Raw genomic sequence first — 144,179 nt, 5'->3', positions numbered from 1 at the left:
CCAGTGTGAAAACTGGGCTTTGTGGGCCAGTGTGGAAACTGGGCTTTCAAATTTTGAAATTCTTGGAACTTGTAATTTGTGAAATGTTTTGTAATTTTGACAGAAATTTGATTTATGAAAAGACATCAAGGTTTTGAAACCTTTCATCTCAAAGTAATAAATTCTTGATGCGGGATCAGAATGTCAAGACTCTAATGTGAGGGAAAAAGCTTGATCGACATGAAACAATATGGCTTGAAAGAGAAAATCTGAATGTTATTCTTTTTTATGTTTTTGAAGAAGGATTCGATAACCATTCATATGAATGAAGATGGTTTCGATCAGAAAGACTTTCTTTTTGAGTGGATTGATGGCAACTTATGTTATGCACATATGAAAACATTTTTTTTTTGCTTGAGTCAAATGTCTTACTTGCAATCATCAAACTGGTCATTATTTTCAATGCTTCTAGAAGTAAGGAATGTCATACGTCCGAGATCTAACTTTGAGATTATTACATTTTGACTTTTTCTTTTGAGACATCAATGCACACATGCTTGAATTTACTGGCAAATGAAAAAAATGGGAGTTGTTTAGAATAGTTTGGAAGATAATAGGATAGCCATGCGGGCAAGTCACCTCCTACATTCCTCAAAGGAGATGCAATATGGAAATGTAAAGGGGAAACATGAGATACCCAAAAGTTGCCCCGGTTTGGTGTAATTAGTATGGTGATGAATCCATGATAATTCAGGTGGAAAATTCAAGTAAGATCCGCCAAGCTGCCCCAGTTTTGTTGTTGTTATTGTTTTTTTCTTGGCATGAGGTTTTGTTTGGAAGAGGTAGTGGGCATGAAAGGATCGGCTAAAAGGATGGCCTAAATTGGTTTGATTTTCTTTTGTATGCTTCTGGCTAGTTGGCAAAGAGATCCCTTCTTCCTGAGACATTACTTTTTCCTTTTTTTTTTCATTCATTTTCAAATTTTTTTGTTTTTTTGTTTTTTTTTTAACCTTTTTTTTTAACACATTGAAAGTCATTTCGTCTTATCGCAAAATTAAGCTTTATGAAAATTTGAGCAAACATTATTCAATCTGTGTGGACTTTATTAGGCTTGTAATGTGGCTAGGGCTAGAAGGTATTGAAAGAAAGGGTTAAAGGCCCAAATGAATGCTTATCGGATACATTTTTTGAAACAAGGGTTGTCATCTAGCATTGTGTCAACTATTTGACCTTTTGAGCACTTTGTTTTTCTTGAATCTCCATTTTTCATTTTTTTTTCATCATCACTTTGTGATTTTTTTGTTCTTTTTGTTTTTTCTTTGTTTACTCTTCTTGATGAAATTTCTTCGTTTGATCATTGAGTGTTCTTCATTTGCATCATGAGTTGACTCCTACCTGATGACAACCCTTGCTTGGGGTAATTTTGAAAAAGAATTTATTTTTGGCTCAAACGGGGTGACAATGGTTACACATTTTTTTTTAGATAAAGACAGGAAGAAGGCCACACATCATTTTGAACTCTGATTGCTTTATTTTCAAAAGATTAACTCCATGACTAGATGACCTCAACATGAGTTCTTTTTCCCTTTCTTTTCCTTTCTAGATTGTCCTTTCGGGTTTTCAATCTAGTGGGCTTATTCTCTTTTTGGAATTTCTTTTGTTTGTCTCAATGAATTCAAGGATCACCCAACTAGCACAAGCGAGAGTAATTTTGGTCAAGCCAATCTGCCCCAGTGTAAAGGTTTACTGAGGGCAGTGACAGTGTTCGTTGGGGAAAATCCTTTATTTTGGAAGGTGAAGGGTGAGATTTTTCAAGCACCATGCGCACAAACGTCTCGAGAGAAAACATCAAACTGTTATTTTTGATTAAACATTTGACCTCGGAAAAGTCTGACACTACAACTTTCTTTTTGATTATTCATTATTTTTATTTCTTTTTTTTTGCTATTTTCGAAAAACAAGATTTTGACGATTTACAAGAAAGACAAGTGACTCAAGATTTCCTTCATTTTTTTTGTTTTTTTTTTTATTTTGTTTTCCTTTTTTTCCGTAATACGCTTTCAGGACTCGATTTCCAGCACTGCTTGGAGAACCATGTAGTGAATGTTCACATCAAAAGTCATGGATGAAAGCGCGATATCAATGCGCATACCTCCCCGGTAGCAAGACACTTCATTTCTTTATGGCATCTGTAGAGACATTCTCAAGCCCTGCCTTAGTGTTGGTTGACTGTCTTTAGACTTTAATCATCTTGAATCAATCAAAGATTGCACTTTGTGCTTGAACACCCAACACGTTCAGGTGGAATGACCAATAACCCCTTCATGATAATCACCTTTTGTATATGATGCATCACGAGTTTTGTGGAAATGAGGCTTTACAGGCTTCATGTAACAAGTAAAGACCAAGCCTTCTTATGCACGAGACTTGGAAGAAACGTTGCATAAGTCATACGGATAGGAGTGAATCTCGTAGGCCTTTCGTCTTGATCAACATTTTTGCCTGGCGACTTGGTTGGAAGTTGAGTTTGGGTCGAGTCTCCAATTTTTCTTAGAACTGTTTCAACTCATCAGTAAGTCAACAATATTTGAGCTTTTTCTTCTCTCCTCTTCCCTGAACTCGGTCACATTTTTTTTATCATGGTATGACCTTGCACAATCTTTCCGATCCTCACACCAATTTCAATTCTTTCTTCGATTATCACCAAGTTTACGAAGTTCGAGGAAACACTACTCATCATATGTTTATAGAAGGGTGATTGTAGAGTATTGAAGAATATGACAACCATTTCCTTGTCACTCGTAAGAGACCCTCTTTGAGCAACAACCTATTTCCACCTTTGGGTATATCCTTTGGATGATTCAGAATCCTTCACCAAGCTCTTAGTTGTAATCTATCAGGTGCTACATCCAGGTTATATTTATAGTGCTTCCAGATGCATCTACCAGATCCTCCCAAGACTAGACGTGTGAAGGTTCAAGATAAGCATAATAGTTAGTGCCATGCTAGCCAAACTCTCGAAAGAAATGACTTGACAACTTTTCATCACATGTGTGCACAACCATTTTCTTGCCATACACCCTGAGATGGCTCTTAAGACAAGTGGTCCCTCCAGGTAATTTAAACTTTGGGAGGTATCACCATCTCCGAGACTAAGCATAGCCCCGCAACATTTTCAAACTCAAGGCTTCCTCCACCTTCTATGACTCTCATCCTTTTTTTTGCACTTCTAGTTTACATTTTTCAAACTCAACATCCATTAGTGTAATGACCAGAGGGAAAGATTTCAACTCGGGTTGCTTCGTCATTGTCTTGCTCACAAGGCGTGGCTAAATGATTTCGATAGGGACCATGAAAGTGCCCCAAGCTTCTTTCCTCTTTCAACTGCGTTATTTTTGGCCTTTTGAATGCAAAGTTGTCCTGAGTCCACTCCCAAGGGTGGAGTGTAATTCAGGAAGAGGACATATCGAGGGAAAATTGGTGCCCCTAAAAGTCTTTGTTGTGGATGTGGTGTGGGTGAATCCCCAGGGTTTTGTAAGGCATTTAGGACCTCTAGGATTCAACTCATTTGCTCATTCAATTATTGGACACCGACTTTCATCCCTTCTTGAACTTTCCCTTGGTTCTCTAAGATTTGGTAACTGGTTCGAGTCCTTTAGGGTATCTTGGATGCTTAACCGTATTTTGGTTTTTTTTTTTTATTAGATAAAACAAATTAAGAAAATGAAAAGAAAAAGAAGAGACAATGTAGTTCAAATACTCTAGTCGAAAAATTATAAAGCTGTGAAAACATTGCCCCGGTATAGTTTGGAAGTTAACATGAAACCGAGTCAATAGGGTGGTTCATACAATGAAACATCCATCACATCCAGAAGTTCACAAAATGTGAAGCATAGAAAGTCCTGGTCAACCATCTCGGGCCTTAGCCATCACATTCTTCATTTCTCTAGTCAGCTCTTGCAGCAATTGAGGAAAGTTCAATCCCCTTAGGTAGGTTAAAGATTGACACTGCAGACTCACCATCAATCAATAACTCCGGAACACCTTCAATGGCTTCATTGGCGAGGGAAGCTAGTTGTGAGAGACTTCTCTTTTAATTCCCCCTTGCTCAACAATATGCCTCTTCATTTGAATTATCAATTCTTTATGTCTCCTTTTTGAGCTTGATGTCAACATTCCTTATTCAGTTTTCCCACTACTGCTTTCACACGCTGCTCAGCAGTGTGAAATTGCTCTTCACAATTTGGGTCTGGAGAAATTACATTAAATGACAACTTGACTGTCTTAACCCTCTCTGTGATCCATTGGCTAAGGGAACCTTTCATCAAAACTCCATGATCTTGGGCCTTTCTTCGAAGCGAACAACATTGCCCCCAAGCGTCCTTAACTTGATGAAGCATTTCAGCAAAGATTCATTTCTCATATGATCCGCCATGTGGCAAGAGATGCTGGCGTTGGCGATCCTCTCACAGGATACCCAAATTGTTTTTTTATGCTGACACACACACAACACTAGATACCCATGAAGGGGACATTATGGTAAATCCCGCAACGGTGTGTGATACACGATCTTTGCTGTCAAGAAGACACGCGATTTAAAAAAAATTCCTCCTCTGAGCCTGCACAGAGTTGCGCTCATTCATTTGCCTCTTTCATCTTCGGTTTACACCGCAACAACTCGTCCACGTGACATGTGGCATTCAAAATGGCCTTACTCACGCGGGAGATCTTCCTTCCACATGGATCATAACCTCGACTAAGGGTCTTGGAAACTTCAATTAGGACAATAGTGAGTGGATTCTTTAGAACAAACTTTGTATCCCACAAAATGCGTTCATGGCGACATAGCCGACAAAATCCGTGATATTAGAAAAGAGCATGACACCATAGAGGATAAAAGCTAGTACATTCGTAATTGTTTCCCACTTTTCCTCCTCAGTCGAACGATACAGGTACCACCCTAGGTAACCCCGAGGAAGGCTCCTCGCTTTACCCTTAAGCATGAACTCTCTCTCTCCAACTTCACATGGTGTACTTTTATAATTCTCGTTATCTGCAAGACATGGGTAAACTGCCCAAGGTAATTGCATAGAGCTTTTCCCTCGGGAGATGTATCTAAGATTTGCCCAGATTCTTCCATTTTGACAGGCTCAACAAATTTTCATACTCCTTCTTGAATGCATCTTTCAGGATTATCTTCATTTTCTTCATCGGTTCTCTCAAGCCAACCATATTACCCTCCTTTACTTCAGTGGCTAACATTTCCTTTAAAATGTCTGAACTTGAACCCCCCTTGACTTCAGATCTCATGTTAATTTCCATTTTATCTCAAAGGCTTAGTCACAAATTTATAATTTCCTGACTAGAACTAGTGACAAGACCATAAAAATGCATGAGAAAAAGAAAGAAAAGAAAGAAAGAAAAAAATGTATCAAAAGATATAGTGATATGTACAAGGTGTTGGATTTTATTAAGCAAAAATGAGGGTTATAAGACTGCACACATCTCCCTTTGTGCCCTAATAAAGGTTCAGCGCTTCAGGTTGAAGGTCAAGTATATGCAACCTCACAAGGATGGCTCCCTGAACCTAAAGGTCGATAGTCACTAGAGCTATGGCCCCCTTCATAGTATTTCCACAACAGTCGAGTAATCAACTAGATGCGAAGACGCAAGTGAAGAGAACAAACTCTAGCTGGGGTTCTCACGATAGCCAAACAGGAAGTATGTCCCAAATGGCACCGCTACACAACCCCTCTATTTCTAAGTTACACTCAGACCCGGGTATAGGGCCCCACTCATTATATGCATAAAGTGTGTGTGTGAAGGGAGAATGCAATGCATACCCCAAACCCTCACCTGCAAAACAACCAGAAAAATTCCCAGGCAGATATGAACATGTTTTTTACCCTAGGGTTCCATATTCAACAATTCACATGCAGTTATTCCAACTATCAAACACAGATAAAGAAAAAAAACAGGGAAAAAAAACACAAAGAAAAATCATGTCAAATTCGCGCATCTAATTAAATGGCCTGACTCTCTTCATGTCCCCAGCGGAGTCGCCATCTGTCGCAATCGGAATCGCGACGGGACGACGATCCAAATAAGGAAACGGGTTTTGAAAAGAGATTTTGGAGTCGCCACCATAGTTTATTCTGGAAAACTATGGAAAAACCATAAAACGATAAAGCACGGTCCACGAAAACCAAAGATTGGGTTCGGGAGTCGGTTACGCGTGGGGAAGGTGTTAGCACCCCACAACGCCTGCCCTAAGGCAGTACCTTTAACTAAATGCACGAATATGATGTGGTTTTCCAAATGTTTAACTATCCCCTAAAATAAAATTATAAAAAAAACAAAATATATTTTTTAGTTTTTTGGGCCCGACAAGGATTGACCTTGCTCCTACGTATTCTCATTCAGAACGAGAAATCAGGGTTACGTAGTTCTTTTGAAACTGTTTGAGATGTTTGTTTGGAAGTTGTTTGAAAAGTTGTTCTGAAATGATTTTGGATTTTTGGGAAGTGAACCTGACAAGGACTAGCCTTGCTCCTACGTATCTCCACTTTTGATGGAGAATCAAGGATAACGTAGTTCTGGCAGAAAGACTGTTTGTTTGCTTGAAAGTGTTGATGTTTTTAGTTTTTGAAGATTTTACAGTTTTTTGTATCTTTTGAGAAAAAGGTGAAAAGGTTTTTAGCACAAGGACGATGCGAGCGATCACACATGCGCTTAACCTTAAAAGCATATTTTTGTAATTTTATTTGAGAAAGAAGAAAAGGTTTTTAGCACAAGGACGATGCGAGCGATCACACATGTGCTTAACCTTTAAAACATATTTTTATAATTTTATTTGAGAAAGAAGAAAAAGGTTGTTAGCACAAGGACGATGCGAGCGATCACACATGTACTTAACCTTCAAAATATATTTTTGTATTTTTTTTATATTTTATATAAAAAGGAGAAAATGTTTTTAGCACGAGGACGATCGAGCGATCACACACGTGCCTAACCTTTAAAATATATTTTTGTATTTTTTATAAAGCACGAAGGAAAGGTTTTTAGCACGAGGACGATGCGAGCGATCACACACGTGCCTAACCCTTAAAATATATTTTTTTGTATTTTTTTATAAAAGAAAGGGAAAAGGTTTTTAGCACGAGGACGATGCGAGCGATCACACACGTGCCTAAGCCTTAAAATATATTTTTGTATTTTTATAAAAGAAAGAGAAAAGGTTTTTTAGCACAAGGACGATGCGAGCGATCACACATGTACTTAACCTTTAAAAATATTTTTTCGGTTTTTTTTTATAAAATAAACAGAAAAGGTTTTTAGCACAAGGACGATGCGTACGATCACACATGTGCTTAACCTTTAAAATATTGTTTTTTTTTGTATTTTTATAAAATAAACAGAAAAGGTTTTTTAGCACAAGGACGATGCGTGCGATCACACATGTGCTTAACCTTTAAAATATATTCTTTGTTAATTTAAAATATTTATAGTTTTAATATTTTTTTGTAATTTTTATGGAGAACGAAACAAACAAGTCTAATAGATATAAATAAAATGAAGGGGTGTGGGCTATCATACAAGGGGTTACATGCAATAAAAACTAATAACCAAACAAATAATAATAAAAATAAAGAAACAAAAGCATAAAAATGAAGCAAGAGAACAGCCCAACAAGAATAGGGGTGCAGAGATAAAAACCAGAGGTGCGGAGTAAAGTTGAGGCCCCTTTGGTTTGGGTCAAAGTCCTTTTTCTCCAACTTTGAAACTGCCAAGGTGTAAAGATGAAAACGAAGGTGCATCCCGAAATGTGTGTCCAAGTCCAAACCTCTCCCTTTTTGTTTGCAAACAAAATGGGCTTCAGTCCAGAGAAAGGGGGTGTGAATAAAAACCTCTTCTCAACAGGAAGAAAAAAGAGACAGACCACGGTAGGCCCTAGGCCTTATTCCCAGCAGACACTTTAGGGGTCTGCCAGCAGTGCTCACATTCTTGATCAATTTCCCAAAGACCTAGGGTCTCCTTCGAGGACAAAGAAGAACTCCATTGAAGCTTGTCTCTCCCGCGGGTACGTGCCACCGTCTCCCCCACCGAATCAGCCGTCAGGAGCCGCGGTCCAGGGCGTCGCCGACGACACCGTTCGCCGTTGGGGCCATCGTCGGTCGGGGCGAAAGCTTCCCCCCATTTGCCAGCATCGCCAATCGCCGCTAGGATCATCGTCAACCTCCTAGTAGCGCCACCTTCCTTTGGCTGACCGCGACCGTCGCCGACGATGTTGTCCACGCCTGTCGGAGAAGTTCTGCCCTCCATCCTCCTTCCCGCGCGATGGAGAAACCCTCTTGTTCCACGACGTGTCTTCAACATCGTGAACAACGCCGGCCGCTGCTTGCTAAAACCACTAGCAACATGCTTTCTTCCCCATCTGTGTTGCTTGCAAAACTCATTGTCTTCAACCTCCCTAGCTCTGTCCAAATTCAATGTCAGTGACTTGTCCTTGAGTAAATAATCGGTTAAGATACTACTTTCAGTTTCTCTGGTACAATTTGCAGGGTCAACACCGCTGCTCCTACCCAGTTTGCCGTCATAGACACCATTCACCATATCCTCTTTAACAAGTTCAGTGTTTGTAAAAGTAACATGGAGGTCACCAGTTGAACTTGCAAAAACAGCACCGAAGTTCTTGTCATTAACATTTTCATCATTATGCACATCCACATCAGAATCAGAGGAAATCCTGATGAGAAGACTTGGGCCACGACGTTTGTGGTTGATAATGTATGGTGAAGGAAGGAACGAGGAAGGAGTTTCCGGAAGGAGTGTCACCTCACGAGTGGAATAAAGCGTAGGCTTCAATGGAGGGCGAAGAGCCTTACTTTTATTGGCAACTGCTTTAGTACTCCTCTCGAGCTTCTGTGAGTTCGGAACAGGAATGGAAGTTGGAGTAGATTTATCAACCGGATTTTAATCTCCCGGCTCTATCAACCTATCCAGTGCTATGGCAGTAAAACTCGACATCCGATGAGAGGAGCGGAGGGGTAGAGAGCAAAAGGAAGTGTCTGTGAGAGGGAGGATGGTGATGAGGTGGTTATTGATGAGAGGAGTCCAAGGTTGGAGTTTCTGAGTAGGTGAATATGTTGAGTCAACCGAGGAAATCCCCGTAGTGTTAGAGAGAATCCCCTTATCCCCTCCTTTTCTATTCTTTCGACCAGTCTCTCTGCCTCTTCTCCAATTGAATTTTCTTTTTTTTTTTATTTCTTCACCTTGCGTGAGGGGTTAAAGTCCATTGCACCCTGACACTCCATTGCTTCCTGCTCCAGCCATCCCTGTCTGCTTCTCCTTTCTCATGACTACCAGCTTTGTCTTTTTCTTTCTTTCACGACACCTAGCAGAGATATTTTAGGCCTGCAGCCACTGAGCTAAAGATTTCCACCAAAAATGGGTTGATAGCATTTGAAAACAAATATGAGCGCGTGGAGTCCCCTGGCTGATTACGTTTCATTTGCTTTTGTTTTGTTTTTTTTTTTGTTTTCCTTTTCTTTTTTTTAAAAGAGACTAAATAAAATACAATAAAATAAACTAATATAAAGAAACTAAAACAAGAATAATAACATAAAACGAAATAAAATAATTATATAGTATAATAAAATATAATATAATAAAGCAAAATAAAAGATAGAATTAAAATAATAACGTAAAGTAGAACAACAAAGAATTAAGATAAAATAAAACAAAATAAAATAAAACCAAATAAAATGAAGTAAAAATAAAAATAAAATAAAACAAAATAAAATAAAACAAAATAAAATAAAACAAAATAAAATATAAATAGGAGAGAAAATAAATAAAAACGAAACAAAATAAAAACAGAGGATAAAAGTAATAAAAAAAAGGAAAACGGAACAAAATCATTTTTTTGAGACTTCGTATCAAATTTATCTTTGTCCATTTATTTTATTTTATTACCCCTTCTTAACTCTAGATATTTTTTAACTACCCGGATGAAATTGGGTATTAACAGTGGCTAAGTAAAAGTAAGGCCATGGACGGCCGAGAGGAAGATTTGAGGCCTTTAGAGGCCAAGAAATGGCCGAACGATTGAGTCCTTTGGAGGCCGAGAGGTTGAGGCCTTTGGAGGCCAAGAAGTTGAGGCCTTTCGAGGTCGATAAGTTGAGGCTGAGGGGGCGAACGGTTGAAATGTTGAGGCCTAGGAGGCCGAGATGTTGAAGCCTTTTAGAGGCCGAGTTAAGGCCTTTAATGGCCAAGCTGGTGAGGCCATAGGAAGGCCAAGTTGAGGCCAAGCAGTGGCTGAAAGGTTGAGGCCACGGGAGGCCGAGAGGTTGAGACCTTTTGAAAGCCGAACGGTTGAGGCCACGAGAGGCCGAGATGTTGAGGCCTTTTGAAGGCCGAACAGTTGAGGCCACGGGAGGCCGAGAGGTTGAGGCCACGGGAGGCCGAGAGGTTGAGACCTTTTGAAGGCCGAACGATTGAGGCCTTTGGAGACCAAGATGTTGAGGCCTTTTGAAGGCCGAACGGTTGAGGCCTTTCGAGGCCGAGATGTTGAGGCCTTTTGAAGTCGAACGGTTGAGGCCTTTTGAGGCCGAGATGTTGAAGCCTTTTGAAGGCCGAACAGTTGAGACCACGGGAGGCCAAGAGATTGAGGCCACGGGAGGCCGACAGGTTGAGACCTTTTGAAGGCCGAACGGTTGAGGCCTTCGGAGACCAAGATGTTGAGGCTTTTTGAAGGCCGAACGATTAAGACCACGGGAGGCCGAGAGGTTGAGGCCACGGGAGGCCGAGAGGTTGAGGCCACGGGAGGTCGAGAGGTTGAGACCTTTTGAAGGCCGAACGGTTGAGGCCTTTGGAGACCGAGATGTTGAGACTTTTTGAAGGCCGAACGATTGAGACCACGGGAGGCCGAGAGGTTGAGACCTTTTGAAGGCCGAACGGTTGAGGTCACGGAAGGCCGAGATGTTGAGGCCTTTTGAAGGTCGAACGGTTGAGGCCGAGATGTTGAGGCCTTTTGAAGGCCGAGAGGTTGAGGCCACGGGAGGTCGAGAGGTTGAGACCTTTTGAAGGCCGAATGGTTAAGGCCTTTGGAGGCCGAGATGTGGAGGCCTTTTGAAGGTCGAACGGTTGAGGCCTTTTGAAGGCCGAACGGTTGAGACCACGAGAGGCCGAGAGGTTGAGACCTTTTGAAGGCCGAACGGTTGAGGCCTTTGGAAGGCCGAACGGTTGAGGCCTTTGGAAGGCCGAACGGTTGAGGCCTTTGGAAGGCCGAACGGTTGAGGCCTTTGGAAGGCCGAACGGTTGAGACCACGGGAGGCCGAGAGGTTGAGACCACGGGAGGCCGAGAGGTTGAGGCCACGGGAGGCCGAGAGGTTGAGACCTTTTGAAGGTCGAATGGTTGAGGCCTTTGGAGCTCGAGATGTTAAGGCCTTTTGAAGGCCGAACGGTTGAGGCCACAGGAGGCCGAGATGTTGAGGCCTTTTGAAGTCGAACGGTTGAGACCACAGGAGGCCGAGAGGTTGAGGCCACGGGAAGCTGAGAGGTTAAGGTCACGAAAGGTCGAGAGGTTGAGACCTTTTGAAGGCCGAACGGTTGAGGCCTTTGGAGACCGAGATATTGAGGCCTTTTGAAGGCCGAACGATTGAAGCCTTTTGAAGCCGAGATGTTGAGGCCTTTTGAGGGCCGAACGGTTGAGACCATGGGAGGTCGAGAGGGTGAGACCTTTCAAAGGCCGAACAGTTGAGGCCTTTGAAAGACCGAACGGTTGAGGCCTTTGAAAGGCCGAACGGTTGAGGCCTTTTGAAGGCCGAACAGTTGAGGCCACGGGAGGCCTAGATGTTGAGGCCTTTTGAAGGCCGAGCGGTTGAGGCCGAGATGTTGAGGCCTTTTGAAGGCCGAGAGGTTGAGGCCACGGGAGGCCGAGAGGTTGAGACCTTTTGAAGGCCGAACGGTTAAGGCCTTTGGAGGCCGAGATGTTGAGGCCTTTTGAAGGCCAAACGGTTGAGGCCTTTGTAGGTCGTGATGTTGAGGCCTTTTGAAGGCCGAACGATTGAGGCCTGTGGAGGCCGATATGTTCAGTCCTTTTGAAAGTCGAACGGTTGAGGCCTTTGGAGGCCGAGATGTTGAGGCCTTTTAAAGGTCGAACGGTTAAGGCCACGAGAGGCCGATAAGATGTGGCCAGTGTTAGGCCGAATTGTTCAAGCCGTGGAGGCCGAGAAGTGGAGGTTTGTGCAAAGTCTAACGGTTGAGGCCTTTGGAGGTCGAGTGATTAACCTTTGAAATGCTCCGGACGACAGGGTGTCCCATTCTCCGCCCGACCAAGTTGACAGGGTGTCTCGTTCATCAACTTGGTCTTTGTCTAGAGTCGGGCAGCAGTGGTTCAACAAAGAACTCGTTGTTCATCAACTTGGGCTTTGTTTGGAGTCGTGCAGCAGTGGTTCAACAAAGAACTCGTCGTTCACTGCCCGGCCAAGCTGACAATGATTCATTAAAGAACTCGTCGTTCATCAACTTGGGCTTTGTTTGGAGTCGGGCAACAGTGGTTCAACAAAGAACTTGTCGTTTACTGCCCGGCCAAGCTGACAGTTATTCATTAAAGAACTCGTCGTTCATCAACTTGGGCTTATGAGGCCAAATAGGTGAGGCCGGATGGCGGACGTACTTGAGGCCGCACGGCCGAATCATTTGACGTGGACCCCAATTTTGGCTATGTACCTGCGAGGTTTGGTTTGAGAAAGTACCTGATCATTAAGGCCGAACGGTTGAGATCTTTGGAGGCCGAGTTGCTGAGGCTAAGGAGTGGCCGAATGGTCGAGACCAAGGGATGGTCTCGGGGAGTTTGAGGCCTTTGAAGGTCGAGAAGTTGAGGCCGATGAATGGTCGAACGGTTGATGCCAAATTTGGCTATGTACCTGCGAGGCTAGGTTCGAGGAATTACCTTGGAGACTGAACGGTCGGAAAGTGGAGACCGAAGGACCGTGCGAACGAGGCCAAGTTGCCGAGTAGACAAGGCCAAGTTGTCGGGTAGTCGAGGCCAAGCGTGAGAGGCCGAAAGATTGAGTTGACGTTCTTTCGAGGCACCACTCACTAGTTTCTTATGGCTACAATGGGGAATACCAGCTCGGCCCCACGGTGGGCGCCAAAATGTTTTGGTCGGGTTTGGTGTGACCTTACTAAAATACTCCTAATTGTATTGAAAACCTAGTGGATACTAGAGACCGAACGGACGAATCCTGTTCAACGCGCTGCAGGATGAAGATCGGGCGGGCTCTGCTCCAAGCGGGCGACCCTTGAGAGCTGGACGAACATTGAAGACTGATCGGATGTAACTCGCTCTCCCTCCTCCTCCAAGCCAGGTGGGGGCGTACCTGTTAAAGGTGCTCCAACGTTCAAGTCAGTAAAGCGACCGAACGATTATAATAAGTGATGCAAGTAGTGCATAATGTGCAGTGTGTGCAGTCTGCCCAGAAATCATACCTAAAACTCTTATTTATACTGATTATAATGGGCTTTTACCTTTCACCGACCTAATGACGGCCCAATCACGCCTTAATCTTCATTAGGGACTTTAATGAATTATTACTGTTTATAATCCAACCATACAGTCGGCCTGGTGGTTGATCGGCCAGGATTGTTGGCCTAGTGATCGACCTAAGAACGTTTGACATATGGGTACGACTTAAAGACAGTTCAGGGTAGGAAGTTCAATACCATGAATATTTATGTGTCAATAGTTTTCTCTTACATGTTTCAATATTTATCTATCTTCTCTTGCTTGTCTTTATTTTAAATTATTAAGACACATTTAATTTATTTATTAAGTGATATATTTTTAAATTTTTTATTATTTAATTAATATTTTAAATATTTAAAGACTGTATAAATGATGGGTATATGAGTATATTTATTCCGCATAAGATAAAAATGAAAAAAAAAATGATATCTCTTGAACATACTGGAGTTTTAGTCTAGTTGTCATTCGTTCAGGGTGTTGAGCAATTCGATTTTCGGTCCATTTTCGGTTCATGCATGAAATTGATCAACCGAGTTTAGCAAGGTGAGTTAGTTTTCGACGGTTCTCGAAATTTTATCTCGGAAATCGTTGCTGAGTTGACTCGTTATTTCGGTGGCTCGGCCAATTTTAATCAAGACCTCTTCCATTCTCGATCACCGCCGTCGCTGTCGATGTCGTCTTATTCCGAGAACGACGCCGAGGCTCTCCGACGTAAGCGCATCCTCTCCAGCAAGCTCTACTTCGACGTGTCCCCGTCCAAGGTAAGCGAGTTCCGTGCACTCGCACTCTTGGCGCGTCGAGTGTTTACGCCTTCGGTTTTTGACTAATTCAGGTTCCGCTAATCTACTCCGAATCCTATGACATATCGTTTCTCGGCATAGAGAAACTGTAAGCATTTTCTTCGAATTAACATTTTTTTTCTGAAGTTGTGATTTGAATTGAATTGAATTGATTATGAATAGTGTGAGGAGTTTGTAACTGTTTGCTGATTGTTGCAGGCATCCGTTTGATTCGTCGAAGTGGGGACGCATTTGCCGATTCCTCGTTTCGTTTGGTATTCTCGACAAAGAAAGCATCGTTGAGCCTCTCGAAGCTTCCAAGGATGATCTTCTAGTGGTAAGCGCTATCTCATACTTAGTTAGGAAGACATTGTTTGGATAAACATTTTGGTGAACTCTTGAAAAAGAATAAAGTGAAAAGCAAAGTGAATTACATGTGTCAAAATCAACTAATGTGCTTCAATTTTTGGAAAAGTTACATAAGGATGTTTCTATAATGTTGAAGTTTATAAGTTCAGTTTAATTAACTACAAGTGAGTAAGTTAAAATCAACTTCTGTTCGTCAATTTTTGGAGAAGTTGGATAAGAGATTTCATATGATATTGAAGGTGATATTAGTTAATGAGATAATATATCTTATTCTATCTTCTTTTTGTAAGTGTTAATAGAGAAATTTAACTAAGTCTGGACTTAAATTGAATTTGACATGTCTTTGGACATTGTGCATGTATGTTCTGATCACTTGTATAGCTGCAATAAACAATATATATGATTGAAACTGATGTAATTTAAGCAACATGTCTAGTTCTAACTCTGTTTCCTTCTTTCCTTTATCTCTAAAGGTTCACACAGAATTGTATCTGAATAGCCTGAAGGGGAGTTCAAAAGTTGCTATGATAGTTGAGGTACTTTGCACTCCCTTGTGGCACGAGGCAGCCATTTCTTTTATTGGTGATACTTATTGTTCCTTTTTATTCTTTAACCGTGGAGATCTTATATGGTGTCTAAAAATTGGTTTAAAAATTTATCTTGTCTTTTAGAATAGAAAGCTGTATGATTGTGCTGGAGTTCTTTGTTATATTTGCTTTTGTTATTTAGTACTGGAGTTCTGTATGATAACTGGTATGTGGTTGCTGAGGCTTTATATAGTTGATGCATTATGATGGATTATTTACCGAGATGAATTGCTAAATATAGGTCCCTCCCGTGGCATTAATTCCCAATTGCCTTGTGCAACAAAAAGTTCTTTTCCCATTCAAGAAGCAGGTAAGTTAACTGTGCTATTTTAGTCTGTTTAGCACTCGGAAAATCTGATCTTTCTCCTTATCTAATGACAGGTTGGAGGAACTGTACTGGCTGCAAAACTTGCAAAGGAGAGAGGATGGGCCATTAATGTGGGAGGAGGTTTTCATCACTGCTCTGCAGAAAAAGGAGGTGGATTCTGTGTTTATGCAGATATTTCTCTTTGCATCCACTTTGCTTTTGTTCAGTTGAATATATCAAGGTACTATCCTATTGCAAGTTAGAGTATTCTGTTATTGCTCGTGCAAAAGTTGATTGCGAATTTTTCAGGGTGATGATCATTGATCTTGATGCACATCAAGGAAACGGTCATGAAATGGACTTTGCCTACGATAGTAATGTCCAAAAAAATTACTCTAGTGTTTGGTTTCTTATCTTTTAGGGTTTTTACTAATAGGGACTTTGTCATGGCAGGCCGAGTCTATATCTTGGATATGTACAATCCTGGAATTTATCCTTTGGTAATCTATTCCTTGATTTGTTTTACATATTTTTTCTTCCTGTCTAGTATTTTGAACTAATTTTCTCTGTTTCTCTTTTCACATTTGTCTTATCTACTCAGCATTGCTGGCTGGCATCTGACATGTCGCAGTATCCTGTTATATTGTACAGTTGAATTGTCAAGTCCTTTTTGTGGAATGAAGGATGAATTTTCTGTGTGTATATCATTGTGGAGTGCATGAAAGCATATACTGCAATTTCGTTTCTACATTCCTATGGTAAAAAGAGTGAGTGTTTGTACATCAGGAAGATTGCTGTCTCGTGAGTTGGTGATAATGTGTTCTAGCCACTGAACATTATTTCCACTTTTTGGGATAAGTTTGTAAATAATGTCTCTCTCCAGATCAGACATGGTTGGAGTCTCATCCACTAGGTGCTGCTTTTAATAAACAACAATATAATCTTTTTTCTACTGAGTGGGGAATAAGAACCTTAAGCAAATCACATCACAAAAAGCTAATCATTGTAATTGGAGAGCCTAAGGCGCAACAAACCTCACACTAGTCAAGTCTCATGATTGCAACTGGATCCTAATATCCCACCATGAGTCACACCTCCAACACCAATGCAAGTTGGTTGTGCTCTAGCCATTTAACTAGTCCCAGACAAACATTGCAATATCAGCATTACCAACCCCACTACCTGATTGCAGGTAAAAGATATCGTCAAGAACTCATGATAAGAAAATTGGTAGGACCGTACCACAAAAACTTAGCCATTGTAGTTGGAGAACCCAAAGCCTTGTAAACTCCACACCAAAATTTTGTGCTTCCTGTGTGGACTTGAGTCCCATATCTTGCAATTGGATGCTAACAGTGGGTCAGTAACATGGGTCAAATGAGGCTTTTGAATTATAAAAACTAAATTTTCAAAAAGCCATTTAGATCTAGTTCTTTTTTTTTTTATTTGATGATTTCTCGTTAAAAATTGTGTGGTCATACATGTGTTTGTGAGGGGTAGAGTAACTTCCATATAACTTCATTTATTGGGCCAATCTTGATATTTGTACTAGTTATTGGGGCCTCCTTTACTAACCTTGTTCACACTTGCGAAATCCAGTGGTGAAAACCTATTCAAATATAGGAAAAAGGCATTTATGTCAAGCACTCAAGCTAAAGCATGCTGATATTTTCTCTGTTTGCAGCTGCAATTGCTTTGTAAATGAAGTATGCAGGAAGCCATAAAATGATTTGGCTAAAAAATTTATTGAAAAGGGTTCAGCAACACATTAATGCCTGTTGTTTCCTAAATAATAATGCCTCATCGTGATGTTGGAAGTATATTTCTTCTGATTATTGGAAAAAGGATCGAAATTCTGTGAAGATAGATGGTCCATTGTCAACTGCTAATTAATATTTGCGTTTACTTTAAAATATGCATATATTCTGATACAGTGGTCACAATTTTATGACCTTGAAACCAACTTATATCAATTCCTTGCTGCCGTCCCTTTTTACCTTCTATATCAGGATTACGAGGCGAGAAACTACATAAATCAGAAAGTTGAAGTAAAGGTATATATAAACTATCAGTTAAACCTTAATCATATTTTGTTTTCTGATATTTCTCTTTAAGATTCTGTCACTTGTATGTTTCCCCTGAACTTTCAGAGTGGGACACTTACAGAAGAGTACCTGCAAAAATTAGACGAAGCACTAGAGGTATCTTATATTATCATTGCAGACTTGTAATTCTCTAATATTATTGGCTTGATAGGATTATGTGTAGCTGTGTATACTTTTACATTTCTATAACCTATCCAAGTCCAATTATATTGACTGTTCATTTGATGCATGGTACGCTTTATCTTACCGATCCCTTTATTTTAAAAATAAAAATAAGGGAAAGAGAACTGTATCTTTACCTCCTAATCTCAACCCTTCCCTTACCATTTAGTTTCCTTGCAGCCTTTCCCCTTTACTCTTAGCTTCCAATCATACCCATAACACGCCACAGAATTGTTTACCTGGTGAAGAAGGCATACTAACATTCAAGCTGTTATACTAACTTTTGATTTTCATGTCAATTTGATTCAAGGTTGCTGGGCGTAGGTTTAACCCTGAGTTGGTAATTTATAATGCTGGAACCGACATCCTACAAGGAGATCCGTTAGGAAGGTTGGAGGTAATGTCATTCTTGAATTTGCTCTATTGCCGTAAAATTTCACGTCTGAACTCAAATATAAACAGATTTAGCTATTTTTACACTGATTAAGAATAGTAATTAAAGAGTTACTTTTACTAAACTACCTCAATTTTATTTATTAGGGGTGATACTTAGGTATAAAGATAAGAGTATTTTTGAAATAGTAAATTGAATTGGGTTGTGCTAGTTGAAATTTTGCTATATTTAGGTCCACCAAACGTGAGACTTTTTTTGCTTATATTTTAGTGCAAAGGGAGTGTACGTTTATATTAACTTTAGTTGCCTAGTCATTTCCTCTTATACGTATATGAAAATAACGGTCATTATTCTGAGTTAGTGTGTTAGTTAACTCCTTTACCACTCAGCATACGCAGTGCTTGTGCTATTTTATATACACAGATCAGCCCCGAAGGAATTGCCCTTAGAGATGAAAAAGTTTTCCGGTTTGCTCGTGAGAAGAACATTCCCATCGTCATGCTCACTTCAGGTTTGCTATTGTTTCCCTCCCTATCATATGGTGGTTGCTTTGGCCTTTTTTGTGCAAAGGAAACTTACCTAACAAGGACCTAGTCTAATATTATAAACTTCTTTTAGTTTCTAGCTTGTGTATTTTTCTTTACTTTTTGCAAGCATCTTCTTATGTTAAAAAAAGTAATATGAGGGAAACCTGAAATTAGCCCGTGTTTTGTCTAACTTCTAAGTGTTTATATTCTTAAGTATGACCACATGCCCATCTATGCAATCTTTTTTAAAATACTATTTGTTAGCGATTTATTTCAGACTGAGGTTCTAACTTTCATATAGAAAGACTGAAAAGCCTTGTTGTCGTCACGCTTATAAACATCTATATCAAAAGATTCTTAGAACATTGTTCGCCTAAATGTGATCAATTATCAATATTTGATGACATGAAAATATGACTAATCAGAACTTGCACTTAATAAATTATTAGACATTATCATTTTTGGATGTTTTTGTTTAACCTTCCCCATTATTTTATTTAACATTAGTTTGCTTGGAAAACCATTGGGATGCAGTTAAAAGCGTCAGTCAGTCAGTCAAATCGTGTTTTCCAAGAGTAAAAGAGTATAAATTATATGTTTTTTTTTTTTGTTGAGATGAGATGTGAAACAACCACACGAAAATTTTCTCCAGTTTCGAATTGATACAATTTGCTTAATGGAGGTGGGTTCTTTATAACTAATTATAGAAAATAGCAATATTCTCGACCCATCCATGTCACAAATCCTTTTTAGAAACTTCAACTATTTTCTTTCCGTATTGTTTGTTTTATCAAATTTTCTATATTTGTCACTCCATTTACAGGTGGCTACATGAAATCTAGTGCTAGAGTGATTGCAGATTCAATAATCAATCTTTCTAATAAATGCTTGATAGAAACGGGTGGAGCTCCAAAGTCTGCGTGAAGTGCTCTTGCACTCGTGGTTTACAGATCAGATCATCAAATGGCCCGTTATGAGAGTTTTCCATATCCTTGGTATTTGGTTTATTGTGTGTTCTTTTATTGGAAACTTTGGTGTATAGTGTTTGATATAAAAAAATAACTTAAATAGTAGTAATATATCCATGAAATAGTTGTATATTTATGAAAAAGAAGATAAATGAGTTGTACTGTATGTGATGTACGTGTGAACATAATGGTGATCACGTGGGTAATATATTAGTATCCCTGTATCTTACCTACTTCATCTTCTGTTCGAGATGAATGCACAGAAACTTTACATCGAATTCAGTAAAATATGACACTTTAATTAATGTGGTTAGGGGAAAATGACAGTGCTTGTCGAAATTTTGGGTGCGGATTTTCATCTCATTAATACTCTCCCGGGGAGATAGGAAAAGCACTGAGAAAGTAAAAGCGAAAGAAAAATATAGGTAAGCAATAATTGGTGCAATATTTTGCATATCTGTAAACAATATACCTTCAAATTCGTTCATTGATGGCTCAGACAATATTCCTCTAAGTTGGATTTCTGTCAAGACAAGAGGCTCCCATCAACGTTCCCACAAAATTTTCTTCTGCCTTCCCTTTCATTAAATCTTACCTACTAACTTTTTTCTCAATTATAGTCATCTGTGGTGCAACGTGGCTGGATTTTCCTCACAAAGGTGCAGCAAATTTTGAGAGATTTGAATTGAGTAAATGCTTATAAATTATTTTTTTTAAGTACCAAAATAGGGAAATTTTAATAATTTTATGAATATGAATCTAAAATTATGTTGACTTTATGTGATTTTTGGATAAGAGGAAAAGTTGTAGGTTAAGTATAACTTTGATTTTCATTTAAACTCAAATAATGTAGATCGAGATGATTTTAGTATTTAAATTAAAATAATATAAAGTTTACACAATTTCAGTCTAATTTGATTTTAACTAAATCTGTAAAGTGTAAATTAAATTACAATAGTCACATTAACAGGTATGATTTTAGTTCATAATATAAAATTAAATAATTAAAATGACTTAACATTTTTCATTCAGAAAATAGTGAATAATTAACAAGATTTTATTTTTAGTTCAGAATATAAAAATAAATAATTAAAATGGCTTCTTTTTTCATTCAGAAATAGTGTATAATTAACAAGATTTCATTTTTAGATATTTAAAATTGTGTCATGTTGAATGGGTGCTGCAGAAAGTAGTTGTTTATTATCTATATATTTAGGAAGGTTTGAGATCATGGAAAACAAAGGAAGGGTAAAATAATTTCTCTCACCCATGAGGAAAAAATAAATACTTAAATTATGGTTTTGTCCTTCTATTATATACAAAGGATAAATGTGAGGTCCAGAGCATTTCTTTCTGAGTATGTAATTAATTACATACTTATGTATAAATTTTGATGGAAAGGGAAATTATCCTTTATTTCTTTTAACAATCTAATTTTCATTCTAAAAATATATTTTAAACTTAGCATAAAATAATTATTCAGTCTTCATAAAATTAGCACTCTTAAAATATGTTTTCATGCTTTCTTATTGGTTAGCTTCTAAATTTAGTAGTTTTTTTTATCTTTACTTATTACAATTTTAATCTTTACCTCAAGCTGAATAAATATTTTTTATATGATTAAAATTGTGATCAGTAAATATTGAATATATGAAATATTTCAAAAGTATATTAATTAATTTATTCTGTGATATAACATTGTTTAATTTTTTTGATATATTTTTAAAAAATATTAAATTCAAGCAAAAATATTGATATTAAAATTAATAGTTGACTACATAGATTCCTCGAATCATTAAAAACAATCTTACGGAAGACAATTATTTAAATTTTGTATATACAGATATTAGTGTCCAAATGTTTAAATAATACGTTTTACTTTTTAAAATTTAATTAAAAATATATTAGCAGTGTAACTATTATCTAATGATATTATTATAATGGTATGTTCTTAATTGCACAAAGAATAAGATAGAACACCATTAAATTATTAGGTGAAGTCTTGTTGAATGAGCTTATTTAAAGGTTAATCTTCAATATTAAGGCATATTAAACTTTTTTATTAAGCAATACAAACATTAATTTTTATTTATTTGGACGTGATGCACTACCTTATTAGTCTTAGTTAGGTGAAATAACATTAATTTAATGAGAAGTAATTATTTTCATTGATGAGACAATCATAGTGCATGACAATTGAGCATCATAGACAAAAGTAAATATAACTTGGTAATTATAGAAGTGCCAATTTTATTCATGGATTGAAAATTTGTTTAATTAAAAAATAACACCAATAAAAATTGTAGAAAATATATCTTTTCTATATGATGATATAAATTGATAAAAGGTAGAATTATCTAGATAAAAAATGAAACTGAAAACAATTATGCCAACGGTCTAACAAAATAATAATAATTTTAGTATTTTAAGATTGTACATTCACCCTAAAAAAAGAAGTCCTAAAAAGTGTATTGACTAGTGAAAATATAATGATATTTTCTTTTTGTCTTCTTCAAATAACATTTAAGAGAAATATTAAAATAATGTAGTTAAACAAGCACAACAATACATTTATACTCTAAGAAATTATGTACATCATACACATTAAGTTCACTCTTCACATCCCTTAGGATACAAAATCATCTTTCTTGATGCAAAAAGTGTTACACTGATTTATTTTTTTCTTCATAAACTAAATAATTAACACAAACTACATAATTTAATATAAAACTTCATTATTTTATTGAAAATTTCAATAAATAAAAAAACATATTATTTTACCAACATAAACTATATGAAAAAAAACATACAATCAAAAATATTGTTTCAAACATCTCTCGATATCTAGTGTTATGTATATTCTTCAACACTTGTATCATCATCTAGTACCGTATAAAATATGATCATCGCGGGTTGAAACCACAACCACAAATAGGTGAGCGAGCTAATATCACCAAGAAAAAACATCACTTTTCAAAATAAACTCATTTAATGTTTAAAACCAATAACATTTTACAACACGTGTATAAACACAAAAAAACATGTTGTCTAACACAACAATTAAAAGGAAAGATATATTGTATTAGCAATACAGGCACTAGTGATTTCAACATCAAGAAACTGGGTTACAACTCTCGCATACAACTTACCCACAACTACTCACCACTAGAGCAAGCACATTTCCTACTTGTCTAAAGCCTGACAAATAGGGTCTCCTTTCCATCACTCTCACCAAGGGCTTCCCTGACGAAGTATACAAATGTCACTTTCCATTACTCTCCTTGAGAGTTTCCTCGACGAAATATACAAGTATCAATTCTCACCACTCTTTTCAAGAGCTTCATTGGAAAAGTATACATGTGTCACTTCTCATCACTTTCCTCAAGAGCTCCAGCAAAGTTCTCATCTGGTATAATTACACGGTTTCCCTTTACCACATTTCACCAAGTCACCACACACACAAACTTGTTACATGGTCATAAATAAGTCACATTATCCACATTTTTTTTATTTATTTTCATTTAATGTATTGTTATCATCTTTATTTATTTATGTATGTGATTAATCTCCTTATGTGTAAAATATACACATAAGATATTTTATTTATAATGAAAAAAATATGGGATAAGCCTAAAATACAAACTAAAGAATACTAACAAAGTAACAAAAGATAAAAGATAAACATAAGATATCTAATAATCTAATATATCTAACACCCCCTTAAGTTGGTTTATACAAATTGTATATACAAAGCTTGTTACAAATATAATCAATTTTTGGTCCCGTATAGGCTTAATCAAAATATCGGTTAACTAATCACTAAAGATAACAAACTCAATGTTATATCTCTAAATACAATCTTTTCTCGAATAGAATGTCAATCAATCTCGATGTGTTTTGTTCTCTCATGATACACGAGATTAGAACAAATATTAAGAGGAACTTAATTTGTCACATATAAGTGTCATTTGAGTGATATCTCCAATGTAACTCTCTAAGAAGTTGCTTAAGCCAAACAAGTTCACAAATGAATGAGACCATAACTCTATATTATGTTTCTGCACCAAATCTTGTCACAACACTTTATTTATTGTTTTTCCAAGAAATCAAGTTACTACTAATGGAGACACAATATTCAAAAGTAAACATTATATTAAGAGGAGATATTGTCCAATCAGCATCTAACTAACAAACAATTATTGTATAGTTATTGGAATTATATCACAACCTTTTTCCAAAAGATCTTTTAATGTACTTTAACATACGAATGACTGCATCCTAATGATTTTTCACATGAAAAATTGAGAATTTGGTTTGTCATACTAATGATAAAAAAAAATGTGAAAACGAATAAAAGTAAGATAATTGAATTTTTTAACCAACCTTTTATATTACTTAGACATGGGCTATTCTGATTTTATAAGAGTTTGATATTAAAATCTATGTATATGTCAATAGATTTTGAATTTATCAATCTAATTTTTTCTAAAATATTGAATGCATATTTCAAATTAAATATATCAATAGTCTCGTTGAATCGTTTCATTTTTGTAACCAACAAATATTTGAGTTTATCATGATTTTTTATCTAAAATTATGACATTGTTTCATATGAGAATGAGAAATGTCATGAGTGCTAAATTTTTAAAACCTGAAATTGATTTAGGCCATATAAAACCCAAACAACCGTAGTCCAACAATAACCATGTCACATCAACTTTTGACATTCATTAACATTTACTATCTGATTTGACTACTTTAAAAATAAAAAATAATTTTGTAATTTAAATAAAATAGTCATAAAATGTAAAAGAATAATTATATCATATAGTATAATTTTATTATTCTTTTCTAGTGGTTCGTCATCATTTATACGAAGAAAATAACAAGGCACAAATTAAGAAAATCAATTACATTAAAATTTATTAATCTCTTAATATATTCATTTGAGATGTCTTGTAAAATAAAATAAAAACATACGTTATACCACTTTAATAAGAAAATGTACAGTAATTAAAGTTGTATATTTTAAAAAATGTCACGAATTCGAGGTTGTTGAAATTTACTTATGTATGTAAGAAAATAAAGATAGTTCAACACAACAAATACATATATTCAAACTTAAAAAATATTAAATAAAAATAAAGTTTGAAAAAGGGAGGGTTTGACTCGCTTTACTCCAATCAGATGAACCATGTGAAACGTCATTTCTAACTAATCATGCGTTAGATTTGAACAGTCACAAAAGAAAGTAAAAATGAAAACATATAATTCCTATATTGTAAAACATTAATAAAATACTGAATTTTAAAATTTAAGTTACATAAGTTATATTAAATTAATTGAACCTAATTTTTATTTTTAAATGTATTGATTTCGTATATAAATTCTAATATATGTAAACGTTTAATATACTAACATGTTTTAAATTTATAATAAATAGTTTATAAAATAGAGTTATTCGTAAGTTTACACTTGGATCTTACCTAAATATATTTAAATCTATTTGAGTTATAAGTTAAATATTATTGAGTTATAATATAAAACTATTAAAATGAAATATTACGTGGATAATGATATAATAAGAACTACGTATTAACTTAGAACAAAATTCTTCACCTGAAGAATAAAGGTTCAACTTAAACTGCAAGCTTTACTCCTATTCTCCCGCTGCGACAACTAAAAGATTTCATCCCTAAACTCACACCATTAAGGTGACGCAAAAGAGAAAACAACATACAAAGACATACACAGAAAAACAAGGGTAAACTAGTGTAATTTAATAGTCATGTGAGCATATAATTCAAACATACAAATCAGATAATCATATACGTGTATAAAATATATAAACACATATTGATCGACCACTTTAACTTGATTGTCCGGACTAGTATGAATATGTAGCTTTTGGCCGTTCGTACACTCGTGAGTGTAGTAACTGAAAACCCATCAGCTGCCGCACGAGGTTAACCCGTTATAACTCATCGTAGGACTTCCCCTCGACTAGGGCCTTTTGCTATTCTCACGACATAACTTACTCATCTCTACTTGAGACTTGGTAATCATTAGAACGTCAGGATGAACGCCGTGAATTTCGCTGTCCATATTCATACTATACCACCACCTTGATAACCAAACACTGAGACATTCTTCCTTGGAATTCTCTTTCAATCCACCTTATAAATATCATACCGTACTTTAATACCAACATACTTCCTCATACCCAATACATTTAAACAATTGAAATAAACACTCACAGTAAAACATAGAAATAATCTTTTAAAGACCAAATATCTTATAGTAGTTTAAGGCCGAACGATAGAATAACCACCACCCATGAATACGACCGAGCGGAAAAGATTAATATAACCTATGAACAAAACCGAACGGGAAAACACTCACAATACGCGAACATGACCGAACGCTCATTTAACGAGTAAGGCTCAAAATGGAGCCTAATGCAATTGAAGGGCCGAATGCTAGAACGACCGAACACTTTTAGCTTAGATAGGACACTAAGAACCTAAACCGAATACTAGTGTATGACGAACACTAAAGTGAGACCGAACGCTAGTGTAAGATCGAACGTTAGTACCAGACTGAGCACTAGTACAAGACCGAACGTTACTAAGAAACCACACACTCCACTAAGACCGATCGCTACTAAGAGACCACACACTCAACTAAGACCAATCGCTACTAAGAGACCACACACCCCATTAAGACCGATCGCCACTAAGAGACCACACACCCCACTAAGACCGAACGATCATGAACGGGTAAGACTCTAAAGAGATCGAACCCAGTCAATGACCGAGTACCTGAACATGACCGAGCGGTCAACAGCGAACACTCAATTTTTCTGCATAATTCTGCAGAACTTCTGCAGAATTATGAACAAGCTAGATTTTACCAAAACTAAACAATTTCTCAACTTCTAATCCTCCAAACATGAATCATATACACCTTTACACCTATCCAAGGATACCTAAATCTTTCTAACATCATTCCAAAGAGTCTCATACCAGATTTCACTCCAAATTTTGCATAATCAACAACTCAAGGACCGAAAATCAGATTTCTTACTTTTGGTATAGTTTTGAGTGACTTAAGGTTTCTAACAAGTCCTAAATAATTCATCTAGACTCTCCCCACCGACCAATTCCACACCGGATCAAATTCCCCAATTTCACTACTCCACGTCTTCACAACTCACTCGACACAATAACATAAATCTGCAGAAGTTAAAAACAACATGATCACAGACATTAACAATCCATCCATGCATTCCCAATCATCACCGAACACAATTTCATACACATGCAAACCTCAAACACATTCATAGTATCAAAATCAGCCGCATATCAATAAATTAAATTAACTAGCTTCCCTTGCCTCTAACTGAACCGGACAACTTCTACAACCTTCAAGAATTTGCTTACATCTCCAGAAATCCTAAGAACACCTATAACTTACAGATTGGTGAGAAGATATCAATCAAAGGACCAAGAATGAAGTCAGAAATGGAAGAAGGAGAATGCGGAACACATGCAAACAAAATTGCTCCTTGCATGCAGCAAAACCAGAGATCACTAAAACCAGAGAATGAGACTTACCAGTTCTAAACGCTAAACCAAACGGTGAAACAGGAAGCCCTTGACGTCAAGATCACTTAGGTGCCTCCTAATCGTCGAACAAATGAACCTCTAGTGAGAAAATCTAGAGAGAAGGGAGAGTAAGAGTAGAGAATAGTGTTTTTAGAGAGATAGAAAGTATTTAGATATTGAACCGAGTGTTATAAATTTCTATTTATACTGTTGGCTTATTTTAACACAAATGCTCGGTCTCATTACTTTAATACATCTATCTACTCTTAACAGGCTATTTTCTAGGTTCTTACATATACACAATTATTTACATTTATTTGACACTAACTTATTTTTTTTTTCTTGAAAAAATACAAAATTTTATACTTTTATGACCATTTTATCCTTATATCATGTGTTAAATGAATGTAAAAGTATGTCATGGTACTATTTCTCTTTTTAATTTGATTTAACTCATTAGTCCATTTCACCAACCACAAGTGAAAAAAAAAATGAGTAAAGAAATTTGACAGCCTATGTAAAATTCAAATACATATAATTTAAATTTTCAGCATTTTAATTTTTTTTTTTTAAATATTTTACTTAAACGTAATAACTCACCTTCATTAAAATTTTAATTTTTATATAAATAAAATAAATGTAAAAGTTATTATTTTAACAATAGATTGATGAAAAATATAATTACTTCAAACCTCTAACTAAAAAAAATTGATTGACATTTAAAAACAGATTCATCAACATTTAAAATAAAATTATTTGTTCAAATTCAATTATCTTTTTCAATTTTTTTTTCTTGCCATAATATGAATTAAAAGAAAACAAAAAAATAGGAAAGAATCATGTTGACGTAAATGTAGATGACTCAACGTTGAATCTTGATTTTATAAATCATATAAATGTTTTACAATATAATGATAAATGAGTGGTAATTAACATTTTTAAAAACTTTCACTAATGGCTATAAATTTACTAAGTATCCTAATTAGTATAGTTGCATTTGGATCCATTTACAACATTGGCTTTATCATAGGATTCTTAATAACTATACAAATTATCTTTTGCATGAAAACATGGAAACGTTTGTTTATACTTTCATATGGAAGCATGATTTCTACGTGGAAACTCGTTTCGTTTAAATCTAATTACCTTGTCTTGTTTGATAAACAATATTTTTATATTCTAACATTATTTTTTGTCAATTTAATGTAAAAATGAGATGATGAGGAAAGTGGCAAAGATCAAATAATGAAAGGGACTTATATCTATAATATCATTAATGGAGTATGAATAATGACTTGGATTTTGATAAACATGGTCTTATTGAATTATTAATTATTTTAACTTTATTGTAATTTTTGTTTAATGTGACTTAGTGAGATACAATTGTATTGTATTGGTTATATTTGATGTTTTTATCACATTTGTGAAACTTTTTTTATCATATAACATGCTTTCCTTATGGTGTTTTTGGAGAGGGATGTGATGCTTTTAAAATAAAAATTGATGGGTTATTTTGAACTTTGTTTAATTAATTCTTTCATATTTCATTCAATTTATTGGAGTATGGTTGATATTAATTTTATTTATAGAAATTTAACCTTGTTTGCTTGAAATAATAAAGTTCGATTCAATTTTATTAGTGTCTCTTTCATATCAGATTCAATTTCACCAATTCAGTATAATCTGAATTTAATATTTTAAAATTTATATATAACTATTTAATTTATCGGATTACTCATATTCAGATTGTTCTTATTATGAGTTAGTTTAGTCAGATTTTTTGGATTACATATTTATATTAAATTAAACTTTTATAATAAAAATATATTTTTGTTTTGCATAAATGATACAAATATAATCAATTTTTAACTACAAAATATATAACTTAATACTGAACTTTAACAAAATAGTATCATATTAGAATTAAAATTTAAAATATAAATATTAAATTTGGATCGAGTCGATATCCATAAAGTTCTAACCTATTATTTCAATTTACCTATATTTATCTATTTTTCTCATTCTATTTATTTAATATTACCCGCTTATCCCATTCAGTCTCATCCTAAAGTCAAATTTACTTTAAATTTGAAAATACAAGTTTTTTTTTTTTCAGTCCTGCTGGTAGAACATGTAATGAATTACGACATGTTTAAGAGTGATATGTTAACGTATTTATGTTGAGATTTTCCTTTTACATTAATGATGAAAAAATAATCACAAGCTATCACAACAAAAACCTAGGAGAAAAAATATTTAAATTAAAATTATTTTCTTTATTTATTTCTCATGAACATATTTGTTTCTTATTAATAAATAGCAAGAAAAAAACTGTCAAAGTCATTAATAATGGAAGTTAATGTAATACATTAATGATATTAAAAAAATAAACAAAGTGAATTAATTGCTTTCATTAATATTGATAATTATATTATAAGTGTATTGTATTAATGATGGGTAGTTTCCGTCTCATGTTTATTACATACTTAGTAAAAACTTTTACTTCATTAATTTCATTAGTATGACCATTATTAGTTTCCACTTCAATGCAAGATGACTATCATTAAATATAACCATTCATATTTAAATGGTTGTTAAGTCAATGCCATTAAATCATTAACTATTTTTTCCCAAACAATTATTAATGCTTATTTGATGCATAAAACACACCAACAAATTGAAGCTTAAAATTGAAGTTAGACCTTTTTAATGTTTATTTGATTTTTATGCTCATTGAGAACTATAGAGTAAACTGGTAAAAAACCACATTTTAGACATTGAATTAAAATTTCAAAATATAACCTAAAATTGTTATTACAAAGTGATTTGACTTCAGATTTATATTGTTAACTAATATTTTCAATTTTAAAAATATTTCTCATTTTTTTTACTTTTAAAATAACCTTTGATTTTTGTTCAATTATGATAGTTGCCACCACTATTTCATGAATAAAAAGGTTAGTTATGAAAACGTTTATTGAATGACAAAAACATCTGTAGTTTTTTGCTTATTATATTGTTTTACTTTAGATGCACTTATTTATCTCTAAAATTGGTAAAATATTTGTTCGCAATATTTGAAAAAATATTAAACAATTAATTTTTTTCTTTCTTAGATTAAATTACTAGGTTGGATTTTGATTTCTCTAAAATTAATTATTTCCATCATAATAGAATCATGAAATTATATATTTTCTTTAATTTTTTAGATTACAAAATATAAACGGAATTGTTTGCATATATAAAGTAGTCGAAGGTAAGAAAAAATGTTAGGGTGTATTAACATTATAAAACTTCATTTAATATTATATTTATAAAGTACCAAATCAAATATCTACATGGTCCTTAAATTGTTATATTAGATTTTGATTTTTTTATTTACTTTCTTTATACTACAATCACTTTCCTTTTATTTTTCTTTTGTTAGAAAAAAATTATGTCAAATTGAGTATGGATGTATTAAATTTGCAAAACTTTAATATTTTTTAAATACTATTATTACATTAGAATAAAAACACATATTAACAACATTTTGATTATACTTTATTATTGAATGAATTTTGATATTGTCTTTTTTATAATAAGTAAATTTGATTTATTTTAATAAAATTAAAATAAATTTTATTTATCATAAAATAAGAGTATAGGTAAAAAAAAAATGTACTTATAACATTTAAAGTAAATACCCTCATTTTTTTTCTTTTATTAAAATCATACTTCTGTCCTATACTAATCTTAACAATTTTCTTTAAAAAAAAATTAATAATTACGTAAATTATTTTCTTTCTCCTTTCAGAGATAAGTTAAATAAAAATAAATAAATTTCTGAAAAAAAAATTATACAAAAAAGGAAAAATTTAGAAAAGAAGAAAAAGACAGAAGGCTACCACCGTCAAAACGACATTCAAAACATACTAATTAATTAATTATTAATAACAACAATAATTGATTATAATGAAAATAATTAATGAACACTGCAACTTGACTCTTCACCAATCACCACTTCAAACTCGTTCACTCCGTCTTCTTTGGTCTAGTTTTTCTCACACTTCTCAACTCTCGCTCTTCGCCACCGTCACTCTCCGGCCAACGGTCGCCGTCATCCGAACTCGCACCGCCACCTGCTAACGAGTGCCGGCGGAGCAATGTCGTTGAGAAGATCACCGTCTCCGTCCCCGTGCTGCGGCGACAGTCACTTCGTGCTGCTGGTGCCTGTCCTGCTCGTTATTCTCCACTCGCTCCTTCTGCTTCCTCATTCCTCGCTTGCTATTCGACCTACCGAGTCGGATCAGATCGAACTCGCCAACGCGACCGAGTCCAACGTCTCTCTCTCGCGACCTCGCGAAGGAAGCTTTGCCGACATAATTGATCGCGCGCTGGAGCACGAGTTCACCGAGAACGACCAGAACGAAGGTTCTGGATTCTGGATTCTTGGCTTTTCTGCTCTTGCCGTTCAATTTTTTTATTCGCTTTTCATTTTCGTTTCCGCTACTGAGAAACTGAATTTGCGGTTTCCGTTTACACTACAAGAGCATTCGTAGTGTTTTTGTTCCTGATCTATCGACATAAACCCTTGTTAAGTGTCTGATTCATTCAAATTCAAGTCACGTCGACCTTGTTGCTGCATTTTATGATTTTATTTATTTTTTGGCTCTTGTTTTAGAGATTCGTTAGTGCTTTTACATGTGCTTGAATTTTGTTTTTCACGACTAGGATTTAGAATTGAAGAATTTCTGAAGCTGATTTAATGTTTAGTTTGTTTTTCTTTTGCCTCTTCGTGTTTGCAGCGGCTGATCCGGGAAGTTTCAACAACAGTGTAGCAGAACAACAGGTTAGTATTTTGCCTTTAGCAGTGGTATAGTGTTTAATTTAAGACTAGTCGCCGGTTGGTCATATTAAGCATGTAGCAATCATAATTATAATTGATTAATAACAATAATAATAATATGCCAACAAGAGTGGCTTATTTTAGCAACTGAAGTCAGTTACAAAATGGATCACATGCCGCTGCCATTTAACTCAGTTGCCAATGGAAGTGTTAGGGATATTACTACATGTCATGCAATTTGCTCTTCGATTTGGTGCCTCCTCTGTTATTAACTGGTTTTTTTCATCCTTACGTATAGTGCCTTTTTTGTTTGCTGCCACTCCCGCATGTTTCTCTCGTTATCCCTTTAAAGTCCCACAATACTATAACCACGACATCAACAGAAAAAGTGAGGAAATGAGAAAAAGCAAAAAAATGAAGAACTGATATGGGTTCAGCCAGATTCACTCTTTTAATATGTAGTAAATGCAGTAAATTGATATATAAGAGGTCTTAAATTTGAATGACACGGTTGAGTTGGCCCTTTTTTTTTGTTATATGCTTTGAGTTTATAGTCTTGTAGCTTTTAGTTAGTGTGAATCTACCTTCGTTGTTCTACCAATATGCATCCGTGGCACCTGTGTATTATGCCCTCTCTTAGTGTCATGGTATACTGAGTTCACTTTCCTTGTTTGTGGATCAGGCTGTTCTGGAAACTGTGGCACGAGTCACACCAAACAAGAATGACACAAAGGATGAAAAGTACATAATTTGTTACTTCATTTGTTGGACAATGTGGTGTCTTTAATGCATGATTTAGTTATAATTTGTTTTTCTAAACTTACAGGTCATTTCAACTACATCATGTATTCAATAGAGGTGAGGATACCCCAATGTTGATAGATCGGAAGGTGAGACAGCTCAACTCTGGGTTTGTTATTGTTGTTGACATTACATTGAGTTTTGCAAATTTAAAGTGTATAAATTATTCATCTTCTTTCAGGACAATGTCTTTATCATTTCTAACTTTAAATCCAAGTATCCCGTGCTCCAGCTAGATTTACGGTAAGTATATTTTGATCATGTCTTTTTGGCTTAAAATGGATTTTATTACTTACGAAAACTTTTATTATTGCCATATAGATTGATTTCAGACCTGGTAGTTGCTATTGTTTCAGCAACTTGTGGGGGCGTTGCATTTGCTTTTGCTGGACAACCGGTCTGAACATCTTTATTCTAACTTCATTCTTGACTAATGCAGACATAGGGTCTACTGAAGTATAATTTCTGTTAACTCTGACAGTAACTCAGTATTGATTGGCAGGTGATAACCGGATATCTTCTAGCTGGCTCCATAGTTGGTCCTGGCGGCTTTAACTTCGTCAGTGAAATGGTGCAGGTAGCTGGAAAATTCAATTAATGTCTTTTATCTATAAATATTGTCTCTGTTTTTTTGGTGTTATATTTTTGGCTCAGTTGAATTTCATTTTCATATACTTTTTTTATATGTTATGTGCAAGCCTTAATTGAATTGTTAGAATAGTTTTAAAATAGGCTCAAAATAGGTACCTCTTTGTACCTATAGTCCTAGATTACTTGTTTCCTACTATTTTTCTCTCTGTATCTCAAACTAATCTACATTTTATATAAAAATATGAAATCCTCGGAAAAACTCTTACAAACTCTAACATATATTTTCTTTTTGTTCCCTCGAGTTGGTATTAAAGCGGGATCAACCCGCTTTGCTTGTGTACTTATTTTTTTTGGTCTGGTGAAGAAAATGTTGTCTGGCCACCATTTGCTGTTGCCGACTGTCACAGTTTGCTCCAGCAAACAACATATCTGGAGTGTCTCTTTGAGTGATGACCAACCTCGCTGGTCCAAGGCATAGGCTACCTTACACACCGCCATCTCTGACCTGTGTGTGTTGCCCATGTGTTGCTTTTCAGCCACTGAGGTGACGCTGCACTGCTGTGATTGGGTTTGCCATCCTCTGCTTATGTCTTATTCCACCCTGCTGGTTGGTTGTTTGCCTCCCCTTTTCTCTTTGTAGAGTTCCTGTTTTACCCATCTTTTTTGGTCAAAAATGCTTTTTGTGCCAACACTATTTTTCAGGTTTTCTCATCATTACGTCAAAAAAGCTTAATGGAAAAAATTACATGTATAACATCTTTGAACTTTGGTTTCTTGGACTAGGGTTTGGTGATCACTTGGAAAAAGTTGTTAGTAAGATCTCATTATAAAATACTACACAATAGCAAAAGTTGGATTTTCAACTCTATGCTTTATTGTGACAATTTGTGGGGCCCAATATACTGGGAACCTCCAAAACTTTCAGAATATGCATATGCTTTTGGAAGAAGGCCTAAAATTTGTTTGCAAATGGCATTCAGCTTCTGCCCACAAGTGGCATCCTTATATAGACAAATCATGATATGATATCTTTTATGGCTGAAGGGCAATCAGTTGTTGAAAGAATTGAAGATGTTCTTAGAAGCTTATACCTTAGAAGAAATTAAGAAGCTGGACAAATTATAAATGGTGATGATCCTTCCAGCAATAAATCTAGATTTTGATCATATTAGGAATAAGATTTTAACAATTCAAGAAGTTCCAATCATGGAAAGCTTAATAAATCGACTTCTTCATGTTCAAGGTCTGAAAGGTGGAAAATTTCAAGAATCCACTTAGCCTTCTTTGTTATGGTATCTACATGTGGAAGAGGAGGCCCTGGCATTAGAAAAGGATGTGGTGGTAGAGGATGTCGTGAGTGCATGTATAGTAAGAAAAGGAGCCATACCCAAGAAAACTATTACTCCTCCATGACTTTCTTAACTAGACAAGTTGAATCAAATTATTTTGAGGAGGAATATTAAGACTATTTGATGCATGTCCCTTCAATCTTATTTCTTTAAGTCGATTACCAAGTCATTAAATTGTTTAGTAACCTTTTGTTATATAGGAATGTGGTACAAGTCAATTGATTGACAAAGGATATGCATTTTAAGGCTTATATTTATGTGGAACTACATCGTTTGTGTCTTGTTTTTCATCCCCATCTCCTAAGCTTTTACATGATCTTCACTTGTCAAAATTAGGGAAAATGGTTCCTCAACTTACTAGAACTTTAAGCCTTAGAATGTGAGTCATGTTAATTGGGAAAACATGTTGGATCTTTTCCTAAGTAATTTGAATCAAGATGTAATCTTGTTTTTTTTTTTTTATCATTCATTGTGATATTTAGGGGCCCAAGCCATGTTTTCATATTTCTCCATTTGCTTTTGGTTGTGTTTGTCTCGTTCATGATACGTCTTCAGGTTTGGTTTAGCGCTTAGCCAGAGTTATCAAATGTCTCTTGGAATATTTTTGCTTTCAAAAGGGTATCAATTTTACTCTTATAAAACCAAGAGGTGCTACATGTTTGCTAATGTCGATTTTTTTATACAGACTCCCTTGTTCCCTCCTTCTTTACGAGATGATGTTCATTCGTTCCAAGTCCTACCTATGCCATTAAATGAGTCATTTGTTCCTCTTGCTCTTGACCACATAAATCCCATCTAGATTCCACTCAAACCATCATCACCACCTCTTATTACATACCAATGCTCCAAGGTGACTCCTCTTCAATTCCTTCTTAATTATCACTCAATAGCACAACTTTTGATAGTGACTATTCAAGTTGGCACATTGTTATTTGAAAAGGTACTCGGTCTACCCATAATCCACATCCTATAAATAACAATTTTCTCAGCTATCATAGATTGTTTCTTTCCGTTTTTTTTCCTTTTGTCTTCTCTTTGTGGTCCATTACAATTCCTAAAAATATGAAGGAAGCACTTCGTTATCCTTGATTGCCACATGCCATAATTATTGAAATGCAAGTTCTTGAACATAATAGCACACGAGAGTTAGTTCTTCTATCTAGGAAGAAAACAATTGGATGTTGTTATGTTTATGCAATTAACGTTGGACCCAATGGTGAAGTTGATCGCTTCAAAGCTAGATTGATGGGCAATGGATATACTCAGGTCTGTGACTTTGATTATAGTGGTAATATCTCTCTTATGGCCAAAATAATTGTTGTTCGCCTTTTCTTTGCCATGACAGCAATTTGTTATTTGTTTCAATTGGATATTACATAAACGTTTTTCTTTATGGTGATTTAAAGGACGAAGTCTAGAGGGAACAACCTCCTAGGTTTGTTGCTTTCAGGGGAATCTGGTTTGGTTTGTAAATTTGGTCATTTTTCTATGGTCTCAAACAATGTTCATGTTCTTGGTTTGGGAAATTTGCCATATTGTTCAAACCTTTGGGTTGAAACGCAGTGCAGGTTGTTTAAGTTTTTACCGTCATAGCTCCCTTGAAAAATGTTTTTACTTAGTAGTGTATGTTGATGATATAGTCATTGCAAGATATTATTAGAAATTTCAGCTAAAGAAACACTTGTGCAATCATTTTTAGACTAAAGATTTGTTATGTCTCATTATTTGAGCATTGAAGTAGCCCAATCTAAGGAAGGTAATGTAATTTCTCAAATGAAATGTGATTGATGGTAAACCAATAGATAGTTCGATGGACCCAAATGTGAAATTAATAGAAGAACATGGTGATTTTTTCTTTGACCTAGAAAGATATAAAAGACTTGTTGGAAAACTTATTTATCTTGCTATTACTAGACCCAAGTTGTCTTTCACAGTTGTTGTTAGTTAGCTCATGCTGAAGTTGAATGTAGGGCAATGATGTCTCTCACTTGTGAACTTGTGTGGGTAAAATAGTTCCTCAGAGAACTATAATTTTGAATCAACAAATGAAGATGTATTGTGATAATCAAGTAACTTTCCTCATTGCTTCCATTCCTATGTTCCATGAGAGGACCAAACACCTAGAATCGAGTATCATTTTATTCACAAGAGAAGTTGTTGTTTAAGGAATTTTGTATGCAGTTTATCAGATTTAATGATCAACTTGCAGAAGTGTTAACAAAATCCTTGAGAGGATTTCAAATTAAATTTATTTCTTTCAAGCTTGATACATACAAATTTTATGCTCTAACTTGAGGGGGAATGCTAGAATAGCCTTTATGGAAAAGTGATTTTGAGTTGTACCTTTCTATACCTATGGTCATAGAGGTGTCTTTTCTTGTTTTTCAATCGTTTCTCTTTCAGCATGCCTTAAATTACTCTATCTAAATATGAGAACCTAAGAGAGACTTACACAAGCTCCTTAAAATATATTCTTTTTTTATTTTCTCAAGTCAAATGACGAAGGTGTTAAAACTAATAGCACATGTATATAGTGGGAAAGTTATGCATTGTTCTTTACACCGAAAATTAATGTTGCAGAATGCTAGAATTACTCAATTACCCCAACTAAAATTATACATTACTCTGATTGACAAACTTGACTATCAGCATATTAGTATTACTTTCTAAGCTTGCATATAATATGGTTAGTATTATAGGATCCCTAAATTTTTGAAATATGTGGTTATCAGGTTATATGGTCTCTGCCTTTCCAATGATGATGCTAAACCATTGTTATCCCCTCCTTGTCCCAAGGAATGTCTTCATGATGTAGAGTTCTAGTTCCCTCTTGTTATTTGTGGCTTATAGAATCACAAATAATTTGTATATTGCTAACTTTTACACTGTCATTTTATGCTACAACTTAATGGTATCAAGTTGATTGTCTGAATGCATTGAGTTTTCTTCATTAGGGGGACATCCAAGATGCAGTTCATCCTCCTTGTCCTGAGATTGTCTTTGATCATGTAGCGTTTGAGTCACCCTTTTGTTATTTGTGGCTTATAGAATCATAGAATCACATAATTTGTGATATAACTTTTACACTATCATCTTTTCAAGCCATCTGCAGCTTTGTTGCGTCAGGTTGATGGTCTGAATCCTTATCAAAAGTGATCCACTGAACTTTCTTCTTTATGGGGCATCCAAGATGCAGTTCGTCTCTTCAAGTTGGTTGTGTCCTATAAAGTCCTTTTGGCTACTATTTTATTTGTTATGATATGATGTACAGTCTATGCGGTATACAGTCCTAATCCCTATTTGAATATGGAAACAATTTAATCAAAGGAAAATACAAATGTACTATCACCAAAAAGAAAATTCTAGTTAAATAGGAAACTATTTAAGTATTTAATAAAAGAAACTTTGTTCAAATATGTAGGTGGAAACAGTGGCACAGTTTGGTGTAATATTTCTTCTTTTTGCATTGGGCCTCGAGTTCTCCACAACAAAGGTTGGCTTGTTTTCTGTTTTCTCATATTTTCTCTATCTTATTTCTGTTTATGTTTTAATTAGCTCTGATTACTGTGATTTTTCCTATATGATTGCAGCTTCGAGTTGTTCGAGCTGTTGCTGTTCTTGGAGGTCTACTTCAGATTTTTCTATTTATGTGCATGTGTGGACTTACTGTATCGGTATGTTTTATAAATGTGATTCACCCAATATCTGAAATCTCGTTTATTGTTATTCTTGTATCATTGTATAGATTAATAATGTGGAAAGCCAATCACTAACAAAACAAGTAACCCTTGAATCTTGTAGTTGTCCTTTATAGACATACTTACGCAAGATTCATATGACTTTTTTGCTACCTTGTCTATTAATTTTATAATGTAGCTCTTATCTTTTTTAAATACAAAAAATACCAATTTTCAAACTAAATGGCTTGTTTCATAAGTTAATCTTAAATTTAGTATACATGTTGGTTGAATAATGTGTTTATTTTGGGAAAATCAAATTCCACTTGAATTCCCCAGGAATGACAAATTTTGTAGGTTGAAGCTGCTGCCATGTACTTGAATAGTGGAAATAATTCATGGGTATACTAATCAAGAATCAGTTTCTATAATCTAATTTTTCTCAACTGTCCTGAATTTCTTTATCTTCCATTGGGGATATGTTCCCTTCAGAATTTTAAAGAATCCATATGCTGATGACATAGATGGAAAAATAGTAGCAGCATTATACGGAAGTAGAAAATGAACATAATAATTTAGTCAAAAAGGGAAGTTATGTTCATTTTGTCTCTTTATTCTCTCTTCTATAATTTAGTTGTTTTGTATTGCAGTTTTAGTGAATGTTTATGGGCTAGAAGCGTTTTAGTTTAATTATCTTTTACATCAGTCAACTTTGGCATATGACTTTCTGAATGCTGCAGCTCTGATTGAATGCTATTTTGCAGCTATGTGGTGGTAAAGCTTCAGAAGGGGTTTTTGTTGGTGCTTTCCTTTCCATGTCTTCAACAGCAGTGGTATATCAAAACAACCAATCTGATTCCATCTAACTTTAAAACACTTTTGAACTTCTCATTGTGTAAGTAGTTTTTAGTTTCTTATCCACTGTTTTTTTGTTTAGGTCCTGAAGTTTTTGATGGAAAAGAACACCACTAATGCGCTTCATGGACAAGTCACAATTGGGACCCTTATTTTACAGGTACTTAGTCAGTGGTTGCTTGTGAATTATCTTTTCTTTTTCTTTGTTGTGTCCACATATTATTCTTTGCTCACTATTTTACCCATAGAGACTATAAATGTCAGTAGAATGCTGTATTAATTCTGCTCCTTTTTCTTAAAGGATTGTGCTGTTGGATTGCTCTTTGCATTGCTTCCAGTTCTGGGTGGCACCTCAGGTGTTTTTCAAGGAGTGTTATCAATGACCAAGCTGTAAGTGTAGAACATCTGAGTCTTAGGATTGAACTGATATTTCCATTAAGCGTCCATCTTTGGTAGTTTTTTCTACTTATTATGGCTCGCCCAATGGAAATGCATTTTTGTCTTTTGAAATGGCATGATTATTAAATGCCCCCTCTACTCCCTTTTAATATTAACCAAATTAGAGGTGTGACTTTGTCCTTTTAATAATAATTAATCTAGAAAGTTCCTGTATTAATTTTTTTTCACTACAATAAGCTTAATTATTTGTCATTTTCCTGAGTTCTATACTAATGATGAGAGATAAAAATAGTTAAAATATCACTCTGGCTATTCACATGCATAGCCAATAAAAGCTAAAGCAATAAATATATTAATGATGAGAGAAATTAAAACAGCTAACACTAATAAAATTATTTTGAAAAAAATCTAGAGTATGTCTCATTATTGTTAGGGGTAATTCTGTAAAAATATATAAATAAGAAAATTTAATGCTACTAAATTAACTAATTTCCATAATCTAGTGAATTGTTTAATTGGGTCTTGTAAATAGAATCGAAAGCAGGAAGTTTTTCATAAAATTTATGCTTAAGTTATCTCCACTTAAGCTTATTGCTTAGTTTCTGAAGTATATATTGTGTAGTTTGAGTCATTAAAAGAATATAGAAATGTGGGAAATCTGAAAAAAGAAAATAAAAGAAAAGGGTAAAATTACAGGTGGAAGTGTGCTCAAACTAGAAAAACCACAGTTGATGTTCTCGAGAAGGACAGAGGGGACTATGTATTAATGTATTACTGCAACAGTCAAACAATAAAGTTATAGAAAATTAATAAATTATCTAAATCAAGAAAAGGTTACTCATAGAATTTGGCTTAGGGACTGACTCAGCTCAACTAAAGTTTAACAGACTTTATTTAAGCTATATCTCTAGTTAAGATGGAACTAAACACCACTTCTGAGGTTGTGATTAAGGGCAGCCTCCAAAGAGGCTGTTATTAAGGTGGCTTTCCAACATATCTTCTCATACCTAAAGCTATGGGTCTTGAGTTTGACAATGCACGTCGTTTGTCCAAACAATGGGTCTAATGTAGACTCTGATTTCATTTAGAATTTAGACTTTGGGACTTAACACGAATCCCAAAACCAGTCTGTAAGCAAATATTGCCCAAATAAGTTATATTTAAGTTATATATCTAGTTGATGTGGGATTGACACCACCCTTGTGTATGCAAGTAAAACAGCCCCAAAAGAGACTGTAATTAAGGCAAGTTACGGCAGACCTCAATTAAGGCAGCTTTCCATTTTCTAATTTACGCTGTCATTTTTAAAATTAGTAAATGGCATGAAGATTCTTACATACATATAATAATAGTGGCAGGTTGTACATCAGGCACATACACAAATAAAGATGAATACAAACTATATGATATCTTTAAACAGAACTGATATTAATCCTCTGTTATCCAAAGTATTGTTGGATGAGAAAATGCAGAGAACAATATAACCTATGCTATTTGAGAGTGCTTGATCTCTCCCAACATTCCCTCTGTATTCACTTCTGGTCTCTCCTCTCTATTTGAATAATTTGGTTCCTAGTTCTGTCTTTGCATATGTCCATATTGTCAGTTGGTTATTTCCACAAACATGGTAAGGGTGAAAATGTATTTCATTTAGCTTCTAACCATATCATTGAATACATCCATGTATAAATCTAACCAATCCATCGGAGTATAAAAGTATAAAATTGATGGATTGGTTGGATTAGAATTGATGATACTATTGGATCTAGTAGTCTAGAGTTCATTGATTGAGCATGGCTATTTAAGGGAAGAGTTTTGAATTTTGTATTTTGGCTCACGAATGTGAATGAATACATATTGAACTTTATTTTAAAAGTACTTTTTCGAAAACTAAAATATAATATACTTTAAATTGATGGGTTGAATATTCATCCATCAGATATGGTTCTTGGTTGAGTTTAATATTTTTAGCTTTAAAATGGAGGTTTTAATACAAATTTAATGGATCATAGATATGGTTTAACAGTTTATTTCTAACCCATCCACTATAAATGAATTCAAAAGTTTATCCCATCCATGTATTTGACACCCCTAGAACGTGATTAGCACGATTAGTTTGGGTTTTGATTGTCTCCTTCCCAGTCGATCTCTGATAAGACACTTTTAGGCTCTATACACTTTTTCACTGCTGTCTTCTTTTCAGTCATTTTTCCATAAATATATCCCAATGTTTATTTAGATTTTTCAGCTTGGCACTTTGTCTGTTTGGCATTTTGTGGTAGATTTTATTTAGTCTCTAACCTAGAGCTTTATCCAGCATAAGCATAACATTATACACCTTTCCTAATCCAGGTTGGTGACTTTGATTGCTTTCCTCTCTGTTCTGACTATATTGTCTCGCACTTGCCTTCCATGGTTACTTAAACTGATGATAAGCCTCTCATCACAGGTTCATACTACTATCCCTCTTTAATAATAAAATCTTACCTGTGGAAGTGATTACTTATTTTTTCCTTCTCAACAATATTGGCAGGAAGAATTTGTGAAAATAAATATGTAATTGTTTAATTATTTATTTCCATCTTATGGCTAATTAGCTATGCACTTTTGTTTGACTATCTTTAGTGGTTCAATGATAATTGATAACCTTGTTTGTGCAGACAAATGAGCTCTATCAATTGGCGTCTGTTGCATTCTGCTTGCTAGTAGCCTGGGTTTGTTCTCTTCCAAATTTGTGTTTCTATTTGAAATGCTTTGTTCCTCATGTGTTTTTATAATAGGAAGAAAGATGTATATGACGTTAGTCAGGGATTCATTATTATTGTTTCCATTTATTTTAGTGCCGTCAAAATGGGTTGAAACCCGTGAGCTAACCTGGCTCACCACGGGTTTGAGCCGGGTTGGGTTGGAAAAAAATGCAAAATTTTTTATGCGAGCCAATTTGGACCCGGCTTGCTAAGAATCCGGCTCACACGGGTTGAACCCGTGGTGGGTCGGGGTTGGCTCACCAACCCACATATTTTTTTTAATTAAATTAAATTAATTATTCAAATCCTATTTTTTTTATTGAAATCAAATTAATTAAATTAATTATTCAAAATGCACAACCTTTACCCCCTCTGCAAATAAAACCCTAAGATTATAGATTGGATAATATTATAGATGGAGATAAAAAATAAGATGCTTCAAGAGAGCATAATATTGTGGATTTATCCATTCAGGACTCCAATTTAATAGATGGATAATATTATAGATTGGATAATTCAGGAATATATCATTTGTTTTATCTTGTTTTTAGACTATCTAGAAGCATGAGAGTTTTATCTTGTGCTATATATTTTTGTTAACGGCTATATGTAGTTTCTTGGTGTATGCCTCATTAAATTAAATTGGAAAATTTTTATGCTTGATAGCTTAGAATATATATAACAATATATTTCTTTTGTTTCATTTTCTTTTACATCAATTGGTCCAATTATTACTGTTTCAAATTAATCGATGAAAGTAACATGTTATAAGAATCTGAGAAGAAGAGGGTGAAAAAAAAGTTAATTAAGTGAACCAATGAGCCAACTCGTTTAACCCACCAACCCGTGGTGGGTCGGATCGGGTCGGGTTACCCGTTTTGACAGCTCTAATTTATTTGATCAATAGAATTTGCCTAATAATTGTATATATTTGAATTCCTTTTTTTAGCTTGTACAAATTAAGAATCACATTAATCTGTTATTAACGGCTGTAATTGAGGATTTATTATTTATAGAACGTCCATTTTCTACATGCTTAATTACAGCACTAATTTTATTTTTGAACCATCGGAAAGGATATTTCTGCCTTGTTTAATCCTAGGAAACAGATGAGCTAAAAGGAATCTTTGTATGTAGGAAATAAATTTAGTAAAAACTGATGTAATGGTCATTTGCAAAATCGAGGAAAAGATTATCTTTCTTTCTCTCAGCAGAAACTTCCATACTCATCGTGATTGAGTGTTTGGTTGTGTTTTTTTTCTCCTGCTTTTGCATTTAAAGGATTCCAACTTCTACTCAGATAATATGTGCTTGTTCTGTTGATTAATCAACTTACGGTTACCCACACATAAATCTCTTTACTTTTTATATTTGCAGTGTAGCGATAAGCTGGGACTAAGTCTAGAATTAGGTTCCTTTGCCGCTGGAGTGATGATTGCAACCACTGATCTGGCTCAACACACACTAGAGCAAGTAAGACTACATACAAACTGGAAAATGCTTTTGTCAATACATTCATGGCATTTTTTAGTATAATTTCCTTCTCAACAATCTGATTCCTATTTGTCAATGAAAATTGACAAATTTTCCTATTATTTCATGAACCTATAATCTGAACTAGAAGTCTGTAATATTTGGTGGTAAGATAAGGAAGAAGTTTGACCTCTTGTTTATTTACTTTTCAGATTGAACCTATTCGCAATCTTTTTGCTGCTCTTTTCCTTGCCAGCATTGGAATGCTGATTCATGTTCATTTTCTCTGGAACCATGTTGATATTTTGGTAGCATCTGTAATATTGGTGATTGTTATAAAAACAATCATAATTGCATCTGTTGTGAAAGGATTTGGTTACAACAACAAGACCTCAATACTTGTAAGCTTCTTTTCAGAATTTGTTGGTTAGGTACTGTTCTTTCCCCCTCACTGATTTAAATACATGAAATCATGAACATGTAGGTTGGAATGTCGATGGCACAGATAGGAGAGTTTGCTTTTGTTCTTCTAAGTCGTGCTTCAAACCTCCATCTAGTTGAGGTTAGTGACGAAGGATTTATCTAACTATGGTAATTAAGTTCAATTGTTTAAAGATTTCTAAAGTTGACCATAGGATAAAAATGGTAGTTATATAGCTAAATTGGTAGAGCTTAGACTTGGTGATAGGGCTAGAACTAGTAGTGAGTCAAGCTACTCTTGAACCTTCTTGTATCTCGATTTAACTACTGAGTTGAAAATTTTGGCAAATGAATCTAGCTTAAGGTTTCACTTGTTTGATTCAGTAGCTGAAAAGCCAACTTGATTCATAGACATACAAACACATATTAAATAATATTAAAATTATTATTATACTTAATTTAATAAATCTTAGCATTTAATTTTATTCTTGGTTTGACAATTATATTTATTGAAATATATTAAAAAATCATTCATATTAGGTTAGAAATTTGAGCTAAGAATATTCAACTAAAATTTACACAAAGCTCTATGTTGACTTGTTAAGCTTGAGTAGCTTGTGAGCTCTAGATTAGCCAAGAAAATAGGCTCAATTTCTTATTTAGCCAAGCTTAAGCTGGGACTAGCTCAATTCATTTTCACTTTTACTCGTGATGTAACTTGAAAAATAAAGCTTAAATTTGAAAGTATCACTGGCTATTATGGATTCTAATATTTGATTAATTTCAGGGTAAATTATATCTGCTGCTTCTTGGGACCACAGCTCTTAGTCTGGTATCATATTGTTCTCTTTAGTTTGAATTATCAGTTACTAGATTCCAAAACTGACCCTTGGTCCTCGTAGTGTTATTTTGTCTTTGATCCATGATGAATTTTCATGAACCAAATTTATACGAACTTTATTCTGGGTGGAAGCTCTTACCTTTCTCTTTGGCATATACTTTTGACTCATTGGGGTATAAATATTCTGTCTTGGTGAAAGATAAAGCAACCTTAAATTAGCTTTTGTATTAATTTTTGCCCCCTACTCCTATTTGATAATAGACCTTGAAACACAATGGTTTTGCCAGTACACAAATTTACTAATAACACAAAAAGTGAATGCTCTTTTATCCAATAACACAAAATGAGTTAGGCAAATTCCGGGCTAACTTTTGTAAGCTGCCCCAAGCTCTGTATCTACAATTTCGGGAAGTATCTTTCAGTAAATAACTTGAAATCTAAGGACCATAAATTGCAACCAGTTTCTATGATTTAAAGTCAGTGGCACAACACTATAACTATCATTGTAAAGCAATAATAAATAGTCCCATTTATAATTTCTTTGCCCATTCCACAGGTAACAACTCCTCTACTTTTCAAGCTTATTCCTGCCGTAGTGCACCTTGGTGTGCTATTGAAGTGGTTCTCGCCTGACAGTTCAGTGGAGGTAATCACCTGTCTATCTTGGAATTGTTTGACTTCTGTTTGTCTGAAAGTCTATACACGTGCTTTCTTTATTCTGAGTTTTTGTCTTTGTTATCTGATTGCAGATAGGATATAATAAGGTAGATAGTCTCCGCTCAGACAGTGGTAAGCAGCGGGTAATTTTGATGGACCAAGAATCACATGACTCCTAATCACTGCACAAAGGGATTTCCATTTTTGCATGACCATAGTTTTGACGGGTTTTCCAAGTGTTGTTGAAAAAATTTAATCTAACTGCAATTTTTCTCAAATCATGCAAATCCATTTGGCGATGGATGCTTGCATACCAAACTAACCAAATACTAATCAAAACAACTCATCTCAACCCCAAAAATGGAAAGGACAGGGGAGAGGAACGAGAAAAGATTGAAAGGGAGAGGACCGGTAAAAGATTGAAAGAAACCTGACAAGACGGACAAATGAAGGTACGTGGTAGGCATTCTTTCCAGAACTCCATATACATTTTTTTTTTAATTTGTGGCTGGAAGTGTTTGTAAATGTAAGATATGGTTTGTAATTTGAATAGTCACTGTCCTTATTTCTGTACGCGTAGTTTTAATGTATGAAAAGTTTCCTTTCTACCATCTAGGCCATCAGCTGCATGGCTGGTCTTTGTATATCTTTTAGGCAAGGACACATCTGTGCTTTGAACAAATCAATTGATATATGTGTAAGTGTGAATAAATTATAGTAGATGTCATGTATCAACTTTTCTTTGGTTATTGGAGTATGCTGATTGTGCTGCTCCTATGTTTCTTTATCAATCCCTTCCTAAAATCATTTCGTTTATCTAGAATTAATGCCCCTGGTTTTGCTTGCAATATTAACTTTCAGAAACTGAGTTTAATTTGGAAATTGAAATCTTCGTCCAAAGCCGGCGTTAAGTTGAGATTCTATTTTTTGTTCTAGATATGTAGGTTATTGTTGTATAAAATACATTAGCTTACAGTTTGAACACCATCTAAGGAATGTGTCTGCTACACAGCAAATGGTTACAAATAATGGCAAATGGTGAGTTGTTGGAGGCGAGGGCCCCAAAGCTTAGGCAGGAGAGTATCGTGTTTACGCATTTAGTGTTTACGCATTTAGTGTTTAATACGCATTTAGTGTTTAATAGGTGCGAAATTGTTTTAATTTAATTAGAGCCCTCCAGTTTCAGTCATGGGCAAGCAGCTCTGATCTATTTAAATTTTTCAAAATTTTGTTTTAAGTTCATTCAGTTCTAAACTCAGGGTCTTTTTTTGGTCAATATGCTTAGTACTCTGTGTGTGGGTATATATATATACATATATATATATATATATATATATATATATATATATACATATATATATATATATATATATATATATATATATATATATATTATTTATATTTATGTTTCTGTACTATTTATACTACGAAATAGCATTAATATTCTGTTAGAGACATTAATACTCCAGTAAAAAATATTAATTACTTAATAGTATAGAAAGATATATTTAAAAAACTGCTAAAATACATATTAGAATCTTAAAACAGACAGTTTTGAAACAGTATCTATAGTTGTAGCCAAATAAATAAAATAAAATTGTTTGGAAGAATTTAAAATATTATAATACAAATACTTTTCACTGAGTAATTATTTTTTTCTATTGATTGTCATATTACTGAAAATTATTGATTATTATATTAATTATTTTGAAACTTACGATGACTTAGAATGATTTGATATGGATAAATCTTTAATTTGATTTTCAAAGTATAATTATCTCTGTTTTTTAGTTCTTAAAGTGTTAAAATTATTCAGAAGATTGTGAAGTTATGTGACATTCCTCTAGTTTGTCTCTTAATGAAACTGTTTCAAAGTGTTAAATTGGTTTTAAACACAGGAACATATTTTATTATAGTAATCAATTCATCTTTTGGAATTCGAAGCAACTTATAATACCAAATTAATATCTTAAATTCCTTCTATTATCTTTGAGAAAAGAATATACAATGTTTGATTAAAGGATTTATTTTGCTGTAATAAGTTTAACCATTTTCTAGTAGTCTAATTTGGTATTAATAATTTTTAACACATCCTTGAAGATTTGTAAAAAGAAGAGGTTTATGAGATTGATCATAATATATTTTTTTTTGCTACTGTAGGTCATAATTAAGAGTATGGAGAAAAAAAATTATGCACATTACAGAAGGAAATTATAATTACAAATATTAAAATTAAAATTCATGTTTAGTATGATTAGAATATAAATAGAATACGTCTTAGAAAGAATTGAATGTATTTGTTGTCTTCAAACTATTATAAAAATATTATATTTTATTTTTAAATTAAATTATAAAATATTTGTTTGTGTTTTATAAGAATATGTGAAACATTTTCTTCAACGAATATAGAGATTATATTATAGTTTAGTGACTCCGTTTATGGCTCAAAAATATACATCACATGAACTAAATATTATAATTTTGTTTAGATACCAAATACAACTTTTTATAATAATTTATTCACAAATACATATTTAATCTTTTTTTAAAAATATCTTTTCTTTGTCAACAAATCATAAAGATCTCAAAGTATTCTAAAATTAACATGTTTAAATTTAAATTTAATTAATTTTATCATTAACCAGATAAAAAAAAATTATATCCAATGATTTAAACAAGTTAAAACCTGATTATTATATTAGGCCAATGGCATAAAGTTAGACAACTTTAATCAATTCTAGACCCACATTTTCATAATCTCTCTTTGACTCAAAAAGACAAGACACATTACGTCTTCAACCCTTACCATAAGAGCACTACCCTACATGTTAAAAAAGCACAATTGTGTCTCACCAGATGAGACAACAATCCATATCTCATTTTCACTCTCACTTTGCTTACCAACACACCAACAATCCCTCTTATAAAAAGAAAAAAAAATGTTTTCTATAAATGAACACTTGTTCTCTACACTAACTTTATTCTTTTTTCATCTTCTTCCCTTTTATATATATATATATATGTGTGTATGTGTGTGTCAAATAAAACTGTTTTTAATGCTTTTAGATCAAATAGTTATAAACTTTGTCAATTTTAACAAAATTATTGATCAAACGCACTTATAAAAATATATTCTTTTTTTTATTAAAACTAACAGTGTATATCACTATAAAATATTGACATTTGTCAAGTTCATATCTCAAAGTCAACATGTAATCCTTCCTAGGTAACCGTTATAATAAGGAAAAGATATAATTTGAACATAAATATTATTTAAAAAACAATTTATTTATAGAAAATAATAAATATTAAATTATTTTAATCACCTTTTTTAAAGAAATTACTAATATAGATTTTGAGCCTTATTATAATGGTGATATGATATTTTTTTTATTTGAAATAATAATAGTATAGAGTATTTTTTTAATAACTAATATTTTTTATTTAAAATTATCATAACAAATCACTAAAAGAAGACTTACTATTTAAATTTCATTTAGTATACTTCCTTTTGATTGAATTATAAGAATTATAAGAAAAAGTGGAAGAAGAAAAAGAGTTTAATAGACTTAAACATGAGTAAATTTGAATTATTTTCTTTTTTTAATGATATGTATCATTTCATAAATATTTTTAATTAATTAAGCTTACATTTTAACTATACTTTTTTACTTTCGATGTTATTCTTTAATAAAAGAAATTTTAGAAAACAAAAATACACTGATACCTTTTAATAATGTAGGAAAATTAATTAATTTTGTTATTTAAATTTTAAATAAGAAACAGGATTAAATTTTGTCTATATTGATATAACAATTAATGTGTTTGGACTCCATTACATTTTATATGATACCTTGTTGAGGGGTAATAGTTACTTGAAAAATTAGTAAGTCGAGAGTGAAAAAACATAATCGTAATTGGAGATTTGTTAATTTTGACTTATTAAGTTAGTAATGATATATTTATAGTGAATTTGTTAATTCTAAATTATTTATTTATAAAATATAGTTAAACTAGTAAAAGTAATATCTGGTATTTCTATTTCGTCTCACTTATGGGTTTCTTTTCAGAGTTTCACAATATACCTTACAGTAATGAAAATATTCTCGTATACATTGACTATGTATTATAAATTAATACATTTTGTTTTTCGTTTTTCAAATTATATGTTAATATTAATGCGCGTTGTACTAATGTATTTATTGGTGGACTGAATTAGGCCCATGTATTCTCGATCTAAATTTCATTAATCTAATTCGTATTTTATACCCATTTAATTGAATTATTTCATCAATTTGAAGAGCGTTAACATTTTTATTGAAACAAAATCACATGAAACAGGTAAAGCTGAAAACAAAAAGTAATGAAAAAATTGAGTAAAAGTGAAGACAAAAGAAAAAAAAAGTTGCAACTTCTAATAATTAACTCCAATCATGGTTGGGAGAGTTTAAAAACTATCTAAAATATATATATATATAGTAATTTTGTTAACGTTTAGAAAATATAATCATCTCTAACATTAATGATCATATATTATATAAAATATGGTATTGCTGATATTTATTTATTAATGAATGGAGATAATAATTAACATTTTCATAAATATCGATATACAATCACTGAAACTATTAAAGTGTAGGAAGAGACAATACAGATAATAAGATATTGTTTGTTTTGGATCAAGTCTTTACGAATTTATTTTTGGTATCATTTTAGAAAATCTCTTACCAACAAAAGTATCTTTTATATATATATATATATATATATATATATATATATATATATATATATAAATTTATGTTTAACTATCTTTTGTTGGATTTGTAACTTTGTTTGTACTTGACACAAACCTTAGGTTGCTTCCCAGTTCCAGAACCTTCAATATTCATTTACAAAGCTTAGGTTGCTTCCGAATTCCAGAACCTTCAATATTCATTTTCATAATATAGATTATGTTAATAAAAGTGAAATAATAGTAAAATTCCTACATGAAGGAATAGACAAATGCAAAAAAACATGCACAAATGAGTCCAATGATGCGTTTATTAATGAGAAAGTGTCAGTGTCTGTCGTTTCAACGTAGCTTTTCTTGAATTTCTCACAACTTCACCTTTTCTTGAATTTCTCACAACTTCTCACCTTATATTATTGTCCTCATTAGTGCTCTTCTATTAGTTTGGGGTCATTTATATTTCACGTGTTGGTGCATCACTAGAAGTTTCATTTATATAAAAAAAGCAATAAATCTGATCACTTGTTAAAATAAATTTTGCAGGGATCAAATATGCTTTTTTTTAGACTTAAAACAAGTTTTTTACTTCCTCTCTTCTTATTTATGTTAATATCTAAATTAAAATTACATCTATTTGTTGTATGATTCCATTCATAGACTAAAATACTTTTAATTGAATTAGTAAAATACTATACATAAAGATAGTATGAGAAGTATTAATTGTAAGGATTATTTTAAAGTTTATAAATGTACACTATGAGGTAAGTTAATCACTTATCTGAATCCAAATAAACTAGGCAATTTAATCTTAAAAAATAAGAATAGAGTAACTATTTTCACCTAAATAAATATTTACAATTTTAAAAGTATTTCAAAATTAATAAATATATCCCTTTTAAAAACTCTCAAATTAATTATCCAAATATGATTTTAATCTTTGTAATGAGTGTGTGTGCAACAGCATTTTCAATCTACTTTATTCTTATTGGAAAGTGGAAAATGTGTATTTCAATAAGGTTGGAATGATAAACCAACCATACCCTAGTTGCTGAGTAAAATGATATAGACCCGAGAACTCATTATATGTATAGACCAAAGCTGATATACTGATATAGATGGTTTTGCTTTGAAGCAATTTAATTATGGTCAGTTTTCTGCAACTCTGGTGGTGACATTTGTGCAAACAGGTGGCGACACACATGCAAAACCTTTGCAGGGAAGAAACTCCCCAATGATTCAAACCCTTTGAGAATTCAGATCAATCACTCTCTCTTGTTTGAGTATTGAAGCCAAAAGTGAAGCTATAGATCACGAGGATTAGAGTTTCTCACATGATTTCTCAATCTTTCTACCTTTTCTCACTTCTCCCCTCTCCAAACTAAACACTTCACTCAAACTTTTACTATCAACTTTCACATAACTCATGGTTTATCTTATCAACATTCACATGATATATTGGGGTGAATTTGGATTATTATATAGTTAAAATTAATTGGGTCAAAGAAAAATTGTAGCTTTAAGGTCAATTGAAGTTTATAATGATTTTTGTTTTTAATGGGTGTGTTAACTAAAATCCAAACACGGTTATTTTGAATGTGGAATAAATTACATATTATAATAGGGTTTTCACATCTTATGTATTCTCAAGATCTAGAGCATTATGTATTCGATATATATTTCTATAGTTAAAAAAATTGATTTTTTAATATTCAACAATTAGGTTAAAAAAATTTCATGAAGACTCGAATACAGTACATACTTTAAGATTTAGATAACATTTAAAAACACTATATTTAAATTGGTTGATGTTTGTAAGATATGAGTTTCCTCTTATTGGTAGAAAAATGGAGTTGTCAAAATTGATTTGAACTAATGTGAACTAGAGTTAGTCTATTTCAGAATTGTGAGTTGTGAAATAAAATATATAAAAAGAAGCTACTAATAATTAGTTTTAACATATCTAACGTATGCATCACTTTTAGGAAAAAAATAAAGCGAAGGCAAAGGTCAACATGACGCACAATTATTACAAACCTGTCCCTGATATGAATACTAGTGGCCAAAACAAAAATTAAATTAAATTAAAAAAATTATAAAAAAAAAACCTCAAAAGCATCACCGAATCTGCTTCAAATCACCATAAGACAAAGCTACGAATTCAATAAAAAATAATTAAAAATACATGGTGTTTGAGACAACACATTTCCTCATATAGCTAAAGTTAAGGTCCAACCAGCAAATGCTACCTTACATATGAAGTAAGAGAATATTACATAAATAATGTTAGAGACAACACACTATAATTAAAACTCAATATTTTACTAAAAAAAAATCATTTCCCATCTAATATATAATTTTTTTCCTTCATATTTCTGTCTTTCTTCCGAAGCAATAATAAAATAATTTCTCTGGAAATTATTTAGCATGGTCCTGACGTAGCAAGTGATGTTGTGGTGTCATATAATACATCATAAAACAAAAAGACAAAAACCTTATAAATAACCAACCATACACATCGATTCTCAATTCTCATGTGTTGTTTTTTCTATGATTATTTTGTCCACTACCCTATCTATCTCCATGTATATATCATCAATGTCTTTCCTCATAACTGACATGTCTTCTTCCTTCTGCATGAAACATTAAAAGTTCACAGCAAAACACGAAGAAAACATCATATGGCTTCAACCCAGCACCATGTCCAAGGCCTAACAGCTGAGGAAGAAACAGAACTAGAACCTGTGATAAAACAATACCACCTTTTCGAACACTGTCCCAACAAATGTTCTTCCATAATATCGTACCGCATCGATGCTCCTGCGAGCACGGTTTGGCCGTTCGTGCGAAGCTTCGAGAGCCCTCAGAAGTACAAGCACTTCATCAAAGGGTGCAACATGAGAGGTGACGGTGGCGTCGGAAGCATAAGAGAAGTAACCGTTGTTTCTGGTCTTCCGGCGTCGACGAGCACCGAGAGACTCGAGATTTTGGACGATGACAAACACGTGCTGAGCTTTAGGGTGGTTGGTGGCGAGCACCGACTCAAAAACTACCGTTCCGTTACGTCGGTCAACGAGTTCAGGAAAGAGGGTAGGGTTTACACCATCGTATTGGAATCGTATGTCGTAGACATACCCGAAGGGAATACGGAGGAAGATACGAAGATGTTCGTGGACACTGTGGTGAAACTCAACCTTCAGAAACTTGGGGTGGTGGCCATGGCTTCTTCTTCATCCATGCATGAACAATAACAGGAAACGGTTAACTTCTATGGTATGTTTGCAAATTTAAGGATTTTGGTATTGTTGTGTTCAAACTCATTCAACGGTATCAACATTCTTAGATTTGTCTTGGGATATCATAGCAATTTGTTTAGGAAAATGGGGTAGGTATAAGTTAATTAATTAGTGTGCTTGTTTTCAATTTGTACGAAAATGGAGAAACAAACACGCATTTGGACTCTATTTGTCCTTCCATGATGATTAGAGTAATATTGCATGGTAATTTGGAATATGATCACTTTCATCTCTTCTCTCTTGATTTCATTTTTTGGGTTAATGATATAAAACTAATAGTTTAAAAATTAGTTTTGCATACACCAATCAACAATGGTGAACAATGATGAAGAGGAAGATAAGTTTGTGGGTTTTATATATGGTTGTTTGCACGGTTGCAATTTTAAATTCAATTGATTAGGTAGGTGGGCGGTGGTTATGTTAATTTAGTGATATGGAATAGAAAAATGGTTGGAATCTAATTAATATTTGAAGCTACTTCTTTCTGCACTCCCACGATTATTAAGTACACCTCACAATAAGACAAAAAGACTCAAACACCTTTAGAATTACCACCATTGCCATTGTTGTTGCTGCCATTTTAATCGTCATGCTGCTATAGAGGAAGAAGAGAGAAGCAACATTGCATAGGAAAGAAACATTGCAGAGGAGGAAGAAGAAGAGATAAAATGAAGAAAAAAAATTATTCTAAAAAGCTCTTTCCAAAATGTATTTAATGCGTTTACCTAGTGTTTTGGAAAATTTATCTTGAAGGTATTATATGTGTTCCAGAAAGTTTGTTTGGAACCGGGGTGAGGGGTATTTTGGGTTTTTTCTGGTTTGTTTTCAATTCACTTAGCCAATGCACAGCTGCCACGTCGCCGTTGTCAAAATTGTGTCAAACTTTTGTTGTCCAAATAACATTTTCCTTTTAGAATACACTTCATGCATTCTAAAAATTTTGTTTCAAAAAAATCAAATTTCAAAAATTTTGTTTTGGAAATCTTGTTCAAAGAATCTTGTTTTGAAAATTCCAGAAAACTTATTTTGGAAAGTTTTAAAAATACGTATTATGGAAGTCACTTTAACAGAGTGCAAAACGATCATTTGAAAATTCGAGGGGTGCAGAAAGTAAAATCCGGCATTGGGTTCTGCGGCTATTTCTTAGTGGGTTGGACTGGGCCTATGAACACTAACTGGTTATTGGAAGTATTTCTTAGGCGAAAAATGAAAATAATTATTTGCTATAAAGCTTATAGTTAAAATGGCATTAGATTGTAATGTTGGTAGCATTGATTAATGTTGAAAAGAGAAAAGAAGATAGGTAGATGGTAGTTGAGTTAGAGCTTAAATGTCAAAACCCTCATTCAAAGTAAAGAAGAGCAAAAGAGAGAAAAATCTCGTGATAAAACATCAGAAACATGTGAGTATGAAACATGAATGTGAAAAGCTCCTTTGTTTAGGTTTTGCAAGCAAGCTTTGTTTTCATCACTACAAGCGTGATAACTTATTACATACAACTTTTTCTTTTGCAATTCAACGTGTAACGTTTCAACAAGCTTTTATGAAACCTACAATGACATCATTACATAAGACAACCAAATGTAAGGTTGGTTTTGTAAGTAGTGTTGGAATCGATAGAAAATGGGCCTGTATTGTTTCTTCTTACGCCTTCATGCGTTTCTTCTTACACCATCCTATAAAGATAAAAGGATGGTATAATAATTCTTTTTATAATTATGTAAAAATTTTCCGAATATGTTAATATAAATTTAGTATAAGGTTTATTCAGACATAATAGGGTACATGTTTGTCGGTTTTTGAGGAAGTAACAGCATAGGTACATTTGATGCCCCTATGAGAGGTTGTCTCGTACCATTTAATAAGCCAACCAATAACAATGGATCAAAAACAAAAGAAAAAATGTCCCAACCAAGTGAAGAAATTAACAAAGAGGATAAATGCAGAAGAAAATGAGACAATACTCCTACTTTTCTTGATTTGACATTTTGACTTTATTTTTCTTGGTTTATCTATAAAAACACACTACTCCTACTCCGCTTGATTTTATATACGTACTCCTACATTTTTGAGACTTACCGACATATATTTTAAAATACCTTTTTATAAATAATATTATATATATATATATATATATATATATATATTTATTTATTTCAGTAGTAGAGTTAAGGAGGTCTCATATACTAACTTTCTAATAAATTTCAAACTGTTTTACAATCTAATGTGATGGAGTTAAGTGTAAAAAGTATTTTAATGTTTAGTCTGTATATTAGAATTAAGGTTTAATCTCTTGGTAGGTCCCTATTTTGGTCCGAAATTTCAAATAAGTCTCCTTTCTTTTCGGCGTATCAATTAGCTCCTTATTTTTATAAAATTGGAGCAATTAGAGGTATGCCGTCAAATTCAACAAACGAGCGTTTAAGTATGGGTTAGTTTAAGTATGGGTTACGTGGCATGGTTAGTATATTTACTGAGCACACGTGGCATTAAAAACGAGTTTTGTATTAAAAAATTTGTATGCACAGAGGTGAAATCAGCTTTAAGGAAAGGCAAAGTGGGAAAAATGAAAAAAAATTTAAGGGCAGCCCCCTTTAATTGAGAAATGCAACTCGTATTGTTAGGGTTAATGTGAGGAAAAAAATTGCATTCTTTCTTCGATTCGAAGCGCCAGGGTTCGTGGGTGAAGAACATCTAGTTGGAAGCGCGAGAGTGCATGCGCAAGTTCATGTCTCAGTAGGTGAGGTGTGGGTCCTTCTGTTGTTGGAAGCACGAGGCTGAAGCATGTGGTGAGTGGAGGTTAATCTGAAGGAAGGTCGGTGTTTGTGTTTTATTGTCTTTGTTTTTATAGTTGGGAAACTACAATATCCGGTGGTGGTCCCCCTTTGATGTATGGTTGGGTCTGCGTTGTTGATTGCATTTCGGTGGTTTCCCATGTATGTTTAAAGTTATTTGACTTTGTCTGAGTGCGTGTTGTTATTATTTTAATTTTTTTTTTGTCGTCATATGTTTGCATAATAGGTGTATAGATATATTTATATTGTGTTGTGCGTAATGGAGGACGTTATTGACTGTGTTTTCCACCATGGAGGAAAGTTCATCAATGATGGTACCCTAAGGGGAGACAACAACTTTATCCTTTGACCCTAACATGTGGAGTTTTTTTTGTGGTTGTCAGTGTGGTGAAAAGTTTTGGATATGATAATTTTTAAGATTTAAGGTACTATGTAGGAGGGGATTTAGTGTTAGAAAATAGGTTGGAACAATTGATTGATGACATTGGTGCCATACATATGGCTAACTCAGCTAGGCTTAATGGTGAGATTCATTTATACGTTGTGCATGTTGTTTCTCATCTGGAAGTCATACATATGCTTCAATATATATTACTAATGATGAAGGAGAAGTTGAAGGTAATGGTGAAGTACAAAAAAAGGGTGAAGAAGATGGTGATGGTGTTGAAGTAGATGGTGAGGTTGATGGTGACTTACAAGAGGTGCATGAGGGTGAAGAAGATGATGATGGTGTTGAAGTAGATGGTGTAGTTGATGGTGACTTAGAAGAGGTGCATGAGGGTGAACAAGATGGTGATGTTGTTCAAGTATATGGTGAATGTGATGGTGACTTAGAGGGGGTGCATGAGGGTGAAGAAGATGGTGAATGTGATGGTAACTTACAAGAGGTGCATGAGGGTGAAGAAGCTGGTGATGGTGTTCAAGTAGAGGTTAAAGGTCATGGTTACGTACAAGAGTTGCATCAGGTTGAAGAAGAGCAAAAGTTGAATGTTGTGAAGGAGTTATGGAGGATGAAGTTGATCTTTGTAGTTGGAGTATATCTACTGATGAAGGTGATGTACATGGAAATAATGAGTGCTTAGAGGGGCTAATAGATGTGAGTGTTGAATGTGATATAGATGGTGATGTAGATGGTAATGTGGAAGTAGAAGTAGAAAGTCTTTATGATAGTGATGATGTGAGTGTTGAATGTCATGATCATGATGATAGAGGTTTGTCAAATGAGGAGTGGAAATATGAGGAATTACTTAGTGCAATAGATAGTGATGAAGAGGTTAATGACAGTGAAGGTTATGGGAGGTTTGATACTTTTTCTATGCCAAAAAGTATGGTAGACTTTACATGGGAAGTTGGAACTTTCTTTTGCAGAAAAACAAGATATTTTAGATGTTGTAAAAGGGTATGCCTTGGAAAATGGGAGGAACATAAAGTTTGTAAAAAATGACAAAAGAAAATTGAGGATGAAGTGCTTTAGTGCAAAAGGAGAATGCCCATGGACCATGTACATTGGTTATATGGAGGCTGTAAAATCATGGCAGCTGAGAACTAAAAAAGACATTCATACATGCAGCAGGGCGTTCAACCTCAAGTTACTTGACGCCAAGTGGTTGAGCAAAAAGTTGGTGAAATCAGTAAGGGAAAATCCTAAGATGAAGGGTGTAGATATTCGTGAAAAAGTTCAAAGGAAGTGGAACATAGGTATATGTGTATGGCTTATAGATCCAAAGCTATTGTTTCTAATCACATTGATGGGTCCTTTAATGAACAATATAAGAGGATATATGATTATGCGCATGAGTTTTTGGGAAGAAATCCAGGATCTACAGTTAAGGTGTATGTGAGAATAATGAGGGCGAGGTCATTTTCAACAGATTTTACTGTTGTCTGAAGGCATGCAAAGAAAATTTTGTCTGTTGTAGGTCAATAATTGGATTAGATGGGCCCTTTTTGAAAGGGAAGTATGGTGGTGAGCTGATAACGACTGTTGGGAGAGATGAAAATGATCAAATGTTGCCCATTGCATATGTGGTGGTAGAAGTGGAAAACAAAGATTCATGGACGTGGTTTTTGAATCTTTTGATTGATGATCTTGGTGGTAAAGAAATATGTTCATCAATTACTTTTGTGTCAAACCAACAAAAGGTAATAATCATATTTAATTTGCTTCTTTCCTACATTAATTCATTAATTTGATATGGTCGTAACTTTTATTTTTTATTTTAACACCACAAGGTCTACTACTAGCCATACAACAGCTACTTACAGGTGTTGACTAGAATTTTGTGTCAGACACTTATATTCAAACTTTAGAAAAAAATTTCCTGGTAAAAATCTGAAACGGCTGATGTGGAGGGTAGCTACTGCCACTCATCCACAAAATTGGGAGAGGAAAATGAGAAACATTAAAGATGTAAATGAAGACGCATTCAAGCATTTGATTGTCATCCCTCCAAGGTTGATATTTTGTATTTTTTTTTTGCCCTTTCTAATTTACACCACTTATTGATTTAAGTATGTTTGTGGAAATGTTTCTGGAAAGTGGAAAGCTGAATATTGGTCATGTGAGTTTTGATATAAATATTATACAAGTAGTTTTGATATTAATCATAGACTATAGATTGATTTTGATATGCATTTCTCGTTGTCTTTGTTGATTTAAGTCTGTAGCTGTGATGTATAGATATTTTGCATTTTGTTGGATATAGCAGTAGTTATTAGTTGTAGGTTAATACTTTTCAAATGAGTAGGAGAATTGAACTTTGTTAGGCACATTGAACATTTGTTTAATACTATATGAATATCAATGTGCTTCACCTGTTTTCATATACTCTTAACATTTGTTTATATCATATGTTGTAGATATTGGTCAAGGTCCAGATTCAGTCCAACACCAAAATGTGATACATTGGTTAACAATATGAGTGAGGCTTTCAATAGTGTCCTGGTTCACACCATGACTAAACCAATCATAACAATGCTGGAAAAAATTAGGGTCTACATCATGCAAAGATGGGCAAAAAGCAGGTATAAGATACAGTCATTTTCAGGACCAATTTGTCCAAAGATCCAGACTAGATTTACAAAGGAATCCCAATCAACCAAGAACTGGATCCCTAGGTAACTTTCTTCTCCACTACTTAAATGTGTTATGCTTTATTCATTCCTAGGTAAACTTTCTTAATTTGTTTTATAATTTGTTCACAGCTGGTCAACAAATAAACTATTTGAAGTGAGACACGTCTCCCAAAGTGGAGAAAAATTTGTTGTAAACATAGACGAGTTCTCATGCTCGTGCAGGAGATGGAGCATCACAGGAATTCCATGTTGTCACTCCCTAGCCGCAATGAAGTTTTTCAATATTGATGGACAACAGTTCATTCCGACTTGCTTTCTAAAGTCCACCTACAAAGAAACATATGCATCAATCGTATACCCCATCAACGACAACAACATGTGGGACCTAACACCATATCCGGATGTCATGCCTCCTAGGAAAAAAGTTATGCCCGGAAGACCTAAAAGGAAAAGAAGATTGGAGCAGTGGGAGATCAGAAAGGATGATTCTCGAGTGAGCAAGGGTGGTTTGTGCAAGAGATGTGGACTATGTAGGGAGGTTGGGCACAACAGGAGTCGTTGCCCCAAAGCAACCCAAGAACCAATCATGCCATCATCACAATTATCTGAATTTTGTCATGATTCCTGAAGCTCAACCATAGAAGTGTGTATGAATGACAATGATGCCAAGTTTAAGGATCTTATTATGTAATAGTTCAATTCTAAGGAACAATGTTTATGGTTTTTCTTTTATGTACTTTATGAATGACTGATGCCAATTGTGTATGGTTTTGGATGTATGACAATGAGCAAGAACTATTTTCTCAATATGATTTAGAATATATTAGAATTTTCTTGTTTGATGTGATGTGTAGTAAATGGTCGGTCATAAATGATAGCCATGCCAATTTTCTTGTTTCATAAATTATATCTGGCACTGTACTTTCATTGTTGTATGCCTAAAGCATTAGGATTGTTTCTGAATACTTTGGTGGGCACACTTATGTTTAGAAATTGTTGAAGGAAGTTAACATCTGAATTGTTAAGTCTTTGGAAGATCAATTTTCTTTGATCTCTTGAAGTTAAGAAGGATCATTTTTGTTTTTTCGGTTTAACATAAAAACCAAAAGCACATTGCTGTTTTTTTAGTCCAGTTTAACCTTTTCACCATGCTAATCAATCCTTACAAAGTCCACTTCGAGTTTAGTCATGTGGAGCTGCTATTTTCTAGCTTAGATAAGTGTATTTACACTTCCTCTAGTGACTTTTATTATTGCCTTATCATTTAAATTAGTAGAACTCAATTTTGTTGGTGTGGTTGAGCATGTTTCTGTACAATTAGCTATTACAAGGTCAGAAATCATTTTTCTTTGATTCGGTGTCACTTCGCAATTGAAACAAGTTTATTTTAATGACTCAGAATAACTATTGTGCATTTTCACTTTCTAAACCATCACTTTGAGTCTTATTTTATGATGCAAAGTTGAATCCAGTAGCTTGTTTTGAAAAAAGTGCATTCTGTAGGGAAGTTATATTACTTGTCTATCTAAGTAGCGGATCAAACTAAGTACTCTTTTATCGGTTCTATTACTTGTCTATCTAGGGAAGTTATATATATAACACAACTATATATGCAAAACACAAGGAAGTTAGAGTTGTAGATGTAGTTTTGTTGCTTAGATATTCATTGTAAATATAGTTTTGCTAGGGATTCATTGTAAAATTGTTGCTCATACAGTACAAAACCACCTTTTTCACAGTGATATAACATTAAACCAAAACCTCAATTTATTACGATTCCCACTTCAGTAACACAACTTCATTCCTTCCCATAGTCAAATACATAATCAGTACCATCCTAACAAAACGAAAAACCCTGCTAATTTCATCCTAACAAAACGACCAACACTACTACATTATGGATTTATCATCCATATTGAAATTACAATAATATTAAGCATACAAATCAAAAAAACCAACCCTATCAACACCTTTATCCATTTCTCCACAACCTTAACAGATTTATGCAAATCACTCATCATCTTCGTTCCACTTCCCATTTCTCCTGTCTTTGACAAACACTCATGCTTTTCTTCCCACTTCACATTCGTATAGCTTTTCTCAATACCATCGTCACTACACCATTTGAAGAAATTGCAATCACCTTCATGTCCATTCTGTAAAAAAAATAATTAAAATGACTTTCTACTCAAACAAAATACTACTCATCCACGTTCTTTTACCTTGTACTTAGGGCAGCCCCAAAATTGCTTCCCTCTGTTCTTAGCAGTTCAAGTTGTTCTTACCATCATTTTCTTTCCACAAAGGCAAAGGGGTGATACACCATCAATCGTAGATACTCCACCACCACGAAAAACGACATCAGAGTTTTGATTTCGCCACCCATTGCATGTCGAAGATGAACAAGAATGCGACTTATGCATTTCATTATCCATCTCTTCGAATCGAAGAAAGAACGCACACCCTCGCGCTTCCAACTAGATGTTCTTCACCCACGAACCCTGGCGCTTCGAATCGAAGAAAGAATGCGATTTTTTCTCTCACACGAACCTTAACAATACGAACCCCCAATTTGTTTCCCCAATCTCAGTTGCATTTCTCAATTAAAGGGGCTACCCTTAAATTTTTTCATTTTTCCCACTTTGACCTTCCCTAAAACTGATTTCACCTCTGTGCATACAAATTTTTTAATACAAAACTAGTTTTTAGTGCCACGTATGCTTAGTAAATACATTGACCATGCCACGTAACCCATAGCCGTTTGTTCAATTTGACAACAGGCCTCTAATTTCTTAAATTTTACAAAAACAAAGACCCAATTGATACGCTGAAAAGAAATGGGACCTATTTGAGATTCCGGACCAAAATAGGAACCTATCGAGACATTAAACCTAAAATTAACTATTAACAATGTAATAAATATAGTTATTTATTTTCTTAACTTTAATTATATTTATAAGTTTCAGAATAGATTTTTAATTAATATTAATATAATTATTGTCTAATATAACTGATAAACATATATTAAGACGGATATCTAATTAATTATTAATCGAATAATATATATATATATATATATATATATATATATATATATATATATTTCTAAGTATAATATGTCATCTTAAACGGAACAAATTAATTATATATAACTTGCATAAATAACTAAACAATTTCGATCTCACAATTTAATGCAAATTAAATAAATAGTATTTGGTCATTTTAAGACCAAATACTTGAATAATATTTCTCAACTGATAAAATCAGCAAAACCTCAAAAACACTCACCAATAAAAAAAAAGTAAAGATATTTTAGAACAGGAAAAAGCTTACTATAATTTGAGTTTTGATTGAAGAAAAATATATTTTAATTAGCTGGATGTACTTATGAAAAAATAACAAATAAAGAAATAAATAGTTTAAGAAAATAGTTAGAAATAATGTATACAAAAACAAGAAAAAGAAGTTGGGTGAAAAAAAATTAAAAAGGTCATCACTTCACATGGTTAAAATTTTAAAGAGATAAAAAAAAACTAACTCTTCTTTTTCATAATTGAGACATGAAAAGCATGGAAGTGAGTATAAGATGGAAAAACATTATAAAGTGTTAAATGCAAAACATGAGTATGCAAAAGAAAATACTGTGAAGCTTAATATCCATGAATAATTATTGAAAATATTACGTTTAATTAATTGTTTTTAACTTTGACATATCCCTTAAATTTGATTCTTTTAATAACTTACGCTGTATTCGTTTGAAGGGAAATAACTGTTCACGGTGATTGGCGATGATGGATTTGGAAAACGAGCGTTGTTCTCTTGCGATGATTTGGGACGATGGAACAGCGCTGATTTGCGAGATAGCACTGTTGAACTTATCTCACCAATTTGCGAGGATTTGCTCTGATTTAATACACAAAGACTCATATGCCCTGACCAAACGTGGAAGCAGCGGGGGTTGAAGAAGTGATAACAGGTTACAACAGAGTGTAACCGGTTACAAAGTGTAACACAAAAGAGTGGCGTAACCGGTTACAGAAGAGTGTAACCGATTACAGAAGAATGAAGTTTTGGTGGCACACGCGTAACCGGTTACAGGCTATATATTTTTCAGTTTTTTTTATAATTATTTTAATATTATAATTTAAAAAGATCTACATCTTAATAAAATTAGGTATATTATATTTTCTAATTTATTAAAAATAAGTTGATTATTTAATTTTTATAATTTTTAAACATTAATTTTATAAATTATTCATAATTTGTTTTTCTTTATAAACATTTTTACAATTAAATATAACATTTTATATTACTTTTATAACTAGGGGCATTTTGGTAATCTTTAATTTCTACCAATTAAACTAATTTTTAAAATCTATCACATTAATCAAATCCTACACTAATTCTCACAAACTTTACTTCCAAATCCACTCTCAATTACCCACAAATCCACTCAAAAAAACAACAAAAAAATTACCCTCAAATCCATTCGAATCATCTCCTTCAAATCACTCTAAACCAAAAAAGCCTTAGTAGCATCCAAATAGTGTCGAAAATATCTGCCACTTTGATCATTGAACTTTGCATAAATAGAAAAGGTTACCCTCTTTCTTCTCATTATACACCTTTATAAAATGAAACTTTGTATTCATATATTTTATATCATTTTGCATTTCATGGTCAAGATATAAAAAAAAATAAAATTATTGGTATTATTCAAACAATATTGTATTATAAAATTTTAAAATACAAAGTATGAAACTTGGCCCAAAAAAAAGTAAAGTAGATATTTATTATTATCCTCAGCCTAGAGAAGAGAGCATCACAACGGCTACACACAAATTAAAATCCCACAATATATGCAAAATGATACCCTCTTCTTTCATTATTTCACTTGTTAAATAACTGTGAATTTTATATAGTGTTTATTGTTGATTTTTAATTATTAAATGAATTTAAATCTTAAATAGGAATATTTTCATCTCATGATTTTCATAAAATATTTAAAAATAATACATAATTAAAAATTATTTTTATTCCACATGCTAAGTGTTTTTGGTTAGAGTTTTTCTTAATTATATGGAAAAAAATCTGTTAAACAAAAGAAACCCAAGTTACTTAATCTTTCTGTTTAGTACAAACATTAGATATTAATCTTGTCTTATAAAAAATTATAAATTATTTTCATTTATAATTTCTTTATTTTTCTCATCTAGTTGCCAAAATTATGATGGTTAAAAAATCATAAAAGTAAAATTTATAATGGATATTGAATTATTTATTTAATAAATATATATAATTTTGTATAATTTTTATATAAATTATTTAATGAGTATATATATATATATGTAATTTGAATATAAAATATAAAATAATTAAAGTGTTTTCTACACCACTCTCTTCCATTATAGACGGAATGTTGCATTACAAACATCGCTATTTTTTTATTCATTAGTTTTTCAAAGATTGAAACTGAAACAGGGAACAATTAAAGCTTATGCGTGTTTCCTTCCTCGATTTCATCCAAAACTTAAATAAATTATTTTAATAAAATTAAACAGATTAAAATAAAAATTATACACTTTATTAAATTATAAGAACAAATTTATACAACTTTTAAACATGAAACCAACAATAAAAAACATTAAGCCGTTCTCTTTAAATTAATTTTATTGGGAGGATTTTTAGTATTTACATTTATATTAGTTTTATTTTTATAGCTGTTCTAATTTTATCTTTTTTATTTTTATGTCTACAAATAGGATAGAAAATGCGGACATGCATGCTAAGTTTTTGTAAATTTTTTTTTCATGTAAAATATTGAGATGTAATATTTTAATAACTTTACTTTTATTTAATTAAATTAGAATTGTTAGTTATATTATTTTATTTTTAACTAGTTTATTATTATTTTTTAATTGTACTTCAGGTTTAACTTATATTTTTTTATTATAAACCAGAGTTAGAGTCTATCTTAATTATATTTATTGGTCATTGGATGTATTGTTCTTTATGTTTTAGACCATCCATTAATGTCTAGTCTTACGTTTATGTATTAAAAGTCTCACATCAACTAGAGATAAGGTCAATTTAGAATATCTAAGTGAGTGTAAATCTCATCTTATAAACCAGTTTTATAGAGTTCAGTTATGTTTAAAGTTTATTTCTTAACATTGTATCTAAAGTCAAGTTCTTTTGAGAAAAAAATTTATGTCCCCATTGTCAGCGTCCACTATTTGCTACCTATGTTCACCGACGTTCTTCGTAGGAGAGTCTATTTCTAGGTGCTTTAATGAATAAATGAGACAATTTATTGTTTGTCAACGGTGCGTCATCATTTTCGTCGTCCACCGTGAAGGGGGAAGTTTGTTTTTATGTGGTCCAATCTATTCCCTGCAATCTATTACTCTTAGTCACTACATGCCCATATTTGTTATTAATGACAATCCAGTCCTTGCAATTTGTCGTTATCCACTATTGCAAGCCCACATTAGTTACTAATGGTAATCTAGTTTTTGCAGTTTGTCATTGTCCGCCACTGTTGGCCATCTAGTACTGATGATAATCTTCATTGTCAAAGTCATCATAATTGAAGTTTCGTTGTTGTCCACGACTTTCAAATATTATTCTCCACAATTATCGTTAATTGTTTGTCGACCTCTATCGTACTCGTACTCTTTCTCAACTGGATGTCAATAATGATTTCTCAACTACGATTTGCAAGAAGAAATTTATATGGAACAACCTCTCATATTTGTTGCTCAAGGGAGTCTTCTGAGATAGTATTCGGCCTTCTATGTCATATTCACAAATCATTAACAATTTTGTATCATAGAAACCCATATTTTCACTAAGTCTTTATTGATTATATTAGTAATAAGCTTGATATATACTATTTATATACAACAGATGGGAGTGTTAAATATATTATTTTTATCTTATGTTTGTCTTTTATTTTTAATCAGTTTATTATTATTCTTTATTTGTATTTTGGGCTTAACCCAAAATTCTTGTATTATAAATAAAATACTATGTGTATATTCAAGAGAGATTAATCTCAGATATAGTTTTCAGTATATTCAACAAGTATGAATACTAAAATTTATAAACATATTTTTTAAATAAGTAGTATACATAATTTTATAATTTCTAATTTTTAAATATAAACTTGTTGAAAATACAAATTACTTTGAATTAAATTAAAATTAGAAAAATACGTGAATAAGATAACTACTTTTTAGATGAAAAAAACATAAATAAATAAGTAGTTTAAAAAAATATATACACTTGACATGTTAGGTTAATATTGGATTCATGAATTTAACTCAATGTGAGTCAAATGCACATCATTGCATAGTTGACTCATGCGAATTGCATGAACGACTTAAACATACAAATAAGCTAAAATATTCAATTGATTATATATTTTTCCTTACAGTCTCATACTGATCATACTGAAATCCCTACTTAAAAGTTATTTTAGTTATAAATTAATAAAATTGTAATCTAATCTTTTGTTTAGTTTTATATGGATTTTTTTTGTCTCCATTATCTAAGTTATGGTACTAAAAGGTAATTTGTTTTCCACTACAGGGACTGATTTTTGTTGATATTATTTATTTTGAAATGTATTATCTAATATACCTTAATTGTGATAATATATTAATCTAACTTTACAATTTAATAATGTGTGGAGTTTAAAAAAAAAGGATGATGATAGATATTATATTAAAATATGATGTGAATAAATGCAAAAAGTGATGAAATGAGTAGTTGATGAATGATGAAGAAGGAGGTTTATTGATAGGAAAAATTGTCGTCATTAATTGGCATGCTTACATAAGAAGGTCTATGTCTGAGAGCTACTATCCACAAGAAAGTACGTTCAACAGCTACACTACAAACCCTATAGCAGTGTTCTTGCCATTTCTCTCTCTCATTCACACGTCAAAACAATTCCCTCGTGCCTTTGTTGTTACATTGTGTAAGGAAAGCCTTGGCTTTTCTTTACCCCATTTGAGTCATGTTCCTATTCACGTTAGCATCTTGTTTAAAAATGGCTAAAAAACCAAAGGGTCTTCACCAAAGTGTTTCTGAGGCCCCCTACCCTTGCTGTTAACATCAGAGAAAGAGAGAGAATACTGATATTTTTGTTGCATTGCATTTGCAGTGACTGAACAAAATGATAATAATAGTGATAGAAATAGTAATAGGTGTTTGTTGTTTAGGTGTGAGGACTGAGGAGGACAAAAGAGATCAGAGAGGGCCCGTTAAAGGCTGCACCACAAATGAGTGGCACTGCACCAAAGGCTACTACCAATGTCTACTGTGTTCTCTCTCTCCTTCCTTGCTTTTACTCCTTCGTGGCCCTTCTACCTCCATCTATCTCAAACACCTTTTTCATCCATCTCCAACACTAGGTGCAACATCTACCTCTTTTCGCTCTTTGTTTGTTATGTAAGCTATCTTTTCTTCTTGAGCCTTTACATACATTTTACACACTCTTCCATGCTTTTGGTTTTCTTCGGGTGCTTGTCTTTTTTCTGTTTGCTAAAAGACCACATAAGACGTACATATATGTTTGTGTGTTTTTTTGTAAGAGAATTTAATAGCTTATTAGTCTTTACCATCGTGCTTTCTGCTTATGCTTTATAAATTGTAATCTTTGAGGTCAAATTTGATGACTCTATATCCTTTAGAACATAGTACAGGCAGTTTCTTATTTTTCATGCTCCTTTTTTTTTGTTTTCTAGGTTCTTGGAGGGAAACTAGACATCCTTTGAAGAAGTGTTCCAGTGATGGCTCAGCTTGTTCTGGTGCGTGATAAGGTTGTTTTACTTGGTTTTTCTTTTGACTTAGTCCTTCTCTTGAAATCATTTGTGTCAACTTTAGTTTACAGAAGTAGTCCAAAAGCCTCTTTTTTTTTATTATTATTATTGTTAATTTCGCCTTTCATCTTTCAGTAAGTGTTCTAGTTTGGAATGATGATAAATTAAGTCACAATGTAGGAGAGTTCTCTACTGCTATTTTTGTTGCTGCCTTGTTCTGATTTTCTTTTCCTGTTTGTAGCATGGAGCTATTTCCATTTTCTTCAAGGGAGTAAGGTGATTCTTCCAAAAAAGGGGATAACTACAATTCTTCTAAGAAGGGGAGAAGGAGATTCTACTAGTCCAGATGACCATGAATTTGAACCAAAACCAAGCCACTCTGGAGGTAATGCTGTTTTGAAAGGCTATTGAAGAAGTATCAAGTGCCTCTTTTTACATTTCCCAGATGGAGAATAATATGTACAGTGCTTCACTGGACATTGCTGGCAGAAATTCTGCTGTCATAGAAGAAATTGCACAGCATTTAGCACCGAAGCCACTGATTCAATGCTACTCATTTGACCTCAATAACCAAAACCACATTATAAATGGAATTCCAGTTCTTGCTGCAGAACAAGGTGAACCTAGAAGTGATGTCCATGTAGATGGTTGCTTCATAAACCCAGCTAGAATTGCTGATTCCAATTCATTTGTCTCAATACAAGGAAAGAGTATTGTAGGAGATGCCTCAAATCCCATTAACAGTGCCATTCAAGAGCATTTAGCTGGAGGAAGGCCAATTGCTTCTGCTGCTTCACTTGCTGATAGAATAGGCCTTCAAGAAAATCTGCAGAGTTCAGCAGCTTTGCCTCATTCAATGAGTTCATTGGAGGCACTGGGACCATACATCTTCAATAATTGGCAAGATACATCAAACCCTTTGGCTGCAACTTTTGGTGATCATGCCTATGATGAATTATCAAGTATTCAGAAGTGGAATGTGAACAAGTTTCTGAAAGCTCCAGAGGCCAATGGGACTGAGATCCAGGCTTATTCTTCCATAGGAAACCTGGTTCAAAATGGATGGACATCATCAAGTGTTGCAAGCTTGGGAAATTTTGCCTATAATTCCTCTAATTGCAGTAAAGAACTGTCACTAAGTCTTTCAAGATCTCCTCCAACTACAGGTCAGTGCTCAGAGATGAGCTGCTCCAACGCATCTCGCAGCATGAATGGAAGAAGTTCAGGCTTGGAGCAACCTTCCTGCAGCAGCAAGGAACTGTGTATGAGATTAGGTTCCAACAAACATGTCCAGTTTTCACCAGCAATATTGGGGTCCAGATATCTTGCTGGAGTTCAAGAGATATTTGCTCAAATTGCCACATACTCATTTGAAAATGTAGAGCTAATGAATTACCCAGCTTCTGGTGTTAGAGCAGGAGGAAATAAGTCAGCTTCAGCTTTCATACCAAAGAGAAGGGTAGCGAGTAATCAGAATGAAAATTCAATGTATGGAGCACATGCAGAAGAGTCTCCATCGGAAAGACATGCAGCTGATTCAAACAAATCCCAACTTCTCATGCTTCTACAACTGGTAAAATGCTACCTCTTCCACTCATCAGTGGCACATAACTTATGGTCATGATTTAATTATATGTTCAAATGTGCTTGCTCTGCAGTTATCATTTTTGAACATTAAAGTTTATGCATGGAAAAAGGGCAAAAATATATTATATGGTTGCAGATGATAAACCATATGTATATTAACCTTAGGAAAACAAATATGTGAAAGTTTTGATTTTGACATAGTTACAGCAATGGACTAATGCCCTTTATGATTAGGTGGAGAATGGATATAGCCAGTGTTTGGATGAGGTTCATACTGTGGCATCTGCGTTCCATGCTGCTACTGAGTTGGATCCACACATGCATGCACATTTTGCACTTCAAACCATCTCTCTCTTGTACAAGGACTTGAGAGAGAGGATTAGCAACTGTATTCGTGCAATGGGACCAGATTTTAACAGCTTGTGTTCAGAAGAGGAGAAGGAATGGTCTCTTGAAACTTCGTTCATTCAAAAGCAATGGGCTCTGCAGCAGTTGAAGAAAAAAGATCAGTTATGGAGACCCCAAAGGGGATTGCCAGAGAGATCTGTCTCAGTTCTACGCGCTTGGATGTTTCAGAATTTCCTCCATCCGTGAGTTTCTTTATTCCAAGATATTGAATTTCTTTACAACAACTTTTAGCTTTTAGATTGCAGAGACATCAAACAAGAGAACTTACATAAGTTGTTTTGAATTATGAAAGAGGTCTTGTTTGGATAAATTTCAGCAAAAACACTCATAAGAGAAGTAAATAAGAAGATAGAATGGATTACACAGAGTAGTTGTTTTTGTTTTCAATTCGTGGATCTACCCTCAAATGCATGTTTATTTATATGATATGATGTGATGGATTTCAGGTATCCTAAAGATGCAGAGAAGCATTCATTGGCAGTAAAAAGTGGGTTAACAAGAAGCCAGGTACTTGTTACTCTCCTGTTAGAAACATCCTTTCTACCTGTTTGAGATGATGTTGTATTTATGGTTGATTTAGCAGGTATCCAATTGGTTTATCAATGCACGTGTTCGATTATGGAAGCCTATGATTGAGGAAATGTATGCTGAAATGAGTAGAAGAAAAGCTTGTAGAAATGAAGAAGGATTGGAGAGCACTCACAGAAGCAGGATGAGCATGAACAGTCAAATGTTGAATATCAATTGAAGTTGAAGATAGTCATATAATATAATATGACATTATTATTATTACTATGTTTTTGGATCAAGTGAGTAATTTGACACTGCTGAAATCAGAATTGTGAATAATGCTGTGCTTAGTTCAATATTTAGGAGAAGATACGTTATCTTGAAAGAGGTGCTTTCATAGAATGGATTATGATTTGCAGTTGCTAACATGGAATTTATTTGACTGTCCAAAATGCCTCTTTTGGTTTTGGTTAGATTGTAAATTCCGTGCTGCTCTGTAGCACTTAGAAGAGAAGTGATTTTTTTTGCCTATTCATCAAGTGGACCGACTATTTATAAACGTGAAATTTTTTTGAAAGAATACACGTATTTTTTTTTTAAATTATAGTGTTGCGAAAATACAAATTTATTTTAAAATTTTGCCGACAAAAAAAAATCTTATTATTGTAAAATAAATTTCACTTGAAACAAATGGTCTTTCTTTTCGTTGATTACAACAATTAAAATTATATTTTCTTTATAAAAACGTGTTTACTACATTAATGTAATAAATACTTTGAATGAAAAAGATCATTTTTACATGTTTAAAATCAATTTTAAAGAGTTATGTTGATAAAATTTATAAAACTAGCATTTTTAAAATCCGTAAATGTATAAAAAATACATCTTTATATAATTACTGATTTGCAAAGTTAAAATGATTTTATTATATTGAGTGCATGAAATTAGCAGAAAAATATCATTTGATTTAATTTAAATTTGAAAATGATAGTATATTAAAACAATAATATTTTTAAAGCATTTTAATGTTAAAATCAGTTTAACAAGAAAAAAATTATAGCGTACACGATATAAGAACATTATAATGATATTGAATTGGATAATCATTTGATAGTTCTACTTTTTAACTATGTATTTAACTGATATATATGCTGAACTTTATCGATTCCTCCTAGCATACAATTCGCTAATTAACCGCATCCTATTTATCAGTACGAATGCAGCGTAACACGGGCAATTCCATATCCTGAATAAACATTTGGCTGTGAACTTTGAAAGACGAGGCAATTAAATTCCAAGAATCCTTCATATTTTCAAAATTCAATTATACTTATCGACAGCGAATAAGATGTCGAAAACAAGAAAATACTACAAAGAGGAGATAGCACAGTAATTTCCTCATCGTCTCCCGGTTTGCTGTTTATACAATTTTAACCAGAACTTTCATCTCCCCCAACCAATATGGAAACAACAATACCGAAGCTTTACAAGTATTCAGGCTTGAGACTAAAATCTATGACTGATTACAAATGAAAGAATGACTATATTGATTTCTTATTTTCTTATCTCCTTATCTACAACGATCACTCACTCCGTTCCATCACCAGTATCCCAGTCTTTATTCATCTATATCTATATTTCCATAGAAATTCGTGTCTTTATGGGTTTCAATTTTAAACCCATACTCTCTGGGGAGTAAAGCTCGGGAGATATGCAAGATGGACTCAAGGGGCTTCTTGGGCTGACACTCAGCTTCGATGGCTTGTACAAGCCATATCCCATCAGAAAGTACTCCATCGGTATTAACATCGCATGAGGCTGCTCCTCTGTTACCATTGATCCACATGCTTGAACCTGTTGTTTCACCAGCAGTTATAGTAAAGCTAAACCCGATTGCAATATTACAGAATCTTATCACAGATTAATAAACTATTTTCAATACCTCAACTAAGGCACTGAATCGTCTGTCCAATTTCGAAGTCATGTGGAGAGCCTCCGAGTGAAATGGTGACATATCCCCAACAAAAATAAGTGAACGGCACTGTAATTTTCTCAACCCTTCACTTATGTCAGGTCTCCTGTTAGGTCCCAAAATGAAGTTAAATGAAAAAGAAATATATCTATAAGCAAACAAGTATATTGCTATCCAGAGCATACTGAACTAAAGCCCTGTCATACTTGTGCAGCCAAGAATACAATTATAATAACCGCTTTCTGAGTGATGTTGCAACCTTTGAAATAATAAATATCTACAGGGGCAATTGCCAATTCTAAACACCACGCCCCCTCAAAATGAAATACGAGAATACTATTTTGGAACTGTAATCATACCCGTTAATAGCCTCCAGGAATCGCCACACATTCAAACTCTGCCTCTCATCCAACAACTGTAAGAAAATATAGATTATAGTGTTCAGGTTCAAACAAATAGCTACCAGTAAAGTGTTCAGGTTGCAGATTGCTCGAGCTCACTTAATGGATGATGTAGTAGGCATCCAATTTGTGAGGTTTTTTCTTTTTTTCTCTTTTCTCCTGTTTTTAATTTCTGACGCATAAAAAATATCTAGCTCTCTGTTATTACCCTGTTCCTAGATGAAAATGAAACAAAAAATAAAATGTTGACCAACCCTTCGGCAAGCTTTAACAATATCCGACTCCGGCAATTGTGTACCACCTCGAATTTCCTATCACCACCAATCAAAGTCAATGTTTCAGCACAAAACAATGGAAGTAAAACAAGGAATACTTTTGGAGGCAAAGATATACCTTGCTGAAGTACCGCTTCAGCAATATTTCCTTTACTACGCCACACATGCCATAGAAGTATAGCAAATTTGACAGGACCTGCAAATATTTTAAAATCGTCAGAAAAGAATGAGATTAGCTTTTAGAACAAAACAATCTTTCAGCATAGGAACAGAACCTTGTTGTACAACCATTCAGCCCAAGATGGTTCTTTACATAGAGGCGAAACAAGTATCAAACCAAGAACACGTTGTCTATACTTCATCTGTTGTCAAGTGTTAGAAAGACCTGGAGTATCTTAGGGACATTTAAGGAGACAAACACACATGAATACTCACAGCAAATAAGGTAAGAACGTAAGCCCCAGCAGTTACTCCCATACACATGACTGCGCTAAGACTGCAAAACAGGAACAAGTAAAGGATAAATCAGCTTCTATGGCCAGTACCCATCACTTTCAATCTGTGGAACTTGGAGTCAACTTAGAAATTTAAAAACGAATAAGAAAGGCTCCAAAATAATTTCTTTATGTCACTAAATGGGAAGCAACATCTACTTAAGCTAAACACTCACCCGAAAAAGTTGAGAACCTCAGCTATTTGATCAGCTAAGTCATCTACAGAAAGAATTGGGTAATCTGGATCGATTGGAGCAGCTCCTAACTGCAATAACTCTTGAAGAAAGCACAGCATGATAAGGAACCAGGTATATTATAAACGTTCAACAATGTAGAAATTGAAAACAGAAGGAGACAAGAATCAAGCAACAACATTGTACAGCTTCAAGATACAAACCTCATGCCCAGGTGGACTAATGTGATAAATGCAGAAATTGTGGAGCAGAAGGTAATATGCCTCGGGACAAAATAATAACCCCTGAAAGCAGGAGACATCTGATGAAACCACATGCATAAAAAGAAAGGTTAGATTGTCAGTGCATTACAAAAAAGAAAAAGGTGTTGAATTGAGAATAATCAATGTGTGGCAAAAATCACTAAACGTCAATTGTGGATTTTATTTTGCCTGCATCAAAACTTTTAGGAGCAAGCCTAAAATTTTCAGAAAATAAATACATAGTTTCAGGAGCGGGAAAGTTCAAATGTTTAATTTTTATAAAAACTGATATATACAACAACAAAAAAAAGTTGACTTGAGAGTAATCCATATCTGGTAAAAATCATCAAACAAATAAATAGTTTCAGGAGCAGAAAGAGAAAATGTATAATATTTTATGAAAACTAACACATATTTCAATGCCAGCACGTGCCAGATTTAAAACTCTGGTTAAACTGAATCTACTTAAATGTACTGGGAAATAATTTTTAACCATAACAATAGGAACAAATCCATAAAAGCTATAACTTTAAGATATAAAGTGCAATGTTCTTATGCAAAATTAGACGGGGTGATTAACGAGATATACGTCAAATGTAAAATCCGCTTGACTTACAATTTAAAGCCAAATCTGGATATGTGATAAGTGCTGGCTTATCCTGGTCTCCGTATACAGAAACGGATATAGAACCATGGCGTGTTCTGATGATATGTTCCTGCACAAGCATATGAGTAGCATACTAATCACTAACGGCACAGAAAGTTAACAGAAAAGGACAACAAAGTGCTCATTACATATCATTGCCTTTCTATTTTTATAAAAACAAACAGGGAAGGAATCGTATAAGTGAGCAAAAAATAATCTATAGCACGTTTGAGTTTTTGTTGACGACGAGTAATGGTAGAATACATTATTAGAAGCTCCTTTTGAAAGAAAATCATTATTCTACCCTTATCACAATAAAAGAAAGAAATTCATTTTGCATGAATTGACACTATTTTATTCAACAAAAGGTCTTCAATCATGTGTGACCAATTAAGTATGTGCACCAAAGACGCGTAGAAACACTTGGGGCAGCAAAATCAAATAACAAAACGTAACTCATGCAAAGAAGCAACCCATAACAAGCCACAAAGAAAACCTTTCAAGGCGGAAACAATGTAGATTACATGTGAAGAAGCACCTTTTGAAAGAAAATCATTATTCTACTCTTATCACAATAGAAAAAGAAATTCATTTTTATGAATGGACAAAATAAAAAATTTTATGCCATCACCTAAGTACAAATCAATTAAAATATTATTTTAAATTATTTATTACAAAAATCAACAATATTAAAATACATGTCAAACTGTAATGAGACAATAGTGCATAAAAGTATATTTAAATTAAACTCTTAAAAAAGTTGGTTTTCTTATAAGAAACAATATTCCGCCATCAACTAATCAGAAATCATCATCAGTATCACTTTTGAATTAGTTATTACAAAACTAAACAATGTAAAATATTTTCATATTATCCGTCCAGAGTATTAACTAAAGAAAAAAAAAAACAAATTTAAAAATCTAAAACCACAATCTAATTTCTTTAACCATATAGGCATGATAACACACTAACACAACGTCTTCACCATTTTGCAAAACCCTTAGACAACATCGAAAAGCTGGGTTATTCTTAACAACTGTAATTGCAGCAACCATTTGCCTTGGGGAGATTCACAACGCAAAAGCTGGGTTATTCTTAACATCAACCTCCATTACAGAACATAAGAAACAAAAAACAAATGAAAAACGCCGTTTCCGCTCGGGACGAAGAAACAAACTAACAAAAGCCCAAAAAACGCAATTGAAGCCATTCTCAGTGCTACAAGGGAATAGCAGTCAAACGCAGAACTCCAAAATTAAAAAAGAAAAAAAACGCTATTCTTATTGTTGTTGTAATGAATCGAACTAAAAGCGCAAAAAGAGATTTGATTGATTATAGAGTAAGTCCTGTAATGCAAAATAAGATTATTATCGCTATTCTTATTGTTGTTGTTGTTGCGTATAACATCAAATCGATAACAGAAAATCCAATGCAGAATCACAATAATCATAATTATGATAACGCCAATGATAATGAAGATAATAAAATTAATATACCTGAGGTGAAGGAGAGAAGGAATCGATGTCTAGCGAGTGAGAATCGCTTGAGGTTGAATCGGCCATGGAATGGAAAGTGATTCGAGAGTGGAATCGCGAATGCAGAATCGCGTTTTGTATCGATGCTGTTGTTATGGCAACACAACGAAACGAAACGAACAATGATGTGTTTGTTTGAGTGAGTGATGGTGGTGTTAATAAACTCGAGCGAGTCAAAACGAGTCACCGACGATTCCATGGCGTGGCACTTGTTTGTTTGGGGCCTCACCAGCCATCTGCATCAAACAAAAACAATCCTAACCTAACCCCACACTCTGGTCAACTTAACCACACTTGGGTAAGCCGACACATTTTTTTTTCTTCTTTTACAGCTTTTCTTCTTAGGTGGAGAATACAACAAAAAAATGGTAATAATAATGCACTTTTAATATATATATATTTTTTATATTTCTTTAATATTTTATTTTTATTTTAATAGAATACTTGTGAGGTTTCTTTTACTTTTCTTTCACATCATTGGTGATTGTCTATAGAGAAGTTTAAATTTTGTTTTAATATAAATTTTCAAGCAAATCTATATTTATATTAAGAATAATTTAGAAAGTTAATTTTTATTTTTTTAAAGTTTTGGATTTGAGATAGTATTAATTTTTTATATAATTATTTTTTATCTTTATTTTATATTAAGGGTAAAATATATTTGTAATATCTTATTTTAATGTGAGACTAAAATTTGTATTTTAATTGATATTTAAACTATCATATTTAATAGTTTTATATTGTTTAGAAGTCAAAGGTATAATTGTTTAAATATTTTATTTTTTGAAATATTTTTTAGAACCCATAGAATTTTATAAAAGAATATTTAAATTGTTTTAGATTTTGATTTTTAAATGATATTGAAATAGATTTAGATATTGATGATTTTGTAATATTTTGATAGTGGATAAAATAGGCTGTAATATGATTATGATATTATGTTATAAAATTTATAACATAAGATTTAACTCAATCCTAAAATACTAACTTTTAAAATAAGATTTGATCCATTTATATATTTAAAATTTTTAAAATTAATTTGATAATATAAAGTTTTCAGTATTATTCTATATTTCATTCCCTTAAATGTATGAAGTAGGAATGTGATTCACATGAATATATGTTGTGTGTTATTATGGAGAAGCATAAATAAATGAGAGGTAGAAAGTGAGAAGAGAAGATTGCAATGCAATGGTTAGAGAAGTTATTGTTTTGAGAAAGGAGAATGGGTTCCTTTTGCACACAAATCACTTTCAATTCAGAAATTAGCAGCAGCTGTCACATTCAACTAAATTGCATTTCACGTAACTCATAAACAATAACTCTCTATTCATGCAAGAAAAAATAATTTCATTTAAATCAACAATCTCAACTACTGCTTCCTGTCATCTTCGTTTTCTTCTGTAAAATATTTATACGCCTAGAATTTTTTTTTTTTTTAATTTTCTAGAACCCTTTTCTTCTTATAAATAAATAAATGGAGAAAGCAATCTTTTAATCAACTATTTTATTTATACTAATTATATACTTTATAACTCAAACAAATACTTAATTAAAATTAAAATAGTTTTAAAATATTTCGCATAAACTAATACATGTCTTAATCAATCAATACATCTCCTTCTTGAAAATAATATTGCATAGTTTAAATATCTACTTTTACGTATTAACAGCTAAAGTGCATCTAATAATTGATCATTGTCCATCTAATAATAGTTATTTTGTCTTTTATTTTTTATAAATGGGTCACGTAGGTAATTTTATTTATGTTGCTTTTAAAACAAATTTTAAATATAATATATAAAATAAATATTTATTTAATAATTTGAATCAGCATGATCCATTTCAATATATTAATTAATTGGTGAAACAAAATACCTTCCATGTATATTATTTACTCTTTCTACGCAATAGCTATTAAATAGCATTATCTAAAATTGCAAAAGCTTACCAGATAATTAACACATCCAAAACATGATAAAGTGGTGATGATTAACATTATTTATAAAAATATATCAAACTTTAATATTTAAAATATTCCTCAAAATGTATCAAGAAAAATCATGACAATTATCAAAATGACATCGTAACTTCAACCACTTATTCAAATGTAAATTTTTATATCCACCGAAAAACAAACAAGACAAAGTTAAATCAATGTAGCATATTATAAAAAAAAAATCGTTTTTCTATAAAGACAACTTAGATCTTTCATATTTTTTTCATCAATGATTTCAAACAACCCAATACCATTGAAGTTGTATCTACAATAAAAAAAATTATACATGCAAATTAAAATAGGTGTTTTTATTCATCATTTTCTAGACCATTATATTTTTATCATTCTCATCTTCATTATCATACTGAGATAATGAAGATGTTACGTATTCACATTATTCACATTATTCACATTATTCACATTGATATGTTAGAGTTATTAGCTTTTAATTTTAATAAATTCTTTTATTCTTTTTGTTAGGGTTGAGGTCAATATTTAAAGTTAGAGTGTGTTATTTATAGTCTAAAAGTTATTATGAAACTAAAGTTCTATTGCCACCCTTTATTCAAATTGTTTGGATCATTTTCTTAAATATATACTTATAATTTGGATTAACACTGATCTAATTACGGCTTAATTGTGAATAATCACACATTTTATCTAAGTTAGTCAACGTTAAGATTAATTGTTATAACTCTTGATCGACCAGTTCACTGTTGTGTTCGTTTGATCTTGAAGGTGACTCACACTAATCTAAATCTCCTGATCGACTAGTTCACTGTTGTGTTCGTTTGATCTTGAAGGTGACTCACACTAATCTAAATAAAAACTGACCGTTCAATTTATGATTGATTAAAGATCATACAATATATATTTTATTTTATCTTTTATATTTTGTAACTCTTGTTACACTTCTATTTTTCTTCCTCTTGTTTTCTAATAATTCTGCTTAAATTTAATTTCATAAAGTATGTTATTCTCAAAATTTGATTATTGATTTTAGGATTATATCAAACATTTTATCTATTAATCCAAGACCAAATATTTTTTATTTATTTAAGAGAATCCATATATATCTTAATCAGATGACATTTGGACTGATCATCATTTGTAACATTGTTCACACAAATTTGGAATGTTAACTTTTGTTTTCTTTGTTAAAATTTATCTTTCAAATAGTGAGTTTGGGATTTATCTTTCAAATCCCCTTTACTTTGGTAATTACCAACCACTTAACATCATCCTTTTGTTGCATAAGATAAGATGATAGGTAAAGTTGAGATGCACTTTTGAAAAAAAAAATGGATCAAACTTTTCATATTTTCTTCCTTTTCTTATTTATATACTCTTAGATTTACAAGAACACCATAATAATTACTTAAAGTTTCACTGTATCTAATTTAATCAACACATATCCATTATTAAATGAAATTTTCTTAATTTGGAATTATGTTTAATAAGTTACGTTAATTTAATAAGTTAATATTTAAACTAGATAAACGGTGTAAACAATTAAAACCCTTATTGACATGATTTAACTCATTTGGATTATGAAGTTATATTTATTCGCTTTTTAAGTTTGAGACAAAATTGTTTAAAAATTTAACACAAAGACAAACTTTAATTTTACATCAAAATTTACGTTAATGTTTAAAGAGTAAAAATATATTTAACACAATAAAAATTATAAGAATTAAAAAGATGACTTTTTTAATATAAGAAAAAAATAATAAAGTTTGTGCAACTTTAGTTTTTTTTTTGATATAAAATAGTTGCTGTTACAGTTTATTAAAAAAAATATTATAGAAATAATCTTAAAAAGAAAATGGTGTTTCAAACCATTTTTTTAAGTAATCTATATCATCTAAGATGATTACCTTGTACGATTAATATGATTTTCAAGATTAAAGTAAAAATGATCTATGAGTATATTCATTTGGGATTACGTTAACTTATACATAATTTCAATTATAATAGCAAATCAGGTTACATAATTAGGAGATTTTAATATTTGTTTAACATCTTAGTGAATTATATATGGTAAAAAATAGTATAAAATAAACGTTTTTCTTCTTTTTTTTGAAGTTTTATTTTTACTGATATTGTAATTTTGGTATATATAAGATAATCTTGTTATATTCTATTGGAGGACTTACACACAAATCTTTAAGAATAATGCTCGGTTACGTTAAAATATTCATTGTTGATATCAGTAATAATTTTGTAGTACAATTATAACATATGAAGAACTATCAACATGAAGAAAAGCTATGATAACTTGAAATTAAGTATTATTATTTTTACAAGATAAACACATTAAACTTCAGTTATAAAAAAGTAAACTAAAAGTTTATATAACAAAAACTATTTAAGCTTTAATACGGAAAGATAGTTTATGATATCGAAATAATGATAAAAGTATAAACATTTTATTTGGAAGATAAAAATATAAAAATTAATATCCAAATAAAATGAAAACTAGGGTTGATCCAATATCCAAATATGATATATACTTTGCAGAAGTTTCTGGGCCAAATGTTGGCAATTTCCTAGCACCAAAATGACAAAGGACGGTCATAAAAAGTCATTAGCCCAGTGTCCTAATACAGTTTCACCTAACATATAGTTATATTGTTCCTTTTATTTAGGAGGTTTGATTAGACCAAAATATCCAATGCACTGTGCTCCCAACATCCAAAGCATCATTGTTGTCTGAATGTAAAAGCGTTTTCTCTTACTGAAGTCTCATGAATATGACATCTCATATATTTTAGCGGTGTTTTATTAGTATCATCCTCGATCCCTTCTTTGCGTTTTCTTGTCCCATCAATAACTGAGCTCAGATCATCAGCAGCAGCAGCCAAACTTGCAGTTTCAACACTATCAGGCATGTCTATGTCACCATCAAGTTTGTCTGCCTCGGCTTCTCCATTCATAGAAAAGAGATTCTTATCCAGATTGTTGAAGAAATGCTTTATTACTGGAAGTAAACACTCGGTTCTTGAAGTGAAAAAGTTAGCTTTGAACATTAAGTCCATCTGCTTGGCAGTTTCGCCAGCAAACACAGAAATTCCTTGTTCCTCAACAACTAGAAGCCACTCTGAACATGAAATCGCTATTAGATACAAGAGGGAAAAGAAAGAGTAGTCTCACAAAGAAAACCAAAGAGGTAGTACTATTTGTTTCAGTTAACAACAATCTTAATTCAATCATCGGTGACATTTTGTGAATTTTTTATTTAGATCATGGAACTTTATAAAAATACAGCAGTGTGTTAATGGTACGGAGACAAGTAAAAAAATGGAAAAACGATAAGAATTGCAAGAAAAAACGAAGGAACTCACTAATAAGGGCTATGGGAGTGGAAACATTTGGTCTGGTGATCTTCCTGCCTATGCAATTTTGATTAGTAACCCAGTTGATCAATTGACTGGGTATACAAGATCTACAGAAGGCATTTATGTACGACATAGCTTTCCCTTGGTCACCTTTTTCCCTGTGACCAAACCAGAGAATATGAGACTTGTCAGGTGAAACATTTGACAAACCCTTCATCCATCAGAGTCACAATTTCCTTTTCTCATACCTAGCAGACTGCACAGCTAACTCAGCAACAAACAACCAAGTTATAGCAACATCTTTCAAGCTGTTGGCATATAGTGAAAATTCTGCCTGAGGGTTAATGAATGAATAGTCTATCATCATCACAGAATTGTACAGGACTTCTTTTAAAAGAACTTGATTTTCAGAACCCTACAGTAAAACAAGAAGTTAGTCGTCGAATCTAATAGCAAAAATTAGAAACAAGTAATGTACTATAATGCATCACACATTTATTAAAGGTAAAAAGGAATAACGTCATGTCCACAGAACTAAGAGCTGAAATTACCAACATAAGAAGGGTGCCCATTATTGGATACAATGACCGTGAAGACGATGGCAATGAATAATTAATGTAGCTAACCAAGCAGTAATCCCTTTTCAAAGACATTATACTGAAAATCAAACTAGTGAACCATTCATGAATAATCGATTATGTAAAGAATTTTACTGGTAAGGTTGAGTTTTAAATTTCCAAAATGTAACTCAGTTTTCCAACAATAATCAATACTTCAGCTCCTGCTCTTACATCAATTATTTTATAAAGAATAGATTTGAGCACTGAAAAATATGTCTTGCATACTATTAAACAGTGCAGTTTAGATCTGATTGCATGCTAACCTGAGTAACCTCTATAGATGGAAGTCACGTCAAGACATGACTAGCCTCCATTAAACATATGCCATGCGGGGTAAGTGGGCTTGTAGTTATTTGAAGTTAGTCCTTTTAGTTTTGAGATCCATAAAAGTTTTCAGGAGAAAACGGTGCTTTGACTAAAGCCCTTAATTCCAAATTATGATCAAGGAAAATAAAAGCAAAAGAGACATGGTACTGACCAGTAGAGAGGTCACTGGGAAAACTGGCTCCAACATCATCCTGAAAAGGGTATCTGAATGGAGACCAATCAGCAATCAGGAAGAACAAACATGAAAACTGTAATGAGGTCACCCCAGAAAGCACAAGGATTGGACCAATGTCAAGCTGACAAATAAACAAATACGGGTAAAAGAGAGATTGAACCGAGAAAACAAACATTTGTGTCAAGTGATCCTATTTGTTTTGCAACAGGAGAAAACTATAATCAAGCATAACTGAGTTTCATCCAGAACTAGCTTCCTAAATTGGTGAAAGAGCACGATTAGATGAAGACATTTACGGGGTAAGATTAAGAAACAAAATTAAAAAAGTATTTTTTGTGCAGAAAATAAAATTATATTTCAAACAAAATAAAGGGCATGTATCAATATTTTTTGTTAAACACTTCTTAATATCTTGTCACTTAAATAAACACATTACATCTTTTTTAAGTTAAAATCTAAGGAATATATGTTTTGACACCGCTGTTTTCCTTTACATCATTAATATAAATAATGATGATATAATAATAATAATCATATTAATTGAATATAAAATTAATAAAATGAGTTGTAGAGTGGGAGTTTAAAATTTAAGAACATAATGCTTTTGTTTGATCAATTTTCTCCATATTTGTAGAAGACAAAGAAAAAATGAGATTATTTTATACATGAATTAATTTGTTGAACTTCTCGTACAATTTCTTAAAATAAAATTTTCGGATTAATTTTAACTGATGAAAAAGTAAAAAAAAAAAATTGTCCTAGATTTCTAAAGAAACTAGTCTAAACAGGTCAAATAAAGGAAAACTTAAACCTTGATCCATAAAAGATAGAAAGAAGTATACTTGACATCGCCCAAATTTATAGAATAGCATAACAGTACCACATTTTACCATGTATAAATCAACCTTAATTAGTGTCCTTCCTCTTAGCAAATATTCACTCATTGATTGTTAATGATGTCATATTAAGTGGGAATATAAATGTAGTGCAAACAAAAGAAACAGGCACAACCTAAAATTTAAGTTAAGTTAGATTTTCAGTGTGATTAGTCATATAATTATATAATTCTACTTTCCTAACATACAAATGTTCAGGAGTATGAATACACAAGAAATGAAACCCACGACCAGTCCTGGCAACATATCAGTAGATAAAATCCATAATGGTTTTGTTAATTGAGTACCGAGGTAATGGGTTTTTCTTTCTTATTATAGATGGGTGGCCGAATATCACGGTACCGCTTCCCGCAAAATTAATAAAATACTCCAGATAATAAAATTAATTTTTCCTTAAAAAAAATTAATAAGATACTTTTAATAAACTTATATTATATTTTAAATTGTTTAAAATTGAAACTGGTGAATAAAGTGATTAATATATATATTCTATTTTTTTTATCATGTAATTTACTTGTTTGTTTTGATACATTAATTTTAAAGAGACGAATTTTATTTAAATTTTAAATTATCATAATTAAAATAAAAAAAATGTATTCAGAGAAAAAAAAATTATCAAAACAAAGAATAAAATATTTTTCTAGTGATCACGATATCCGCAGATATTTTATAAACCTGTGGATAATGGTCAATTCCGGAATAGTAATGTAATACTGAAAATGAAAAGTGCAACTTCACCCAATAGTCACATTAGGTGACCAAGTAGTCACTATAAATGCACAAAGAAATTAAACTGTAATTCTAAAATGAAAAAATAGTTGAATTGAGAAATCAGGGTCTTACCCAAAAAGCGAAAACTTCGAAACCCTGTTATGGTCTGAACTGCGGAAGCGAGCAAATTCTTCTCCAGCTCCGCTCTGCTAAGTCCTTTTTCGAACGCCAAACACAGCTTCAACAAAAGCGCTTCGCACATAACAACTCCCGCCAAGATCCCAACCTCGCAACCCTTCATAATCCCCTTCCGAAATTCCTCACTCACAAGAGGGAAAAACCCTTCCACGGCGCAATCTCCAAAAACCCCAACGCCACCGCCACCGCCACCATCATCGTCCACCATCCACACCTTGATCAAATCCCCGAACTCCAGGACCGCCACGTCGCCGTTGCAAACCTCCTTCCCGCAGTAAATGCTGCAGTAGCTCACAACTCCTTCCACCAGACTCTCCACCTCGCTTCTAAACTCCCGTCGCCGAAGCGCCAAGCAGTGTAGAACAAACACCAGCGGCGCGAGCGCAGCGATCCGCTTCGTGGACCCGCACGCACCGGTACACGAAACGAGCAACTGGAACAGGTCCCTGACGCTTCGTGAAGGCTCGCGCGCTGCACGAAATTCGAGGGCAGCGTAGAACCAGAGGATTGGGATGGGAGGGTTGGGAGTGGCGTGGAGCATGCGGGAGAAGATGGAGGTGAAGTCGGAGAAGTTGGTGACGCCTCTGCTGTGTTCGGCGAAGAAGCGGTTGATGGATTCCTTGAGCATGTGTTCGTAAGGGTTACCGTTAGGGTTAGGATTCATCATTTTTGGGAAATTTGGTTGGGTGTGATGAAGGGGAAGAGTGAAGGTGAAGGAAATGAAGGGAAATTAAAGAGAGAGAGAAACCCTAGGTTTTATGGAAGGTGCAGGGAAAACGGGAGGGAAAGGAATATACACTTTGGTAACGGACAACTTTTTTGAATTTCCTTTTCTACAATATTTAAATTGTTTATTACTTTAATTTTTTTTTTTCATTTTGTAATTAACATGATTAATGCCATTCTATGTTTTTCGTCAATCCACTTGTTAGTTTAAATTTAGTTATTTTAATGCTTGTAATTAAGCTTAATAGTTTATTTGTCATGAAAGTGCATGACCATCAAACTTTTTTTTAATTTCAATAAACTAAGATAAAGCTCGTATCATATCATTAAAATGTATTTTAAATCATATATTTTTAACTAAAATATGTAAAAATGTATTTCAAGTAAATGAGAAATTATTTTACAGATAAAGAAATTTTTTATGAAAATTTTCTATTTTTTAAATATAAATTAACCTTGGAAAAGTTTTATTGTTTTGACGTTGGAAGTTAGTTATTTTGGTAAAATGTTATGGTGAAATGTAGCAATCAGCTCCAAAACTATAAACAAGGAAGGTTTGTTACAAATTGGTCCACCATGATCCTAAAATGGCGAGCATATTGCAGAGGAGATTGCCTCAGGAAGAAACACAGATTTTCCGTGAACGATACCTTTCATTCCTCCTTAACAAATTACAGACAAAAATAAAAAATAATACCAAACCAAAGTGCGTGTTGTGTCTCCATGGCTCTCATCACTCGAACCGGAACCACGTGCCGCCTCCCTCAGCGGCTAGCTTCGGCGTCCCTCCTCCACAGCAGTTCCTCCGGAACGGTGGCTCCGACGAGTTATTGTGCGCCGTCTCCGCCGGCGAAGTCCTCCCCCGTGGGATTGTCGAAGCCGGCGGAGTTCGTAATCTCGAAGGTCGACGCGCTCATGAACTGGGCCCGCGTGGGGTCCATCTGGCCCATGACGTTTGGGCTGGCCTGTTGCGCGGTGGAGATGATGCACACGGGCGCGGCCCGTTACGATCTGGACCGCTTCGGAATCATCTTCAGGCCCAGCCCACGCCAGTCCGACTGCATGATCGTTGCCGGCACCCTCACCAACAAGATGGCCCCTGCTCTTCGCAAGTTCGTCTTCTCTCTAACCATTTTCTCTGTCATTGCCCATAAAAATTAATTTTTTTTTATCTGCTTATAATAAAAAAGTAATTTTTAGAAAAGGGTAATGGATTTACTAACAAAAGATGGTAAAAAAATTATTAGGGTTTATGATCAAATGCCAGAACCAAGGTGGGTGATATCAATGGGAAGCTGTGCCAATGGAGGAGGATATTACCACTATTCATACTCAGTTGTGAGAGGATGTGACAGGATTGTTCCTGTTGACATATATATCCCAGGTTGTCCTCCAACTGCAGAGGCTTTACTCTATGGTCTCCTCCAGCTCCAGAAGAAGATCAATAGGCGCAAGGACTTCCTCTGGTGGTGGACAAAGTGAAGAACTATTGCTTCTTCCATGCCTTTTCTACATCATATGTTATAGCAATAATAATCACCATTTTCTTTTCTTTCAATGCATGTTTGGTTTGGATCCGAAGCTGAACTTACTCAGACTAGTTTTTATTCCTAATACCTTAGCTTCCAACCACAATCCGAACATGCACTAGAAAGCTTCTGGGATTTCAAATGTTTCTGTGTTGATATATAAATCATAAACCTGTGTGAATAAATGACCACCACCTCAAGTTTATTAACTCAAATTTTCGTTTTGAGCAACTAATATATGCAAGATGGCATGTCACACTTGTGTCATTGAAATTTTCGATGTACTAGTCTTCAAAATATCTAATGTTTTAATAGTCTCTATCCATGAAGATTTTAACACTCAAAATTTTAGATGCAAAATAAATTATTTAGTTTAGTGGAAGTATCTCAAGTCTTATAATATTTGTTTCATTATGATTTTTCTTCAGCGTAACAGAGGGAGTGTTTTCTTTAGTGAGTAAATCATAGCATATTCCCACATTGCAATCACTCCTTATAAGATTAGTATTTAATGTCAATGGTAGGTTTGTATCACAGATTTTAAAACTGAGTGGGAAATTATCAGTAATGTTTGTTGTGATTGCGTGACCTTTTGATACCTATTCCAAATTTGGTATAACACTACCAACATATAAAACAAAGTTTTCTTTAATATACTCTTATTTTTTTAGAATTACTAATTTGTAAAATGAGATTGGACATAGACCGTTAACATAGTTTAAAACTATATATATTACTAGCTCAAGTTACACCAAATTGATTATACAAGGTGGGATAAAACCAATATGTGCCAATTAGATCTAGTTAGTCATTTTATTAACTAAACGTGTCAGTAATTAAGTTTAATTTAATTAGGTGGTGATTAGATCCATTGTGCTATACAAAACTATAAATACAAGTCAAAAGTATGGTTGTTGAAACTTTTATGATACATTCATCACAATATAATCAATTAAACTGTTTGAATAATAACTAATTTAAACATCAAAGTATCTATAGCAGGTATACTCGATCGTCTAAAATGCACAAACAGTAAGGAAAAGAGTTTAGGAGTGAAAAAAAATTGCTTAAAGTAAACACTCAACCCCATACACTCGAAACATTTTGGCACCCACAGGCCAAGCAGAATCTTTTAAGCTTATGTGGTGACTACAAGGAATATAGGGAGCAATCAAACGCAAAAGAAGACCGTCAACAATGAAATGGACTTGATGGAGATGATAAGAATAATGCAATAGAAGCAATCGTCAACATGACCAATATGTTGTCGTAGGAATCATAGAAACACTTTTGTCCAATAACTAGATGATATCAATGTTCAACAAGTATGATGGGTCCACATATCCAGACTAGCACATCAGGATTTTCGTGAACCAAATGATGTGGTACACCACAAGTGACCCTATATGGTGTCAAGTTTTCTCTACCTCGCTAAAGGGAGAAAACCCTTGGTTTGGTTTTCCACCCTTTTCGCCAACTCGATAAACTGCTTCGTGACTATACGAACGAAGTTTAGGGCTCAATTTGCAACAAGTCGACCAATCAACTGCGTCGATTACTCTCGTCAATGTTTGGCAGGAGAAGGATGAATCTCTTGAGACGTTCAAGAAGGTGTCCTGTTACATCCAAAACCTCACTTCCGATGTGGTCGTGCACCACTTAATAACAAAGTCTATGCATGAAGCTAACCAAAAGCATGGACGAACTGAGGTAGAAAGTAATCAAATTCATGCAAGTAAAAAACATGTAATTTTTTTACAAACAATATACACAAAATCATCTAATACTAAGAAAGAGGTGATAGATAGAAAAATCACAAGAACAAGAGAAAGATCAAGAGACCTCTATTTTAGCAAGCCACCCCTCTTATCGTTCCAAGACTAAGATATTATTGAAAAATGAAAAGACATAAAAGCAATGTATTTAAAGTCATTTCTTAAAAAAAAAACTAACAAAACTATATAAAGTTGGATACAAATACAATATATATAGTTATATAATGAGCAAGGAACTTCAAATTGGACAATGTTATTCAGAGGCCTTTTTCACTTCGAAGAAGCTGACATAGATGATACGTATGGATTGTGGATTTATTCTTAAGCTCTTTTGGATTGACACCAAACATCTTCCTTTCAATGCCATGGTTTGAAAGCATTTTATTATATGATTTGTTGTTATTGGAGAACTAACTCTCTTTTTTTGTTCTTCATGATCTGTTCTGTAATAGTAGAAGTTACATCCCTACACTCCTCCAACTTACATAAGCATATTTTAGGTTTTTCAACAAATCCAATATGTATCATACTCTTATTACAAGGTTCCATCACTTCACGAATTTTATAACAAGTTTTCACTTATATATGGAAAAGACATTGACAAACCCGTTACCATTGGTTAAATTCTTCTCATTGTTTTCTTTTTTATTCAAACCATTTGCATTGTCTTGCAAACAAAACAATCTCTGTTTACCTCTTTAGCAACGTGGTATGCCTTTTTGCTTTGAATAAGTATTTATGAAAAAATAGATAAATTTCCTCGAATATATAATAACTTTAAAGTATACTCATTCCTCTATTTAAATTTAAATTAAATGCTTATTAAATTAAAATAAATAGCTCATTTAAACAATTTTCTTAAAAACAATTATATTAGCTGGTAATATATACATGTCCAAAAGGATGCAAGGCTCTAATTTTATCATGGTGGTCTCATATATACGTGTTAGATTAATCTTAAGTACATATTAGAAAAAAAATAACTAAAGTAGAAATAATATACATGACGTAGAAAAACTAGTTTTTATTATATAAAAAACTCTATGATATTTCCTAAATCTTTTACGAGTTAAAATATACGTTTATTTTAAAATAAAGGATTTGCATTTTTTAAATACCAAAAAATTAATTCCAGAGATAGAAAAATCAAGGAAAAAAAATTCATAGTTTGAAAACCTAATATAATAACGGAAAACAAATTCCAAAAATTAATTCACCTATTTACTCGGTTAAATAATTTGTGATGATAACATGTCCAACGGCCTTAAACGGAGTCCAAATAGCAGGCCCAAACTTTCGGATCTTTTGAACAGTTTTTTCGCAAATTTTGACGCCGAAACTAACATTAGGGTTTACAGCACAAGTATATAAAGCTGTGACCACACGATACTAACCATCTTCATCTGATAGCACTGACACGTTTTGTTCAATGAGGTGAGTTTTGTTGTTGTTGTTCTTCGATGTTGTGTGTTTTTGAGATGTTCGGCCATGGAAGTAAACCATGGGCTCTATATTAAGAGTCAACAGCAGGGGCTTGTTCTATAGTTACCTGACTGCCGCTTAGAGCCAAGATGAAAACACCAGTTGAAGATCCTTGAAACATATCCCCTTTGTTTCAAGACACAATTTCTGGTCAAATTTTCTATTTTTGTTTTCGTCAATTGTTGATGTTGTTGTTGTTGGCACTTCAGTCAGACACGGGTGTTTGTTGCTCAATCTAAAAACAAACAACCTTTTGCATGGTGCCTATATTTAATCGGCTATTGATTCACGATTGGGGGAACTTTTCATCTGTGGTTCCTTCAAATTTCAAGCAGCTACATCTTCTCCGATCAATAAAATTTTTTAAACCTAAAACTATATATTTTGCTCATCAAAATATTTTTTTTAAATATATTAAATTTAATAATAAATACAGACTGCCAAGCTCACTCCTCCATCTCACATTTGAGAGGCACATTAAAAACTAGTATAAATTGTTCAGCAAGACTTCAGAAACAAAATTAAAACTTGAAAAAAATTGAAAGTTTTAGAATGAAATTTGAAGTCTTTGAACCCCTCATAGCAACTGCTACTATCTCAAATTCATCAGTCAGGACTGAAAACTGCATGACATACTTTGAAACAGAGTGAAATCAATTTTAGGATCACATAAGTGACATAGTACTACATCATCAAAACAGAGTTAGCAACTTTTCGGATATTCTTCATACTACATCCGAAAGTTTCAGGTTCAGTAGTAGCAACTTTATAAAATTTGAATGCTCTTTCTCTTCCCGCAAGTCTCGGGATTGAGTTTGAACTCTTCCTCCACAAGATTTTTTACTAATATTGTGAGAAATAGAGCATTTCATCCGTTCTAAAAACATTATCAAGAAACTATTCTTCTCTCGTTCTCTTTTTTTTAATATCATTTTTTTTCTAGATTTATTTTATTATCTGTATAAAGATAATTCTCTTAAAAAATTTATTTATTTTATTATTATTATTATATATCTATTTTAGTTTTCTTTTTTTATTTTTCTATAGCTAATGGCCCCGGGTCTTTTTCATTGATTCTCATAAATATTAAAAAAAAATTCTTTATTTAAATTTATTTGATTCGAAAAATTATATTTGTAATTAAAAAAAAATAAAAGATAAAACCAAAATAGTATCTTGCGCAGTATAAGTTCTTAAGGACATCAGTCACCTTTTATACAACACAATCAATATTGACATCACCATCGGAATAACAGACAACTTCCTAAAACCAGCCACTAGCTTTTCAAAATCATTAGTATAGTCATCGTCATAAGGTTCATATACACATCCAACAAAATCAAGTGATGCATCACCAACTTTCCCGGCCAAACATTGCAACCTCTTGCAACCTTCTTTGTGAAAGTTGGAAGATTACCAACGTGTGCCTATTTTTTTTTTGTTACTTTTTCCTTAAGCCAAAGTGGGTTAGTTCTATCATAAGGTCTATAAATAGACCTTCATTTGCTAACATTTTCTCTTTTTGTCCTCTCTATTAGTTTCATCTCTTCTCTTTTTCTTTTCCAATTATATTTTAGGTTTATTTAGAGTTTCTTAGTTATATATTCTCGTAAATCTTTCGAAAATTCTTGTTAAATCTTGTTTGTTCCTAGTTTTTTTATCTTTTGTCAGTTTTTCTAAGACAATTTTAAGGATCTATAACTTATATCAATAACTCAGTCTCAGAAAATAAGAATATTGTTTCCGAAACTAAAACGATATTTTTCAAACTTTTTTTTAAAGATGTATAAAAAATCAAAGTTTTCTCTGGTAAGAATTTTTAGCATCAAATAATTTGTAATGGTTGAATAATTTCTATTTTAGTGCTTTAGTACTAATTCTTTGCCTTTCCTTGGGAATGCAGGTCAGTTGCAATTATCATGATCAAAATGCTCGAGTTCTTATCGAAACAGAAAAGGGTATAATTTGTAAAGCTGGAGAAAACCTTACATCCTATGCATAGGAAAGTCATCCACCCATCTTGTGTCCATTTAAATGTTTTACTCGACGCTTTCACAAAAGCTAGGTTGATGGATGAAGCCAAGAGGGTTTATGAGGAGCTATCAACTTTTGGTACAGTTCCTGATCTTGTATGTTATCGTACCCTGCTGAAATGTGGAAAGCATGAATGAACTATTTTGAAAGCATACGCGAGTCAACAAAAGGCGAAAACTTCACCATGAGTAAAGCTGTGCATTCTTACAAATCTGCCGAAAAGCAATGTAAAGCCAAGCTAAGGAAAGACTAATTTTAAAGAACAATGGAATCCCATTCTTTAAGAAAGTTGAGGTTGTATCAGGAGAGTGAAAACTCCATGAGATACTTGTGTATGTGAGAAGAATTATGATAGTGGAACAAACTAATCAGCCTGGCAATGGTTATGGTGGATGTTACATGTATGCTGTGGGTACATCATGATTGCATGTATGTTCAGAAGTACTTTTGTGAGGGGGATGTGATTCACGTTTTACTTTTTGGCAATAGTCATAATATGGAGAATTATGTTATAATAGAATCTGTGTTGCTTCGAATCTCTAAAATTAGGATGTTCAAAATTCATTCAAGTGCACTAAACTATCAAATAAATGTATTATATTATACCACAAATTTTGAACTCTTTAGATTTAAAACTAAACTCTACCTTTTTATAGTTCAATTTAAAAAAAATTGAACTCTACCTTTTTATAATTCGGTTTTAAAAAATTGAACTTCTAAAATTAGGTTTAGTTAATTACTTATTAATTTAAAAATAGTTAATTTTATATTTTTTACTTGTTTCATTATAACTCAACCAAATTTTGGCTGGGACTGAGTTGATTGAATTTAGTTGATTGAATTTAGTCAATTTTTAGTTCAAAATTGACTTAATTGAGTTTCAACACCTGTTGTCTCAACTGAATTTGACCGAAGTCGAGTTAATCGAATTCAGTCAAATTTTGATTGAGATTAACTCGATTGAGATTTGGTTAAGATAGTCTTGATTGAATTTGGTTGATTTTTTTTTTGTGATTGTTCTAATCAAATTTGGTTGATTTTCGATCGAGGACGACTTGACCGAATTTTGGTCGGGATTGACTCAATCGAGTTTCGACCATGGACGTCTTGACTGAATTTGACCGAAATTCAGTCAAGATTGTCTCGACATCTTGCCAGACCTAGCGCATCTCAACTTTGGTCCGACCCATTCCATCTTGACTTTGGCCTATGTCAACTCGTCTCGACCTTTAATCTTGTCAAACTTGTTTCCACCTTGGGTCCAACATGATTTGTATTGACATTTGGTCTAACCTAGCTTGTCTTAATCTTTCGTCGGACTCGTTTCGAACTTGGATCAAGTTGATTGGTATCGACCTTTGCTTTGATCCAACCCATCTCGATCTTTAACATATCTCAAAGTTGTGTTGCGTAAAAAAGTAGAAAACAAAAGAATAGTTCAGTTTGTTTGACCGTGTATATAAGTGCAGTTCATTTTGTCTACTTCTATTCTTAACTTTGTATAAGGAGTTTTAGATTGAATTTAGCTTGTGAAATTGGCCTGGTTTGACTGAAGGTGTATTAGGAACTAAAATCCTACCTTTTGTCTCGTTTTGGTTCATTTTTGCCGTTGTATATGAAGTGCTTCATGCTACTTTGGCAAATGCTGTTCGTTAGTTACAAATAAGCAAATATAGTTTACCCTTCTAATCCATTTATCTTGTTTTAAATTATGAATTTGTTGTCATAGTGTGAAAGCCAAAAGGGTGAGGAAAATGAAGATCATTTATGGACTGTGTTTCATTGCAATATATCACTTTCAAAAGCTGCATAATCTCTCTCAAAATTCCTCTCGGGTTTAATTCTGCTGCTAAAAATGGGGCTTCACATTGAGGAATCCAACCGTCTTTCCAAACTTCAAAAGACTGTTATGATTGAGATGAAGAATCTAGAAATACTGTACTGTTGTAATTTTTCTTGTACAATATCTGTTTGATATATGAATATATCTAATATTATTTGTATATTATCCCTATCATCGGCAAAATCAATTTGTTTTATTTATATCACACTTATCAGTTGGCTTATCGAATGATAAGATAAGAGAAGTTTGTCCTTTCACGCAATTGAAAGATCTTCACCCGAAAAGGATCACTTCTTACAATGATGCAGAAGCAAGTTGTGCAACTTGCTGATACGTGTTCATTTTTTAAATAAAAGCAACTTGTGTCACTTGCTGATACATGGCCAACTTTTAAAACAAGAACGGATTCTGCACAACGAGAGGGAATTTGTAATTTTATATTAAGTTTTTAATATAAGACGATAAGAGAGAAGTTGTTTAAAAAAATATAATATTTGACTCATGCCAACTAGGAGATTAAGATTCCCAATATTACATGAAGTGGTGATCTAATCTCTTTAGCCCTTAATATTTTAGGTTTAATACTTTTTTTTTTTCCAATTTTGATGGAGAAACAATAAGCAATACAAATTCTGGTGTCGACTTCAGAAATACTTCCAATGGGGTCGCCGCCAGCAACGATGACATCTATGATGAATGATGTGGGCGCTATATTGTTGCTGGTGGGTGAGAAAACTTAACGATTTTTTGGAAGATCATGCGATTTGGGGGTTTAACAGGTGCTCTATTCTCGCGGAGAGGAGCTTGTGGTGGTGGATTGCGGTTGATGCAATAATTCACGGCAGCGCGGTGAGGCTGAAGAGGTGACGGGCAGACGTCGAAGGTGGAGAGGTATGAAGAAAATGGCAGCTCTGGAACGGCGGCGACGTCCGATTAATTTTTAAAAGAAGAACCCTAATATCAGAAATAGAATTTCAAAAATAATAAATTCAGCTCACTACCCCTTAAGGACTCCATGTCAGCCAATACATTACATTTCACTGCACATCTGGACATCTAGCCGTTAACGATTTAAACGGTGTTTGCAAAAAATACTAAATTGAATACAAATTATATTCTTTAACACTACATTGAAGAACAACAAAAAAATTAGGACCATTTTGTGCATTCTCTTCCAAAATTGAGACGAAAAAAAGGTATTAAACCAATATTTTATTACGTAAATGTAATAATAATTAAAAAAATGTAGTGTTTGATGTTTTCCTTTTGTTGATATTTTTATATACTAATTTTTTTTTCTTTTTCTATTAAGACGGCAATGTTAACTTTCATTTTAGTTGATTTATAGGATCTTTCTAATGTCTACTTGCGTTCTCAAATAAATTATACCAGGCTTAGAGTGTTTGGCTTTATGACAGAAAGTAGAAAAATTGTTTTATTTGGAGTCAAACTTGTAGTTATTAAAGGTTAGATATTTGTTGGTAAATGAATATTTTTGTCGCCGTGCTTTGATTTGTCAACTGTAAAAAACTATATTTTTTTAATTAGGTTGGAAAATGTATAAAAAGTTTAAAATGGAAAGTCACTCCCTTTTGAGCATTGGTTTAGAATATTAAATCTAAAAATTATCCCTTAAAGCGAGTACTGGGAAATTGAATAAGTAATCGTTAACAGAAAGTCATGGTTGTAGTTAAAAAGGCTTCAGCTTTCAGGTATGTGATACAAGCCACCATGGATATTTATATATTTTATTATTATCAGAGATTTTTCGTATATATAGGTGCAGTGATTTCACTGTATTGATAAAGTTGAAGGATTAGGAAAATGGGTATCTGCATATCAGTTTCAGAAAAAGATGATGATGAGAATGTGATACTATTTGAAGAAAGGAAGAAGGTCCTGAATGGGAGTCAGAGACTCTTCTCTGTTTACTCCAAACAGGGTACCAAAGGACTCAACCAAGATGCTGCCTCTATTCACCAGGTTTTTTCTGCAGTTTCATTGTTCAAACATCAAACAAATCACAGAATTTCATGTTTTTTTTTCCAATTTCTTAGGAGTTTATGCATCTCAAAGACATAAGTTAAAATCATGAGATTTTAAAATGGTTTTAGAAATCAAACCAAGTAATAATCCTTAAAAGGCCAACCTACCTTTGATTGCCTGTTTTTATAAGTTTGATGTCTGCATTTAAAACAGTTTTGCAAATCTATGAATAGAAAAATCATGATTTTTGAAATAACTAAAACAAAAGATCAACAGATGTACTGTACATGATCATATGGTTATGAACTGTTTTCTCTTGCTTTGTCAGTCTGATTAAGATTTGTTGAGTACATAATCATTTTCGTGTGCATTTTCCTAAAAAAAAAAGGGTTATGGAACGGAAGATGGAACATTTTGTGGCGTTTATGATGGTCATGGAGGGAATGGACACAGAGTGAGTAAAATAGTAAGCAGACAATTATCTTCCCTCATTCTGGAACAAAAGAATGCTCTTGAAAAGATTGATGCTATAGAAAATGGTTGTCACAACACCACCCCAAAAGACCATGTTGGCACAATGAAAGAGAACTCAGATGCAAACAACTTTCAGAAATGGAAAGAAGCAATTGTTAGTGCCTTCAAGGTGATGGAGAAAGAGGTCAAGCTTCAACATAATCTAGATTGCTCTGGCAGTGGAACCACTGCTGTAACTATCATAAAACAGGTAAAAAGTTTGCCAGAAACTAATCTTCTTTTGAACACATTACTAAATATCACAAAGTTTTAGTAAACTGATTATATTTTATCTAATTTCTATTATAATTTTTATTAAGTTTCAAGAGAAATGACCAATTACGAAACATGAAAAAAAAAATAACTACACCTCCTTAATAAACTTCCTATCAATTTTCATGGTTATTGTGAAAAGAACATGATGAATAACAATACACAGGGTGAAGGTCTTATCATAGCAAATCTGGGCGATTCGAGAGCAGTGATGGGAACGATATGTGAAGAAAAACTCGTAGCCACCCAATTGACCACGGATTTGAAGCCCGAGTTACCTCGTAAGATTCTTCTTGTAAACTATATATACCTTGCAGATTCTTCTTCTGGGACACCACTTTTCTTGAGGTCTAAACCTGAAATGCTTGTACTAATAGCACTTTATGGTAACAAAGTGTAAGTCAATAAAATTAGCATTTTCCTTTGTTATCAGAAACTTTAAAAGTAAATTAATATAATATTTTTAATAAAATGACTTTAAATATATTTTATATATTAAATGATGTTAACATTTGAATTAAAATATGTCAAATTGACGTAAACAGCTAAAATTTTAGTCTAAAATATTATTTAATATGTTAAAAAAATTTAATATAATTGGATTAAGATAATTATATTTGTTTATTCTTAAAGTTTAATAATCAAATCGTTTCAAAGTTTGAGACGGTAAATTCAAATCAAAGTTTAAGGATTAAAAACATGTTTAATTTTTTAAAATAATATATTTGCAGAAACTTCTGGTTTATACAAATAACAATGCATTGGAAGCTTTAAGAAGTTGATTAAAGTTGTTTGCATGCAAAACTATTAAAACCAAGTAAATTTATTTGGAACCAAATTGGAATGCAGGAGAAGCAGAAAGAATAAGAAGGTGCAATGGTTGTGTGTATGCATCAAAGGAAGAACCAGAAATCCAGAGAGTGTGGATGCCCAACAATGAACACTCCCCTGGCCTAGCCATGTCTCGATCTTTTGGAGATTTCTTGCTCAAGGATTATGGTGTTATTGCTATCCCAGATATTTCTCACCACCCTTTAGGATCAAGTGATCAATTTATTGTTCTTGCCAGTGATGGGGTAGGTGATATTTGCAGAACAGTATCTGAAGTTTATCTCTTAAATAAACTGTTGTACAGTTTGTCATATTAGTAAGATTTTCGAAGAATTGTATGTTCAAAAATGTTTTGTTGTGTTTATCTCTTTCATTACATCATTTGTTACCTTTTAACTTTTTCTTTGTTCCTAGTATAATTTGTTATACAACTTATAGGTTATGCAGCATTTCTTATTAGAAATTGTTCCCTGTTATTGTGTGTGGAATTAGCTAGTGGAGTGTATTTTTGCACAAGCATTCTATAAGGAACTTTTTTTTTTTGGTTTTTCTTGCTTATAGGTGTGGGATGTACTAAGCAACAACGAGGTTGCATCAATTGTGTGGAGTGCAGAGAGTGAAGAGGTTGCAGCAAGAGCAGTAGTGGAAGCAGCAACTGCTGCATGGAAAAACAAGTTTCCTTCATATATGGCAGATGACTGCACTGTGGTTTGTCTCTTCTTGCACCAGAAACCACAGCTTCAGCCATTTCAAAACTAACCTTCGTTAGTCAGTGTTCCTTCACTAATATTCTGGACACCATTTCCTCAAATCATGCTTTGTGAAACTAGATGAATTGAAAACTAGATGTTTTTAGCAGGGGCCAAGAAACTAAGAGGAATTGCTTCAATCACTGATAGATATTGCATGTATTTCAGCGAGCGTTTTGTAGAGTTAATTTTAAATAAAATTGATATTTTTAAAATTAAATAAATGCAATGATTTAGATGTTTTATTTTAAAAGAAAATAGTGATAATATAAAATTTATAACCAAACAAAAAAGTTTGCTTTATTTCATTGTTAATTTTGAATTCTAAATCAAATCAACGTGAAACAAAATATTTATCAGAGTCGACTTGAGTGACATTTAGAATTAATTTAAATAATATATTCTAGATCCATAGACTCATATAATACCGACTAATTCATAACTGAAGGATAAATATGTAGTGTATTTGTCCAAGACTAGCGAAACTCTTCACAATAGTTCCCATCCATTTCAAGTGCATAAAAAATCTTATGCTATATAGTAAATACCCTCTCGTCTCATTACAAGAAAAATCCTTCCCAGTAAAATCCAAATGCAAAATACTGCCCCATCTGTGTGAACTTGTTTCACAGACCAAAATCGGGATGAAAGGCAAAAAGAGAGCAGTAATGGGTGAGAATGAGAAAGAGATGTAAATTTTGATAAAGGGTTGAAAAAAGAGTCACAGTATGAAGGTCCCTTTTCATCCAGAGTCAGGTTGGGTTGTTATCCGTGCTTAGTTCGAGCAAGTCATCATCATAAGAAACAGGTATCCTTAATCTGTCCTGAACAGAGCTACGTTTCGCTTCTCCTGATGGTTCAGGTTGATTTTGCCTTTGTAATGCAGAAAAGGGTTTCTCAGAAACATTACCCTGAGGCCTGCTACCAAATGTAGAGGCCTCCCCTAAAGAAGAATTCTCTTTCCTTTGCAGAGGTGGCCTGTTAACATTTGGCTGCCTAAACTGCTTCTGCATTGTTATAAACAATGACGAGAAACTAGATATTAGAGAGCAAATTATGACATGATGAATAATCTTGGTTCTGACACAAATTCATAACACTTGTTCAAAAGAAAACAGTACAACTCTGACACTAACCGGGCTGCTTCTTCCTATCCTAGATAATAGGAACATGCAAAACAAACTTATTTTCATTCAATACAAACACAGATATGTAAAGTGTTTTGACACAAAACATAAAGGTCAGTCACACACCTCAAACTCCTTTGCTTTTTTCATGATCTCTTTGTAAGCATTTGGTTCTCGAACCTTAATGATGCTCCACAATACCCCACCCCTTGTCCGAAATCGGCTACCATCAACAGTCTTCTGTCCTCCACAGGACTGTATAGCATCCACCTGTCATTTCACATTTATTTATACGAGTTTACAAGATGTGTATCAAATTAAACAATTCAGAGAAGAACACCAAAAAACAATTAAAAAACACCAAATCCATTAATTAGTGATTAAAGTCAGTAATATTCTCATTTATAAATAATTCGTAAAATAATGTACACCATCCACTGTGATTCATGAAGAGAATAAGCTACAAACAATTTCAAATTCATTAAATCCTAATGAAACAGTAGAAACAAAGAACTAATATGTTCATGGGCCAAAGTATTCCAAAATTTAAGCAAAAATGCCCTCAATGATTGATCCTGCAAATGCAGATATCCTGGAGAGCTGAAACGAGTTATATGCTCAGTTAAATACAACCTTCATGTGTTTCACCTACATTTATCTGGGTAATCTCTCTAACTAAATCCTGACCCTCCTGGTCTTAAGGAAAATGCTTGATGGTACTAGCATGTTTAAAACAAAATATTATTTTTACTCACCAATTTTTCCCTAATATTTGAGCCATTCAGCTATATAGAAAAAACTATACAAAGAATTCTACAATAATGTTGTGAATCAAAGATTCAGGCCATATGAAATTTATATAGCCCTCAATAAAGTAACATTATGCATATTTAGAGAGATCCAATTTTAGCTGTGACTTGGTTGGCTACTCCATTTAGGAGAGCAAGATGAAGAGAAGCAATAAATATCGACCTTCAAAAGAATCAAATAATTGAAGTGGTTCATCAGCCAGGAACATCAAAAGCTCAGGCAGAGGTTTGAAATGATCTCTGATAAAAATCTGCAATGTTAGATACAGCGTTGTACACATCAGACATTATGAATGGTTGTATGGCGCTATGAAGAGTGGATATATTCAGCTAACAACAGGCAAATAAAAGCCACAACTCTGATCAAGGGAAAATATTAAAAAAAAAATTATAAACATTGTTATGCACATTCATGCAAGAGATGAAACAAAGAGACACGCCAAGAATAGGAATATCTTATGATGCACAACTGTGATATCAGATAACTCCAGTATTCGATACAGCATACAATCATTCTAAAATTAATAGGATACATCTAAGATACACAACTAAAAATGCATAAGTGCAATCATACAAATCTAAATTACATGCATATTTTTTGGAAATGCTAAAATAATAATAAAAAAAATTATAAATGATTTTCATCATAAATTAATTTCTACTATTTACATACAAGAATAGTGCTATTGATCATATTTTTATCTTAAAACCATTCATAAAGAGAACAACTTTCACATTTGATTTGTCAGGGGACAACCTTCCTATATTACACAAATTTATATGCTTCATGTAGTTGTATTGGATTACATAAAATGATTTAAAGATTTAACACTTTACAGTTACATATTGATTAAAAACATATCGGTATAAGATGGGTGAAGCAAATAGAAGTATTATAGATACTTTATTGACACAAACTGGTGCAGTATTCAAGAGTATTGGATATGTGAAACTATTTGAATTGTTCTTACTATTGCATTTCTTTTAAAATGTTTTCATATAATTCAAACCACCATATCCATAATCCAATTATTACGAGCAACAAATACAATTAAAAGAACAGAAAGTGTTTAGTCGAACAGTTCAGAAGTAAGTCAAGACACGTAGTAAGTCAAGATCCGTAGTAAGTCAAGAAACGTAAGTAAGGGGAACTCAGCACATTCAAGCACCAACCAAAATTTCATTAGATGTTCTTAAATTGTTTTCAAACCTCTAAACGACCATGATATTTCACTCTAAAATTAATAGAGTAACAGACACAGAAAAAGAACTTTCAACATGAAAGCAACATTTCAGTGAGGGTTCCAATACCTCATTGATGAGATCACTTAATGAAGAAACTCCAAGGCAAGCAACAGCTGTATATACCATGTATGACTTTTTCTCTTTCAGCCGCCGACATACATCTATCACAAACCTGATAGAAGAAATAAATTTATCAGAAACTGAAAAATTGATCAGTAAATAATTTAGGATAAGGATTGAGGATTGGTGAGCAGTGGTGCAACGATGAGGAAGCTGTCTTGTTACCAGACATCACAGATTAATAGTTTAAAACCCGAAAACAACCTCACAACTTGCAAGGTTCCTGTCTTTTCCCATTAGTTGGGAGTCTGCTGTACTGGACCAGTCATTAGATTAAGTCAAGCTGTACACATGCTACAGACTCTACTGAGTAGGTTGGTATTTGTATTTGGTACGTCTTGTGCTCATAGATACTCCTAAAGACTAAAGTCATATGCTAAATGTTTGGCCAACTTGATTCCCAACAGGATAACTAGAACTTGAAAACCAAAGGAATGATGGGAAGTGTATGGTGATGATGTGTCCTAACTTCAAACTATAGTACTGAAATTGTTTTCACAACCACATTCTTTTTCTAAGAATTCAATTAATTATGTTATAAATTGTGGTGCTTATTTGAAAAAACCATCTAATATCAAAGGAATGATGGGATATGTTTGGGGCTGCATAACTTCAATCTACTGTGTTGACATTATTTTCAGAAATTTAATTACGTAATAGGTTGTAGTGCTTATTTGAAAAATCCACTATCATTATCTATTATCATCAATACAATTTGGTCATATAATCTTCCTATTAAAATTCTGTTTTATTGTATTACAAGTAGAACTATTATTACCATCATAACTTTCTTTTTCTATTTCAGTATTTAACACAGTTATATAATCAGACTTATATTCAATATCCAACGTCACTAATTGAGTTAGAAACAATCAAGTACAAACAGGTCGCAATCATACAAACAGACCCTTACAAAATGAAAAGAAATAAACAATTTTGGTTACGAAACTTGAAAGCTTGTCTCTCAATTCACAAAAAATACTACTGTAACTCTTGTTCAAATAAAACTAATTTTTCGAAATCCACTTGCAAAACATCATTTTCAAGCACAAGATCATTTTCACCAGAAAAAAAGTCAGGTAAACGAAGTGGTGTCGTGAACGTAAAGTAGACACCTTTTTTCTCATACTCTGTCAACAGCAAAAACAAAAACGAAAACCCATTGAAAAGAAATAAGAGGGTAACAGTTAAAACCTGTTAATATCAACGGCACCGTTTATTCCTGAACCCTTTCTTCTGTTTCTCTTGTTTTTACGCCTTCGGTTCTTACTCTGCGGTTTCGTATTATCAGCTTCCACGACAACGTTTTGTCCAGAAACGTTTCGTGAATCATCTTGTTCCTGTTTCTGCTCCTGTTCCACTAATTCCCCTTCTTCAACGTCGACCATTTCAACATCGTTCAAAATTTCCTCTTCGAGAATCGCGTCCAGAATGTTCTCTCCATTCTCCATTTCAAAACACTCAACAACTCCAATAATCGAAAACCTCAACGAATCAAATGAAAAGTTTCTCAGTTTATATATTTCACTGCTTCAGTTTCATCACGCTCCGTTTAATATCGCCGACTTAACTTAAACTCCAAATTTAGGGTAATTAATTACGAGTGCCGCATAATGCTTAGCATTAATTATATTTACTATATTGTATAAACTTTAAAAACGAAACTTATTCGAAAGGTAATATAGGAGGAAAAACTTAGGGTTTAAATTTGATTTTTATGCATGGTTTGGTTAGTGCGAAATTTGTCTACATAAAATTTAGTTGAATTGTACCATCCACTTAAATGCTGATGAATTATGAAATTTAATTCTTATTTTTAAGTTTTAATAAAAACAATATTTATTTTGGTTTCAAATATAGTTTAGATGGTATTTTTAATAATATAATATAATGATTTAGATAGTGTTAATTATTAAAATAAAACAAAAAATTGATATTTTAGAGATGATATTATACATAAGCTTTCATTATGTTAACATGTTAGGTGTGATGATATATTCAATTCTTGCTTCTATATAAAAGTTACTATATATACACAAACTCAATTCTTAGAATACATACTAATAATTTAAACATGGGTTGTGATATAATTACAAAAGAGCTATAAACTTTTTTGTATTAGTTAATTTCAAATATGCAATTTAAAATTATTTTTAATTGTAAGTTAAATTCAAATATATATATATATATTCAAATAAATGTAAAAATATTTGTTTTCTTATTACTTTAAATGTACAATAAATTATATTAAGCACAAAATACACTCATTTGAATTTGGTGTGTTGGAATCAATTTAATGATAGATTTCTTATATATGTTACTTTTTTTTAATGAAATTCATTAAGAAAATCACTTTTGTTTTCCTATATTAATAAGTTGTTGACGAAACAAACTCTTCATATAGATTCTTTTGTCCAAACATCTCATTGTTGTCTTCAAATAGACAAGATGAAGAGTAGTCAATTATGTTAAATTGTGATTTGATGAGCCACCATTGAACCTAAAAAATTGACAAGTCATGTTCTTGAATGGCTTAAACTCTTATTGTTCACACATTGCATAAGGTGGTGATTCTTTTTTGGATAAGGATCAAATGGGGGTTGAAGAAAGGATTCTATTTGGCAGATTTTTTATGGTAGTTGATGGACTCATACTTGCAAGTGGATTTTTGTCTCCTACACATACCAATATGTTGCCACTTATCATTCTAGTCCATTTGCTCCAACACAATTCCATTATTTTTTAAATAAAAAAATATGATGAATGGTATCTTTTACTATTTGAAAAAGTTTGTTGATATTTTAAAATGTAATCATTTAGATGAATTTTAAAAAGGGTTTGCATACAGAGTCTTAATCATGAAAGAATTTTAAAAGATAATCACTTCACAATCTTCTAGAAAAATGACAACAATGTATTTAGTGAAAGTAATGTTTTAAAATATTGGAAAAGAGAGATTTTCACGCAATCATGATCAATTGTTTGTAGAAGATGATTCTTAGTTTCTCGTTTTGGTGAGAGTGCAAGCCTTTGTGTCAAAGCAATGCTTTCTTGAACAATTTGAATACAATGCCAAATAATATAACAAATCCTTAATTTTAAGGTATTTTGTAATAGGTTTGATTGGTGTTATGCTATTTTCTAAGACAAGCCAAGATGGTCCCTCCATCACATGGGATTTATCTCTCAGTTCTTTTAATAATATAAAAACATTTAATAATAATATAGTAGTGTAGATGTATTTTTGCAATAGACATAATATCAAATAAAGCAAGTACTAGATTAACATCATTTACTTTTGTGCCTTTCTATAAATTTAAATAAAATAAAGCTTTTGAAAGAAAACATACAAAATTACATCATTTGGAATGAAATTCCTTATAATTACTTTAGGGTGTAGTTAGCAAATGAACAAACTATTTTGCTGAAGTTATAATAAGGAATGAAAAAAACATTTACTTCATACACGCAAACCCATATGAGTCCAATTCTAAAAGAAAATATTGGCCCAACTCCTTTATAAAATAAACATATTTTTCTCTTTTTTTTCTCTGTTTTCTCTAAAATAATGATAGAATGATATATTTTTATATTTATTTAACACACAATACAAAAATAAAATGATCATAAAAAAACTTTTTTATATTTTTTCAAATAAATAAATAAATAATATCAAATAAATATAAAAAAAAATATGTATGTCAAAATATTTTTTTTAAATATCGTCTATAATTTCACTTTCTAACACTACGAAGTAACTTTGGTTTTTGTTTCGGATTGAAGGGTTGTGTCGTCCAATGTCTCCACTTCCTTCTCTGTTCGTACTCCGTATGTCCGGCCCTCCGTCCTCGCTCCTCAATTTCCTTTTTCTTGCGCAGGTGGGAGACCTGCGAAAGATTCTCCGATGCCAAAGTTAGTAATAAATGTGCAGTAAATGCAACCTATCTACATTTATAGTTTTCGCTATGGGCTTCGGATTAGTGAAAAATTAATCACGGTCCAAATTCAGCCCAATAACTTTTAACCTTAACTTACCTTAAACCTGGTTAATTAACAGCATGGCCGGCCGGTCTCCCAAAAGTCTGGCCTTTCCGCCAGCCAATCCCTATAGGCGGCATGGTTAGCAGGCGGTATGATCGTCCGGTCTCATTGTTGTTTATCCGGATGACGAGCGGCAAGGTTGCGTGATCGTGGAACGGTCGTCCGGCTTACCGCGCCCAACCCTTCTTAATGGTAAGCAGAAAAGTAGTGTGTTTGGTCCACTGTGATTACGCGGACGTCCAGCCTATTTGCGTCCTGTCGCTATTGCAGTTTTGTTAAAAGTTAATTGTTAATAAATAAATACTACAAGCTAATAACACTACTAGAAAAAGTAGACAGAATTTAAAACGGAATTAGCAGTGTATTTTACAGTTAGCTAGTCTATTAAAAGACCACTAATTAAGCATATGAATGAGTTAATAATAACATATTAAATTACTTTTTATCCCAGATAATTTCATATAATAAATAATTTAACTTTTCCCTGTTTAAAAAATTAGATTATCAGCTTTGACAAATCTTATTAAGCAAACAAAATTGGAAAAAGGAATTAAACCATAAGAAGTTAATTATTACTCAGTCAAACGAAAAGGCAATGATATCACATTTATCGAAACCTAATTGATGATGTTAGCATCATGTCTGTATAAGGATAATAAATATAATAGTGTGTAGTGTTTATAAAATTACCCAGTGGGCTTGCACACAAGTCTATGTTATTTGTTTGACATTGACATTGAAATCAATGTCCAATCAAAAGAGACCCTTGAATATGAAAATGATATTATGGAAAAGATTCCACATACAGATAAGTATCTATTGAATGGCAAATACTGTTGAAGGCTACACTCATGCACTCCAAATGATTATTCTGTATCTTTATATTTTTTTTACGAGATAATTTTTTTTATTCCAAGAGTTTTTTTATTATGTTACAAATTGATAAATTGTATTATTAGCTTTTCTTTTAAATTGGAAAAATCTAATTAAGACTCTGGTTTAGGGTTAATGGCTTAACTGATTATATAAAACCATTACAGGTAAACAAAATATTATTAAATATTACTATAATAAAAAATTAAATAAAATGAAATTTATAAAATTAAGATCTTAGATTTAAAAAATAAAAAGAGTAAACAAAAGTCTTACTCCCTCTACCACCCAAGTGTTTCTGGATCTTTCCACTATTTTCTTTTATTCCAAAAATACTCTACACCTCCTCATTATTTTTTTTTATTTCAAAAATACCCTACATCTTCCCACTATCCTCAACAATCTTTATCTTTCTTTTTCTACATTAATGGAGCATTCATATGACTTAGATTTAAACTTTGATATATTGCAAAATATACAATTAAGAGGAAACTTTAATATTAGTGCTTCTACCACTTCCATTTTATAAACTTAATGCAAATACAAAATAATAAACATAATAATATTAATAGTAAATAATATATTATTATTATTATTATTATTATATACTAACTTTATAATAACGAAAGAACTAAATAAATTCCAAATCTTTAATAAATAACTTTTTTTTATATTTTAATTATTTAATAATATTTTTATATTATTTATCTAATAAATTAAATACTTTATTCAAGTTATTTGAGCCAAACTAAGTTAAAACATAATATAATATTAAAAATTATAGATATTAAATGTAAAAAAAACACACACACATATATAAACATTTTTCTAAAAATTTAGAACAAAATTTTACCATTTATTAAGTAATTTGAAGAAAAAAATATATTGAACAGTGAAAATAAGATTGAATCAAACTTATTTAAAGAAAAATGTAAATAAAATTTTACAATATATCACAAGTTTAAATCTGAGCCATGTGAATACTCCATTAATGTGGAGAGAGAAAGAGAAAAATTGTTAAATATAATGAGGAGATGTAGGATATTTTTGAAATAAAAGAGAATAATAGAAAAATATAAAGTATTTTTGGAATAAAAAAAAATAATAGAGAAATGTAGGAGCACTTTGGTGGTGGAGGGAGCAACACCCAACGTCTTAACATAAACTATCAATAATTCAGTTATAGGAATTTTGTCCTTTAATGATAGAAGATAAAAATGTTTATTGGAGGCAGAAAGAAGCTTGAATTGAGAGTAGCAGGCCCACACATTATTCCAGAGTCATGATTCCAGGCCCAAGATCCTAAAAAAAGAATCTCGCAACATTTTTATTTTTTAATTTTAAATTTTATATATATTCAATTTTCTTAACAACTTACGTTGATAATAGTGAGGAATAAGTGAAATGCCACCGATGGCGTAAGGGAAAAAGGCAAGGTGGGTCCCACGGTGAAGCTTCCCTTATGAATATAACCAAAAATAAGGAAGGTATCCAATTCGTCACCCACACGCTACCTGTTACCCAACCTTCCCAATTCGCAATTATTGTTTATCTATATAATCCCTTATTCTCTGTTCAAATTTCCAAATTACAGCTACTTACCTCACTCTTCTCTCTTTGCTCTTCCAATGGCCACCGCCACTTCTCTTTCCACGCTCTTCCTTCTCTTCCTCGCAACCGTCGCTCTTGTTGCTGCTCGCCGTGACCTCGTCGGAGACTTCCTCCGACTGCCGTCCGATTCCGGTAACGATGACAACGTCCAGGGGACGCGCTGGGCCATCCTCTTCGCCGGTTCGAACGGCTATTGGAACTACAGACATCAGGTCCGTCTCCTTTTCACTCGATTCTACTAGTTTTGATGCTTTTATATTTTCATTTTATCAGAAATTATTTCCGCCGTTCGATTGTGAATCTTTCCACAGAATATTTTAGATTCTATGCTTCAGAAGAGTGTGCACCGTCCGATTCAGGACAAATGAATCTCTGATCCTTACCGGTTTCAAAGGACCTACTGAATAAATAGACGTGACAACTTGCTACTGACGTTCCAACTGACTCTTAGATATCAGTTTTAATATTCAAACAAACTTTCAGTTTAATTAAACAACTTATTTTTTCAAAATTCAGTAACAATAAAAATATTTGGTAAATTTTATTTTAATTTTCTAATTTAAAATTAAACGAATATATATATATATATATATATATATATATATATATATATATATATATATATGTGTGTGTGTGTGTGTGTGAATTGCAATACCTGTTAACAAATCCGAACTAATATACTATGATATAGTTTATGTCTCATATAATAAAATTTCAGTCGTGTACGATGACGTAATATGAACAAAATTTAAATATCTGAATTTTAGAATATTTTTTAATCTTAACAAAACGTAATAAATCAACTTTTAAAATTATAACAAAAATAAATGTTGATAAAATCTTTTAAGATATGTGGTATGAGAAAATCTGCTTGAAATCCCGTATTAAAATCATTGTAAAGTAAAATATATATTAAGTAAATAAAGTACACAAAAAATTAAATGATATTTTGAATAGCTAATGAAGAATTTTAAAGTATAAATTTGCTGTCAAACAATTAACAACTAAATAAGTAATTAAACCTTATTATTGCTATTGTTATAAATAGTTGAGTTCATAATTTCAAGTTGCTTCTTGTATATGGTAGTTGAACGAAGGGAGATCCTCGCATGTTTTGTGTTTTGAGTAACTTTGCTTTGCCAAGTACTTGTGTTCTTGCTAAGTTTTCTAACATCTTATTATAATCAGCAATTCTCTTGCATGACATAATACCAACCTAAACTGTTGACTTTTAGTTTATAGTTAAAATATGGAGAATAATTGCACACTTGGAGTGTCCTTCAATTATTAAAAAGTTGCATTTATTTCCTGTACTTTAATATTAAAAACATACAGATATGTATCTTATTCTTAGGACAGTCACTCGATGGAGAGATGTGCGGTTTTCTTTATCAAGAAGGGTGTGACTAGGATAGCAATAACTCTGAGGGAGGCAAGGCATTAAAACAGAAACTCTGATAATCCACTCTAAATTTTAATTTTTTTTTTTACTAAATTACATCTGAATTTGATTTCTTATAAGTTTATTTTTTAACTCATTATTGTATTTTGTAATTTATGTGTGATGAAATAATTAATATTTTTAATGTGATTTGATATGTCTTGTATTTCTGTCTGTTTACGTTGTCACTCAACAGCAACCACTTCTTTGGTGAACCAATATGACGTAATAACTTGTGCGTATTTTTTTTCTTTAAATTTGACATTATTATTAATATTTTATGTATAATGGTTTTAAATGTTTTGTTTTTAGTCAGTCATCACTCTCCTTTAAGAAATTCTATTAATGATATTCACATATTTAATGAGACTCACGTGAATTTCATCCAAAAGACTGAACCAGCAAAAAAACATGCCTTTAGAAAGCAGGAAAAAAAACATGATTAACATTTTGATACTCGTAAAATATATTATTGGACACCGTAGACAATCCCCAATTAGTGCCGTTTACGAAAGTGACTGCAAGTTAGTTTCAACGCAAAATCATTTACAATGTTATCTCTGAATAAATTGAAAATAATTGACACGTTTAAATACAAATTATGAAAATTTATGATAAGTTAATATTTTTTATTCACTTTACTTTTTACATTTTGATATTATCTTTTTTTACTTTTTACTTTCTTTTTTCTTTAAAAAAAATATAAATTTTATATTTCATGATCATTTTACTTTTTGTATTTTGTGTCAAAAGTGTGTATTACTCTTAATTATATGTTAAGTTTGGTCCCTGTAGTCAATATTTTATCATTCTGTGATATACAAGTCATCATGCTGAAAAACTGTTTTGAATGCTGTCCAGCTTTTATGTCTTAGCTGTGATTTTTTGTCATCTTAATTGCAATCTTATTGAATCATAATGATTTGAACGGAGTTTATAAAACATAGACTGACATAGGGAAAATGATTTAAACAGATAAAACTTAGTCGGCTCTCATCTTAAAAGGATACAAAACTTTCATCTTTAAACCCGTTTCCTGTTTCGATGATATGCACACGGGAAACGAAAAAAAGCTCTGGACTCCCTTAATTTAACATAATTTCCTGTATTGCATAATTATTTAGTTCTAATGTATAGTTTTTCTTGTTGCCTCAGGCCGATATTTGTCATGCCTATCAAATACTGAGGAAAGGTGGCCTGAAAGAAGAAAATATCATTGTTTTTATGTATGATGACATTGCATTCAATTGGGACAATCCAAGGCCTGGAGTCATCATTAACAAACCAGATGGGGGTGATGTTTATGAAGGAGTTCCAAAGGTATTTATGTTAGGCTTTTCACTATCCAATATCTTCTTGCTATTTCTAGTTTGATAGGGTCTAATATGTGGACTGTTTTTCATGGTAGGATTACACTGGCGAAGATGCTACTGCTCATAACTTTTATGCTGCTTTACTTGGAGATAAGTCGGCGCTTACCGGTGGCAGTGGGAAGGTTGTGAACAGTGGGCCCGATGATCGCATATTTATATTCTACTCTGATCATGGTGGTCCAGGGGTTCTCGGTTAGTAGCTCTAAGTTCTCTCACAGAAAATTTTAATTACAGTCATGGATTGTGTTGGTTTGGTTGTCTATATGGGTTTCAGCATGGTATAGGCCTGGATTGAGGTTATTACTTTTGTTGTTTGGTTGGTTTTGTGTGTAGATTTACTTGATTATGCCTGTGGTTTGGTTAGTAATACAACCTCTGTTCATAATTTCTGACGGAGACATTTCAAAGTGTGCTGAAATGAAAATCATTCATTGTGATTTTGTAATCCTAGTTTTCCGTTATATAATATTTCATTCTTTTCTGATCAGAAAAATATTTTCATCCTTTTTCTAGAGACTATTATATATCCCATGATTCAGTAGATCGAACGGCCTCTATGTATATCTCTTTTGAATTCTTTTTGAACACGTGTGGGTAACATGAAGGTTAAATTACAGTTACCAGAGCAAAAGGAATATGGAAAAGGGAAAAAAAAAAAGAAAGGGAGACGGGTGGAATACATGGTTCTTCCTACTGACAATGTTAATATCTGCTCCTTGCTATTTCTTACTTGATTTTTTTTGGGATATGTGAATGGATTTTAGGGACGCCTGCTGGTCCTTACATATATGCATCTGATTTGGTTGAAGTATTGAAGAAAAAGCATGCTTCTGGAACGTATAAAAACCTAGTGAGTTTCTAAAAGTTCTCATTTTTTAAAATTTGGATTTCATTGCTTTTTAGGTAAATAATCCCCCTCCACCTTTCAAAAATCTCTCACTGGGGGCTTTGGCTAAGAACATAGTAAGATGTTTTGAACACAGAATAAGCTAATTTGAACGCACTAAGTCCTTGGATTATACTATGGTGGTGCAGGTATTTTATTTGGAGGCATGTGAAGCTGGAAGTATTTTTGAAGGTCTTCTTCCTGAAGATATCAATATTTATGCAACAACGGCTTCGAATGCCGAAGAAAGTAGTTGGGGAACATATTGTCCTGGGGAGTATCCTAGTCCTCCCCCAGAATATTCAACCTGCTTGGGTGACCTGTACAGTGTTGCTTGGATGGAAGACAGGTATGTGCATCGTAGGCAAAAACAATTAGATCATAAATGATATCAATTATCATGGAATACTTATATATTCATGACTTATGTATTCACAGTGGAGTTGTTAATGCGTGTGACTATCGTACTGTGTGTTTGTTCTTCGAGATGCTTTTTATGATAAAGTTGTTTTTATTTATTTTTGCACTTGCTCTGTTTTTAATGTTAGATCAGAAGAACTGTACTTTGTTTAAATAATAACGTAAATTGCATGGGATTAATTTTATTTTTCTTTACTTGTGAGCAGTGATAGACACAATTTGCGAACAGAATCTTTACACCAACAATATAAAGTGGTGAGTTCTTGTTTTTTAATTTTTTAAATTAAATAGTATAAATATAAGAATATAATTCAATACCTTGATTGCTCAGTTACAAGTGAGATGTGCTAAGAGTTGTAACTGAGGCTTTATTCATCCTGCCTTTACAGGTTAAGGATAGGACTCTAGCTGGAGGTTACTATGGCTCTCACGTGATGCAGTATGGTGATGTAGGGTTTAACAAGGATAATCTCTTCCTGTATTTGGGTACAGATCCTGCAAATGATAATTTGACTTTCGTGGATGAAAACTCCTTATGGTCATCTTCAACAGCAGTCAACCAAAGGGATGCTGATCTCGTCCATTTTTGGCATAAGGTATCTTGTTTGTGCAATATTCATTCTTTTGGTTATGAATTAATTGCTTGATCATGTTCTCACCGGTGAAAACCAATAAACATGTCATATGCTGTTAATGGGAACAAAACATATTGTTTGCTTAAACCAATACTCCTCAGTGTTGAGATAAGTGGGTGCGTCAATGCACGGGATATCATAACCATATATTTGAAGTACTAGTAGAACTGAACTAGCTAGATATTCATACGGGGAAGTGATCTAAAACCGATAGATCTGTAAAGTTAGGTGCATCTCATGCCTTGATGCTACTCGCCAGTAGTAACCCTTTTTTCCAGGAATGTTTTGCACTAAACCACTAGAAGATAAAGGTTGTAATCTGATGACACATTTAATTTTGTGGGTGATAAAATTTTGCTTACAGTATTTTATCTTAATTTCATCTACACTGTTTTTTGCCAGTTCCGCAAAGCTCCGGAAGGTTCTCCTAAAAAAAATGAAGCTCGGAAACAAGTTCTGGAAGTAATGTCTCACAGAATGCATATAGACGACAGTGTGAAACTTGTTGGAAAGCTTTTATTTGGATTTGAAAAGGCTCCTGAAGTACTGAATGCTGTTAGACCGGCTGGATCGGCACTTGTTGATGACTGGGCCTGCCTGAAAACCATGGTATAATTTTTTTATGAGGCCAATATGATAGAGAGATTTTGTCATAAATAAGTATAGAGTAATAGAATTAGATTCATTACTTTTTAGCTTGACCCTTGAAGCAATGATGTAGTTATGGTTTGTGATGGGTTCTAATTGCAAAATAACCTGTCTGAAAATGAACAAGGGCAAACATTGTTGAACCTGAAACAGAGTCGGGTCTCTTTCGTTGATCACTTTGCTTTAAGAGAAAATAATGGTCATCTTAACCTATTTTGAATGCAGGTAAGGACTTTTGAGACACATTGTGGATCCTTGTCTCAGTATGGGATGAAACACATGAGGTCCTTTGCAAACATCTGCAATGTAGGAATAAAGAAGGAGCAAATGGCTGAAGCCTCAGCACAAGCTTGTGTCACTATTCCTGCCAGTTCCTGGAGTTCTCTGCAAAGGGGTTTCAGTGCATAATTCCTGTAATGTTCACCGGTAAAGATCAAAGCATGATTATTGTTACATTATGTTATGTGGTTGTACATACATATCTTGTCCCGCCTCTGTAAATGCAATTGGGACACTACTAGGAGTCGGAAGAAGGATCCATAGTTCCATATATTTTAGTTTGGCATATATTGCTTGTGTTTGGAAACCTGTTGAGAATGGATGAATCACGTTTGTAATGTGAAAGTTACAACTACACTAGTTTCTGAAAATCACATCAGAAACGTGACAAATCACATTTGAAACGCTAATCCAAACACGTAATGCAACTGCATTTGTATAAACCCATCCATTTATGGCATTAGGAGGATAAAGCGATAGTTGCTTTGTATGCAAACACAGGTTTATGATGTGTTTTGATTCAATAGGCAACTGGCAGATCGGGTTTTCCCTAGTCACTTTGCAACAGACTGTCCAACATTTTGTATAATTATTCTCTGGTACAACATATGATGTAAAAATTACTGTTTAATGTTAATGGGGACATTATATTTATCCTTTATGATATTTGGACTCAACTATACTATACTATTGTCTGTTGTTTTTACTTACTTTTCCAGTCTTACAAAGTTACTATTTAGTAAAATCTCAAATAATTTACAACATTAATTTCACAATCCAATCTAGAAAGTTTAGCTAGAAGTTGGTTTCATATATCACGATTAGCTTCTTGTGATTAAAACTAGGTAATAATATAATGATACTCGCAAAAAACAAATAATGATTTCGAGCCATTAAATATCGAAAATGACCTTTAAATATTATGGTAGCTATTACCGAACATGTGATTAGCTTAACAATTTTACATAACCTTTTATCTCCGTTTTTCTTACTCCAACTTTAATCTCTTTCGTATTTTTCATCATCTTACATTTAATTATATATTTCTTTTTATTTTATATCATCTAAACTATATTTCCCAAAATAATGGTATACATAATTTAATTTACCTTATAAATTAATAATCATTATAACTCACTAAATAAATTATTTTTTATGAAACATATCGATTTAACAATTCAGAGAGATTTAACTGTTACATATGATATGTCCCATTTTATATTTTAACACGTTGTAAAATATACTTCATCTTCTCTTCATTCACCAATAAGCACTCATCCCCCTTATAAGAAATCTCTCAAATATCACGTTTAAACCTTTTCTCTTGGGAAGTAAAATAAATTAAATGCTCACACGTGACGCACCGACTTTTTTCTTCAAAAGACAAAAACGAAGGTCATGTTTTACTCAAAATCCATCGATAATTCCTAAGAAGTAAAGGATAAAATAAAAAGCCAATATTTTTACTCAAAATCCATCAACATCCCAAACTCTTCAATCCTGCAATCTGGATCAACCCACAAGGTAAATTTCATAAAGCCACACTCCCCTAAACCTATTATTATCTGTTTAATTTTCTTCCAATACAAAAAGGATTTCTCAATTCATATACTTTTGGATTCCCTATTAAATGTTTAGAATTCTAAGGTCAGTAAAGGTTAAGAAACAAACATACAGCATTGATTACCCATGGTTTGTGCTTCTTCTTTTTTCTTAATTTATCTTATTTAGGAATTGGGATACTTCAATGGCTATGAGGGGCAAGCAAATTATCTCAGCAGAGAGGGATGTGTACGATATGACAGAGACTGATAACAATAATGTTATTGAGCATAATAACAAGAAGTTGGTGGTCACATCAGACACTGCCTATAATAATAATAACAAAAATGGTATTATTAATGGATCAGTCTCGGAAAAGGAGGAGGCACCAATTTGGGTACCCAAGTTCATGATTGGTTTGACCTACAAAGAGAAGGAGGAAGATTTTTTGGTCTTCAAAGGTACAAAACTTCCTCCAAGACCCAAAAGGAGGGCTAAATTCATGCAACGCACCATCAATGTAAGCCTTCACCGTTAACTCTTTTCTTTTACATTTTCCCCACTTTAATTTAATTTCCTACTTCTTTCAACATATGCTTTCATCATAATTACCACAAGTGCAAAATTCAAAATAAACTTTTTTTTCTTCACATAAACAAGCTTATATAATATGATTAATATTTACATCTTTAATTATTAATAATAATAATTTTATAATTTTCATTATCTTTCCCTTAATTTAAACAATTTCGTTTTTTCAGTGTTTGTATATTCTCTTTATCTCTCTTTCTTTTTTTATTCCGTAACATCCGTCGTCTAATCCAAACCATTCATTCCCATTAGAAATATTTAAATCTAATTTATTAACGTAAATAAACAAACAAAAGCTTCCATCACGTGACATTAATTAAGGATTTGAATGAAACGTTGTTGTATGAGTTGTCACGACAATTAGAAAAAAGAATGACGTGATTTTCTGAAAAAGTTATTGTATGACAAAAAATAATAGTTAATACAATTAGAAAAGGTTATTCTATAACGTTAAAATGTTTTCTCTAACGCCTATTTAATTTATAGAGAAAGATATTTAAATACTTAATTTTGGTATAATAAACATTTTAAAGTTCAACCACTTCTCTCGAAGATGTTAAAAGGTATCTTTTACATCATAATGTCTTTATTTGGTGGGTCTATATTAAAACATTTTTAACGTTATATAAAGGTTTTCATTTACTTATATGTTATTTTCACTTTAATATAAAAAATATTTGTTATTATAAAATATTTTTCTAAAACAAAATATAATTTTAATATAAATAAATAATTTTTTATTTTATTTTTATGGCTCAAAGTTTATTCAAAACCAAAAGGTCCTATGTGAGACCCTGAAAATTACTCTGTAAATTACTTGTCACATCACCATTAATGCACCCCTCAATCCATGCTTATCTCATTTTAAACCCATCTCCAAATCTGATAAACCCTCTGCTGTCACTGAAACCGAGTCATATCATTCTCTGCAACATTAAAAACGCACATGGCTTCACATGCACACACGCCACGTGTTGCAGAAGAAGCTTCCAGTTCAGAATTTAGTGGGCACGTGTCAGCTTGGGGTACGTTCGCTCAAACGAACGTGAATTTCACAAAACTGGATTTCCTAGAATTCTCTCTCTTACCTGCACCACTCATCCTCTTCCTCAGAACTCAAATCCTTCATCTTCTCCAACCTCTCTCTAGAAACCTTAAAACTTCTCTCTACTGTTACTCATTCATCTCTTCTCCGTTTAACATTCAGAACCGTAGGAACGTTCCTTACGCCGTGAACTTCATTTTGGTCCGAACAACTTCAGATTCTGTTGACGGTAAGATTTCCAACTCATAAGCTCGTTTCTGGAATTCCTTCGAACCCAGATTCAGTTACATGCAAGGGCTTAAGTTGATATCGTTTACGTTTCTTTGGTTAGACTTAGTTGAAGAGAATAAGAAAGATCTTGGAGGGTAGAAAACCATAAGTTGGGCAAGTCCAAGTGATACTATTAGAACGAACACTGCTATCCAGGTAAGGGAAGCTTATATGTTTAATTTATACTGCATGTTGTATGATCTGAGTTGCATGTATGAGGTTTGAGCTGTTATGAACGTTCTCTGATATCGGATATGATTTCTGGGTTGTTGAACTGTATGTTGGTTTGATATGTATGAATGATGGATGAATATTGTAATGTATGAGTTATTAATATGTTGATTGTTGAATGTGAATTAATCTGGAAGTGAAAGTTATAAAGTTCATAGACTTGAGAATCCTTTGAAGTATAAAGTATATGTTAAAATGTTGAAATCTGGAAATTGTTAAGTTTGAGAAATCTGAAACTTAAATCATCCCCTTTGATAAATGACGCTCGTCACTGTACGGTCTTAGACCGTTCGGTTTTCCTTAAAATAATTTAGAATGGAATTCTTTCATTTTGGAAAGAATTCTGCTCGAGAACGAGCGTCCCCATTTGGATGTCTGAGCGTTCGTTCAGCTCAGCTGTTATAAATATTTGAAACTTTATAAATACGTAACGCTCGGTCTTTAACCGAAGCGTTCGCCCTTATAGCGTTCGGCCTTCTGTCGAACGTTCGTTCTTGATAGCGTTCGGCCTTATGTCGAATGTTCGTCCTTAGTAACGTTCGGTCTGATATCGAACGTTCGTTTAAATGACGCACGGTATTCTACCAAAGCGTTCGTCCTAAACAGCGCTCGGTCTTATACCGAAGCGTACGTCCTAAACAGCGCTCGGTCTTATACCGAAGCGTACGTCTTAAACAGCACTCGGTCTGATACCGAAGCGTACGTTCAAAATAGCTTTCGTTCCAACATTTGAATATTTATCCTCTTACGTTCGTTCAATACTGGCATCAGTTCATTTAATTGGTCAAACAGAAAGTACGCTCGTTATATATTTTTACTGATTATCCAATAACTTCATTTGGACGTTCGTCCTCACCCTTCATTGGACTGAACGTTCGTCATTTTTGACTCCTGAACCTAATGATGTGAAAGATGATGAAATATGATAAGTTAAAGTGTGAACACTATGAGAACTGAATTTATGATGTTGGATTTTGGACGAGCGTTCCAGGGAGGAACGTCTCATATATATATATATTGAAAGATTGAATTGGTAAAGTATGACTATGGTTAGCTAATGCTGGCTTGGTCCATCCTGATATTCCGTGATGCTCATCTTCACGTAGAAGGGAGCAGTCATGTGTGGGAATGGCAGGAGGTCTTTCGTATCCCTCACTTAGCAGGGGCGAAGGATTAACCTCGAGTGGCAGCTGTTGAGGGTATCCCAGTTACTACATCACTCGGGTGCAAGGACGCCTGTAGCTACACGGTTCATACAGTCCGGACGGTCGTCTTTTATATTTATAAAAATTTCTATATTCCAATATGTTAAAGTGTATGTTATACGTGTGCATTGATATGTTGAATGTGTATGCTGAACGTATGAATTAAATATTATAAGCTTACCCTTGCATTTCTATTGTGTTGTCTTGTATACGTATCTCCGTCTTGTCAAATGCAATGATCATCCGTTGTGGATGTGAGCAGATGGTGGTGCATCCCTTGAAGAAATGCTGGAAGAAGAAAATTTGGATGACGCCAATCTGGTTGAGGTTGAAGTTAAAGCCGAGCCTTAGGGAGCTCGTTAGTTCAGACTGAGAATGTTTAGTTATTTTATGAACGTTCGGTTTAGTGTTTTTGTAAAACCGTTCGTCAGTTAGCGTTCGTTGTTTTGAGTTGTATATTGAAACTCTGAAACCCTAAGTCGTTCGGCTTTTGAACTCTGCTTTATTAATGTAAAGACTGCTTATTTACTGTTAATTGTAATTAATTCTAAATTATGGTAATTACTATATTTTGGGATGTTACATCCTAAATTTATTATAATATCAACATCCTTCAATATATTAATTTTATATAACTTAGGTACTAAACTTATTACTTCTTGCAATATAAATGTTTTAAATGATTAACATAAGCTCGAAGCATGTTTCTACAAGCATAATAAAACTAAAAATATCCAATCGTAAATTGATTAATTTAAAATCAAACTTATCCATATTCATTCAAATACGCGTGGATGTGATATTTATCCAATGAAAACATATATTAAAAAAGAGAGTACTGATGTAAAATAATATCATTATCGTATTTAACATTATACTTAGTATTATTAACATTATAATTATAATTATAATTATTATAATAATGGAGTGTGTTGCAGGTGGTAAGTCCAGGTACAAGATTAAGCAAACTTCGTGCGGAACGATATGAAGTTAGGGAGAAGAATATATCGAAAAAGGTAAGGCCAAATAGTTATTTAGTTTTTTCAGCATAAGCAAAGAAACTAAATTTAGGTTTATGTTATGCAGAGAGCAAGAGGGTTGAAAGCAATGTGCAATATGGAATCTGAATCTGAGTAGAAAGAAGGAAGACAATATAACAATCAATTTTGAGGCCAACAAATTCAAAACCAGATATTTATTACTTTTTCTTTAATCAACCTTACTTTTTATTTCTTTATTGGATATTTTATTATAAACTGCTTTTATTTTTCTGAAAAATTTCTTTCATGGTAATTCATTGTGTATTAATTTTCAATTTTTTTTATCGATATGTTAACATAACAATAATCTATATCATTATATAATTATATAATTTATGTTGTCTTGTTGTAGAATTATTTACAGAATTATTTCATTAAATTGTTCATCATCGTTTTGCTATAAGTTTAATCGATCAACCAAATTTTCAAAAATTAAAAGCTTTTTTTCGTATTAAAATACATAACAAATAAAAATAACTAACATAATTTGATGACCTCATTTTTTGTTTGATGGAGATAAAATTAATTTCTTCTTTTTTTTGAAATAATTTAATCAATTTTTATTTTTTTTAGCAATTTTTTTCGATTAACATAATATGGGTTATAAATATTTTAAAATTGTATCTTAAATGATGATGGATGAGTCAGAATTGTTAAGACAATATCGTCTAGAGTGACTATAGATTATCTAACAACTCATATTTTAAAGTTTAATCCACAATACTTAATGAAATATCGTCTATTGAGTAAAGCGTCTAAAGAATGTGTTTATTAAAAATAATGTTTAACGAAATAAGCGTTTATCAATACAAACCAACTTTAAACGAAAATAACATTTATAATGTTATATCATTTAATAGACATGTTTAAACAAACAATATATAACAAAAAGAAACATTTAAGTATATGGTTAACCAAATATCGAAGCTTAAGATTTTATATCCAAATAAAATTGAACATATAAGCATCCAAAGAAAAGAATCGTCTAGGAAAAACTTGTCAAACAATATAATGAAACTCAAACTGTTTTATGAAATAAACATTGTTTTGTTTACATCGTTTGAAGATATTATATCGAACATTCTGCTTCTTAAACTATGTCTGATCAAACGAGTTGAAATGTGCTAATATATTTTAAACACACAATATGTCTTAACGTTTACTAACATTTAAAACATTTAATGTATGTACGAAAAAAATGTTTCTTTACTTATATATTTTGCTTTCTTAATTTATGTAAATCATGATATTACACTCTAATTCCTGTATAAGATGGATAAAGACGTTAATAAGAGATATGAATGTTTGAGTCGCATGGAAAAGACAGGGGAGAGGAGTGTGAGCTGGAGGAGGAAGAAGGATATGAAGGAAAAAAAGATAAGGGTAATTTGGTCTTTTAACAAATCTGTGGGAGTGGAGGATGAAATGTACAAGGTATTGGAAGAAAGAGCCATGAAAGTGTTGATTTTCCATCGTCTTATAGACCCACTGACACAACCCAATGACATTGCTTCATGCAACTTCGATAATTACTAAACACACCCCATAATATTAGGAAAAGTTTCCAACATCCTTCACCACACCATGATTGTTGCTCCCATCAATGTTACTGCCACCGCCGCACCGGTGTTGCTAAAGAACAGAGGGAGAACACTCTAAAGGAAGTAAAAAAGAGAAAATACTTATGCTGAAAAGTTTTTTTAAATGTATTTTATTTATTTTGTAAAGCTCTCATATTTCATATAGAGATGAAAAAGTCATTTTAGAATGCATTATATGCTTTTAAGAATGTTTGTTTCCAAAATCCCATTTCAAAACTTTATTCCGAAATGTATTTCATATATTCAAAAAATCCTGTAATGAAAATCTCGTTTCAAAAATATTGTTCTGAAAATCCTATTTCAAAAATCTTGTTCCAAAAACTTTGAAAGAAGCTTATTCCAGAATATTTTTGAAATATAAAAAATCCAAAAATCACTTTCATAAAGACTAAAATGATTGAGGAGGTGCGCAAAGAAATTGTGGGTTGGAAGAAGTAAAAGCCGAAAAAGTATTAAACCTCACATGAAAAAACAGACTCTTAATGAAAAGCTATTTTAATAAAATAAATAAAAAAATAAATGCTCTTACTGGTGAATTGAAGTGTGCTTCTTCCTCTACTTGGATAGTTTCTTCCTACACCTTTATAGTTTGAATTTTGAGTAATGGAAATGAAAAAATCATTCTATTCCTTTTATAATTTTTATCGTTTATGGGATGAAAAGATTAAAATTTAAGTTAAATTTGAAAATTTTATGGAAGCCATATATCATTAGATTAGATCGATAAAATAAGGGATCTTATTAGCTCTTTCACATGTGCTCCAAATTGTTCTAGCAATAAAACAAAAAAATCAAAATATAATTTTTTAAAGAGATTTATGTATGCTTACCCAATGTGAATTTTTACTAATTTAGACTAAAGATTTAATGACACATATTCCTTCAAATTTAAAGAGTGGAGATACTTCCAAATTCACTATATTTAATGCAACTAAACTTAAAATTATAAACTTGATTAATTCATCAAATTGTAAACTCACATCAGTTTAACCAAAACTTATATAACATAATTCTAACATTTACACAAAAGCTCTCATTAACCCTAAATTCTTAAAGACTGAGTTATAAATCATTACTAAAAAAAAGTTCAAAACATTTTGTAGGGTATGAATTCTTTTTATCATAAGGAAGTCTTTCTCTTTTGAAGTGGAAAAAGTAAAATCACAATGATATATATATATATATATATATATATATATATATATATATATATATATATATATATATATATATATATATATATATATATATATATATATATATATATATATATATCACCATGAACTATAATTTGTTAACTCAAATCAAATCACATTAAATGCTTTGTTCATTTAATTGTTGATTTGTGTAACATCCCAAAAATACAGTAAAAACCATATAATAGAATTAATTACATTTAATAATAAACCAGTTCAGTTTTATGCTAAACAAACTAACAATCTTTGGCCGAACGGCCTACAAAGGGTTACATAAGTAAACTGTACAAGATTAAGAGAAACATGACCAAACGGCTTACAAAAGTCAAATTACCGATCAGTCAAATAACAAAAAGGGAAAGGAAGTAACCAAACGGTCACTTCATGCTAAACTACTAACTACAGACCGAACGTCCTATGGTTCGGCCTTTACTTCAACGTCTACGAGGTTCGCATCTTCCAAATTTTCTTCTACCAGCGCCTCTTCAAGTAGTGCACTTCCATCTGCTCACATCCACACGGATGATCATTGCAAAGACAAGACGGACGTACAACAAGACAACACAAGGAAACACAGGGTAAGCTTATATAATTCAATTCACACATCAACATATAATTTAAACATTTCTACAACACAAGTATAGTTCAACATATATATAATGATACGAAAACTATCACTAGACGGACCGTCCGGACTGTATGAATCTGTGTAGCTACAGGCGTTCTTGCACCCGGGTGATGTAGTAACTGGGATACACTCAACAGCTGCCACCCGAGGTTAGCCCTATCCAAAGTACCCCTAAGGACTAAGACCTCCTACCGTTCCCACACATGACCTACCCTCCTCTACGTGAGGACGAGTACTCAGGGAACATCAGGATGAACTGCCAGCATTAGCATGCCCACAATCATACTTTACAAATTTCAAATATTCAATACATGAGTCGTTTCCTCCCCGGAACGCTCGTTCAAAAGTCACAACTATCTTTCCATTTCATATACTCTTCATCGTTTATCATTCATCATTTTACATTCATTTTTTTATCATCACTTTGAAGACCATAAAATAACGAACGTTCTGTCCCCAATAAGAACGAGGACGGATACTGTGGACGGGACCAAAAGACGCTCGTTCTAGATCAGAGTACGAACGACAGAGTTACGATCAGATTTGGGTAATATCAGGTTCCAAGTGACGAACGTTATTTATCATGTGAATCAGTTGAATGAACTGACTCTCGTGAGTTCGAACCAATACTTCAAGGAATAAACCGAGTGTGGAGGCTCTAGGCCAAATACATCAAGGTAGACACATCAAGACGTTAACGAACCATATTTAGAATAGTTCTCATACTGAAATCCACTGCCAGTCAATGACCGAACATGGAAAAGGAAAATATTACTGAAGTTGGACGAACGCTATTTCAACAAGCTTGATAATTAAAGACAAGTATGAGTGTTCGGTATAAGACCGAACACTTAATTAGTACGAACGCTAGGTGTAAGACCGAGCGTCGCTTATTACGAGCGCTAGGTATAAGACCGAGCACTACTAGTCTTTAAGTATGAGGGTATATATATATATGTATCACTGTATTTCGGATATCAGGGTACAACTATGCTGAGCCGAACGCTCAAACATAGTATTTTAACACGTGGACGCTCGTCCTCAACTAGAGTTTTATCCAGATGAAAGAATCGACATTTCAACTATGTTACAAGGGAAAACCGAACGGTAGAGGACCGTTCAGTAACGAACGTGCATTATCATAATGAGAATTTCATATTCAGAATTTCATCTATTTTCAACTCAAGTTTTCAACATATCAGTTCATACCTTATAAATTCATATCAAATATCAATTTACATACTTTATAGAATTCCACATTCATAATTCATACTCCAAAATGATTACTCATATTCACATTCATACATATCAACCATCATCATACATATCAAGCAGCATGCATCATATTCACTCCTTCAAACAACGGACGTTCATACAGTAAGACAACATACAAATGTCAATTAAATTAAATAAGCTTCCCTTACCTGTAGTGTGAACGTACGTCCTTCCGACTAAAACTCAGTTCGCAGAAATAAGATTTCTTCTACCCTCAACGCTCAACCAAACTCTTCAAACTAAAACAATTTACAGTAAACCAAGATTGGTTCAGATAAGGTGACTTCATGCAACCAGAGCTAGGCTTGCATGTTCATACGGACGAACAGCTAAAGACGAGAAACTTACCAGTTTCAGAATCCAGAACTGTTCGGTTTAAGTAGAAGCTTGGGACGCCGGAAATGCTCCTACGGTGCCTGATTGATGATCGGAGAAGAGGAAGGGTGAGTTTTCTTAGAGAGAAGATAGGGTTTCTAGAGAAAAGAAGGAGGAAGATGGAAGATCAGATTTTGGAAAGAGAGTGCATGCAGAGGAGAGTGGAGTGTTTTTCTGAAAATCAAAGTTTTGCTCCACAGTCGAGAACGAACGTCCCCTCTTCAGTCGACACCTGTTTTCCATTAACTGATTTCCGGTTCTCCTTCGCTTGACACCTGGCGTTCGTCATCTAAGTGTCAAGCTCCCCTCTTGACACGTGAATTCCACTAACGACACGTGCTTGGATTTTACTGGTTCCTGACTTTTGATTTTTCTGGTTCTGACAATTTGTAAACATGTTTGTATTTTATCTCTAGTTAAGTGAGATCACTTCAACAAAATCCAATGAAATCAATCAATAAAATTTTATTTTACATGAAAAAATAATTTATATAAATAACGTTTTATAAAATTATATAATTTAAAAGTACTTTAAATAAAATTGGAAATCCTTTTAACTGTTGAGAAGTTGAAAGTGTTAAGGAATGAGTCGGTGAGTGAGTCATGAATTGAAAGAGGTACAAAGATTTGGCAGTGATTGCACTCTTCAGATCCAAAAGCAGTGCAGTTAAGTTCTTTTAATAAAGAAGCTGCTTTTGCCAAAGTGAAAAAATGTTTGTACTTTTAAAATGTTCTTGTAATAACTTTTTCTTCTTTCAGTATCTGTCAACAGAGAAAATCCCTTTTTAAAGAATGCTAAAACACATGATTGTTGGTTTAGGGAAGAGATGCTATTATTCCTTCTTCTTGGTTGCCATCATATCAAATACAGCTAAGCATGGAATAATTTCAGAATTGATTCCTTATTCATATACTCTACTTTGTTCTTCGTATAAACATCAAACTTTTCAATTTTTTATTCTAGCATAATGAACCCTCACACTTATTATATCCCTTTTCACAGTTTTTTAATAAATTATAAAATATTAAATCAACAGACTTAAATATACTTTTATCTTATACTTTAGGGTTAAGTTTGTTTAATCCTTTAAATTTAAAATCAATTGTTTAATATTTGTGATTTCAAAACAATTGGCTCTCTATGTCCAAACGTCTCATACTATATATTATTATATAAGTACTTTAAAAAACGAACATGTAATTTGGTATTTGATTCTAGGAATCTAAAATTAATCATCATATAAACAACTGGAAATTATTAATCATATAAGTGAAATTTTAACCGCATTCAAGATTTAAAAAAAATACAATTTTAAATTTGAGAGACTAAAAGTAATTTTACTCATGAATAAAAACATATTAACTCATAAATATAATCTCTTTAGAATATGAATTTAAAAAACATGAATTATTCTTCTATATTTTTGACCTATTTACTCTTATATAGTCTATAAAATTTAATCTTAAAAGTTTTTATAATGTTTAAATAATGAGAACATGTTATTTTAATATTAAAATAACTAAAAATTAATATAAACAAAAATTTCATTAAAGTTTCATTATTTAAAACATAAATAATTAGAAAGTGTCTAAATCATCAAGGCAACAAGATATTCTTCTTCATCCAATCAGTTGTTTTAAAAGAATAAGTTAGTTTCTACTCTTTTCTTGAACTGTATTCTCTTTCACATATGCGAACAATTTTATGTTGCATGTGTCTCCTTAGCCTTATAATATGTTTTTGATTGATCAGTGTTTCTAACTGCGTACCCAGATCATGATTCTGTGATATGTAGTTGTATTAGAGTTCTCTAACACTAGTACAAAAATATCATATAAGGTCGTTATTTTTTTGCCTTTCACGTCGACGTTATATCGGGAGACGTTAAATTGACGTCAAATTTAAAAAATTCGACGTTAATCAAATTGACATCAAATTTTGTTAATATTCAACGTTAAACAATGTTTTTGTTTTCTAATCCTTTTTTACAACTCTACGAGACCTGAAAAACATAAAAACAACAAATTTCAATTTTTTGTATTTTATAAAGCATGAACTATGAATGTGTTAGTATCAACAACAAACAACAACAACAAACAACAAATAAGTTCAATCAAACAACAACAAACAAGTTCAACCAAATAACAACAATAAACAAGTTCAACCAAATAACAACAACAAATAACTTCAACAAAAAACAACAACAAACAAGTTCAACATATAAGTTCTTCAAAACGAAAACGAAAACTAACCTTCAAAAGGTGGTTCGTCGGAATAAAGTGTTTCCACCAGTGACAGAGAAAACAGAATGCGCCTACGAAGGACAAGAACACAAAAATAATCGATCAAAACAAATGAAAGTTATACATAAAGTAGTTAATTAATATGCATTTGTATCAAATGAAAGAAAGATTACATGTGATGGTCGTCAAACTTCGTTCGGGAAAAGTTTGAGAAGAGAAGAGGGTCTCGCACGCTAAGATAAAGTGAATGAATTTTCAATCTCCCGCTCAAATTAAAAAGGGAAAACTTTTGACTGACAAATAATATGTCGAAGCTCCTACAAAATTCGACGTATTATATGTGGTTTAAAAGAAAAAAGAAAAAATAAAAATAAAAAGGGGTTACTTTTTGGCTTCTGGCTGACAAATAATACGTCGAAGCCCTTACAGAATTCGACGTATTATTTGTTTAAAAGAAAAAAGAAAAAAGAATTAAAAAAGGTAACTCTTTGGCTTAATGGTGGTTTAAAAGAAAGAAGAAAGAGAATGACGTGCTAGTTTAAATAATTATCATCATAAAACGTCGAATTGAATGGGGCTTCGACATTCTACAATTGCATTTATTTACAAAAATGTCACCGGTCATTTTTAACATTGGGTATTCAGTTATTGGACGTTGAACGCGTGATGTTATACGCTGTTTTTGCACTAGTGTAAGCTAAGGGAGTGGTTGTTGGTCTTTTAGAGTTGTTGAAGTTTTCGATCAGGTAAGAGAAGCTAATTGTGTGTTTATAAAGTCTTAATAAGTTATTAATTTGTTTTGATGTGCTTTAATTGAAATGAAATTGATTTGTTGTAGTATTGAATAATACTTGTAAATAGACTAAATGTGTATCATCTGAGTTGGAAGAGCATGGTTGTGAACACTTATTGATGTTTCAACTGTTTTAATCACTTGAGATGAGGTTATGAGGTCATAATTGTTTGAAATTCGTTGTTACTTCTTGATGTAGTTAATAGGTTGAGTTTTGGGTTGGTTTCGGGTCTATTTTTAGGGTTTTGACAAGTGAAAATATGAAAGTGTTGGTTTGGGAAGAAACTGAAGTTTTGGGGTTTGTTTTTGAGTCATTTAAGACTTCTTTAGCCACTTAGTTTACATAAATCTGGTTTGTAATATATGAAATACGTTTAGTTTGTATTTTGGGGTAGTTAGTTTGATTAAATGGACTAAATCCTTGAACAAGTGAGCAAATTAGTATTCCCTCTAATGATGGATGTGTATTTAGTTTAAGTATGTAATGAAAGGGAATTCATGGAGAAAATCCTAGTGTTGTGTTTTAGTGTAATATATTGTTGTATGGACTCTGAAATGAGGGAATATTTCTGACACTCCAATAGCCACCCACTCTCAAGTTGAGAGGGATGATTACGTCATGAGGAGTAGCATCTTAGCCTAGGTAAGTTTGATTATAGGTGTTTAATGGATTAACTTTGTGTGGTAAGATGTTTCACTACACATGTGCAAATCTCTCAAGAGTTCGTCACTAATACATGTATCCAAATGGTCAAGTCTAGAATCTAGGTATAAATATATACTTAGTTTTGATAACTTTATAATGGGATTGTTATATTTCTTACTTGATTGCCGCATGTTTGAGTTTTTTAAGATTAGCTTACCTTGCTACTTTTGTTTGTTTGTTTGATTCTTTCTTTTTAGCAATGATCACTGGATTGATGTGAATAGAAAAACATATTACAGTGGAGTAGTGCTGAATGATGAGGATATTGATACTTAGATAAAATAATTTAGTTTATTTTCGATGTTTTTGAAGAACTTTTAGTTCTTTTGTAAATATTATTAATAGTATAAGATATCTTATATATACAACTTGAATTATGATTATACTTTTGGATCGTATTTTATATATTTTATTTAGTTAACTGTTCTTGTTTGTCGAATATGTGATAATTCCTTAATAGTATTAAAATTATAATTTTTGGAATGTTATATATTCTAATACAAATTTTATTGATTATTATCAACAAAATATCTAATTATAAAACAGTAAAACTTTTATAATGATAATAATTTATAATTTTTATTTTAGTAATTTTTAATATATATAATTTTAATTTAGATTCAAGTAATAATAATTATATTTTTTTATGTTTTTAATAATTATTGTGTATATATATATATATATATATATATATATATATATATATATATATATATATATATATATATATATATATTCTGGGAAGTAATGAAAGGTAGGGGTAAAAAACCAACTACCAAGACTTTCCAAGGAAGCAATCAGGGCAATTTTATTTTTGTGAGTGTTACTTTCACCCTTAGATGGGAAATGACACCACGTTTGTGTTGAGTGCCAATATTGCACACTCGTGTATCACAATTTAACTTTAATTCAATATAATTGGTGGCACTTAGGATTTAATTGTAATATCTCCATTTCAAGATACGTAGTTTTTTATTATGTAAAAATGACTGGTATTCTAACGTTGAATTTCTTTTATATGTCTTCAAATTAATTGCTTTCTCTTTCTTAAAGTAATATATTTATAAGAAAATAAATTTAATTTTAAAAAGTAGTGTATTTATATTTTAAATTATTGTTAATGTGTGTTAAATAATATTAAAATGGAATCACTGTGAAAACGAATATAGTATTTAATAATAAATGTTTTTCTTTAACTTTTCTTCAATTTTGAGTCAAAATGCATTAATGGTCTTAATTAAATGAAAGAATGATATAATAAAATAAAATTAATTAAGATTTGTACTGTGGTCAACAATACCAACACATAAAAAGTTATATAGTTTAGAAAAAATGTTGAAAAACTATGTTTAATAAAACAGTAAATATATTTATAAAATATTAAATAAAATGTATTTAATGCCTTGAAAATACGAAACATTCAATATTTACTATACAAAAAAAGTTATGCTCGAATTTGGAATCATTGTTGGTGCAATTGAGAAGAAGCTTCCATTAAGGAATGGTCACGCAACTTAGCAAAAGAAAAACGTTGAAAGGTATAAATTCAAAAAGCATTTACGAGGACCTAAGAAAAAAGTGTCCACCAACTCATTCTATTCTCTTTGAGAAAACGTAATTCAGAAGATTTCATTTCGATGTGCCAAATGTCAATTAATTAAAAGAGATAATCGTCATCTTTGCAATAAGTGTTAACGTGCAAGGGACGCGCTTGCATGAGTAGAATTACTTAAGCTAATATAACTAAAGAAATTAAATATGACCATTCAAGAAGAATATGATTATCTATTTAAATTAAAACTAAAATTTTACCTTCAATCATAAAAGTTTCGATTAAGAAATTAACAATATGACTTCAGTGTCTGAAAGCGATACTCTGAATTTTAACAGAGTCCAAATTAAATGTAAAATAATAATTATTTGATTTAAGAAATCAAAGTACCCAACAATTACTCAAATAAATAACACTTGGAATTTGTTGTAAAAATCTTTGTATCCGTGTTCGATTGCTATAGATACATTTAAAAATTAATAGTATGTAATATTAATGTTCAATTTTTCAAACCAAATACACGTTCAATATTATGCAGTTAAAATAGTGTGTAAATTATTCTAAATTCTTCAAATTCAAATCCTATAATAAACAAATTAAAAACAATCTCTTCCTACCACCGTAACAACAGCAACGCAGAATAAACCTAATGTGTAAACTTAAAATGGTAGGGCGATTTCATCCGTAGATTTCAAACAGTTATATTTCGTTACAAAACAAAAAGCTATAAGAATGGAATGAACTAAAACTTCTTCACGAAACTATATTTGAGGAAAGAAACGCCGGAAACATTTTAGATTCAAGCCAAGTCAAAAAAAATAAAAAAAAAATCGTCGCTACAAAAATTTAAGGTAAATTCACAGCCAACTCCACGAATAATTCTTGCAAAACATAAATGCTAAAAATTCGGAAAGCGCAGCCCAAATCTAAATATAAAATAAATTGATTATGTACTAGAATCAATGATCACAATAACAACAGTAGTAGTACTCAACTCATACAAACAATATAGATCCAGCAATCAACATATATAATCTCTACATAGGAACATGAACAGAGAGAAAGAGAGAATTATACACTAATGCTACTCAAATCTCCACTCCTACTAAAATTCCACACAGGTAAACGAGAAAATCCATGAGCTCAGCTCAGATCCGAAGGGAAGAACCGAAGGCAAGAGCAGCAACAGCGCAAACAACCCCGGCGACGAAGGACGGCGAAACAGCGACGGCGGGAGACGCCGGACTCGGGGCTGGAGCGTCGGCCGCGGAGATAACGGCGACGAGTACAGACATTACGGCAATGAACATTGCTTTAGAGAAAGCCATTGAATTTATCACAATTTTTATGATTTCGGTGTTTAGGGTTTGGGTTGCGTTAGGCGCAGTGAGAGTTCGTTTTGGGAAGAGGCGAAAATGGTGGTTTATATAGAAGGAGGGAGGAGAGGAACGGGCAGTTCGGGTAGTTGCCCGAAGTACAGACTGGCAATGGGTCCATTGCCAGCTGGATCTGCTTCTATTCTGAAATATCAGGTTTCACATGACTATTTCGCCACGACGCCGTTTCGCCTGAAGTTCCTTGTCCCACTGGCTCGTGCTCTCATTTTCACACACAACACCTAAAATGATTATTATTTAGAATAAATAATGCATGTGTTAAATACGTTTTCAGTTTATGAATTTTTATACGAAACTAAAATTCATGTATAAAATTTTGTCTAAACATAGGTATATATATATATTTTTAAAGTTTTAATACTAAATTATATCAAAATTCTAAACATAAATAAGTTTTAATTTTAAAACTAAAAACATACTTAACCTCTTACAATAATATGTAATAATAAAACATATTTATTTAACATATATTTTTTTAATTTTTAATTTTCATAATTTTAAAATATCATTTGTAATTTCATAATTTTATAATTTTAAAAAAATTGTATTAATATGTAATAGAACATATTTATTTGGCATATACAAATTATTTTTGTGTTTTATTTTTAAAATTTTAAAATTTCATAACTATACAATTTTATTATTTTAAAATTTCATAATTTGTAATTTTGTAAGAAAAAATTCATCGCTATACTTTTTTAACAAAATATTATATGACAAGATTTAAGTAAGGTGAAGAGAAACGATAATTATCACCTTATCAGAAAAATCTATCGATTAAAAGTTTTAAAGTTTTATAAACTCAATAATCATATAAATTTGATAGAAATTCAATTAAAAGTTTTGGGACTCAAAACTTAATTAAACCATTTTTAAATAAAATAATGTTTTATATTTAAAGTTAAATCATTTTTTTTAAATTCTTCAAATATGAAAGAAAAACAAGAAAATAAGTCAAAAATTACCATAATAATATTGCGATATTATTTTTTACTATAAAAAAAGTGTCTATTATATTTTGTAATTATTAGGCCATAGGTAAACGTGCAGAGAGGCGCGTGAAGAAGAATGGAGAAAATCTAAAATTGAATTTATTTGTTATTAATATCATTTAAATGATAAGGTAAGTTTCCTTCTAAAGTAAGCAAGTAAAAGTATTTATTCTTTTACTTAATTGTTAGGAAATTATTAATTTTATTACAAAGGTATTTAGAATGACAAATTAGTACGTGTATAATTAAAACTAATTAAGTTTGAACTATCATTTTGCCTACTTATGTAAGATTCAGAGGATGGAAAAAAAAAATATAGACGCGTAAATAATAAAATAAAATAAAATGATTTAGGTAGGTGATGCTTAAAAAATACTATCATAAATTATGCAAAACTTTATATTATTTATATAATTATTTATACTTATATAAGGAATTTCTTTCTTTTTCATATTTACAAAATAAATAAAACTTACTTATATTAAAATTATTTATATCTAACTTTAAAATGATAATAATAACAATAATAATAATTTTATTATTTTTTATTAATCAATATATAAAACATAAATATTATATATTTTATATATATATATATATATATATATATATATATATATATATATATATAACCTATAAAATAGAGTATTAGAGTTGGTAGGTGTATTAAAATAATGATATTGAATATTTTATTTTAAGATAATTCTATAATATAAATAGAACTTTTCTAAATTTGTTTTCTTACTTAGAACATACTTTATCTCTCTAAAACTTTTTCTCTTTACTTTCTCTCACATCTTTCTAAGTGTTCTTGTTCATAAGTCATATGTTTGACGATTAAGAGGTGTCTTGACGATCACAATGTCAATGTTACAATCTAACTTATCAATTTATGTCTTAGAGCAAGTAAGTTTCTAGTCATTTTTTTACCTTTTAGCTTCGGTCCATGATCATGCATGGAAACTGTTTTGCATGCATCATTTGGCCTTCATTTCTCGTTCTTGGTTGATATAGTGTTCTACGGACTCTGTCCATTTCCAATTTGGTATCTTGTAGGTTCGTCTAAAGATTCCTTACATTTCAAGCAATCAACAGAACATCTCTTTGAGTTGGGCAGTTTATTGTAAGGTAAGGGAAACTAGATCTATCTTAGTTTGTGTTTGTTTATATTAAAATAGAATCTATAAGAATAATATGATGTATTGGATGAAATTGTGAAGTAATATAGTATTTGTTAGGTGTAAATAACAACATTTGGTATTATGAAGTGTTTGTGATTATAATAATGTGAAATTGTTTTTCTATGTTGTTATGAACATGTGTGATGAAGTTGCGTTGTTGTTTGGAACTAAATTCAAAATGATTATGATGAGAAATGGTGAAATTCTTTGGTTTTAGGCCTAAAATGGGGATTTGCATGTGTGAGTTTGAGAATTTGGGGCTGATGTGAGGAAAATATTGTTTAGGTGCTGTCATGAGGTAAATTGAGACTTATTAGGAGGGCTAGATGGTTGAAAACTGTTACATAGCAAATGGAGGGTTTATAATTGAAGTTTTCAAGTGCTTTTGGTGTAAAAGGGAGGTTTTGAGTAGTGAGATCTTGAAGTAGTGAGTATAAACTGTTTTGGAAGGTTAGAGGTCTGTTATTATACCTATAAGGACTTTTCTAGGTACTAAAATCAGTAAAATCTGTAATGAAAGTGATATTGGCTTCATAAATTGAGTTTCTAGTCCATTTTAGAGGTTTTAGGTGTTGAGAATTGAAAGTAGGATAATTAGGATGAAACTGAGGTGTTGGAGTGTGCTAACAAGTGGATTTAGACTTGTTTATGTAGGTTGTAAATTGGTATGAAGGTTTAAAAGTGTAGAATTGAAATTGGGTAGCTTGTAGGAGTGAATTTGGGTTTTAAAGGGTCAATATGAGTTATAGTAGTGTTTATGATTTTTCTCAAGGTTTGGAGTGAAGTGTTCCAAGTCTGGTTTTTCATGTTTGTGCTACTGCTAGGGCATTGAGCTCCAGCCCTCCAACGCATGGACGCCAACACACTGTCTCGTGGGCGCTAAGCGCCTGCTTCTAGGTGCCTGAGCACCTGCTTCTAGGTGCCTGAGCACCACCTTGGGTACTTTTATATTATATTGTAAGTGAATCGTGATGCACTGTTGGGTATGTTTTAAGTGTTTTCCAATGATTTTGTTTGGTTGTTTAATGCATTGTAAAGTATGATTAAAGGTTATCAATGTTAGTGTGCATTGTAAAAGTAAAAAGATGTATGTACAAGTTTTCAAAGTTTTCAAAGTTGTGAATTGAGTTCCAAGATGGAATTCTTTGTGTAGTTTTAAGTGTAGTTGTCTAAATGCAGGGAGCTCTGTCTTGGGGGTTATCCTAACACTCTAATAGTCATTCATTCTCATATAGAAAGGATTGATACATGTAGTGAGAGTAGCATGTCTTAGTCTTAGGTGCTTCTAATATGATTCAAGGTGTGGAACAGACTATCCTCGTGAGTGTGGTAAGGTGAAACTCATTGACAATTACTCTACAAAGCAGTAGAAGTCACCACAAGTGCATAACTCGTCATAACTCGGCATTCAATCTAAGTCTGGACAGTCCATTCATTAAGTGTCATGCATAAAGTGTTTGATGATGGTGTAGTGATATGTTTGTTGTATGTAAAATGTTTAAATGAGTTTATATATATATATATATATATATATATATATATATATATATATATATATCATTCCTTCATTGTAAACTAGTTTATCCTTCTATTTGTGCTTGTGTTTGTATGTTATTGTGTTCTTTTCTTTGCTATGATCATCTTGTAAATGTGAGTGGAGGGAGATGAAGTTTCCGTGGAACAAACACTAGATGGAGGAGATGTTGCTACTTAATTGTTCTTTAAATTTATAATATTTTGGAATGACGATAAATAATATTTTATAATTTTTTCTCTAATTGCTTCTTTATATTTATGTTAATCATGTGATGACTATTATATAGTTTTATGTTATATTTTGGGACGTTACAAAATATACAAAATATATATATATATATATATATATATATATATATATATATATATATATTTCAATTTTATCCTTAATAAGTAATTTTCTGTTAAATTGAAATAATTATTTTATTAATTATATTCTTTAAGTGATTTTTCTAAAATTGAGTAGTTTTTATTTGAATTTTTTTTAGTTTAACCATTTTATAAAATTAAAATAGTTATTTATAATAAAAATACCTATAAAATAAATAAATTTTTTATTACAATAATTATTTATATTTATTTTTACAATTATAATTTTATTATCTTTTGTTATCATAAAAAAATGTGAATTTAAAAATAACTTTTTACAATATAAAATATTACTTACAAAATAAATAAAAATTATCTATAATAAAATTGAGAAAACGATTTATACTTGCTTTTATAATTATAATTTTATTTTATTTTTATCATAAAAAATGTAAATATATATGTACCTAACACATATTTTTACTAATATCATAAATGCTTTTATTTGTTAAATAGAGAAGAAATAAAATATTTATTTTCCCAGAATCCCTTGTGTATCATTTATGTTGAACTGTTTTTCTATATTCATTCTGATAATAATAAATAATTTAAAATCAATATTAATAAATAATAAATAAATAAAACTATTGATGACAAAAAACAATTATAATTTAAATAATTTGTCTTCACTTACATATTTTTTTATTAAACTAACTATTAATGATATAAAAAATTTATTTGTAGGAAAAGTTATGTTTGTATCTTTTCAGTGTATTAATTCTTTGTATGTGCGATAGATAATCTTATGTATATACATTAGGAGCTTGAAATACATATTTTTTATTTATGTTTTCACGAGCATTGTGGAAGTATTTATGTGATTAAGGTTCTTTAGGATGTATTGTGGAAGTTTTTTCTCTAAACATTGTAAAATAATAGTAAAATATTGAATTAAGTTATTTATTTGAAATATTGAATTAAAAGTTAATAAAAGTAACTGTGATTTAGTTTTATTAATAAAATGAGTGTGATGGCTCTTAAGTCTCTTACACAAATTTTCAGACAAATTAATCCTTCAAAAATATATATGCTTACATACAAGTTCTTTTACATTGAAAAGTCTCTTAATCAAATAATTACAAAAGATATATTTCAAAGATTATTTTACATGAAAAATTAATTAAAATCAATACACTTGTTTTTGAAAATCAATTTGGATAATACATTAAAATTGGTAATATATTATTTATAAAAATAGCATACCCTTTTTTCTCTGCAAAATTTTATTAACTCACGAAAATAAGCTTCCTAACTCTCCTCTCAATGATTTTATGGGAAACTGAATCAAAAATCCATCTCAAGGAACATTTTTCTTGATTGTTATTTTTAAAAAATTAAATTAAAAAAGAAATTACTCGTTCAACTTGAAATTCTCGTAAAACTAAATTTCTTATGCCACACTCTCCCTAAAATGAACAGTCATGCAAAAGTGTCTTTACCCATTCATTACTATTCAATTTTTTAAACAATGAATACAAGACAATAATGTCATTCAACTTTAAAAAGCGGTAGTTTGTGATCAAATCAATTTCAACTCTTTTTTTTCCCTTAGGAGAAGTTAAGTCCAACATACTTAAAAAAACAAAATCTAAAAACATTTAACATAAATAACTTATATCTTATTATATCATTAAAAAAGCCAACTGAAATAAATTTAAAGTAGAAAGGGGTATGTCAAACCTTGTCCCTCTCATCATAAATTAATCAATCTAGCATATTCATAAAAAAAAACTTAGTTTAAAAAAAATTACCTATAACTTCTACTTTATTTATAAAATTCTTAATATGAACTTCATCTGTGAAGTAACAGTTAGGCCAAAAAAAGGATTAGGCCAGCCACAACCTTAGTTTAAGTATAAACTACAAGCTACTTAGTAATAAAAAAGAAAGTCAGATGCAAAACTGGGATTACAATAAATTTCAAGTCTCTTGGCCAAAGAGAGAAATGAAAGAAAAAGTAGATCTTCCAATGTTCTAAGCTTGATCTACATCCAAATCAGGTTCCTCATCCGTGTCTTGCTTAATTTCGTATGAAAAGTCCTCATCAAGATTCTCCATAGTTCTTCCAAAAAGAAATGACTTCGTTCCCATTGTTGTAAAGGGCATCAAGCCAAATGCTCGAGCAGTTTTTATCTCCCTGGCAACCTTTCTTTGAGCCTTTGCACTAATGCCGGTCTATTCAATGATCAAGAAGAAACAGTGTTAAGATCTCATAGTATATATTTTATGAATTCTTCATAAATACTTACAGAAGAAAAGATGAGAACTTTTTTCTTCCCGAAAATTAAAGTCAACTTATACACAAGTTAAAAAATTAGGTTTCGGGAAAACTAACATGAAATAACTTGTATAAATTGACTTACACATTAACTAATTTTAACTTTTGGAAAAAAAATATTTTTCCTTCATAATAATCCTCCATCATTCTTACAACATTACTGTCAATTTCAGAACTTACCTTGCTTCGCTTGATAATAATTCCTGCCTCTGTTATGAAATTTGCCAGGAATCTTACATTCTGCAACAAAACATAAATACTACTAAGCCATTTAAAAAATAGCATTAATATCTAATAGGAAGATAATTTGTCATAAAGGGAAATATGTTATCATAGTTTCGCTAACAAGAATGAAGGAAAAGTACGGTGGCCAAACAGTGTCGCAACATATATTTACCTCGCCTTCACCTGCCTTCACTCAATCTAAAACTGACTAACCATAAATCGATTAAAACTTTAGCATAACAATAAGCTAGCGAAAATTTTAGGCTTGGATTGTAAGTGAAAACTTTACAAGAAATTTTCATACAACTTTATCAAAGTGGTTCTAAGAATGCAGACAATTTAGAGCCATGGATCAAAGCAAATTGGAAGGATAACTTTCTGCTTGTTCAAATGAATCTGTAATATATATTAGTCATCTTTTATGTTCATAGTTAACATAAAGACATCTAATTTAATATTAAGACACATGGGAGAGGTCATGACGGTATGGGTTAAGGTTCACTTATACACCATTCGGATAAATTCGGAAATGAATATATGGTGAGTAATGTCCACAAACAACCTGACAATCTACATAAGATAGTTTTAACAACAAAAATGTTTTTATTCTTTTCCAGTTTTTCTTTCACCAAGACAATGCAACAAGCACACACGGATTAACAAAACATTTAATGAGATGTGAAAGTGTCTCTTGCCATGAGAACATGCAAGTCGTGAAGTTAGTTTTACTTTATCACAATAGTAATATACAAAAACAGAATATTCATGGAAGTGATAGTTTTCACTGCAGCATAGCAATCAGAAGTATAAAGGAACTACTCTGACACAAGTGCTAACCCTGAAATCTGCTTGACTAAGAACTTCTTTGGTGGTTACACTGAATTCATCCCTTATGGGAGGCTTGCGTACACCAGGCTTGGTAAGATCCAGCGCCTGTATGAAGAAAGACACCATGCAAATTAAAAAACTAATATGTACACATAATACAAAATAAACATTAACAGAGTAAAGATTGAGATATCATGCAGTGAATGGGATATTGTAGCCATGGTTGTTTATAGCAGACAAAATAAGATTGGTGATAGGATCAAAAGCATTTAACATTATTGGTTAATCATACATACCATTGAATATGAACAATCAGATGTGTACATCTTAATTCATCTAATTTAAAACCCTTAAATGCAATTGACTGAAATTATATGTCAAATTAAAAAGGATAAATAAACAAGAGACGGACAAACAGACAGAGTATCAGAAATTCTGTCAACGACCTTCTAAAAGCAACACATTTTGTTTCATGAGGAGCAATAAAAAGGGTTGGATTTGAGGGTTATAATATTTGTTGATCACGCAAGATGAGAACACCCATTCAAAATTTCCCAAATGCGTATTCTTGCAAAAAAGATGTATTCCCTCCACTTTTAATTGATACAATCAATAAAGATACCTGCAACACACAAGACATCAAGAAATTCAAAACATCTTTCATTACAATCCAACCATACTCACATGTCTTTATCTCACCCACCCAAACGAGCTCAGCTAATGGATTGCTAATCCCAACCATTCCCAACATTTTCTGACACCTACACAATGATTACTGATGACACACTGCCTAGACCATTACAACTCTTTTCCCACCCAGTCATAGTTTGCAAATGTTCTTTTTGTACACCCTCTATTCTGTGACTCAACCAACCAACACCCATTGTTCTTATCATATTTATAGTAGTAAGGAGCATATCCAACATAATCAAGATTATACATCTATTATTAGGAACGTTTTGTTTATTCTTGTACTATACCTTTATTATTTGAGGATATCAGATCTCCTCCATTTATTTATAGATTCATTTTTCTCAATACAATTAAAGCATCCACACTGTCTCAGAAGAATACAGTTTCAGCATAATACCACTAGACCTCAACAGTTCTTTTTCTTCTAGAATAACCTGTGAATATCTCTTTAATGTTGTTTTTCTAGACGTATATAATATACATAATGATTATTAAAGATCTATAATCTGAACTTAATGCCCATCCCGCTATTCCATTATATAGCATTATCGGAGCCTGTCACTTTGTGCTGCTACGAGTATAGAAAAAATACCCTGCGAGACACTCTTCACCATATTTCATTCAGTACCTCTGACCAAACATGTGTATAATTTATCACTACATCAATCACCAATTTGGACCAAAAACATGTAATGCCCACATGCACAAACATCTAAAACTAAAGATAAATATAAAACAATGATAGCCAAGGAAAATAGACATTGTTATTCAACTTACCTTTGTATCATATGTTGAACCAATTGGGAAATCGGCATCATATCGAAAAGCATAATCTTCTTTTTCAACTTCATCCTCATCAACTTCAAAGTATGTGGCAGCATTCTTCAGGTTTTCATCCATTCCATCAGATAATGAGTCATCCTTTTCTAGATAATCTGGCATATCATAACCAACACCATTTCCAAAACCAGATCCACGTCGAGCCATTCCCTTTTGGCTAATCTTTTCAAGAATGGAATCAAATTGGAGAAATCTACCACGATTTTCTCCAAACTTCCCAAACTCCTCAGGAGGTTCTGACTTGTTAGCCTGCTGATCACTGGTTTGATTATCTGCTCAAACATTGGGCAGGAAGATCATAAGGAATAATTTTAATTTCACAGTACAGTAATGAGAGACAGATATAAATATAATTTTAAACAACCTTCTTCAATTTTGGAAATTGTGATTCTAGCACAGACCACCATACTGTTGAAATTATATTTACATGAGTTGGATATAGTAATAAATGCTAAAAAAGTCCCAATTATGTTACATGCAATGTGCAGAAATCCATTACGCCTGTGACACAGAACACCTGAAACTCTCATCTGATTAAAGCTTAAATCCATACAGGTTTACTATATAACAAAGATTATGCTAACCTTTCCTGTTTGAATATTCAACAGAAATATTTACTTCCTTTTGTCCTACTACATACATTGAAAATTAAAAATCAGAAGTGTAGTTAACTCATCTCAGTACTGGAAAAAAATATACAAATACCTAAGAACATGAAGAGAAACAATTACAGGACCCTACTTAACACGGAAACAAACAGAAGATGACAGATGATGGTGACTAATCAACTTTAAAAAACAGAAAAAAAATGCTACACAGTCAATGAGATTAAAAACCAACTCAAGTCAGGCCCGATCCTCCTTCTAAACATTTCTCTTACACTCTAGGAGCCCACCTATTCCCCTCCCCTACCAGGTACTTGCATTTTCCTTGACAATTACAAACAAATCTCGATCCCAAGTGTAGGATTTTGGAAAAACGATGAATACTATCCAAAGTGATATGATCATAGATAGGGCAAGAATGAAGAGTTTAAAGAGTGACAGGAAGCATAAAAAGAATAGCATAGGTTTTTCTTAGGCTTGTATTTTTCCTATTCTAGTTTCTAGTTTCTTTCTTAGTTTGGTTGTAAAGAAGCTTATATATTCTTCTTTTCTTTAAGGTGAAAGAAGAATATATAAGCTTCTTTACAACCAAACTAAGAGAAAGAAACTAGAAACTAGAATAGACAAAATAAGCCTAAGAAAAACCTATGCTATTCTTTTTATGCTTCTTGTCACTCTTTAAACTCTTCATTCTTGTCCTATCTATGATCATATCGCAAAGAATACATTTTTTCACATCATACTTGGAGAATCTTCAACTATAGGCAGTTCATTCTATATTTACCACAGCCTTGATGACTCAGACTGGTAATTCCCTATTTTGCTTTTCTCAATATTTGGTTATTCAATCCTGGGGTTGGAATTTCATGCTTTTGATCATATTGTTGGTATGTTGGTAACTTCTTTTATCATCCCAAATTCATCTCTCACAAAAATTACTTAACACCCTTGCAAACAGCCTAGAGATTAAAGCTACAGGCATTGGTCAAGAACCCTCTTCCATTGATACCTTTGGATTTAGTTCTTGTCTTCCTGATTGTCCATTAAATCTAGCTTCAGTGAACCAACTGACCCATTTCCTTAACTGTTCACTAACCTTTTTCTCTAGTTCCTTCAACATACGCAACCAGAGTATGGAAAGATTATGGTGCATGTTTTTAATCATTCATGCCGACTAATCTCCTTCTGTTGTTAGTACTGACACTGAATACAAATCTCCAAATTATCTGACCCTAAATAAGTACTAAAGAAGGATTCTCAATCTCTCCCATTTATAGTCTTTTGAAATGTGGATCATGTCAGCTAAATAATCACAATAGTAAGTTTAAATTTCAACTCAGAAATGTTTATTCAGATGTTAAGGACCATCACAAGTTAGCTCTATCATGTGTCATATTATAACGAGTTAGTTTAGCCCAGTCAGCTTGCATGTGACAACTGGCTGTAACTGTTCGCAACTGTTTCTGTTCTTTGTAGAGCAAGCTATTTGTAGCTGTATAATCTTTGTTGTGACAGAATTCTAAATGTGATGAGAAATAAAATTTCAATTTTTAACAATGGTAAGAGGCAGGCTGGCAAGTCTAGACCTTTTGGTTCACAAGAAAACTTTCAATCATAGAGGAGTAAAGCATAAAACATTCAAAAACTAAAACTTCACGGAAACCAAACACATACAACGAAATCATCAAAATCAATTACCAAAATATCAGCAACAAGGCTGACCATTGCTTACAAAGGAGACAATGCACAGACCAAGTACCTGTAAATCTCCAAGTGGAAAGGCTTCTGAACATATGAGTCTGATAAAACTGACGGGACAAATTGACACTTAGTGACCTAACTGCAACTGAAACAATCTTCATTTTGTTCCTGCTTCAATAAAACAATTGTTTAAACCCGTAAATTTATGAGCTCTGCACTAGACTTCACAGTAGCTAAAAATATAACACCACAAAATCAAAGAGATAAATTATCTCACTTCTGTTAACCTGAAATCTAAATTTCTAATTAAACCATAAGAGATGTCTCAAATATTTCCCTATCCAAAGAAATTATATCACAAAATTTCAAAAGAAAACAATAGCATTCCGTTATATACCTTCATAATACACATACACAACATATATATGGATACGTTTAAGATAACACCTCTCACACTTCAAAATTTAGCAAGAGTATATAGGAATACTGGCAATTTATTTTGAAAGTCGGCATTCAGAAGATGACAGTGCAATAAACTTAAATAAATGATATTATCCACACGAACATTAAGTTCTTATAAGCATGGTTATCAAACTAATCGTTAACTCAAACGATCCGATTTAAATCGGAAGCAAGCTCGATTTTAATGCAAATTCAGTAGAATCAGGTAGCATCGGTGAACTCGGCCAAACTCGCGATTTTGCAACCGAAGGCGAGTTCCAAGAGAAGATTTTTTAAAACTCAAAACGACAGTGGTTTGGTGTGCAAGAGTGAAGAAAACTCACTG

General features: G+C 32.4%; 11 protein-coding genes and 1 long non-coding RNA gene across 17 annotated transcripts in view; 8 read left to right on the top strand and 4 right to left on the bottom strand.

The window, feature by feature from the left end:
• The first annotated feature begins 13,913 nt into the window (after positions 1–13,913).
• Positions 13,914–19,941, top strand: HDA2 (histone deacetylase 2). 3 transcript variants are annotated; one of them, XR_015782297.1, is made up of 13 exons: positions 13,914–14,271; positions 14,343–14,398; positions 14,509–14,626; positions 15,132–15,194; positions 15,487–15,555; positions 15,627–15,793; positions 15,862–15,926; positions 16,006–16,052; positions 17,562–17,606; positions 17,703–17,753; positions 18,130–18,216; positions 18,612–18,724; positions 19,564–19,941. XR_015782297.1 is itself a non-coding variant. In XM_047306933.2 (13 exons), exons 1-13 carry the CDS (start codon positions 14,182–14,184, stop codon positions 19,662–19,664), a joined length of 1,047 nt encoding a protein of 348 aa, XP_047162889.1. In that variant the 5' UTR covers positions 13,917–14,181; the 3' UTR covers positions 19,665–19,941. The 3 variants fall into 3 exon arrangements, 1 of the variants encoding a protein (XP_047162889.1); XR_015782296.1 differs by having other exon boundaries at positions 18,603–18,724; XM_047306933.2 differs by having other exon boundaries at positions 13,917–14,271; positions 18,637–18,724.
• An 11,355-nt stretch (positions 19,942–31,296) lies between these two features.
• KEA6 (K+ efflux antiporter 6) lies at positions 31,297–46,744 on the top strand. The gene is made up of 20 exons (XM_047306935.2): positions 31,297–31,728; positions 32,103–32,146; positions 32,826–32,884; positions 32,970–33,033; positions 33,126–33,187; positions 33,266–33,341; positions 33,447–33,521; positions 38,306–38,377; positions 38,475–38,558; positions 39,326–39,394; positions 39,499–39,576; positions 39,718–39,806; positions 42,168–42,264; positions 42,476–42,529; positions 43,940–44,035; positions 44,248–44,436; positions 44,520–44,597; positions 45,243–45,287; positions 45,853–45,942; positions 46,046–46,744. The coding sequence occupies exons 1-20, from the start codon at positions 31,461–31,463 to the stop codon at positions 46,130–46,132; spliced, it is 1,776 nt and encodes a 591-aa protein (XP_047162891.1). The 5' UTR covers positions 31,297–31,460; the 3' UTR covers positions 46,133–46,744.
• Positions 46,745–53,300: 6,556 nt separating this feature from the next.
• PYL2 (PYR1-like 2) lies at positions 53,301–54,719 on the top strand. The gene has a single exon (XM_047306932.2). The coding sequence runs from the start codon at positions 53,364–53,366 to the stop codon at positions 53,931–53,933; it is 570 nt and encodes a 189-aa protein (XP_047162888.1). The 5' UTR covers positions 53,301–53,363; the 3' UTR covers positions 53,934–54,719.
• A 13,370-nt stretch (positions 54,720–68,089) lies between these two features.
• Positions 68,090–71,709, top strand: LOC124832688 (homeobox protein ATH1-like). 3 transcript variants are annotated; one of them, XM_047306951.2, is made up of 6 exons: positions 68,090–68,305; positions 68,602–68,664; positions 68,918–70,249; positions 70,498–70,853; positions 71,118–71,178; positions 71,255–71,709. In XM_047306951.2, exons 3-6 carry the CDS (start codon positions 69,122–69,124, stop codon positions 71,417–71,419), a joined length of 1,710 nt encoding a protein of 569 aa, XP_047162907.1. In that variant the 5' UTR covers positions 68,090–68,305; positions 68,602–68,664; positions 68,918–69,121; the 3' UTR covers positions 71,420–71,709. The 3 variants fall into 3 exon arrangements, with proteins under 3 accessions (XP_047162907.1, XP_047162911.1, XP_087963895.1); XM_047306955.2 differs by having other exon boundaries at positions 68,602–68,676; XM_088107769.1 differs by lacking the exon at positions 68,090–68,305 and adding an exon at positions 68,340–68,443 and having other exon boundaries at positions 68,602–68,676.
• Positions 71,710–72,473: 764 nt separating this feature from the next.
• On the bottom strand, positions 72,474–77,149 carry NDL2 (N-MYC downregulated-like 2). The gene is made up of 11 exons (XM_047306948.2): positions 76,902–77,149; positions 75,376–75,475; positions 74,721–74,818; positions 74,500–74,588; positions 74,265–74,325; positions 74,105–74,191; positions 73,948–74,025; positions 73,809–73,865; positions 73,513–73,568; positions 73,124–73,259; positions 72,474–73,035 (listed from the first exon to the last, which is right to left on the bottom strand). Exons 1-11 carry the CDS (start codon positions 76,965–76,967, stop codon positions 72,814–72,816), a joined length of 1,050 nt encoding a protein of 349 aa, XP_047162904.1. The 5' UTR covers positions 76,968–77,149; the 3' UTR covers positions 72,474–72,813.
• Positions 77,150–81,346: 4,197 nt separating this feature from the next.
• LOC124832686 (SNF2 domain protein) lies at positions 81,347–86,122 on the bottom strand. The gene is made up of 5 exons (XM_047306949.2): positions 85,139–86,122; positions 83,376–83,428; positions 82,526–82,692; positions 82,284–82,435; positions 81,347–82,039 (listed from the first exon to the last, which is right to left on the bottom strand). Exons 1-5 carry the CDS (start codon positions 85,869–85,871, stop codon positions 81,642–81,644), a joined length of 1,503 nt encoding a protein of 500 aa, XP_047162905.1. The 5' UTR covers positions 85,872–86,122; the 3' UTR covers positions 81,347–81,641.
• Positions 86,123–86,427: 305 nt separating this feature from the next.
• Positions 86,428–87,726, top strand: LOC124832677 (NADH-ubiquinone oxidoreductase 20 kDa subunit). The gene is made up of 2 exons (XM_047306938.2): positions 86,428–87,042; positions 87,178–87,726. The coding sequence occupies exons 1-2, from the start codon at positions 86,654–86,656 to the stop codon at positions 87,410–87,412; spliced, it is 624 nt and encodes a 207-aa protein (XP_047162894.1). The 5' UTR covers positions 86,428–86,653; the 3' UTR covers positions 87,413–87,726.
• A 2,803-nt stretch (positions 87,727–90,529) lies between these two features.
• Positions 90,530–93,203, top strand: LOC148204860 (uncharacterized). Its single transcript, XR_015782293.1, has 2 exons — positions 90,530–90,668; positions 92,620–93,203. It is a non-coding gene; the product is annotated as an uncharacterized LOC148204860 (long non-coding RNA).
• Positions 93,204–96,160: 2,957 nt separating this feature from the next.
• LOC124832687 (putative protein phosphatase 2C 72) lies at positions 96,161–99,169 on the top strand. Its single transcript, XM_088099375.1, has 6 exons — positions 96,161–96,305; positions 96,402–96,576; positions 96,968–97,303; positions 97,532–97,646; positions 98,215–98,441; positions 98,758–99,169. The coding sequence occupies exons 2-6, from the start codon at positions 96,418–96,420 to the stop codon at positions 98,953–98,955; spliced, it is 1,035 nt and encodes a 344-aa protein (XP_087955501.1). The 5' UTR covers positions 96,161–96,305; positions 96,402–96,417; the 3' UTR covers positions 98,956–99,169.
• A 190-nt stretch (positions 99,170–99,359) lies between these two features.
• LOC124832676 (uncharacterized) lies at positions 99,360–103,738 on the bottom strand. The gene is made up of 4 exons (XM_047306936.2): positions 103,441–103,738; positions 102,193–102,298; positions 100,199–100,342; positions 99,360–99,952 (listed from the first exon to the last, which is right to left on the bottom strand). Exons 1-4 carry the CDS (start codon positions 103,695–103,697, stop codon positions 99,698–99,700), a joined length of 762 nt encoding a protein of 253 aa, XP_047162892.1. The 5' UTR covers positions 103,698–103,738; the 3' UTR covers positions 99,360–99,697.
• A 4,975-nt stretch (positions 103,739–108,713) lies between these two features.
• LOC124832678 (vacuolar-processing enzyme) lies at positions 108,714–115,117 on the top strand. Its single transcript, XM_047306939.2, has 9 exons — positions 108,714–108,983; positions 111,368–111,532; positions 111,621–111,777; positions 112,350–112,435; positions 112,621–112,820; positions 113,098–113,146; positions 113,281–113,487; positions 113,929–114,135; positions 114,400–115,117. The coding sequence occupies exons 1-9, from the start codon at positions 108,789–108,791 to the stop codon at positions 114,580–114,582; spliced, it is 1,449 nt and encodes a 482-aa protein (XP_047162895.1). The 5' UTR covers positions 108,714–108,788; the 3' UTR covers positions 114,583–115,117.
• Positions 115,118–137,969: 22,852 nt separating this feature from the next.
• The window catches only part of LOC124832680 (Ribosomal protein S18), a 6,596-nt gene continuing 386 nt past the window's right edge, over positions 137,970–144,179 (bottom strand). Inside the window, exons 2-6 of one of the 2 annotated variants that reach the window (XM_047306941.2) lie at positions 143,451–143,563; positions 141,024–141,358; positions 139,563–139,658; positions 138,681–138,740; positions 137,970–138,397 (exon numbers count right to left, since the gene is read on the bottom strand). In XM_047306941.2, coding sequence (XP_047162897.1) covers positions 138,197–138,397; positions 138,681–138,740; positions 139,563–139,658; positions 141,024–141,358; positions 143,451–143,553 — 795 coding nt within the window. In that variant the 5' untranslated portion in view covers positions 143,554–143,563 and the 3' untranslated portion in view covers positions 137,970–138,196. The remainder of the gene's footprint in view (positions 138,398–138,680; positions 138,741–139,562; positions 139,659–141,023; positions 141,359–143,450; positions 143,564–144,179) is intronic. The other variant, XM_047306940.2, reaches the window with a different exon arrangement.

This window comes from Vigna umbellata, chromosome 1 (assembly GCF_029865625.1).
Source record: "Vigna umbellata cultivar VRB3 chromosome 1, Vumbellata_1.0, whole genome shotgun sequence".
Taxonomy (NCBI): domain Eukaryota; kingdom Viridiplantae; phylum Streptophyta; class Magnoliopsida; order Fabales; family Fabaceae; genus Vigna; species Vigna umbellata.
The sequence above is the reverse complement of the archived record's forward strand: the minus strand, read 5'-3'. Positions and strand labels throughout refer to the sequence as shown.

Coding starts and splice junctions, on each gene's coding strand:
- KEA6 (XM_047306935.2), top strand. CDS start 31,461: ATGTCGTTGAGAAGATCACCGTCTCCGTCCCCGTGCTGCGGCGACAGT. Junction 42,530..43,939: donor TCTGCTTGCTAGTAGCCTGG/GTTTGTTCTCTT, acceptor TTATATTTGCAG/TGTAGCGATAAGCTGGGACT. Junction 44,598..45,242: donor CAAACCTCCATCTAGTTGAG/GTTAGTGACGAA, acceptor GATTAATTTCAG/GGTAAATTATATCTGCTGCT.
- LOC124832677 (XM_047306938.2), top strand. CDS start 86,654: ATGGCTCTCATCACTCGAACCGGAACCACGTGCCGCCTCCCTCAGCGG. Junction 87,043..87,177: donor ATGGCCCCTGCTCTTCGCAA/GTTCGTCTTCTC, acceptor AAAAATTATTAG/GGTTTATGATCAAATGCCAG.
- PYL2 (XM_047306932.2), top strand. CDS start 53,364: ATGGCTTCAACCCAGCACCATGTCCAAGGCCTAACAGCTGAGGAAGAA.
- LOC124832678 (XM_047306939.2), top strand. CDS start 108,789: ATGGCCACCGCCACTTCTCTTTCCACGCTCTTCCTTCTCTTCCTCGCA. Junction 112,436..112,620: donor CTGGAACGTATAAAAACCTA/GTGAGTTTCTAA, acceptor ATGGTGGTGCAG/GTATTTTATTTGGAGGCATG. Junction 114,136..114,399: donor GGGCCTGCCTGAAAACCATG/GTATAATTTTTT, acceptor TTTTGAATGCAG/GTAAGGACTTTTGAGACACA.
- LOC124832688 (XM_047306951.2), top strand. CDS start 69,122: ATGGAGAATAATATGTACAGTGCTTCACTGGACATTGCTGGCAGAAAT. Junction 70,250..70,497: donor TTCTCATGCTTCTACAACTG/GTAAAATGCTAC, acceptor CTTTATGATTAG/GTGGAGAATGGATATAGCCA. Junction 71,179..71,254: donor GTGGGTTAACAAGAAGCCAG/GTACTTGTTACT, acceptor TTGATTTAGCAG/GTATCCAATTGGTTTATCAA.
- LOC124832676 (XM_047306936.2), bottom strand. CDS start 103,697: ATGGAGAATGGAGAGAACATTCTGGACGCGATTCTCGAAGAGGAAATT. Junction 102,299..103,440: donor GGTGCCGTTGATATTAACAG/GTTTTAACTGTT, acceptor TTCTTCTATCAG/GTTTGTGATAGATGTATGTC. Junction 100,343..102,192: donor TAAGTGATCTCATCAATGAG/GTATTGGAACCC, acceptor GTGAAATGACAG/GTGGATGCTATACAGTCCTG.
- NDL2 (XM_047306948.2), bottom strand. CDS start 76,967: ATGGCCGATTCAACCTCAAGCGATTCTCACTCGCTAGACATCGATTCC. Junction 74,326..74,499: donor GAGGTTCTCAACTTTTTCGG/GTGAGTGTTTAG, acceptor CCTGTTTTGCAG/TCTTAGCGCAGTCATGTGTA. Junction 74,192..74,264: donor ACGTTCTTACCTTATTTGCT/GTGAGTATTCAT, acceptor ACTTGACAACAG/ATGAAGTATAGACAACGTGT.
- HDA2 (XM_047306933.2), top strand. CDS start 14,182: ATGTCGTCTTATTCCGAGAACGACGCCGAGGCTCTCCGACGTAAGCGC. Junction 18,217..18,636: donor ATCCGTTAGGAAGGTTGGAG/GTAATGTCATTC, acceptor TTATATACACAG/ATCAGCCCCGAAGGAATTGC. Junction 18,725..19,563: donor CATCGTCATGCTCACTTCAG/GTTTGCTATTGT, acceptor CTCCATTTACAG/GTGGCTACATGAAATCTAGT.
- LOC124832686 (XM_047306949.2), bottom strand. CDS start 85,871: ATGATGAATCCTAACCCTAACGGTAACCCTTACGAACACATGCTCAAG. Junction 82,693..83,375: donor TCCCAGTGACCTCTCTACTG/GTCAGTACCATG, acceptor GTTTTACTGTAG/GGTTCTGAAAATCAAGTTCT. Junction 82,040..82,283: donor CACTCCCATAGCCCTTATTA/GTGAGTTCCTTC, acceptor TTTCATGTTCAG/AGTGGCTTCTAGTTGTTGAG.
- LOC124832687 (XM_088099375.1), top strand. CDS start 96,418: ATGGGTATCTGCATATCAGTTTCAGAAAAAGATGATGATGAGAATGTG. Junction 97,304..97,531: donor CTGTAACTATCATAAAACAG/GTAAAAAGTTTG, acceptor AACAATACACAG/GGTGAAGGTCTTATCATAGC. Junction 98,442..98,757: donor TTGTTCTTGCCAGTGATGGG/GTAGGTGATATT, acceptor TCTTGCTTATAG/GTGTGGGATGTACTAAGCAA.